At 40.0% G+C, this 144,179-nt stretch overlaps 5 protein-coding genes and 1 non-coding gene across 8 annotated transcripts; all 6 read right to left on the bottom strand.

The window, feature by feature from the left end:
• Positions 1-4,467: 4,467 nt before the first annotated feature.
• mrpl28 (mitochondrial ribosomal protein L28) lies at positions 4,468-9,520 on the bottom strand. The gene is made up of 6 exons (XM_042486852.2): positions 9,362-9,520; positions 7,433-7,738; positions 6,258-6,410; positions 6,040-6,174; positions 5,808-5,894; positions 4,468-4,997 (listed from the first exon to the last, which is right to left on the bottom strand). The coding sequence occupies exons 2-6, from the start codon at positions 7,715-7,717 to the stop codon at positions 4,902-4,904; spliced, it is 756 nt and encodes a 251-aa protein (XP_042342786.2). The 5' UTR covers positions 7,718-7,738; positions 9,362-9,520; the 3' UTR covers positions 4,468-4,901.
• Positions 9,521-10,769: 1,249 nt separating this feature from the next.
• trnastop-uca (transfer RNA opal suppressor (anticodon UCA)) lies at positions 10,770-10,856 on the bottom strand. Its single transcript has one exon. It is a non-coding gene; the product is annotated as a tRNA-Sec (tRNA).
• A 1,324-nt stretch (positions 10,857-12,180) lies between these two features.
• LOC121943794 (proton-coupled zinc antiporter SLC30A1) lies at positions 12,181-18,791 on the bottom strand. 2 transcript variants are annotated; one of them, XM_042487404.2, is made up of 6 exons: positions 18,634-18,791; positions 17,169-17,735; positions 15,670-15,990; positions 14,254-14,531; positions 13,358-13,545; positions 12,181-12,788 (listed from the first exon to the last, which is right to left on the bottom strand). In XM_042487404.2, the coding sequence occupies exons 2-6, from the start codon at positions 17,725-17,727 to the stop codon at positions 12,476-12,478; spliced, it is 1,659 nt and encodes a 552-aa protein (XP_042343338.2). In that variant the 5' UTR covers positions 17,728-17,735; positions 18,634-18,791; the 3' UTR covers positions 12,181-12,475. The 2 variants fall into 2 exon arrangements, with proteins under 2 accessions (XP_042343338.2, XP_087935089.1); XM_088078963.1 differs by lacking the exon at positions 18,634-18,791 and having other exon boundaries at positions 17,169-17,784.
• A 7,836-nt stretch (positions 18,792-26,627) lies between these two features.
• On the bottom strand, positions 26,628-79,765 carry ppp1r37 (protein phosphatase 1, regulatory subunit 37). 2 transcript variants are annotated; one of them, XM_042486398.2, is made up of 13 exons: positions 77,969-79,765; positions 53,686-53,783; positions 45,601-45,646; positions 45,383-45,483; positions 42,056-42,175; positions 38,106-38,256; positions 37,810-37,965; positions 36,316-36,428; positions 33,431-33,572; positions 33,180-33,346; positions 29,990-31,769; positions 29,801-29,886; positions 26,628-28,604 (listed from the first exon to the last, which is right to left on the bottom strand). In XM_042486398.2, the coding sequence occupies exons 1-12, from the start codon at positions 78,714-78,716 to the stop codon at positions 29,810-29,812; spliced, it is 3,699 nt and encodes a 1,232-aa protein (XP_042342332.2). In that variant the 5' UTR covers positions 78,717-79,765; the 3' UTR covers positions 26,628-28,604; positions 29,801-29,809. The 2 variants fall into 2 exon arrangements, with proteins under 2 accessions (XP_042342332.2, XP_042342331.2); XM_042486397.2 differs by having other exon boundaries at positions 29,809-29,886.
• A 2,196-nt stretch (positions 79,766-81,961) lies between these two features.
• On the bottom strand, positions 81,962-82,829 carry LOC121943214 (histone H2A-like). The gene is made up of 2 exons (XM_042486686.2): positions 82,690-82,829; positions 81,962-82,437 (listed from the first exon to the last, which is right to left on the bottom strand). Exon 2 carries the CDS (start codon positions 82,428-82,430, stop codon positions 82,014-82,016), a length of 417 nt encoding a protein of 138 aa, XP_042342620.1. The 5' UTR covers positions 82,431-82,437; positions 82,690-82,829; the 3' UTR covers positions 81,962-82,013.
• A 27,357-nt stretch (positions 82,830-110,186) lies between these two features.
• bmp16 (bone morphogenetic protein 16) lies at positions 110,187-120,616 on the bottom strand. Its single transcript, XM_042487360.2, has 3 exons — positions 120,067-120,616; positions 114,525-114,901; positions 110,187-112,756 (listed from the first exon to the last, which is right to left on the bottom strand). Exons 2-3 carry the CDS (start codon positions 114,892-114,894, stop codon positions 111,681-111,683), a joined length of 1,446 nt encoding a protein of 481 aa, XP_042343294.1. The 5' UTR covers positions 114,895-114,901; positions 120,067-120,616; the 3' UTR covers positions 110,187-111,680.
• Positions 120,617-144,179: the final 23,563 nt, after the last annotated feature.

Below are 144,179 nucleotides of genomic sequence, written 5' to 3'. Positions count from 1 at the left end.
TGATAGAAATCAAACCAATTTTCTCAGGTTTCAGAGATTTAAATGGTAGTTAAAGGTTTCTGAATGCAGCCTAAGAGAACTGATGTTAATCCAAGTGTTTAAGATGAACCTGTATTTTTACAGTGTGGTATTAGTCCTTTTACTCGAGTAAAGGATCTGAGCACTTCCCTCACCACTCGTAATATCTGAGTCAAACTACAGGCAAGAGCGCCAGTTTTCAGCTATGTGATGTTCAGAGCGTCTGCTGGAGACTCTGGGGAAAACTGAGCTCAAAGGATGAGTCATGTGTGGTGGAAATGATCAAATATGGAAATAATGATGCAAAGATATTCGATCAGGGAGGTTGTGTGGTTTTAACCCCAAATGTATGAAGGTGGAGGTTTAACTTTCAGATGAAATCAGTGAAAGGGGAGCTTTCACTGGAATCACACCCACTCTCAGGTGATCTCAAATGTTTACCTGTCACTTACTGGTGAATCATGCATGTTATGGTGAAAGATCATGTTGGAAGAGGTATTCAGATGTTGTAATTAAATAAAAGTAACAATCCAACGATGTAGAAATATGTGTTTGAAAAAAGAATCCTGTATTAATTACTTGAAAATTAAAAAATGTAAAAGTTCAACTGTATCCCCATCATAAAATAAAATAAAAGAAAGTATAATAAAAATAAAATAATCAATCATATATTTAAAGTACAAAAAGTAAAATTTCATTTTATGCAGGATGGTTTATTTCAGCAAAATGTAGTATATATTGGATTACTACTGTTATTATTATTACTGTTAATATTATTGTTGTTGCTGTCATTATTATTATTAGCAGTAGTAGTAGAATTGATTAATTAATTTATTCATCACTTTAATGTTGCAGCTGTTAAATATGGGGGTAATTTAATAACTTTAATAACTTTAATAACTAATATTGTGAATTCCCCCTGAGAATCAATAATAAAGTCTCATCACATCTTAATCTAAATCAAAAAAATGATCATTTTGCTATTTTGTTTTATTCATCTCAATCTGCAATTTAAAGGTAAGTAGTGGAGTAAAACTGAGCATTTGCCTCTAAAGAAAATACATCCAATAGCTGTTGAGACATGTCACTTTAAACCACGAACGTTGACCTCATGGTGGCGCTACAGTAAACTTCTATTTAAACTAAACTATTTCAGTCTCAATCAAAGTGGTGGATTGACCTACATTGCCATCCCTAAAGTTAAAAGTTAACAAATTTCTTGTCTTAAGCTTGATAAACCCGACAGTTAAACCATAAACGAATAAATATTTGGCTAAAGGTGGACTGGAAAGTGGATTGGCAACGAGGCAGCTAACATGATAAATATTTACAAAAGTAAAGATGAAGCGAGAAATGATCTGCAACAGGAAAATACCGAGAGACGCCATTGGCTGATGTTTGGCTGAAATATGACACAGACAGCTCATGGATGGTCATGGGTGGCAGTTTCACACAAACTAATCCAGAGGTGTGAGCTTGAGTCACAGATTTAAAAACTTTAGACTTCACTTGACAAAATAAAAAAAGACTTGGACTTTAACACCAATGAACTGTGACTTCACTTGGACTTGAAATGTTTACAAAAGCGCACACATCCAGACAAAGACTAGGAGCCAAAACAAGAGTTGGCACTATAGACTTTGCACCCTGACAAATTTTATTGAATTACCATTAATTCAATTAAATATTCACAAGTGCATAGTCTACTGTGCAATCTCTGTTTTTTCTGTCTTTCACTTGAGCCTTTTGACTAGAAAATGCTTGAATCCTCTCCTCAAGACCAAAGATTATGAAGAACATTATCAAAAAAATTGTGCCATGAATCAATTAATTTCCCTTAATTTCCTAAATCAACTATATTAATGGTGTTTATTCCCAGCAAGTCCACACTTATTTCCGAGATGATGCCCTTTGTTTGAACCAATCCGGCATCGTCCAGTCAAGTTGCAGTGAAAACCACGAAGGAGGAACGTTACATTCCTAAGCTCCAATAGAAAAAAAATTACACCTAAAATAATTTTCTGTTACAAAAACTATTTGTCAACAAAAAAAGCAAATTACAGTATGCAAAATGTGTGGGTCAAAAATTACAGACAGAGATGCAACAGCTTTTTGTTTAACAACTGAAGTTGCACTCTTAACTTAACCCCCCCCAAACCTCATAACAACAAAGTAATACAAACTGGAAAAGCAATTATGATTTTTGTAAATGTAATATTTTATATTTGTTGTTAAAATTACATATTTGTTAAAGACTTGAGACTTGTGACTTGCCAAAACAACGTGACTTGTTGTTCTCACCTGGAAGTAATCCGATTAAATACCAATTGATCTTCATGGCATGAAAAAAGGTTACACATGGCGACCTTTCTAAGCCTTATTTAGCTCAAAGATGAAGCAGCCAGATGTGACACTTGAGTTTGTTTGTGTTAATTTGGATGATTACATAATTTGGACTATATGACAGGGGTAATTCCAGACTGGGGTTGTATCTATATCTATATAAGGAGTGAATCTCCTTCCATATGATATATATTTTTTGTTGCTATGTTACACCACCCACGGGAGTCCCCGCACCAGTAGGGACTCCCCATCTTACCATAATAGCTTGCTGCAACCACAAAACCCGCCCACACAAATACAACTGTCACAGAGAGGAGCAGACGTATCAAAAGTGAAACAAGGCGAGAAATGTCTGTTTTTTATGTTTTCATTAACCGCTTTTCCACTGATCAACTCGAACACCATATAAGGACCTCAGCTGCATCAGTGTGTGTGTGTGTGTTTGTGTGTTCACGGGCAGATGTGTGCTTTATTACTGCACTTGTTTGTTTTGATGGTCGCATCTTATCTGGCTCGAGGAGAAAACACTGTGTGTTACCACTTTTGGGAGCAAATTGACAAATTTATCTGCAGTTTTATGGGCTTGATTGATTTCTGTCATAATCATAAGTCATATCTTGGTTTTTACAAAAACAAAGTAGGCTCCATAATTCAAACAAGCCAAAATGTCTCACTCTGTGAAATGGTGACTTTACTTATTGAAAGCATTTTAGCTCCATCTACTGGAGAAATGCAGACATAACATGTGCTGGGTTTACTGTGCGTCCTCAAAAGGCACATGTAGGAAAACACTTTGTTTGTTTTAAGCTTTAAGGGACTGTTTAACATCTTGGGAAATATGTTTATCCATATTGTTGAGAGTAGATAAAAAGTGGCTGTACCTAACTGTAAAAGGTGCTTAGTTCCTCCCTCTGATTGTATGCTTATCTTTATTTTATTATACCTTTTTATCTAGTTTTAATTTATATTATGTCTTTATATTTTTTGCGCTGTTTAAATGTTATGCACCAAATCATCACCGAGTTAAATACTGTGGCAGCCAAAAGTTATTTGGCAATAAGACATCTCTGATTCCGATTCGGGGTACAAGTAAAAGTCCTGCATTCAAAATCTTAATTAAAATTGCAAAACAATTGTTAAAAAATTACTTTAATGTATCAAAGGTTAAAGTATTTATCATTCAGTACAACAGTTACATCACAAAAATAATGTGTGTTTACATATAAACAGCTTTAACTTCAAATAAATATGCTTATGGTTTAATGTAATTGTAGCTGGTCGAAGAGTCATTTTAACCATTTCAGAAGCTTTTGGGTAAGTGGATCTATAACAATGAGTCATATTTTATTAGGTGTTCATAGGTTATGAGTGTAAAATCTGAATCTCTAAAGTGACTGATAACTGAATCTAACTGATAACTAGAATTTAAAAATATTTTGCTCTGAAATAAAATGGAGTAGAGATATAAAACTGCAAAAAATACACGCTCAAGTATGTCAAAGTGGTGCTTAAAGGGAAACAAATATTTTTCAGCTTGAACCCTAATTTCCCATGTTTTTGTGTCTAGATAACTAATGGAAAGAAACCATTTTTGAAAATGGTCCTGTACTGAGAGAAAAATGCTGCAGGAACTCAGTCTGCGTTGTAACCACCAAAAATTTTATGTCCATTATTTTTGCCACTGACAGGCTCAGATTGTTATTTGTGTCCAACAACACTACAGAGAAGATCCCTTTGGAGAAATGACACATTTTTTTAGTAGCTGAAGCTACTCAACCACAAAAACGTGAGAAAATAGAGTTAAAAACTACTTGGAAACTACTACTTTCTACCACCTATATACCACTCCGAATCTTACTATCCCAACCCGGTGGTATTAGAAACTGTATCACTTAAACACATATTATTATTTTGCAAACTTGACCAGCTTTGGATGTGTATTTTAAAGTATTTCATTAACTATTTGGAAAAATACTTTCCATTTGGACTGCATTTCAAGCAAGCTAAATAAGCCTATTACTCAAAAATGTGGAACTGTTCCTTTAACTTGATTTTGCATTTGAAACAAGTGTCGCCTCAGCTTAAATCATGTAGCGAATCAGTGGATCATATAATTAGTGAATTTATTTTATAATTATTGAACAACAGATGAATAGAAACAAGGTTTAAGAAAAAAAAAGAAAGAAAACCTTTAATTTTTTAATAAAATGTACAAGAGCCTGATATCACAGCTGGCTGGGGAGTATTTGCGCTGATGGCGGCTGTTTCTTCGATCCCTAAAAATGTCTTATTTGTGGATCTTACATACAAGAGGAAAAAAATAGGCATTACTCCAACATGACCTCGTCAAATGTGTCTCTTCCTCCTTTGTGTCGCTCCCAGGTGGAAACACCAGTTAAAACTGCAGAAGTTTTCCCAGGTGAAAATGGTTCAGAAACCTGGTGACTCCCACCACCAACTGGAGAAGCTTGAAGTTCAACCTACTTATTTTTCAGTCCGTCCGAAAAGCTGCCTCTGTCCTGCTCAGACGGTTCATGCTGTCACTTCTTCTCTATGAGGTGTGGCTCTGAGAGTTTTTGTATGTGCAGCTCTTCGACCAGCTTCTCCACACAGGCCATAAACTGAGGCTCCGGCTCCTGAGAGACAAGAGGAAGAACGAAAACGAAACACAGTCAGAACTGAATGATAACCCACTGACTGATTTGTAACAAATCACTCCTCATTGAAAAGAAGATATTTGAGCCCTGCAATTCCTATTTAGAAGTTTCCTCTATATCTTGGAGCCGAGGAGCATTAGCTCTACCACTTTGTTTCTTATGGAGGACTGTAAATGATTTAAGCATCAATAAATAAATAAATAAATGACTGCAGGAATAAATAAATACATAAATATGTTTGGAAATAAATAATTAAATAAACATAGGAGTAAATACATACAGACAAATAAATAAAGAAATAAATTACTGCTGAAAAAATACAAACAAAACAAATAAAAACAATGGAATAAACAAATTAATGTACAAAATAACACAAGAATAACCAAACAAATACATGAAAAAAAGTATCAAAACAAATTAATTCTGAAATAAATAAATAAATATGTGGATTAGTAAATAAATGCTTAAATGCATAAATAAAAGAACAAATACATGTATTGATGTGTAAATATATATGGAAATAAATAGATGAATGCATAAATAAATAATTAAAATTTAATCATTACACAGGACATCAAAATATTTTATATATATATTCCTATTTTTAGAACAACTTTTTATTTATTTACTTTTCAAAATGTATTAATTTACGTGTGTGTGTTTATAAGGTCAGTCTAAAGTTAGGTCAGCATTCGTCCTCCGTAGTTTTCACCTGTTGCGAGGTTCACTGGCTGAAAAAGGTGCAGAATGAGGTGAGCTTCAGGCAGTTGTGTTTGAGGAGTTTCTTACCTTGTGCTCCAGCAGCCTCTGTTTCTCCACAGCCTCCTCCAGATTCAGACCCACCCACTCTGCCTCCTCCTCTGGGACCTCAAACTGCTGCTCAGACCGAAGAAAAAGAAACATCTTCAGAACCCCTTTTGTTTAATCACAACTTGTTTTTGTGTATTAGCTGGTAAGCATCAATCACAGCTCTCCCAAAACACTCAGAGTCACTCAGCGGACTTAAACACATCCCACCTACCTTGTATTTCTCGTAGACTTTCTCTCTTTTGATGGCGTCAGAGGGGTAGAGCTCAGTGTCCTTGCGTGCCAGGCGAAGCAGCATGGCCCTCTTCAGGTCCATCCCCAGCTTGGAGTTCAGGTCTTCCTTTGGTGTCTGGTCAGAGTTGGATAATTCACAGTTATAGAAAGAGCCAGAGGGAAATGAAATTTGGTCACACAGAGGGAGTGCTCTCTTACTTTGAGAATATAGAAGTCGAATCCAAAGGCAGCATCGATGAGGTCCAGGGTGCGTGCTGTGACTGTGATGGTGAACTTGTGATCGAGGATCTCGCTGTACAACTCTCTCTTGAACAGCTGTGGTTTCCAGGTTTTCCTCAGACGAGTCGACAGCTACGGAGAGAAAGGATTCAGAGGTTTGATTCCTGGAGCTACATTAGGTACAGAACATCAGGGAAAAAATCTAAAATCTAATCTTCTTGGCTTTAGTGCAGCCTATTTATATCTTTCAATAAATATCTTAAATATATATTTCTTTTTCCAAAACCAGGCTTAAGTCTGCTGAATGTGTAAATACCAATACGGATGCAAAAAATCTCAAAATAATATGATTTCAGTTCCACTGAGTGTGTGCACTCCACAATTCCTTTTACAGCACTAAAAAAGATGAAAGTGTGACGAACCGAGTGACAAGTTAATATACCTTAAAAAGCATTTTTGTAATGGATAAATCCTGAAAGGAACAGTAGGTAGGATTTAGGGGGGTGTACTGGCAGAAAAGGAATGTAAAAATATTTTTTCTATAGTGTAAAATCTCCTGAAAAATAATGGGACAAAAAGTTGTGTTTTTGTTACCTTAGAATATAACGCAGATCCTCGTCTACAGAGATCACCATGTTGCACTGCCACGTTTCTACAGTAGCCCAGAATGGACAAACTCCAGATTGGGCAATTTGCATTTTCACGATGACCACCTGAGGTATCAATTCCTCTATAATGAGCCAAACGGTGTCGGAAAAACACTACCTTTTGACGTGAAACTACTTAATTTAACGGTTTACATCAACTGGTCCATTTGTTTTGGAGAGAGAGAGAGACCTCTGCAGATAATTCCTCTCAGTAAAAACCTCCTGAATGTCTTGATTTTAAGTTATCAGAGAAAAAAGGTGAGCACATATTAACACGTGCTGGGATAGCGGCCTGTCTGTAACAAGCCAAAAAGCATTAAAAATCCACTGATTTCTAACGTGAAACTGTTTTATTGAGTGGGTTTTTTTGGCTTTAATGGACAGGACAGTTTAAGCGTGAAAGGGGAAGGGATAATATTTGATTTGATTATATAGTCCAAAATAGATTTTTAGGATGTTTTAGGATGACACATTGCACACAAGCTAAAGGCAGTAAATCAGACTCACTTTGTCACCGTTAGCGTATCTGAAGCCTGATATCCAGCCCTCTCCTCCCCACAGGCCGTCCTGGGACTGCGGAGGGTAATAGATGGGTATCGGCACATCCTGCACCCGTTCTTTCTGCCCCGTCACTGGGTTGGCTCGGTGCTGGACTCCCAGAGGCTTCCAATGGACGGGAGTGGGCTCTTTTGGCTGGAGGGACTTGAGGTAGTGTTTGGGGAGACGAGCGTAGATGCCCTGCTTCATTTTCAGGGCCTCCCACAATTTCGGGGGGTATTTATGAAGCGGCATATCGGACTGTCAAAACCAAATCTGAAAGAAAGAGTAAATATGAAACATTGTTACACATATACGGCAGGAAATCAATAAGAAAATGATCAGTTCACTGCACAGCATTATAACTGAGTTGGGGCTGAAACAGAAAACATTTCTGTATTTAGTTTGGGGACTTGTATCATTAACATGGGAGGCACAGATTACTACATTCATGAGAGATTTGTACTGAAATAACTATCTGAATTAGTCGAAGAAAAAAAAAGATTTCAGTTTTGTTCTTTCATCTGGCAAGATTTATTGCCACAGATTTTTCTCGGTTCACTCATGACACACTGAATATTTTGCTTCCTAATCAGCCTGAGTAATAAATTGTAGGTCTGTAAGAGGCTATTATATTATACCTATTTTAGATTGACAGTTTAGTCCATAAAATGTCAGAAAACAATATAAAACAAATAAATAAATACATATCACAAGTTCCCAATGCCCAAGTCGACACCTTGAATAGTTTGTAATTGAAAGTATCAATTGATTAATGATTTTAACAATTAAACAATCACTAAAAATGTTTCTGAAAATTACAGCCAGATGAACCTCCTCCCCAATTAAACACCCCATAAACAAACAATCCCAGTGCTTTTCTGCAGCAGGTTTGCTGTGTGCCAGTTTATCTTCACTTTGATAACACACAAATATATTTAAGACACCATGTAAGATTCATATCGGCTGATATATTAAAAGGTCGTCTTACTTGATTTTGACACAGGGCCTGAAGACTGGGTAAAAATGCAAGAGCTACCTGGTGAATGTTACAAAACATATGTGTGTTTAATTAAATCACCACTAAGTAACTGCCACAAACATGGCCTGGGGCATTTGGGGGTCCTGATGGTCTGGGGCCCTGGGGCAATTACAACATTTAATTTAATTTTTGTGATTATTTTTTCTTTCCATAAACATTTTTTCAGCACTAATAGGATAGATTCAAACATAAAAAATCACTCTAGCACTCTGGTAATTTGTGTTTTGTTCATTGTTGAATATCTCTTAAAGTAAACAAAAATATTAACGTTGAATGATATTAAAGGCAAGATAAGATAATCCTTTATTAGTCCCACAGTGGAGAAATTCACAATGTTACAGCAGCTATGAGGTACAAAGAAGTATAAGCAGCGAAATAATACAATAGTAAAAAATAATTACAATATAATAATATTAAAATGTTAAATAATAAAAAACAAGGCGCCAAGTATGATTAAATCACAAGATGCAAAAACAGTAAGATAAGTAAAATAAAATTACAACGACTTCTGTAACGTTGCTTCACTGTATATGTGTGTGTGTGTGTATATGTGTGTGTGTGTGTGTGTACTGGGAGCAGTGCTGAACATTAGTTAACATGTTAACACTTCCCTGATACAATGACTTAGTTACTTTTAAACCAAGTAAATCTACTACAGTTGATTTTTTGGTACAAACTGCACATTTTAATGAATAAGAAATACAAGTATAGAAACTCACGAGCTCAAGTCAACGACTTCTGTAACGTTGCTTGTTAGCATGAAGCTAACAGACACAGGCCGACAGCACGGTTATACGGCAAAAACAGCCTCAGCGAGTCTAATATACCGCTGAGAGCACACTCAAAGTCTGTCTTACCGTGTGATGAGAAAACAGGGACCTCCGCACGGTTGAAAACGAGTGTCCAATCCACGTTAGAAAGACATCAAGCAGGCAAGGACATCACGCACACCCTCCATGACACTGTGCTGCTGACAGATTTCCGCATTGGTTGGCCCGCCCACAACGAGGAGGAATCTAATTGGATGGCAGACAGGAAATTCTCTTCGATGATTGGTTTCCATAGGCTGTCAATCATGCGTGATCTTTTCGTTATAGATTTAAAACATCAATTTCATGTGTTCACTTTCGTAGCAGCTGTTTCCAATACATGGAAGTGAAGAATAAAATTTCAAATAATTTACAAATATAACCATCTTTATTAAAAGGGATTTAGTTTGTATACATTCATTAACCCTTCTTTTACTGAGAAAATGAGAAATATCTAATAAATCCTGCTCCGTGATCTCAGTAAGCAGTTGTTAAAAGATTAAGCCATAAAGATGCAAAAATAATTTGATGTTTATTTATTTTATTTCGTGCTGATATGTTAGTCACTTGCCTCTTTGTTATTTATGATAATAAAAATCACACCATTTATCTTGCAATAAACAGTGAAATGTGGTTATTTATGGTGGAAGGGTGGTCATACACTTATCCCAAGTGACTCAGGGAGACTCAAAGGAAAAAATTGTAGCTCCAGGGAGGTTCATAATAAAAAAGATAAAACAAAGTCAGCCCCAGCCACCCCCTTTATTAATATCTTTAATTTTCTATATTATTTATATAATTATAAACCATCTACTTTTCAATCTAAGGAAAAGTAATTCACTGCAATATTACAATTATGAAATTGTGAGAAATTCATTATGTGAGCAGCATTTAAACATCACAGTTTGTCATTTTTAAACAAAAATGCTTTTCAAACCCCACTTGCAGGTTTTGTGCTTCTGATGGTATAAAAAAATAAATGACACACAACCATTAAAAACTGAATGTCCCTTCTAAACACGTCTCTCCCGAGTGCTTAAATCTTTCTAAAGTGGCTCCCCCGTTTTGCAACACTCACTCTCCTCTTATTGAACAGTCCCTAAACAGTAACGACTCTGTTGCCTACAGAAAAAAAAGAATTAAAAGTGACTTTTTTTTCTTTGAACTTCTTTGACTTTTATTGTGAAGCACAAGGACAATGACTGACAGGAAGTAAGCCCATGAGGTAATCAGTACATTTTGACGTTTGTGTAAAATGAAAATAAAAACAATTCATTATATAGCAAAGAGGACTGTACAATGTTGAGTTTTCGCTCATGTTATGTAAAACCAGATGTATCACAGTGATAGATGTAGTTAAACACTCTGTGTTTTCTGTCAGTCGCAGTTGTCGTTATTCGGTGGTTTTAGTGTTAAATACAGTCGTTCATCATTAATTATACGAGCGCTTATTGCTCGCCCGAAAGGTGGAATTGAACCACTCTGCCGCTAAGCAGCTACAGGTTTGAAGCCTGCACCCCGGACCACCGAGGCTCATCCGGGCAATTTTTCCACGACGATCCAGACCTTTATATAAGTGATAGGAGATGAGAGCCGTCTGAGTCGTGGTGTGATTTGCTTGCCTAACGTAGATTTGCAAGTATCATAAAAAACTCGTGTACAGGAAGTATAACAACGCACTGGATGTCCTAAAGCATATTTGTGTCAAATAAACCCCCAGAAGTGTAAAATGTAGTCTGGTTTGTGCTGTTATGCAAAGCAGCTGCATTGTGATTGGCTGTCTGGAAATAAAGAGGTGGCGCCACATGGCGTCATCACAGGTAATAAATATGTTTGGGGATCACAATTTAGCACAAAACAAATCCGTTTTAGGCATGCTATGGCAGAAAAGGTACGAACATTTCTAATTGTTTAGTTACATGTGCTTTCCTGTGTTGTCTTACCTCAGTGTGCTGCGGTGTAGCCTTTTTTTTTTTTTTTTTTTTAAAGAAAAAAGGCAGCGCGGATTTTAACAACTATCCTCCAAAATTAGGGAACAGCCCTCTGAAACAAATAAGAGATGCGGGCTTGGTGATCATTTTTAGATGATAGTTGAAAACTAATTTATTTAGTCTGGCTTTTAATGAATGTAAGCTTATTCTTATTTTATATCGATTCTCTCATTTTTAATAATCCTACTGGTCTCTGCACTGTTTACCTTCACTTTTGTACTTTGTTTATCACAGTGTCCTTTCATTGTCTTTTGCATTTCGTGTTGCATTTTTATTGTGAAGCATAAGATGCATCCCTTGTATGAAGAGTACTCTTTACATAAAGTTTACTATTATTATTAAGTTTATCATTGTATTTTTATTATTTGCACACACTGTTTTTATTCTTCATACTGTGAACTTTTACACATTCCTTAACCCTTGGGCAATATTTTGCATAATTATGCACATTAACAAATACTTCTGAAAACTACACAGCTCTTTGATTTAAGACACATAGGCCTATATTGTACATGTTGCATTTTTTTCATATTGTTGTACTTCTATGTTATTTTATTGTCTTTTTTCTTTTTTGTTTTTTTTTACATTTTTGCTTTTGTTGATAATTTCAATATATGATATATATATATATATATATATAATATATATTTTATATTATATGCTTTTGTTATGCAGCAATAGGAGAATCAGATAAATGTAGTGGATTATAAAAGGAAAGTATTGAATATGTTTCATTCTGTACTGAAATGGATACCCATAATGTATACAATTAAATCAAATATTATAATATAATATATTATCATATATTATTTTGTACTTCCTTTTGCCACTGTGTCAATGAATTTGGTATAATCCTAAAATAAGAGGAGACACACATAAGAATTATTTGTTTTATTTCCATACAGACATGGGAGAGGGCACAGAGGATCCAGATACAAATGAAGCAACACCAGAAAAAAATGCCTCCATTTTCACCAAATTTCATTTGTGCATAAAGTGCATAAAAATCTTTGGTGCAGGACCGTGTAAAAGTCACAAAACTAACATTTACATGTAACGTACCAGCAGTGTTTTAAAAGACATTACACCCTTAAATGTGTTAACTTTCCCCACCATCCATCATCTTTCTTTCTTTACATTCATTAATTTATTTCCGGTGCAGCTCTTTCTGTCAGAGGAACGTGTTCTCGATGACCAGTGTCTGAGGCTCTTCCTGTGTTTCTCCAGCTGCTGGTTCTTGCTGACTCCAGGTCTCTTCCTCTAACGGAGAGCAGCACATGCTCCCAGCGCAGGCCTTTCCACAGGTGAGGTTGCAGGGCAGGTGAAAAGGCATGGAGGGGTCCTCTCTGTGGACAACAAGGGAGGCGTCCCCCTCGCTGCCTGCTGAGGACCCAGAGCAGGAGGTAAATTCTGGCTGAACAGTGCAGCAGCTCACTCCTACACTCTGCAGCACCTTAGTGACACTCTTCATCAGATCAGCACACCTGGACATGAGTCAAGTGATTCTGCATTAATGAAATATATACTTGCATGTGCATATACATAGAGATATGTAACATAAATAACCCTAGCTCCATGAGCTTTAGCAGATGTTAAGCCTCACAGTTGCTGCCTTTAACTGCAGTTTAAAAACTGGTACATCAACCCTTTATAACCTGAGCAAATTGTCTTGATTTCATTCTAAAACATAGGAAGAAGGCAATGAGGAACAAAAGAAAAATGAACCCGAAAAAAAAGAAAAAAGGAGAAGATAAAAAGACAAGAAAAGAGAAAGTTAAAAAAAACAACAGGAATTGGTGTGGAAGAATTGCTTAAAAATATAATAATTTTGTAAAAATAATTGAACGATATAACTATGATAATTGAAAATATAACTTTCTTTTTCCTTAGACATTTTCCCCTAGCTTTTAAAAAATTATATAAAGGTGTCTGTAAGCAGCACAAGAAATGTAATGTTGATCCAGGTTTCAAAGGGTTAATTGAGAACTGAATTTAAAGACAAATGTAAAAGATAAGAAGTAAGAACCACCACAGAGAAACTTTTCCATTTCACCTGTGTGCTGGAAACCCAGCATGGCAATGTACGTGGACAGAGGCCACCATGATGGATTCAGTCAGCTGCCAGATGTGGAGGTCGTGCACAGCCTGCACCCCGGGGACACTCGTGATCCTCCGTCCAAGATCAGATGCACAAATGTGTGGAGGTGTGGCTTGTAGCAGCAGCAGTCCATAACTATACAACTGGAGATATTTACAGGTGAAACAACAGCAACAGATATAGCTGCAGCAAATATGTGTTATCATAATAAATGTGTTGAACTCTTCATTTGGTCTTGTTAAGAGGTCTAGTAATAAATATACATACTTTGTCCTTTAAAGGATCACTGTGCAGAATTTAATGATATCTAGCATCCCTACCCCACCCTTTCCAAGCCAACACATTCTCAATCCCAACTTATCAAATATAGATGCTTTCTCAGTGACTCTACACGTCAAACTATCACCCTCTAGGTGCACCTCCAGCGTCAGTTTTGGATGCTTAAGGTTGGCAAATCAGTGTATGCTCATTAAATGCATTGTTCATTCATTCATTCTCAATAGGCGGGTTTGCATTAACCCTCAAATTGTGCAAATTGAAATATAATATAAGATGCATATGCATAAGATGCATGGATAACATAAAATTGCAAATTCCCCTCTCTAGAGCCAGAGTTTGTCCATTTTGGGCTGCTGTACAAGACAGACTCTGTGAAAGAGGACTCACTCCCTGTGTCGATATGAAGGGATCATTTTTAGGTAATGAAAATATGATTCTAACTTTAAGGTGAATATACAAGAATGAAAATCTAGTTATGAATATTATTTTCCATTTCTGCCAGTAGATCCCCCTAAATCTTACACACTGCACCTTTAAACTAAAACAACACACATAAACCCATGGAGCCTGACCTGTGGTGCAGCTGTGGCAATCAGTATAATCACAGCCAGCAGGGAGAGGCCAGGATCCAGGTAAACCAGGAGGCCACAGGCCCCAGAGCTGTGCAGGTCCTGTGGGCTGATCAGCAGCATCACCAGGCTGTTGATCAGAGCCAGGAGGGAGGTACAAAGGCCCTGAATGACGAGGACACAGGACAGGAGACCCACTGGCGACTGGCTGCTTAGCACAGGGCTCTGAATGTCTTGTGAGGACTTGACAGCTGGGGAGGTGTTAGATGTATTTTGCCTGTCTGAAGGAGGAGAAAACAGTAAAACATGATTGTTTCAAGGGCAGTGAGATCAGAGCTACAGTGCATCTGCTGCTGGACCATAAAAAGATAAACAAGACATAACACAAAAACACAGGAAAAAATATCACACATTTCTTAAAGATCCAGTGTGTAGGATTTAGGGGAATATATTGACAGTAAAGGAATACAATAGCCTGTATTGAGTATGTTTTCTTTAGTGTATAATCACCTGAAAATAAGAATTGTTTTGGGTTTTTTTTGGAGATCGCAATGTTGCACAGCTACGTTTCAACAATAGCCCAGAACACACAAACCAAACATTGGCTCTTGATAGGGCCATTCACATTTTCATGTTTTTGTGTTTTTGCGTTGGCCACCCACGGTGAAACAAACAGCGTCAGAAAAACACTGATTTGTAACATTAAACTGCTTTATTCACTTAATTTGTGGGTTTTAATCACCTGGTCTGTTTGTTTTGGAGAAGATGAAACCTCTACGGTCAATTAAGCTCCTGGGAAAAAATTCTTAACAATGAAAACTGAAGAAATCCTAACAAGGAATTCACGCTTGGCACACGGGAAAAGTTTCAGCTGATTGCAAACCTCACTGCTAGATACCACTAAATCCTACACACTGCTTCTTTAATAACTTTTGAATTTAAAACACCATGCTTCCTGGAAACAGATTTAGTTATTAATAATAATTATATTAATGATATTATGTGATGTATGTAGTTAGTATAAACATCCACATATTGTGATATGGTAAATGTGAAAATAACTTTACATGAAATAAATAAATAATAAATAAAATAAATTATTCAACCACTCTTTGATGCAAGTAGAGCTTACAAAAACAAAAGTTGTCAATGATAATCACTGGATGTTAATAAATGATAACACTGAAATATTGCCCTACTTTTACCATTTACCTGTGACATTGATTTTCATGGTTATTCTTTTTACATGAACATGTTTAATGTGTTATGCAAACTAAATTCATGTAAAAATGTAATTTCACCTGCAGAAACACACCTTATGCATAACAAAATTGATTTGGTCATATATGAAAACCAAATATTTCCGATGACTAACAATTACATTAGGAATGCGATAGTCAAAGGAACTAAATCTCTCACCAGGATGTCCCATGCAGGTGTTGTCTTTAGAAATCTCTGTGATGTCCTCTGAACGACTCTCACACTTGCAAACCTTTAAATCTGCAACACTGTTGTCTGCGTCACTGTCCCTGCTGTCCTGTGGAGCTGCTGCATGCAGCTGGACTTCTGGCTGTGGTGGTCGGGTTTCAGAGTCAGTGTCAGAAATGCTGGAGGTTCCCGGGTTACAGAAGACAAGCGCCCCATTGTGGAGGGATTTGTCCATGGCAGATTGGACATGGCTAACGTCATCCTGGACTTGTTCAGGCTCAACCTGCCCTTTGGTTTCCTCTGCAGCCAAGACTGTGGGAGTTGAACACAGGAATGAAAAATAAATATGGACGCTGTTGTTTAATGTTCCTTACAGCTGAACATACACTTGGCAGCTACTTCAAAGTGAAATCTCTCAGAGCAATACCATCATCTGGACAGGAACAGTAATTCTTCTGTAGTGAAAGATTATTATTACATCATTAATGCCAGTACAAGTATGTGCTTTCACATGACATGACTAACTATGTGAGACACAATCGGGGGCTCTACAGCACTATTTAAAAAAAGCTTCACAGACCCTGAGCTGCCACGAATTCCACATTCTCTAAAATTACCACAGTTCAGCCACCAGAACTGTCAAAATTAGTTTACGTCCTTGAGTACAGTAAAAAGTTTCACACACATGGATTACTAAATGGGCCTTCTGGGTACAGGCCAAGGGCCCAAAGTGTTAGCCACCCCCAGCCTTCACTTCCAAAATGTTACTCAAATTAACACTTATTGACCAAAATGACAATGAACCAACACAAAAAAGTAACACAAAATAATCACAAGAAGACAGAGGATGACTATGAAGAGACACAAAAATACCCAAAACATATACATTTACCTCAAAGTGATGCAAAACAACCTCAAGGAGACACAAAGAAACTAAAAAAAGACACAATTCAACTACAGAAAATCACCTTAAAGATACACAAAAGGAAACACAAAACAACCACAGGGAGAAACAAAATGACTACAAAGAGACACAAAACAACTACTAATAGATGCAAAATTGCTACATAAGGTGGGAAAAAACACACATAGACACAAAATGTCTTCCTAGAGACAAAAGGCAACGACAAAGTGACACAAAAAGACACAAAAAATGCCTTCAAGTGACAAAAAACCACAAAAACATGCATAATGACCACAGAAAGACAGAATATTACTGCAAAGTCTGTGTGCCTCGCCTCTCTAGGCAGCGGGACGTTTTGCCTGTCAGCACCCGGGGAGCATAAACACCAGTCACAAACTGGCAACCCATATATTCTTATTAATGATTTAACTAGTGTAAAAAGCTTTTGCAAGGGATTTATTGACCATTAATAAAGCTATTATTGGTGTTACAAAGATGCCTTGTTAGAAAATGATGCCACATTTTTTTTATTTGGTATTTGTGCATCAGCTCACGGAGAGAACATGTCATTTGTAGGTGATGTTACCTCTGAGGTTCACGTCAAGGCGAGATTCAGTGAACGGCTGCCCGTCAGCCCCAGCCCTCTCATCCTGCAGCTGAGCCCAGTTCAGCCAGACCACCAGTATCTTAAAAAGCAGACTGACAGTTCCAACCACCACAAGCAGCAGGGGGCGCTGCACTGGGTGTGGATCCAGAGAAAAGCTAATGATTTCCAAGAAGGAAGGGAAACACAGAGAGGTCAGGAGGACAGTAGAGATGAAAGCTCCCAAAGGCTGGATCCTGTTGCTGACGTAGGACACACCACAGTTCAGAGACCCGTCAGTCCCAGGTAGAAATTGGATGGATGACTCTGCAGGTGGGGTGGAGAGAGGTGCTGCCAAGGAGGAGTTAGCATGTGGAGGAGACACAAGGGAGTCCAAAGAGGAGAGCAGAGGTTTTTTTAGGCTTGCCATGTGCGAAAGGATGAAGAGTGTGTGGAAACCATCCATCAAGGTGATGAGAGACTTGCACAGCTGACTTATGGTTACCTCACACACCAGCAGCAGGATGTTCACTCCCAGCATGCACCAGTGTAGCACTCTCATACCTGCAACTGAGAATATAAAGCGCAAACTGGAATTCTTCATACAAACAATTATGAACACTTTTTTATTATTGTCAGCACAATTTCCAGTGTCCTCTTGCAAAAGGAACAACATATTTGAAACTACAAAGAGACAAAACAACTACTAGGAGACAAAATTGACTGCCAAGAGACCCAAATGACAAAAGAATACACAAAATTACCTAAAAGAGATGCAAAACAACCCTTACAAAATAGTGAAAACAACTAAGAAGACACAGCATGACCACAAAGAGACATTAAACAACTACAAAAAGATACAAAATTACCTCAAAAGAGACACAAAATGCAAAGAAATGCAAAACAACAATAAAAAGCGGCTTAACCAAAAAAAGTCAATTTTTCTTGCTGAGGAGAGGTGGTGGGGCCTTCTGCATGTCTGTGTCCAGGGGCCCATAGTCTCATAATCCACCTCTGCCTCTGAGCAACACTGAACACTGCAACTGTATTTATTACACTTGAGGTAAGGAACCACAGCAGCCCTCACTTATCACACACCATTATGCTGTCTTAGCTGATTAGATACCTATAGTTAAGGTGCATTCATTGTGCTGATTGGTTTACATTGATCATATTAAGCTTCATGTGTCTTGATCCGCAAACTTCAGCTGTCAGATAAATGTAGAAAAGAAGATATATCTCTCCCTCTGAAATGTAGTGGAGTACAGTAAAATAAAGAGTAAAGTTGCACAACTTAAGTACATTTTTTGAATGCATGACTTCGTTCATTTAAGCAAGAGAGCTTTTTCCACCACTGACTCTAAGTCATGAATAAACCAGCATGTAACACACAATTAACTACTTGCACAAGCAGCTTTAAGAATTTCAAACAAATGCAACAAATGTAGTCTGTCTAAAGTTTAAATACCCCAGAAAAGTGGACGACCCTCAGCCAGCAATCAAAGGCAAGTTGAGTTCTTCTTGGAAGTGATCTGAGCGCCGTAATCAGAAAAATGTCATTCATGGTGCTCACCATCTCTCCCTCTCTGTCCCACCACACTCCTCCTCTGCTCTAATCGCAGTCATGTGAGCTGGGGAGGAGGGGGGAGGTGGTGGGTGGTATCCTCCTCTCCTCAGTCATCCCTGTTTGCATTCCCTCCTCAGCTTATTGGTGGCAGAGAATACCTCCAGTGGATGATCACACAGCCCACCCACCATTCACACTGAAGCTGATCTGCACAAATTAAATCCTCACTGTGTTGTCAGGATTGTATAACCACACCATAAGGTTATGTTGAAAGAACAAGAGTAGAAACTTTGGGTTGCTTAATGGAGAATAAATAGAATAACCAGCCCTTATCTTGGTAATATTAAAGTTCGGTATGGCTGTGGTGAAATATTTGCTGTCATTTGGGATGTCACTGATTTAATATCATGATGAATTTCTGCATTTTTTTCAATTTCTTGGTAAAACAGAGCAGACACTTCAGATGTACCCCTTAGTGTCTTCCCCTTCCAAATAATTAATCAGTATATACCATAAAAAAGGGGGAGCACCACTTGGATCTGGCAGGGATGTAAAACAAAGCAGATGCCTTTATGGCATCCTCTTGCACTGTAAGGATTGCATTTCAATTTCGTTGTACTTATGAGATGACAATAAAAACATATTCATATTCATGCTGTCAGACAGATGCTGGCCACATTTGCAAAGGTCAAAATACACCACTCCCACAGCTGCCTTGAATTCCTGAGCCTCTTTGTTGATACAAAGTCAAGCTGCAGATTAACTTCAATTTCATTTCCTCCTAAACCACGTTTACAAAAAATGACAATAAATCTACCTCGTACCTTGTACCTCGTATAGTTAAACCTGAGCTTTATTTTAAATTCTAGAGCAGAATACAAAGTTTCCAAATATACCAAATATGTGAGGTTGAAATATGGGAGGAAATTAATGTGTAATTGATACACTAGTGCAGCCAAAATTTGTTTTTGTTTTCCACCAATGTAAATATCCACTAGCTTCAATCAAATCAAAAGCTGAAACAAGCTGATAACAAGTAGAAATGATAATAACCAGACAGTGTGAGACAAAATGAAGTGTACCTGTGTATCTTCTCCTGATCCGCGGCCATTGGGGTCACAAAGGGCAAGTTCAGGACAAGGGTGAATCTTGAAATCAGTGGCGCCGTCAAGGATGGGCTAAGGGGGTCATGGTCACCCTGATATGAAGACTGGTTTATTCTGGCTAAAGTAGATCAAGGCTAACCTTACTGTCTTTAAAAAGACCGCAGCACACTCATTTCGTAAACTACGGTTAGATTAGTGTTATCTTGTGGAACAACACAACCTAAGGCATCCATTTGTACCATGGACTGTAAAAGCCACCATGTGATCACCCATTACTATGTGTACTCCCATTTTGAGGCCACGAGTTCAGCATTTCTGCTATCATTATCCTGGTTGTCTTTGGAGCTTGAGGTGAACATATGTAGGTGAGAGGGAGGCGTGGTGGAGGAGCGAGGTATGGATCTGACTGAGAAGCCTAGGACACTATCTTCAGATAGCCTGTCACTCAAAGTAGCCCCGCTCTTAATTATGTGTCACTTTAAGCCTTAATAAAATGTAAGCAGGTGAGTTATATAAAAAATCATCATAGTACAATTGTTATGAAGGGAGAAATTAGCTAAAGAAACTAAAACTGTGTTTTGTGCCAAGCTGTAAATATGTTTGTTCCTGCTGAAAAAAAATGAAAGAAAAAAAACTGTGTTAAAAAGCATTTTAACATGAGGGTCCATAAGGGTTTTCTTTGTTTTGGAGCCAGCCTCAAGTGGCCATTAGAGGAACTGCAGATTTTAATACTTCTGCACTGGCTTCATTTTTAACCTTGGAGGTTGCTGCTTGATCCTGACCTGTTCTATGAATCAATAAATAAGCTAAATGATGTTTTTGGGGGTTTTTTTGGGTGGAGCTTTGTGCACCACCACACAGAGCAAGCTGCTGCTTACTCGCTCAGGGCTCGATAGGTTTCCTGAATGTTGTTTTAGCCATACTATATCCGCACACTTTTTTACACTCGAACTGCCAGAGTTTGTAAGCTTGCTGTGTGTTACAAGGAGGTGTGAAGTTTAAGAAATTATCACTTTACATGTAGTGTGTTTTGTGATCTTAAGAGATGCTGGCAGGTAGATCTTTTCAACTAACCCTCAGCAAGAAGATGAGTGAGCATATTTCCCCCAAATGTCAAACCATTCTTTCGAAGCCCACTTAATTTTCTCCATTTTAATTCCCACAGTCTCTGTGGAGGTGGTGCACCCACTCCATCCCTCTCTAAGCACTCATGATCCCTCAGATGATGCTGCAGTCCCATCAGCCCCTGCTCTCGTGTGCCAGTGTTCGGGGGTCTGTTGCAGTCCACTGGGCTGCGAGTCAACAGGCCAGATAGGGGCTGACACCTCGGATAAATCCCTACTGTTCTACCAACATGCCAGCACATTCCTGAGGCACGGCTAAGCCCAAGGAAAGACCCAGCGAGGAAGCATTTGATCACTTACTGCTGTCCCCTAACAGACAGAGAGGCCACAACGCTGGAGGCTCAGCTAAAGCTTTACAAAGCTGGTATTTCGTTGTTGAGCTCTCTCTGCTCCTTCGTCTTTGGAGAATGTATTTAAAGTTAACATGACTGACTTTTTTGCCACTTTGGGGTAGAGGAACAATCTGAAAACACAGCACTGACATGTCATCACCTTAAATCTGGAAAAGACAAGAAATGCTAGCAATCCCCCTGAAGCTCCTCCCGCTAGATGACCACAACCATATTCACATCCACCCACAATAACTCAGTGTTTCCCATTCATCGACTTACTTAATCTTATGTAATTGTAGATCAGCATTCACTCAGCTTCTCCTCACCCCCCTTTCTCTCTGTTTATCAGACTAAAGCTGAGACAAAAATTAGCATGCTAACATTAGTCACTCAACCGTCCATCAAAGCTTTTCAAAAGAAGCTGGGACACGTTCTTTGACCCCATGGGAGCTATGGGACATGGCACATGTGCAATGTATGTGGAGCTGCGATGTTTGAGGGATACAGCAGCCGGCGCTAGAAATAAAGGGATGATGTCCACTCGTGCTTTTTGGGTTTACTATTTTCAGCCTATTTTCAGGTGTGACTGGCCTGAAAGAACTTTTAGGTACACTTAAATTTGATGTTGGCTGATATACAATAGAGCATTTGTATATAGAAACTATTTGTGTCTTTTATTGTTAATTTACTTTTGGTTCTATGATAGTGTGCCGGCTATTGAGCCTGTCAGCAACTGCAGACCAGATTCCACTGCACGTGTTTCTGCTTTGAGGTAGTGTGAGACTGTAGGCGGGTGTCCCTTAATCCTAAAACTGTGCAAACTGAAATAACTTATTACGAATTACGGATATAATGGGAACACCTAATGGGAACACGATAATTTTGAAAAAAATCACAAAAAAGTTTTTTCACTCACATGAGGTGGTATTTTAGGCGATTCAAAAAAGCCATATTTCGCAAAACTGCTTTTATAGGTCACATGATACCATGGCAAGGCGCTTGTTGGTGGGACCTGGCTCCCTCGGGCATTATGCAGCAGGCGCTACAAGAGGTGTTATTGCATTACATTTAAAAAATTGAGCGGATCGTCCGGTTTTGAATGCAAATTCCTTTGTGAAATCATGGACTGTCACCTCCAAGAGATCCCTCATATAAGATCACTCCCATGTAGAAGGGGCTTGCCTTTCCATTATTGCTCACATAACCCGCCTATGTTGCCTTCGATTGTAAATAATGACGTCTAGTGCGGTGGCAAAAATAGAAATAAACCTGTTGATGTTCTGAACATCCATCGCCAAGCTACAGGGAATGTTATCGCCAGAAGAGAAGTCGCATAACATCACTCAATGGAAATGCAGTCATCTCGCAAATATTTTTTATAGACATTTCCAAAATAGTGCTTAATGTTTGCACAGATCTGTAACAGGAACCTGTCTTGCGACTTCTCCTCTTTTGACCCTCCTTACTGTCCCTTTGCTTTGCTTCACACTGCTAAGGACTGCTAACCCAGGAGGAGAGCGAGCAGTAGCTTGGAAGACGGACTGTTGTTCAGCGGCTGTAGTGGTCGTAATCCATCAGTGCTGTGTCTTACCCTAACAAATTACACCCCTTTTGCCTAACCCCAACCAATGAAGGCAATGAGTACAAGCCAATCATAGAGAGAGTTGGATAGCCATTCCTTCGCTATCCCAGGGTTGCAAATTTGTGTCCAGGAGCTGGGGTTTGTGCTGGATGGATTCATGTTGCTACAGCTGCTGAGTGTGGGTCTGTCTCCAGATTTCATGGCGAGGTTGTTTGTAGCTGCGTGGAGTCAGGGGGAGGACACACTGTGATCTGAGGCTCCAGCCGATAAGTGTGAACTTGATGCCACAGCTATGGGCCTTCGCTGATACTGACACGTTTTATTTTGTTTATTTCTAGATTCTCTGTTAGACTCTCTTTTTGATAAGTTTGTCCTTCCTTTCTTGGGTTGTTTGTTAGTCCAGGCGTTTTTAGCCAGTGCTGGAATAGCGATTCTCTCTGCGGGATTATCTGCCCCTGAACCAACATTTCACCCACAGGATGTGCATGGGCATCTGCATGTGTTAAACAGCTAGTAGAAACACTTTCTCTCTGAATTTGACCTGTGATTGAAGTCTAGTTTTCTCTCAGAACACTTAAATTATAATATGCTCAAAGTTTAATATGGGATTTTTTGCCCAGCGACTCCAAAATTACATTGCCTAAGCCAGCTTTAAGTCCATATGTCAAATATGTTAGCAAACACAAGACTATTTTACACATGTAATAGACAATGGAAAACTTACCGTGCAGACTGATCCCTTTCAGAGATTTTAGCTATCATATAACAGGATTATTATTGATACATTGTCATTTTAGCAGTATGTTAATAAAGCAGTTTGGAGTCCTTTTTATACTAAATACAATATGTACAAAACATCCTTTTTTTGTAAGTAATATTTAGTAAGGTAATATGTTTTGCATTACAAAAACAACAGACTACAGAGTAAATATAGCTGTCAAATGAATGAACATTTGAATTGTGGTGGAGTTGTATAAAGTAGCTGACATGAAAGAAAAAAAAGAAAATCCATGTAATAACCCGAAGACTGTGTACAAGTACAGAACTTACAGTGCAGATTCTCACCACAGGTAATATATTATTTACGAACTTTATCTGCTGATGAAGGTAAAGATATTTTTAATCAAACTGCTATATACAATGTCAAGAATGAACCTTAAACTCAACAATTATGATATGTTATGATATTGTTGCTTGAAAATGACAATTAATTGATGATAAAAAATGTTGAAAATTAATTTTCTGTTGATCAACTAAGTGATTAATAATTCTTAGCTTCAGTCAAATGCAATTTCTGTTCTACCTTTCTCCTTTATTTACTTCCTGCTGCTCCTTTTCAGACATGAAATACTTATGTTCATTTACTGAATATTTATAGTGGGCATCTGATGTCTTATTTATTTTATTTGTTGTCTGATTTTATTTGACATGTTCAAAATAAAGATATATCTTATCTTTTTTTTTTATTTCTTTCTTCTTACTTACTATTTTGTAGTATTTATAGCTGTCTCATAGATGTTGCATTTGTGCCAAGCGCTCTTTTACGCTTCAAGTCATTTTGATTTTCTACATTTCCATTCTACAAATTTTGTTGTAGATTTTTTGTATAATTCCTTCCTTCTTTGTTTTGTTTTTGGCAAGCAGTGACCAATGCAGTTTTGCTGCACAATTTGTCTGGTTTTGTGAGTAAAACATCAACATCCCTTTAAACCAAACCAAAACACAAATAGTTTGCAACCAGTTAATGTTTCTGAAACTACATACCTGATCCTGGTTCAATTTGACTCTCAGCTGTGAAATAAATCAATAACAAATTCTGAGAACAGCTTCTTCTTACCTTAGACTGAGGCAATCTAACTTTCTGTGGATCTGACACAACAATTTCACAGAAACTTTTTATTTTACATTAACAGGCTCTTCAGCTGTTTACCCTGCGGTGCTCAATCACATGTTTATATTGATATAAATAGAGACAGAGCCTCAGGAGATTCTGTAGCCATATGACGGCCAAGAAAAACAGAGAACAGGAGGCGAACAGAATGGCAAAACACTGCTATTAATCTTCTCATCACACTCTAGACTAAAAAACAAATTAGCATATTTCTTTAAGTATCAAGCTAGGGCTTAGAGAGACTGAGAAAATGCCATATCATTCCCTTTTCTTGTGAAATAACTTGGTAGTTTTACCATGTCTAGCCTCTAAAAATGTTAATATTTAATCACTGAAATGTCTAACGAGAGACAAGATGTCCGGAGTGCGCTAAAAATTAAAGTACATACTGTAAATCATAATGCTGCCCAGATCATGTTTTTATGAACATGATGAGGAAATGTTGGAGTTGTATGCACATAGTGTAGATTTCAGAAGGGACGCAGGGGACATATTTAGAGCATGTGCATTTGTGTCCCCAATAAAAACATGAAAACTTTTATCTGACAAAACTGAAGACATTTACACCTTAAAATGTTGCAGTAAAAGCACAAATTTATGCGTAAGACCATGACCTTTGAACACCAGAGTCTAACCAGTTCATTCTCAAGCTCAAATGGACGTTTGTGCCAACTTCCCTCAAGACATTTTTGCGATATCGTCTTCATGAGTATGAGACAGATGGACAACATGAAAATAAAATGGCTCCAGCCACATCTATTGCAGAGGCATAAAAACATTGCCAGTGAACATAATCCAGGCAAAACAACATTTCTCTTCAAAAAGTAACGGGTAAAACAGATCAGTAGTATAAATGTAGTTTATATGAGACAGGGTTGCCTGTCTCATTTTGAGGGGTCATAACACAGATAAAACACAAAAGACCCTGTGCTACATTTGATATATGACTCACTGGGGCCATCTGCGAGTGCTGAAATAAATTGTTATTAAAATCACATTTAAATGATTTCTGACTGTTTCCCAGTCTCCCCTCCCTGTACTATTGGAGCATAACTGGGTGGGATTAGTTTATCCTGGAATTCCTCACATACAGAGAGAGCTCCCACCCTGCCGCCGCTACACACCCTCACTCCAGGAGACGAGAACCAACAACTCCTGGAGTGAGTTTTTTAAGGCATGAAACAGGTAAAACCATCCCAGATTATCCCAGTAAATACAAGCAAAGATCAGAGGAACTTCTGAAAAAAGAGAAAAGAATTTCAAGCAGCAGAAACCTAAACATATATATAATACATATATAATTTTTTTCCCTAGCTTTTTTATAAATAAATCCTGGTCATCTCATTGAGACCCCTCAGGTTTTAAATTGTAAATTTTTGTAGGATAATATAATATTAATATTTTACACATACTTTTTAGCCATGTTAGCAGCATGGCTGTATGGTACTGTCTGCTGTTCCATCACTTTGATCAAGACTGAAATATCTTGACGACTATCGGAGCAAATGTCATGATAATATCTATATATATTATATATATATATATATATATATATAATATATATCTCAGCTGTACTTTGTTGAGTGCTAATTCTTAAGTTTTATCAAGGATTTTACTGTAATTTATTCACACACGACAGACAAGCAGCATCCCTGTGCTTCAGTCTGACTGGACCATGAGGGTGAAGACCTACTGAAAGATGTGTGATGCAAAGTTAATTTTCTATTTAACATGAACAAATCACTCTGCAAAGCGTTGTAAAAATCTCAGCAAGTAGGACTAGGAGTACAAAAACTGAGAGTGGTCAAAAGTTGAACATTTTAAACCCATCTGCAGACACTGAAACATTCAGTCGTCTCATTTAGTCATTACATGCATTTATTTGAGAGGAACAAATTTCGCCATACATATCCGTGTGATTACCAGCACATTTCAATTAAGTTAACAAGTCATTATTAAAAATTTCTAAAAATTAAAGCATAACAAACAGTGGGGGCAAACTATCTGTTGGGTGGAGAGGAGCAGGAGGATTGAACGCTGCTCCTTTTCAGAGGAGAAGAAAACAACAAACAACACACCTGCCTGTATCTGCTTCAGGAAATAATCAAAGCAGGTTTTTTAACGAACAAGTTGACATTTTATTTAAAGTCCTTGCTCTGGAAAACTCAGGACAGGAGTTGGATTTGAACGGAGACGTCAGCGCCTGCAGCGTGTTGTACATGATGCTGGTCACACCTTCTCTTCCATCTCTTCTGTGGGAGAAAAACACCAGCGCCCCCGTGTGGCCGCAGCTTCACCCAGCAGAGTAGTGTTAAAACAATCGGGGCTTGGATAAGAACTGATAAATGCTTCCTTGTGTTTGCTTTAATTACTGCACCGCGACTGCTACCATAGTCAACCATTCAATCATATTTCCTTCCAACACAGATTTCCCGCCCCCCCTCCCCCCGAAAAAAACCCCAAACTAAATATTTGCTCTAATTTGAATCTGAAATATACATCAAAAAAATGGGGTTAATCTTTAAAAGCAACCCCCAAAATGGAAAAGAAAAGATAAAATGAGGATGAGGAGGGTGAAAAAGGGGGGAAATAAATCAAAAAGGGCGCAAATAGCTATAAAATAAATAGAAAATAATTTCTTAAAGCAGCCCAAACAAAAAACAAAGACTGAGTGTGAATTGGTTGAATGTTAAAGGCAACATGAATAATGAGCGGTGAGATGGCACCAGTGAAAGACTGAGGGACAGGAGGAAGGAGAGGGGAGATGACGACAGAGCTGCTTTTCTTTAAAGAGTTTAACACGACAGTGACGGGTCGAACATTGTGATGATAGTGTCTGAAAGTTGCAGAGAAAAAAAAAAGATGATTTCACTGAAAAATAAGTCAACCAAAAGCAGGCATCTTGCTTTCCAACATTCACAGAGGGTTTTTCAGCTGGGAGAAAAATTAACTTTCAAAAAGCTTTTTTTTTGTTGTTGTAGCGGAGGCAGGCAGGAGAAGGTTGCAGATCCTCCTCATCAGATCTGAGGAGCAGAGGGGGACGCTGATTCCTGAGGGGCCAAAGTGAGCAGAGAATGAGGAAACAGACAAAGAGGGATGTCACTTTGGCAGAGGTCCCTTAAGTGTTTCATTTTCTCCCCCCTCGAAGGAGGGGATATAGTCGGGAGTGGGGACACAGACATAAAACATTTAAACAGACACGTTAACATCTTCAGCTTCCTCGGATATAAAAGCCTTTGACAGACTTGCACCTCTAAGAACAAGTTTTTAAAGCCAGCAGGTCCGCTCAGCAGGGTCCATCATTATTTTGTCTTGTGACTGTGCCATCATCCCCACTTTTCGCATGATCACCGTTACGTTGTTGTGTATGTGTGTTATGACAAAAAAAATCTAATTGCTTCCCGGACGACAGTGGAAAACTACATGAGAGAGCAACAAGAGGGCTGTGAGAGAGGTCCATGTTCTGTCTTTGGTTAGTGTTTATCCCCCAGCTCTCTTCGTTCTCACTCACAGGTGGCTGTTTTCAGATTGACAAAATGTAGTGACAACAGGGTGATTTACCCCCGCCCCCCCTTATAATGTGCATATGTATGTGTGTTTCAGTGGTTGATGTAGTGTGAATGTAGAGGGTTCCTTATTTGTCACAGCGAAGCTCCAGAATGTGATTCAGTCCTTTTTCATCATACTGTTGTGTTTTCATGTTTAGAGCTTCTATTGTAACGCCAGGTCTTCTGTCCTTTATGGAAAGGTCGTGTTGGTGGTGAAGTCAAAGAAGTGACAAAAACATTGTAGGGCAACCAGTCATGTTGTAGCAGAGCCATACAAACTATCAGAGTGCTGTGGAAGTAGAACAGAGGAGATAAATTAGTCCAGAGTGCCGCAGAGAACATTAGTTCTCTCACTATTATAGACCAAACTCATTAATAGTGAACCTAATTATCCATTATCGGGGCTGGGGAATACAGGTAACAGCATAACTTTTTTAAAATACCAAAAATATTGTACTGACTTGTATTGTATTGTAACTGTATTCCGAATACAGTTACTATCTTTCAAAATCGATTACTTGAAAAGATTATTTTGTTTATGTACAATTTGCTTTAACACAGTGCCATTTTGATTACATTGTTTTCTGTTGTTTTTCTAACTTACCTAAGCTGAACTTTAGTTGGACACCATGTTTTTATTTACTCCTGTAGCTCAATTTGAAAGCTGTGCGATGCATGAAGAAACAACACATTTATCAACAAAAGCCTAAATAACGTGGCCGCTAGCTGGAGGGAGATCACCAGGGAGCTGAGCGTTTTCTGTATTTAAACACCACTTATAACAACCTACTTGCTGATGGCAATAATCTTGTCCATTTCCAGTAAATATCACAATATGAAATATGTGTTTTCTATTACAAATGTACAAAAGTAGGAAGATGGCAAATACTAACCCACCCAGTGGTTACATCTCCAGTCGAGCAAACGGCTGATAGTCTATGTCGTTTGATTTCATGACGTAACAGAGGTGCATATTTAACGGATTTACAATGGTCAGAGAGCAGCACTCCCTTACTGTTAGGACACGGTATAAAATTCATACAATGGCTCTGCATATCCCATAAACAAATATCTCACATACACAAAAAAGTGTGACGTAATTGTCCGCGCAGACAATATGTGTACGTCTGTTTTATGACACCCCAAAGTTCTGGCTTGCAGCTATCTGCTGGACTATCTCTTGCCCAATCTACTCTGATATTTCCATGGCATGTGAAAAAAGGTGCAAGATGGAAGTGTTTGTGAATGGGATGCATGCATAAGGAGTGAAAATCACTAGCAGTGCCTTAAAGGTTATCCCAATAATTACTGGCAACTATAAGTGAAAGAGGCTTCATGGAGACGACGTGCTTTTGAAGGAGTAGCTTCTGCAATATGAAGTCTCCATTTCAAGGTAACTTTACATCAGCAGTATGATGGTTAATCTACCACATGTCTAATTGATTTATTGTAATCTACTGTACATATGTTTATGTAAATGTTTACCCCACAACCTCATGGTGCGTCTCTCCCCGTCTCCAAACTGGCTTCTAGCAGCAGCTCCTCCAGGTCTTGTCCACAGCTGACACTCACTACACAAATGACAAATAACACACATTACCAAACAGGACTGTCACCGAAAAACAGGAATATTTATCTCAAAACCAGCAGAGATCAGTTATAACAGCGACTCACCGTGCTCCATCACACAGCTGCCGGGCTTGGGGCTTTCGGCCTCAAGAAGATGGAGGGAGAACTCAGGCTTCAGGCCGTTGGGCAGAGCTGAATTGACAACCTCCTCCTGAGCATCTGCGAAACACTCGCCTTCATCTGCAGAGCTCTCATCGGGTGAATCCTCCTCTTTGACGGACTCAGTTGTGGCAGGTTTGGGACTCTTTGGGGCTTCTCCAGTTTGAAGATTTGACTCCTGAGCTCCAGCCTGAGTGACAGATTCCTGTTGATCAGTCTGCACAGAGACAAGGGGCTCCACTGCCTGTTCATCTGCTTCTGTTTGCTGCTTTGGACATGGTCCCTCTTGGCTTGACTGGCTGTCCTCTCTCTCTGTTAAACTGTGTTTTTCATTTCCTGACAAGTTGGCTGGCATTTCCTGTATCTCCTGCAGTGTAAGTTGCTCATCTTCTTCCTCTATTTGGATGGGCGACTGGCTCTCCTCTGATGCACATGCTAGCTCGTCTTGTAGCTGTTCATGAGTCGATGTTAACGGTTGCTGCTGCGCTTGTGCTGAAGGGATATCAGTCTGGGTTTGACTCAGTTCGTCCAACTGTTCACACTCTGTGCTCACCTGTCTCTCATGTTCAACACAACCTCCCTCCTCTCCTTCCCTCTTTTCTTCCACACATTTTAACTCAGGTTGGGGTCTTTCAGCGCTCTCTGTTACCTCCTCAGTCAGCTGAACTGCTGACGCCTGCACAGATTTGACGGAATTTGAAGGCAGGGCTGGTGTTTGTTGACTCGGATCTGTCACTTCTGGATCTAAAGTACGAGCTGTGACATCCTCTGTAGGTTCACTTGTAGACTGTGGCTCTATTGTAGTATTTAGTGCAGACTCTAGCGAGTGTGCTACAGGAGTCTGCTCTGTCAGTTTACAGTCTTCTGACAGAGCAGGTGAGTTCTCCTTCACATCCTCCTGTGTCAGACGTGTTTGTGTTTGAGATGAGGTCGGCGGCTGTGTCTGCTGTGTTGCGGGTGTATTTACATCTACAGGTGTCTTTGAAGCCTCTTTAGCCTTGCTGGGAGCGGCGGGTGCACTCATCTTGAACTGTAGCTGCTGCTGCTGCTGCTGCTGCTGCTGCTGCTGCTGCTGCTGCTGCTGCTGCTGCTGCTGCTGCTCGGGGGGGCTCTCCACCCGAGTTACCATGAAGATCTTGTGGCCCCTCCCTGGACTAGAGACAGATATACAGCGACCTGGAGAAGGAGGGGTGCCGGGAGGAGCTGTGGATTCTGTGACGGTGATGCCAGAAATGACACTCTGCCCACCAGCAGGCGAGGCAGACGGGGGTGAGGACGTATGTGAGGCACTGAGAAGAGGCTGTGCAACCCCCGTCTGTGTTTGAGGAGCGGTCTGGTTTGAGAGAGTGGTGGAGTTTGATGTGGAAGAGGAGTTTGTTACCACTTCCTCCTCCTCCTCCTCAGTGTCTGAGTCTGACTCCAGAATCATTTGAGGAGCGCTTGTCTCAGTGCTCTCTCTTGACTGGCTGCTTGTCTGTTCTTCTGTTCCTGCTGTTTCACCTCCTTCTTCTCCCTCTTTCCCCTCTTTGGGCCCTTTCTGCTCTGGTGCTGGTTCCTCCTCCTCTTCTTCTCTGGTCCCATCCTCTGTGGCAATTTCGGCCATAGATGCTGACTGCCTCATCTTCTGCTCTGTTTCCTCCTTCTCCTTAGCCAGGATGAAGTTCCTCTTGCAGCCATTCTGGATCTCAGCCAGCAGGGCGCGCTGAGTCTCAATGAAGCTCTTTACCTGAGAGACACAAAGATTCATCTCAAACATGCAACATAAACCACAAGAACATCAAAATAAACACAACTAAATCAAAGCAATCCCTACAATCTCTTTTGAGCCTGTACCTTCCTTCAGGCTGATGCTTTAGTCAGTAATAATATCTTTTTTTCAGAAAACAATTTTCTTTCTGTTCTGGTGGCCTACAGGTTAAGAATAACTGTATCGTCACTCACTGCCTCTCCTCATTTCCTCTTTCCACTGTCAGCTTTTCAATAAAAGCAGAAAATGCCCCCCAGAAACCATTAAAAATGCCAAGGCTAGTATTATTCTGTGTTATTTTCCACAAATCCAATAAAAAGAACAAAACCAAAGTTGCATTAGTACGTTTTAGAAAATGTTAGTCAAACAGAAGTGAATATTACATTTTTTGGGGATTTATTTTGACTGTGTATGAAGGATGCCATAAAACTTAGTCTCACATAGTGAGACCTGTCTCCACAGCACTGTGACAGGAATAGAGAAAGCAGTTGAAGCAGACTTTATCATTCTGCTGTGGGTGAAAGAAAAATGCTTTGGCTTGTCTGTCTTTCTTTAAACTAATCACAATCGTTTTGGGCAGCACTTAACCCAGGATGCAGTGACGGTACCCTTGCAAAATAGTGTTGGGTGTTGACTTGTTTCGCAGGTTTTTTTTCACTTTTTCAAGGACTTATTTTATTTCTAGGGATTTAATTGTTTTGTCTACAACCAGGGTCTGAAATTAACTTATTATGAATAAAAGGTTATTATTCATCTGGCATGTGATTGGCAAAGGACAAAAAAGCAGGATTTAGAGTGCAGAGCACTGCAAACAATACTTACATTTCTTAATGTTGAATTTAAGTACTTAAAGCACCTCAAACACTTAGTAGAAATGCTGGTTTTGGTGAAACATGGTGGAATTTGAAACCACAGATGATTTGTTAGCTGTATGTGGCTCTGGAAGAACATTATATGACAATATCACACATGCTTGTGTGAAGTGCAACAGATTGGTATACTGGTGGAGTCAGTGTCACATGCGGCTGCCGGGGTAAAAAGATGTGGCAAATCAACTCCGACTGTGTGTCAGAAAACGCATCGACATTGGACATGGGAGTCCTGCAAGATGGGGTCTGGGTGTTTCTGAGGTGCTTTCTCAAGTTGTCTCATTTCTTGAATATCTTTACAACAATTAACCCTAAAAACAAAGTAGGCATGCCTTATTGCATGATCCAGATCTTCATCAAAACTCTTAAATCAGCTGGTCAATGACAGACTTACAGCCACTGTCTACATTCGCTGAGTCATACTGTCTCAAACTTGTGGTACACTGTGGTACACCGCATCTCCAAGTTTGTTTTGTACAACATTTTACCTGATCCCCTCTATCCCCTCCCACTTGCTTACAGTTTCTTTCTTGGGCTCCCGATCAAGGTCAAGACGCAGCAGAGAGGTGTTGACTTTTAGGGCTAGTGACAGCGCCATCAGTCCGCCTGTCTTGATCTCATTCTCTCGAAGGTCCAGACGCAGCAGTCTGGGGCTCTCAGCAATGAATTCAGCCACAGCTACAGCTCCTATAGCACCAGATCACAGAAACACGTCAAAAAATGCAAAACAACATAAATCAACCACAAAAACTGACAGGCACTAGTTCCTACCTTCGCAGGACAGTTTGGTGGAAGCGAGGCCCAGTCTAAGCACAGAGCGGTTGGCAATCAGTCCGTCTTTCAGTTTGTGGACCCCTTCATTACCCACAGAGTTATGGCCGAGGTTCAGAGTCTCCAGACTCTGGGTGCATGGCTGAGAGGCAGAGACACAACAGATATTGATGTGTTTATTAGATTGTTTAAACAATGGAAGAGTGCTGTTAAGTTTTAAGAGCAAGAATATTGTCAGTGGAGTCTTGAAAATACTTTATTCATGGACTAATTAACTGAGATTATGATGATATCAAGTGTAAAATGTCTAGAATGTGTTTTAAGGTGTTCATAAAAACTGTGTTTATGTGGTAGCTTTTAAACCTAATTTATGTGTTTGTGATTTTTCAGTGTGTCTGATTCTTAACTGTAAAGAGTTTTGACATTATAAAGAGTCACTGAAAAAGATTATTCCTCCTTGGAGGCCACAATTTACAACTTAATGGGCTGATTAATAAGACTCTTTCCAATTATCCCTCCTTTTATCTACTGTGGAAATGCTAACTGCGTATTTAAACCTCCCAGTGAGCACCAGAGCTTTGCTGCTGATGGCTTGAGACCTTAAGCATACACATTTATGTTTTTTTCACTATGTGAGAAATCTGTATTTATTTTGTCAGTGTATGTGCCTTTTCTTCTTATCCTGGTTACTGCTGAATGCCTAACGTTATTATCTAATCACAATGTGGCGATCAAATACACTGTGGTTATTTGTGGGGTTTTGTATCAAACAATCATGTGCTGTTCTTTTTCAGTATGAACAAGTATCTGGGCCATTTTTGTGTGTCCTACAACATCTCACAAGCTTCAGCGTCACACAGATTTCATGGAAGAGATAAAAATGCACCATTTTATTATCCAAAAGAACAACCATCATGAGTTTCTAAAAATAACAGGACTGCAGAGTCATAATTCTCCATAAGAAACAACATGAGTTCATGGGCATCCATTTGCCTGTTTTTGTTTTGTAAAATCTTTAAAGAAGTATTTTACTAATAGAAAGATGTTTTTTTTAAAAGCTAAGCTGTCTATGCAGTAGAAAGATAGAAATACTTTTGACATTGGTGCTACATTACCAGAGAAAACACAGTGAAAGGGCAGTGGCATTCACTTTTATTCAAGATGAAAACCTCACTTCACTGCACCGGACCAATTAATGCTCCCGCTTGTGAGTGATGTAAACCAAGTTGGTTTTAACTTGTCCGAAAACAATATAGCGACCAGCTGGTAACAAACAATTTCAATTTTCAGTTAAATGGTAAACTAAACTATGATTCTTAAAACATTTGAGGTGGGAAATATATAACTCATAACATATTTTATCAGCACTGCTTAGTTTTGCCATTTGAGCCTCCGTTTTCACAATAAAGGAACAGCATGGTGCCCACTTCCTGTTCACAAATTCTCACAAACAAAGAGTGCACTGAAAAATGTTTCTGAAGACATTTAAGGTGAGAAAAGTGTGATACAGTAACAGAAACTGGGTTTATATTTGATCAGCACTCCTTAGTTTTAACTTTTGATCGGCGTTTCACAGAGAGAGAGACAGGGGTGGCTGTCCTTCTCGATTCACTTCTGAACTATTTATCAGTGGAGGCAGGCATACTAAAAAACAGAAGTACAATCTGTAGATTGTCCAAAAGCCCCAGAGCTATTAAGCATTTGCAGAATGTCGCGAAATAATGTCATTCATCAGATTTGAACTGAAAGATGAGCAAGAAGATCTGGGCCCTGGTTTAGATGGAAGGGAGTTTACCACAGGTCCTTTATACATACTACCCACGTTGTGATTATACAAAACTGGTTGAAAATGGGCAAAGTATCCCTTTAATTACAACACTGTGTCTTTATTTTAAAGACGACTATTTGTGTAAAAAATATTACAATTACAATTAAATATACAGTTAAATTCTGGGTTAAGAGCTTGTCAAACATGAGTTTTGGGGAGTTTTTGTAGATATTACATTGGGTCAACAAAATTAATCTCATCTCATTAAAAAGTATTGGTAAACTGGGAATAATGTGAGAAAGAAACATGCTGCAGATGCTGCATTATAGTCATTAAATAATGGTATGTATGCTATTCTTGTAAACCTTTCTGTGGTTCTATTAATAAGACAAAACTGTAACAAACATTGAAAAAAATGTTACTCTGACACGGCTGAGACTATAATGACTCAGCAGTCATTACAACTGAAACAATGAGAGCACAATGAATGTGAAGATAATGACGCTATCACTCAACAGCAGACATGAGACCAATGACTTTAGTAATGGATTATCTGTGTCAGATGCTGTGACTGGTACAGCACTAAGACGAGCACACATCTGTCCACTGAGCAAGATATGTCTGCTCAAATTGTCAGCTGTATTAATGAGACGCCTATGTGGAGATGTCCACTCAAATCAGACGTCATAAAACCAGTCAACATGGCACATCGACTTACACACCTGTCACTTGAAAATGTACACAAAGAAATCATGTAGCGTTTTTTCAAGCGTAATTAAAGTATTAGTCATTCATCTAACAATGAAACAGTTGTAAATCTATTTTGTTTAAAAAGCTGCACAAATTTTGTGTTGAAATCTTGTTTCGTATCAAGTAATCCCCACTCTCTCTCTCAACAGATCAGCAGATATGAGGACAAAAGAGTAAACCAAACAGCAGAGCTCTATTTTGATCACCTCTTTAATAGAGTAATGAGAAGAAAACTGAATTCTCTCTGCTCAAGATACTATAGACACACACGGCCAGTGTTTTCTTCTTAAAACCTCAGATAAGTGTGTGTGAGTGGATTTATGGTGCCAATGTGTATGTGTGTGTATGTGTGTGTGTTTGTGTGTACCAGTGCAGCAGCGAGGTAGCCCATGCCATTGTGTGTGAGCTGATTGTTCCATAGCACCAAAGTGACGAGGCCTTTCCTCTGCTCTTTTAGTCCTTCGCACACGTAGGCCAAACCTGTGAGGACAAACAGAGACAGACAGAATTAGTGCATCTGTATTTAACTTAAAAACATCACAATTTTAACCAAACATCGTGAACTAAAACAAAAAGGCGTAATTTGAGGTGGTCTGGTGCATTCACAGCAGCAGCTTGTTTGCACTGTCTTGTATTTCCTAAGCTGCACTAGTAGATGAAGGACATTTATTCTACACATTCAAAATGTTACATTGCAGAAGGAAAACTATAAATGCATGAATTTATCCTAAAAAAAGACACAGATGAGCCTCAGCTGTACTATATAAGAGCATGATTACAACATGACATCTTGTGTATTTATATCTGAACTTATCAGAGTACAACAGAAAAAGTACAGTATGTATAGATGAAAAAATACATTGTAATGGTTGAAAACAAAGCAAGAAACACATTTTTACACAAAACTGAGTTAATTGGTACAAAACAAAAAAGGGAAAAATAAAACTTTTGGAAACTTAAGTTTGTCCCCCAGCTTGAACTGTGACCTTTTTTTTGTAAATTCAAATGAATCCAAATGATCAAACATCAGACTGGGGTTGTGTTTACAATCTTATATGTCATATTTGACATTGTGAACAGATGATTAAACTCATCATTGCTGTCTCTCCATAAACACAACACCTCTGTGCTGCTGCATGTGAATACACAGGCCCATATGCAGACTATTTAATGAGTATTTAATGTACTTCTTGCTGTATTTTTTTTGCTTTATTTGGCATTACTTTTGCTGCGATGACCCAATTTCTCAAAAAGGATCAATAAATTCTCATCTTATCAACAGTGTTTCCCATTCAATGATTTATTTCTAGCAGCTCACCACAATATAGCTATTGACCTCCACATATTGATTATCTTATTTTAAAAAATACATGTTTAAAATCTGACAGCTGATAAAATAAATTAATAGAAACTGATGCAATCGCCTGTCTCTGTCTGTGGCAGCTGTGTGTTGAATACAAGACAGCAGGTATCTGAGAAGTTGAAACAAATATCACAGTCCTCTACACTAAGGTTGCAAAAACACCCAGAAACACTTGGTGTTTCCGCTGATAATGGTCTCTCGTGAGTAATAGTAGTTACTGGATGTAACCTCAGCTGTATGAGATCGCGTCTTGAGGCAACAGCTTAAGGTTCATACAATTCAAAGATAAATAAACTACATAATTATACTGTAACATTAGGCTTCATGATCAAAGTGAGTTCTTGTATCGTATCAACACTGATCTGAGTGAAAAGGTGCTGAGGGTTCAGGCACAATAAACAAATCTTTTCAACATAACAGTCCCACCTTCAGAAAACATACAAGACTATAAAACAATTATACCACAGTATGTGTTAGTGCTACATGACGGCTGCATACCAGAGTCTAGGATGTGGTTGTTGCGTAGGTCCAGGATCTGAATGTTGTAATTGAACTTAAGCAAGTTGCCGAGTTGGGCTGAGTCCTGCAGGCCGTTGAGCTTGTTGTCTGCCAGGTACAACTCCCGCAGGTTCATATTCATCTTCAGAGCTGTAGCTGTCCAGGAAAACAGATTATAAAGGAAGGTGGGGGAAGAAGAAAAACAGAATGTCAGGAATAAAGGATTAAACTCAGGATTTAGGATTCTCCGACACTGAGGGCACGGCTGGAAAGAGCAACCATACTGCCCATCTTACCCAGTAACATGAGCGGTCTGCCAGACAGACCAGCATTCTCCAGGTGGAGGACTGCCAAGCTGCCGCTGATCCTGAGTGCTCGTGCTACAAAGGGAGCCGAGTGGTCCAGCAGAGGAGTGTTACGGGCATCAAGATACTGTAGAGAGCTCGTCTGAGGGTGAAACACCAATAGAAATACACTTTATTTGGCATGCAAATAAGAAATCTTAACAGTGTGAAATAATGTCCTCATCATTGTGATGAAAACAATCTTTGCGTCGTTCTTACGTGCAATAAAATGACATAATTATAAAGGCCAAGGAGTTTATAATATAAGTTAAATATATATTTTGAGATGAGACTGTCTTGTAGACTTAAAGCAAGAGGTAAGTACGCATATAGATGATCTATAACATCTGGCTAACTCACACAGCACACATTTTCCTTTGATTTTTAGTACTCGTCCTGTGAACTCTTATCAGCTTTTTATATATTATAGCTGCTGCTGTAAACCAATGAACATCAGCCAAGAGCTTCATCAGACTTAATGCAAATGTGAATGACAAAGATGACGTGTATGCACAATGTCGTCCAGATATAGGCACTTCAGTGTTGTTTTCCATCTGCTTAATCCAAAGCCTCACCTCAGGGATTCAAGGACACACACTTATCAAAGCATTAGTGCATGACAATCTATTGGGCTTTGTTGAAATGAGCCAGTGCGACTTTTCATTGACAAGCTACGACACTAACAGTCTTCAAACTCGTGTCTCTAGACAGCTCTTCACACTCAATGAATGTAGACAAGGGAATGCCTTTTGGTGTAAACACTAATCAGATGAGAATAAGCTTCTCAGTCAAACACAGTTATGTATCATTAATATCTGTGCTTAAGAATTTGTTGGTTTTCCCCCCGAGAAGGGTGAGTAATGAACTGAAGCTTGGAAAAAAAACCAAACCCAAAAAACAAAAAACAGGCCACAACATTTGTACTAACAACGACTGAAAAGTAATTTGTGGTTTGGGAAACAGAAAAGTGTTTATGGCTGTAAACTGACAGGATACATCACAGTCAACTTCAGACATGACAAAAACATCCAGAAACTCCACAATCTAGTTGGTACATTTCCCATTTTCTCATTTTTGTTGCCTCTCGCCTGATTCACTGCCAGCCAGGCAGCATCTCTCATGAGGGGCAGTTGCATTTTTCATGGCCAGAATCATACAATATCAGCTGGTTAAACACAGCAACAATCAATGGCTCCTTCACAAATACTACTTTATTCTTGGTTGAGGCTGCGATCTCACGGGTCAAAGTTCACTGAAGTTCAGCTCCACGTGATGTGAAAATGCAGACTTGCTGTGTCACTAGAGGTGAATGTGGAGAAAGAGCAGACTGTCCACATGTCAGAGGATTGGTGAAACAGTTCCCTCTAGTCTACATGTTGAAGGATTCATGATATTCTAAGTATTTTTGGGTAAAATACTGAACCCTAAATTGCTCCCAATGGCTGTTCCATTGGCGTGTTAGTGTGTTTAGGCTGAATAGCAGGTGGCTCCTTGTAAGGTAGACTTGGGCACAGTTACCATTATCTCACACTAAACAGAAGTAAACAGGAGGCAAATATTCAGCGCTGTTAATTTCGCTCATGTGTGACTGAGCCCTTAACCTAGGGGTCGCGGTGTAGTACGCTTCTGCATCAACCCAATCACTGTCACCAGCTGCAACCGACTGTAACCGACTCTACCCGCCGTATGAGTGCATTGCAGAGTGGCTGCTATTATCTAATCAATGGGATACACACACATACAGGGGCTATTAAGCACTAACATACATACGCTACCAGACTTTCACCCCTGGTGACTGACAGCTGTATAGGTAAGCGGTGTTTTGGCGGGAACTACCCCACCGCGAATATCAGACGCCAACTCTCAATGACATCACCCTCACATGATGGCAACGCCCGTGACTCGGATATTTTAACCTCACTCCAGTATAGCGGGGTAAGCGGGGGCGTGTCGTTCATCTTTATATGCAGTCTATGGTTACAACCCACACAGAGGGAGTGTGACTTCATTCTTTGTTCAGGACGCTATTACTCCACTCCATGTTTACATATCACATAGCTGTTTGCTGTTTTATTAAAGCTCTGAATGCTGCATACTGAACCTTTGAAATATAATATAGTACAGGATGATACAAAACGAACTATGAAAACTGCTTTTATAGAGTGGTTTTACCCTCTCTCTTCCCCTAAAACAAAATCAACAGTCCTTTCACTTTTTTTTTGGACAAATTATTTGTGTTTGCCTGCATGAACTGTTTGTACTCGTCACAGTAATAGGTGCCGACTGACGTCAAAATGCATTGTAAAGGTCACAGGCGGGACTTTGGGAGAGCATGCAAGAAAAGGCCGACCCTTATGTCTGAGTGTTGACAGAAAACAGCAGCGCTGCACGACACAAGTTCAGCCAGGGATGAAAAACTCCCCCACTGTGGACGGATCGATCTTCTCTGCTGGGCACAAAGCTACAATTACAGAAGTAGAGGAAGAGCCCGAAGTATCTGAGACCAAACAGACTCTTTTCTGATAAGTATTTGACTTTCTCATTGAAGACAAACACTGAGAACAGTATCAAACCCCCTTTTTTATATTACGATTACAATTTCTTATATCGTCCTTCCCTGCTCACTTGTTTTGGGAGAGAAAATCACTTTCCCTCAATAATTCTGTTTATTCTGTCAGAACTCAGCCTGTACTTTAACGAATACCATGTTATTTTTTATATACTGGTGCTGCACTGTGGAGCAGCCACCATTTTGATTTAAACAAGAAGAAGTCTAGAGTTTTCTGCCTCTAATGGCATTATACCTGTTGCCACTTTTATGTTTTCACTGTTAAATCCTTTAATACCTGGATCGACATCACTTCTCGCGCTGTGCTCAAATGCCTTTCACAAATATTTAAACATCTGAATCCTTAGTAAATTTGGTTTAATTTCTTTCAAAAACGCGGAGGAAAAGCTGATGAGTGACTTGGCAAGAAATGTCCCACAAATTGCAAGATAACAGTAGATTTACAAATAATAAAATATAAAAATAATTTTAAAAAAGTAAGACAGGGAAAATTGTCTACAAATGTATATTCATTATATTATTATCATCACAATCATATAATCAAAATTATTACAGAGTTATTATTATTTTTTTAAGCACCTTTCTCAGTCATTTCCTTTTTGGTTTTCCATTCCATAAATTTTCAGGTAATTTTTTGTGCTTTTTACAAATTTCTTGCAAATCTTCGGGTCATTTCTTCTCAAGTTGCTAATGGCCTTCTTTCCATGATTTTGAAAGGCATCGAGACATTTTGCTCAGGTCTTAAAGGGTTAATTGTTGAGCTAACTTTTTAATAAACATTTTTATGCATTAAAATACTGTTATTAATGAAACAAAGCATATATTTACTTGTGTTATAGCACAACTTAATACTTGTGCTTTACTGTCTTTGTACTTGTTTTCTGTTTTTTTTATTGTATCTCTTCTTACTGTGTACACCTAAGTACTGATAAAATACAATTTTATTCTCCTGTATGCTGATTAGTGTTTTGAAGTGAGTGACACTGAATTCCACTTTGAACCTGGAGGTCAGATGAGGTTTCATTTATGTTAATGATGATTTCATTGAGCTATAAATCACTTTTTACTGTATTTAAGTGCATTTATGTAGATACTTATTTTATGGTTTAGTTTGCAATGTTTGAGTTTTGTATTTAATAATTCACTGTTTCATGTCATATGTCTGTCTTTTAAAGATGTTGGAGCCATTTTGGAAAAAAAAGTGTTTCCAGTTTAACATGTTATTCTTTGGAGTGTTTTGTTGATCAAGAAATAAATCATTCTTTCCTATTCCCATCCTGTTGTTTTTCTGTGCAGACAATGTTTTCCACTCTAGGGGAGGATGTTTTCTCACCTTCCTCATCATGTGAGCTGCGGCCTGCCATCCCCGTGTGCCAATGTGCTTGTTGAAGGAGATATTGAGATGTGTGGCGGACTCATAGTACTCAATCATGTCAAACAGAGCCGATGCACCCTGAGAAGCACAGACAGAGAAGACATTAAACATTATGCAAACAGCTTTAAACAAATCTCACAGTCGGTCACAGTGTCAAAACCCTGAAAGAGATGTTATTTGATATAGTCTGGAGCAGCTCTAGTTGCCATAGTAACAGTCCCTCATAATAGGCTCCTGAGGCGTTTCCATGAGGGCCTCAGGTGGAGGTAAAGAGGAGACACCTGCCTACAGCTGCAACTAGAGAGTCAGTGACCATTAAAGTAGTGAACATGAAAATAAACAGTAACTGCTCCTATATTCTACATATAACACAGAATGAGGTTTATTTTAGATGGTTAAGTGTGTGAGTTTTATTTTGTGTTGCTAAAAGATATTTATTGCGTCTGCTGACTTATGAGGGGCTTTAGACACACATTTGTTCACAGATGTAGATAGTGAATTCAGGGTTTCCCACAGATTCTTTATTTGTGGTGGGCGGCTACGATCAAAACATCTACTGCCTCAAATAGAGTTTTTATGTTTGGAGCTGGACCATTCATTAGGTACGCTATGGGAATATATGTATTGTTCCATTATGCATTACATCACACTTTCAGAGCCCAGACGCAGCAGAACGGCAGGCACAGTGAAAGTGAAACTAGACTGTTTAATGTTCAAAGTCTACAAGATTACTTTCACTCACTCTGCACCAGCTTCTCCTTTCGTACATTGATCTGATCATCTCTGACTGGATGAACTGATCAGTTATAAAAGCTGCGACTCAAACTGCTGTTGAAGGATAAAAATAAGTCATGACGCTATTGCCTATGCTGGTAGGCAATAGCGTAGAGGGGCAAAGAATAGAGGGGCAACAAATTGAAAAGAAAAGAAAAGAAAAGAAAAGAAAAGAAAAGAAAAGAAAGACAAGAAAAATAGGAAGCTTACTTTATTTGACTGGTTTGTTAAAATGATCCCATCATTAATTTCACTGAGCACAAACCTATTTTTGTCTCACCAACATGTCAAACAATATTTACGTCACAAAGATGAAATTTGAGACGCATCAATGGCTTGAAAGGTTGATTTTATGTCAAGCAAGTCTGTTAGCTAGCCTATCTGACAAGACAGTTCAGCTCTGTAGAGATAAATGTGTAAAACAGCATTCATTACAGGCTGAAATGGTGCAAAATCATCAGTGCATTAAAATAATGAAGCATGAGACTTTGCTTGTTAAAGGAGCAGATGAGGGACTAAAAGTGAAATGTCAGGTCCAGTGATGCAGTGCACTCATGTGATCAGGGTTTTAATCTCATTTTGGTGTTGATGGTGGTGTGGGGAGCATCTCTCTATCACTGACATACTGACAACCTGCAGACATTGATGATGGTTGTTATTTTGCTTTTCTGCATTAATTCAAAAAGTTATTAGCATGTTTTCACAGAAAAATGGGCTGCTGGGTCATTGGTCCCTCGTGTCTCTCACTTAGAAGCATTTAAAAGCAAACTTAAACACCACCAGAATCATCAGCCAGCGGTGAATTTACTCGGTGGTGAATTTGTGCAGCCAATTGCGGGATGTGACTTGCAGATTAAAATGTGGGCATGAGCTGATGAAAAGTAACAAAATCAGACAGGCTGCTGCAAAGCGTCTCATAACCTTTCCCCCTTTGTGTGTGTATACAGGGAGACATTACTGAGTATACACATGTGTGTTTATCTACAGGGTGGGGGAAGATGAGTCACATACAGCCCAATAAAAGCCAGCCTGTGTTAGTGCTCCCCATGCCTGCTCCTCCCCACACTTCTTAAAACATCTTTCTAAAACTATTTTCTCTGCTTTCATCTTCCCATATCATTCCCAACAAGGCGCCACTGCTCAGGCTCTGCCAAATCCCGCTATCTACTGTACGCCTCTCACTCCCATCTTCTCACTTCCCCATTCAATTCTTTCTCTATTCTCCATTTCCCTCCACAAGCAACACTTCCCCAATATTCTCTCCTTTCAGTGTTTCATTTCATCGGAGCCCAAGGAGAGACACACGTCTCAGACTGAGAGGCTGCTCTCTGGTGACTCAGTCACTGACTCATTCAACTTCATTCATATTTCCGGGGCAGCGCTCCACGTTGGGTGAAAAAAGTGCGTATGTCACTCTGCATTTGTTCAGATTGTGTGAAGCTATGGTTTGTGTGTTTGTATTTTCTAAAATGAAGATCTGTTAAAAAAAAAAAAACAAAACTGTATGTACAATAGTGTAACGTAAAAGCTTGCATTTTGTGTTTAAATCAGAACCTGAAGACCTGAAACATAATCCATCAAACCAAATCAGTGTTGTCAGATGACACTTCTCTTTTGATTAGTTGCAAGTGAAGGAAAATTATACAACAAAATGGGATGCAGCTGAGAATAATGATGCATTTGTCTACGCCATCTTGTGGCAGTACGCTGTGTGTATCTTTGAGGTCTAACAGAGTTGTTAAAAGCATATCCTTCCACAAAAAACCTTTGTAGATATGTATTTTTGCAAAAATTTGAAACCTATATTGTTTACATGCACGTTTACTTGTTAGCAGTCTTCCTCCATGGCTTTCTTGATAAATTTCTGCACATTTTTGACATTCAAATCACCACCAACAGCTGATCAGTGGAATGGTATAAAATCATCAGAAGCATTAATCCTGGGTGACCTTGACCACATCCACATGATACAAATGGAATAGGGACTGACTTTTAAATACATTGCTTCATAGTGCTACAAGTGGACAAAAACTCCACAGTGTACTTTAAATTTAAATTCATTCAAACCAGCAGGGGATTGGGGCCTAAATCAATTTTGCAGTTAAAGGTTGAAAGTACCAACACAGCTTTGGCAGACAGGAATAAAATAATGAGCAGTAATTAAAGGGACCCTTCCTACCCTGAAGAAACGTATCCTGAGTGACTGTCTGAAAGCGGAGTGCGTGTCTATGTGTAATACAGTATATTTGGAGCTCTGTGTGAAAGGAAGTGGTCAAGGCCTGTGTCCCTCTGCTCCACACTGCAGCACTGTCTCTTTTTATGCGTGTCTGCAGCCCAAATGTCCCTAATGGTGTTTACACAAGTGGACATCTAGAGTAATCAAAAAAGCCATGACAAACACTGCACATCCTGCCATTAGAATGAGAGTAAAAAAGAGGATCAGAGTGTGAGACAGGGTAGAACTGACAGTGAAAAAGAATGAGAGAAGGGCATGAATTAGGATCTTCTTACATCTTCATCCAGGTTGGTCTGCTCCAGGTCTACCACTTTAAACTGGACCCTCTTCAAAATCTCCTCCAGAGATTCGCATGCTTTGTAGTCAAGCTTCTCACCTGAAGACACGTGTTGATAAATATTTTAAGACACGTAAAAATGAATCTCTATATATGAAAAAGATTTCCACATGTTGAATTCATAGTATGAAGTAAGGCTGTTATTTTGGTGCTTACCTTTTAGATCTAAGCATTCATTTCGCTGAGTCAGGTCTTTCAGTTCCTACAGAAACAAAAAGAGGCAGCGTCAGTAAGAGCTGAGATTGTGAACATGTTGAAACTTTCACATCACACAGACGGCAAACCAATACATTAGTTCAGGAGATAAAAAATTGATCTTGTGTAAACTAAGATCAACCTCTGTTGCAGAGAAAAGCATCTGCAGGATGTGTGTGCCATTGTGTCTTTGAGTTTTGGTCACATTGGTGAGTTTTAGGAAGTACTGAAAGTGAACAATGAGTGAGACCCAGTGACAGCAACGTTGATAGAAACAGTGCATTAGACCCCTGAAGGGCCTCTTGTCTGCAGCTTTATCTAAAGGTCCTAAAACACAAAGCTGCCGGTCAATGTTGGGTCATTGGTGAGCATAGTCGCCCTAGTTCTTGAAGTGTTCCTGACACTAGTCTTCAGCTGATTCAGCACGTTCAGTCGGCATTGGACAAGGAGCCTGTCAGTGAATTAAATCAATCTGATTGGCAAACAAAGTACTAAAGTAAAGAGGGTGTGAGATTTAAAAAAAATAAAAACTTTTATTAGGTAAGATTTTTGGCCATTGAGCTTTTTCAACTTTATTGTCCCCTCAGGGAAATTTGTTTTTCAGCCAGACAAAACAGAGAGTAAAACAATCATGCAGAGTCAGCCATAAGGTACAGCAACATACATAAATGCAAAAATACATTAAAGGACACTAAAAGGAAAATTGTCCCTAAAAACCATCTTCAGATGTCCACACTGAGAAATTAGGCTTTATAATGGATCATTTCTTTAGCAGAAGAGAGCAGCTAACTCTGGTTTTCTCTGTTGCACTACACCTTCCCCTACAATATTTACTGACCAAACTGTGCAGAGTATGTCCATATACATTGTATTTCCTATAGCTGCTTCACAATAAAGGCCTTCCCTTCGTTCTCTGGTGGAAAAACTGAAGCAGCAGCAGGAAATATTTGGTGTGCATCAGCAGTAACTTAACACAGCTCTGATACAGCTAAAAGCATTCAGTTGAAAAAAGGGCTTGTATGAAAAGGCATGCAAAAGTGAGACTAAACCCTTAAGAGATTTGGTTAAAAGCTACAAACCAACATAACACGGTAACAGTTTTAGAAACATCCCTTTTTCGGCCAGCACTAGAAATAACATGTTCACGACTTGATGCAGCTTAGCACAAATGAAGCAGGCAAACCTGGGCCCACGGAAATGTGGCTGCCTCTACTGTTTTATGTTTGACTTTATTCTTTAAACCTGAGCATGTACAGTCTGTGTCTATGTGTTCATCTTGACTATGCCATTGATGTTGTGATGCAGTCCGGCTCCACGGCATCACAGATCAAAAGGTGGAAAGATATTTAACCTCTTGCACTGGTAAAACACTCAACCAGCCACACAAACATGATAACACGCAGAGTGCAGCCCTCAAAACTATGTACCAGCAAATCCCTCTCTCTAGTTGACTGCCCAGCCCATTCAGCATGAACTCAATAACCTCTGCCCTCGTGCCACACTGCCATGACTTATCTGTGTGTGTCTGGACATACTGATGATGGTTTAGTGGTAGGGAGGGTTCATGGCCTCCTGCTTGACTCAGCGGGTCCCAAAACCATGATAATGATATGTGACAGATGCTACAACCAACATGCTGTATTGTCATAATATAATCAGCAGGAAACAATATGACACTAACAAACCCACTGTAGTAGTTATTCAGATGATTCAGTCATGAAAACGAAGAAATTATTTGCTCTAGGAAACATTATATGAAAAACAAATTATAACACTATTTTATGTGTTTTGTTAAATATGGTTTAATAAAAAAAACCCTGGCTGTTCTTCATTATCCAGATGGTGTTGATTATGTAAGCACGACCAGAAACACATTTTGGGCAATTTAACAGCAAGACAATCTTCACTTACAATTAAATGGGGCACCTGTCAGTGAGAATGATTTTATCAGTGTAAATACCTCTCTGACAGAGCTGCCAGAACCCAAAATAGTGCATGACGCATTGTGCGCCTCTGCACGAGTGGTGGTATGGGTGTGTGTGTGTGTGTGTGTGTGTGTGTGTGTGTGTGTGTGTGTGTGTGTGTGTGTGTGTGTTGTGGGTGGACTACATCAAGCTACTGATTCTCCTTCTGATGTTGTTCATTAAATTCTGTGGTAACTCTTGCTATAATGTGCCTCTTCTACGGTTTTCCACCAAAATGAGCACGTATATGCAGGTTTTTGAAACGCAGGAAATCCCACTTAACAAAGCCGACTCCTTTTGATGTCACAAATACACCAGAAACAAGCATGGAGGCCAGTGAAAATTAGTTATCTGTTACTTGTTCGGTCTCTCTTTAAAACTCTTTACAGACTAACTTAAAGCAATGTTTGAGTGATGCTTGGATGGAGATGGATGGAATATGTGATCAGGGTTTACATTTGCCAGCATATGCCGGTGTTTTGTTGGAATAACCAGTATTTGTCCAGCACATGAAAATAATGCCCAAAATGTCTGGTGGGAAAAAAGTCAAATAAATTCATTAACAGCATAATCAACAGTTTAATATTGTTGACCAAGAAGATAGGTTGCCAGGCCAGGAAAACTTAAATAAAAAACTTATTTTATTTGGACCAGATTTCAGGATTCAGTAACAGATGGATCTCTTTTTCTTTTTATCCACCGAAGCTGTACAGAGTACGCCCTGCCTCATCAGCGTACATCACATTAATGGCAGTCGAGTGTCCTCCTCTCAGTGTGCTCGGTGTGGGTGACTGCATCACAGATAACATTCTCCTTTGACAAAACCGCAGGGCTCCTCGTGGATTCAGCATGCCGAGCTAGAGAGCGTGTTATGGGCTTGGCATCTTTTCTGTTTAGTCACTCTGTTCAACAGCTTCTCCATTTAGGCTCGGTTCTTACAGTCTTATTTTCAAGTAGGCTATTATATGGCTATTTAAAAGACGTGTCCTTTAAATGATCTATAGGACCAAAATTCTAGAGTATTAACAGCTATTGTGACTGAGATGACAAAGATGTATGACAATGCACAAAAAAACCTTTGGTTGACCTTATAGCCAAGTCCAAACCCATAGACGACCAGGATAAGTATGCAGCTCCTCTCTGAATGAGTTAGTCTGGCCTCACACGGACCAAAATGGAGCTCTCAGAAGGTCCTTGTGAATTGTTAAAGAAATGCTTTGACTTTTTGGGAAATGCACTTATTTGTTTACATTGCACAAAAGCTTGAGTGTAAAAAAAAAACAAAAAAAAACCACAATACAGCAGTTGAGTTGTGTCTTTGGCCAGTCCTTGTGCTTAGGTAGGCTGACCAAAAGCTGGCTCTGGCTTGATGATTTATTTTGTAATCCTCTCATTTAACTCTCAGTAAAAAAAGAATTTTTTTTGCCAAAATGTTGAACTTGTGCTTTACGTGCAACACACTGAACACTGCATATTTTGCAACCTGCCTTAAAAAATACGCTGTCAGTTTTTAGACATGCGTGGTCTGAAGGACCTCAAAAGGTCAAGCCACTGAATTTGGGATGCAGCATGCATGACCTTTAATTTGCATCCCTAATGTGTATAATATGTCTGTGCTTTAATGACAATAGAAGTAGGATTCTGTGCAGCACATGGTTGTTTTCAAGTTATTCAGAGTTGATGTACCTGTCAAGTGTGCAGCAAAAGATTCTGTCCTTTTTTTACATAGATATACAGTTTACTCCCTCCAGAACAAAACTACCGTATACCACATATACTGAACCATTCCAGATAAAGCATGTTTCTGTATTTTCAGAGGGACGGAGTGTACATGCGGGCTGCGTGTGAGACATTGCATAATGGGGAGACCACTTGTCCCTGAGGGAATTGCTGCAGCAGAAATGTGACACAAGGCTACCAAGTGTCCAGGTCGTAAGCCTCTGTTGGGAGTTACTGCAGAGGAGGCATTCAACATGCAGCCTCTAAATAGTGACCCTTATAAAACATACAACATACCAGAAATGTACATAACCTGTAGGGCCACTGGCAAGCTGCCACGTGTACATAGCAGTTGGACTTAATAAAGAAAGCATTTAGAGTCCAAGAGGAAAAACACTGTAAAAGGCCGAGCTCCTCCTGCAAACCCCCCTCTTACTGGTCAGCCATTCGGTCTGACTGGCTTGTTTATGTGGCTGGTTACTGCAAGGATGACTAAGCAGAAATGAGAGGGGGTGGTAGTGGACCATAAGACTACAGCGGCGGGGAGGGATGGAAAAAAGCCAGACATGAGCAATCACAAAAAAGCAGAATATGATCAGGGTGAAGGTGAAACATCTCTGTGATGATAATCTCAGGTCAGTTAAGCCCCAGTGGAAATGTACCCAGACCGCAGCACCAAATGAAGCTCACAGCGATGTGTATTTCCACAAGTAGCTGAGATGCTCTCTCTCAGCTGACCGGGCGTGTGGGGATTTCTTAGCAGAGTCTCTCAAATCACAAATGTGTTTCCATGAGAGGCTCAGTTTGCTTCAACATCATCACTCACACATAGAGAAACACCTGCAGGTACAAATGTGCAGATCTCCAGCGGAGAGGCCCAGTTAAGGGCTTTTATGAGAGTGTGCTACGACGAGTATGCTAGCACTGCCAACTCCTCCGCCTGACTTGAGAGGAATCAGTTCGGTGACGGGATGTTCCCGCACAGTTACAAGCAGACAGGCACATATTGGTTTGCATATTCACAGTTTTTAATATCAGAGATATCAGATCAACACAAAATCCCCAGTAATGGCTTTACTTAAACAAAAGAGAGCTCCAGGTTAGGTCTGTCACCATTACTTTTGGTGGACTTTTGGTCACTAACACTGGGTGATTAGTGGACAGTAATTTATGTCTGCTTGAGACAGAAGTTAAAAAAAGCCTTTTTATTTTCTCTGCCCAGTCATTCATAATTTCTCTCTGTTCTGCTCTCTGTGACAAAACATGTCTCTCATTCGGAAGAAAAAAATTCCAAAGCATTCCAACATGTTAATAATCACAGCAGAGATCAAGCACATCCACCCATTCACATACAGAGGCACGAGGTTGTCAAAAATCTAAAAACAAACAGCCCCGAGGCTTCCCCCACTGGGTTTGAAGAACTGCTTATGCAGAGGGATTATGAGACACATGACTGTGCTGGCAAACCCACAAGAGAAGGCAGAAAAAAAAAATAGACACGAAACACTTGTCTGCCTGTTGGGAGTAACAACCACCCTTACTGAAAAAGGCCCACCTCTTTTGGATGCTATCATAGCACTTGTCCAGAGACATGTCATGGTGCATTAGGCTGTGCCCTCAACCACATTAACAGGCTTTTGAAGTGTTTTCATCACCAGAAGAAAAGGTTTAGGATGTAATTCTTGGAACTAAATTTCATTCAACCTCACGAACAGGAACCTTCACAATTACAAGCAACTTGCGGGTGGAGCTACCGGGACTTCCTAACTATTCCCGAATAGCTTGTCCAGCTCCTGTGCAGCCTCAACTACTTTCTAATTTGTTATTTAGTCTTGTGATATATGTAGCTATTTGTACCCCAGAGGTTTTGAAAGTGCACAGCATATGCACGCCCACACTCTTGTTAAGGCATCTGCCGGCTCTTGAATCATAAGGCAGCAACTTTGTCACAACAAACTACAGGCAAGTTATCAGACAGTGCACTCAATGGGAGCAGCCCCTGTGACTCCATAAATACCACATAAGTGTTTATTCTCTGTACTGGCTTTTGTATTGTCAGATTGAGGTACTACTTGGGGTCATGGACAGGTTTAGTTTTCAGCTAATTGTATGCACGCATGCACGCACGCACGCACGCACGCACGCACGCACGCACGCACGCACGCACGCACGCACGCACGCACGCATGCACGCACGCACGCACACACACACACACACACACTTGTGTTTACAAAGGGGCAGTTTCTTTTAGTTTTAGTTTCTTTGTTTTGTGACAAATAGCAAGACCTTTATAAAGTTTTAAGTTTGGTGTTGATAAAACATACATTCTTTATCAAATCATTACACTGACAATTTAAACCTTTTCTCACGAATACTGTCATGTAAGGTCAAATGGACTGAATCAAATGTTTGTTTACAATCACTTCCTGGTAGACTCCCCCCCAAAAAAAATAATCAGTATCAGCTTAAGTGTACACTATATTTATAATATTTTGACTTTTTTACCTTGCTGTCAGACAGCCCCTCCCGAGGGGGAACTGAAGCCATGATCTCAAAGCCACCAGACTTCACTGACAAGAAAAGTTTTTTTACTTTACAGATCACGGGAGTTGCTGGTCTAATTCTGCCTTGATTGGTTAACATGTAAGGTAAAGCAGAGAAAATGTTCCAAATATAGCGTACACTTAAATTGAGATTATTTTTTGGGGGCTTTTTTGCCTTTAATCGATAGGACAACTTAAGCATGAAAGGGGGAGAGAGAGAAGGGGCCACATGTAACAAAGGGCCGAGGCTGAAATTGAACCCCCGTCTGCTGCGGCGAGGACACAACCTAGACGCAGACTAAAAATGTCAGACACGTCGGATCCCCCTTTTTTAAATGCAAATCTTTAAACATTGAAGTTACTCCTAACAAATTACGACAAAAATGCACAACTCTGTCTATTTCTTATAACCCCACAATTAAAATCAATTGACAGTTGTCCACCCAAAGAGAATCTTGCTGTTAGCTTGACACCACTGTGATTACGTCAATAAAGATTATTATATGTTGAGGCAACAATTCACATTAATTATCAATTAATTTGCAAGTTATTTTCTTGATTCATTCTTTTATCGATTTGTTGTCCATATAAAGTCAGAAAATGCCCATCAGTTTTCTATAACCCAGGTTGGTGTCTTCAAATTGCTTATTTTCTGACCACCATTCCAAAATCCACAAAACACACGGTATTATAAAACTACCAAGCTTCTACATTGGAGGAGATGATTTTTTGTCATGTCTGCTAAACAATTAACTTGTGTTTTTTTTGGGTGGGAAGCTGGTGAGCGATTCTGTCCGTGTGACTGGTGTATCAGCAGACCTAGGGGGTTAGCACAAAGTTTGAGCACATTTACGCTCCCTTTTTTGAAGTATTTTGCCATCAAACTCAGCCGCTGGTAGCTTCAGACAGACATCTCTGAAAGTGATGATCTCTGTAATTATTGAGCATGTACAATACTCACTTTAAGTCAGTCCACGGATATCCCTCCACATCTGTCATACTGCACCTTTACTTGACTTTGCTGCCACTGCAGCTGATGCTTGCACACTCCTTAGTTGTACCTTTATATTTGCTTATATTTAGTTCTTTTATTGGTATGAATTTAATGTTGAATATTTATCACCTCTCAAATTCCTTTTTCTATATACACATATTTGCGGGGTTTTCTGCACCATTTGAGATGATGCACTTGCAATTTTGTTACGCTTGCATAATGAGAACAAAGTTCTTGTATCTTGAATTTCAGTGATGAAGAAAAATAAACTGCGACATGACAGCAGTGTTTGCACTGACAAGAACTGCAGCACAGGGACACCAGCCACATCAAATTGTTGTGAAAAGGGGTAAAAAGCAGGAGCTCAGCAGGCTCTGGGTTGTGATGGCTTTCCACTCTGCCAAGGGATTTAAGAGGAGATTATGACGTCATACTAGAGGTGGCAAATAACATGATTTTAAGTAGAAACAGCCATTCTCATTCACCACCTTCTTTCTGACATTGTTTTTAGCACTGCAGCACTTCCTCTTGGGTGAGATGAATATTTTACTTTCCCAACAGCAGATGAAGAGTTATACCACAGCCAAAACTATGCCAGAGAGAAAACAGAACAAAATAGTATCGAGCTTCGATTCAGCTGCTAGTTCATTGTATACACCTGGCTAAATCTAATGCAGTCTAAAAAACTGGAAATGCAATAAAACCTGCCTTCATGCACACTATACTGTTTTTGTGTTGAAACTGTTTAAGAGACCTGTTTGTGAGTGTCTGTGCGATTGCGCTGATATGTCTCTTCATCTGTGTTTTGTGTAAAGTTGAACCTCACCTGTATCTGTTTGAGCACTTTGGCTATGGGTTTACAGTTGAGTTTCTGACAGGCTTGTTTGTAGGAAGAGAGGATCTCCTCCACTGTCACATTCTGAGCTGTAAAACACAGAAAATGGAGAAATGGTTAGGATTGCTTTGTTTCTTTGAGGAAACAACACACAAGAGAATCTGATTGAGGGAAAAAATTGCACCATCTACGTCCCAATAATTATGTTTTTCCCCATATCCTTTAGTATTATCTATGTTCACAATCTTTATCATATCCATAAATGCATAATAAAGCCGTACAGCAGTCACTCGCATGCATTAAAGCTAATAATCCAATTAAGATAAATGTGACAGCTAAAGTGCATGACAGCTTTCTTTTGATGTTTTCCTTGAAAGTTTTGTCGGATATGTGGGGAAGGTTGGCACAGGATTAAGACAGTTTTTTTTTTATCTCAAGCAACAATGAAGTTCAAATGCACCACAATGGCAATATGACCCTGAAATACATGAATAATGTTTCCATTGCTAAGTGGCTCCACTCACATCGCTTACTCGTGCACACTGTCATATCATGAGGTAAACAAATAATTATTTTTTTTTGTGCTCTGCAGTTCGCTAACAGGTTTACTCATCTGTGACAGACAGTGAAACAAACTGTAACAGTGACGTTCTGACAACAAACAAAGCATCTGAAATGGATTGTGCCTCTGCTGGGTCTGCCCTGATCCTGCATATCAACCAGTGATATCCCTGCATGGCTCTTGCAAATTATCAGCATAATGAAGTCTAGCACTGAGACACACTTTTGTTTTTAATGTGGCATGTTTGTGTGTCTGCCTGCCTTGGAGAGCACACTTGACAGAGTGGATCAGAAATTGTAACCCCCTTTAAGGGCTCCCCTACTTAAGTCAGCAAAAAGGAGGTATTGTTCTTGGTGTGTGCGTGTGGGTCAGCCGCTGCTGCCTTCCAAGACTGTTGCGGGGGATAACTCCAGTCAGATGACTGGGCAACATTCAAACCTACTGTTCTGGCTGAGAGACTCAAAGATGAAGTGAAGCACTCAGGGAGAGAAAGAAAATAATGACAGAATCAAAAAAGACAGAAGGAAAAAAACTGTGCAGGTTTGCAGAGATTCAGAAAGGTCAGGACATAAAATCAGATGAATACAATTATGATGATATTAACTCTACCAGACATATTTTAGACTGTGTATACAGACAGATGAATACATTCAGATTAGGAGGTACATGCTGATATGGAAAGTGGTCCCTGTGCATCTCCTGTACTCACAGTGCTGTGCACGCAGGGCTGGGTGTAAAACTGACTTTGCTGCAGTCATCATTTTCCTTTCTCTTATCAAGGTGACAATTTGTCAGCCTTACTGTTCAGTTGTCTCCATCTCCTCTCCCCTTTGTCTCACACAGTGTCCCCCAGTTTATGTCAAGTGAAACATCCCCATCTGTAGTGGGTAGCAGTAGCACAGACTGGACTAACCAGCATCACTAGAAATAATAATAATACAACTTTTGCTTTTGTATTGAGAAAGTACATATTCACTTAGGTACCAGGCTTTCTTAAATAATATTTTTAATAATCGTATTTAATTTAATTATTTTTTTTTAATGAATTCAATTGCTTCATTATAGACTGCAGAGGTGAAAAGAAGTTGCCACTTTTGTTTTTGTAATTTATCTGTTACATGAGGTCATATCCATTTCAAGAAAAACAAACCCAAACGAGAGAGGAGAAAATGGAGAGTGGCCTGAGGACATAGACCTTTAGTTAGCCGCTGTAGCAAAAAAAACCTCAGTGCTAGGGGTCTGATTCTGGACTTCCCCGGCCCCCCACAGGATCAGCTAATTTTCTATTTCTGCCGTTACACTGATGAGACCCAGCAGTGCTGCAGCCCCCAGCCTGCTGTGACCCCTGGAGCTGAGGTTTACGTTGGCTGAATCCCAGTTGCTACTAGAGGACCAATATTGATACAATAATGTTAATTTGAAGCAAGAAAAAGCTTATAGCTGATCAAATCAGCCGATTTTGCTGAAATCGTTTTGGAAATATGCCACGTTATACACAGTCTAGAAGTATATACAACTTTTTATTCAAGGTCTAGTGTTGGAAAAAGAATAAAAAATTCAATAAATCGTAATATCGAATTGATAGACTTAGAAATTTCAATACATATTAAATCCGAACCCAAGTGTCATGACAGTATTAAATCTGAAGATAAGCATACTGTCACAGCCTATATCTTTAAATACAAATAGTTTCAGCATGTAGATATAGATGTTTGAATATGTATGTCTATATGTTTCATACAAGCACAGGTCCAAATGAATAACCTGCTGAAGGGACAAAGAGGAAGTTAAAAAACCTGCATGAGCAGCCGTGCATGTCTGACCAAATATGTTATTCACCATCTCAATGAAATATTCAAACCTCAGACCACAGCTGAAAATACTACAAGAGACGATACAGCGGTAAGTCTGAGGTAATAGTGGCGTGTGTGTGAGAGACTAAATTAAAGGGAGAGTCAGCGCCACATGAATACAATGAGAGCAGCCACAGCCCCATCTTTCGCTTGTTTTGAGACCAAAGAGCCACTCAAACTGAAACCAGCTGAGTTTTAAAGCAGTAGCAGATACATAAATACGAAAAACACATAAAAACTCACTAAAGCTGAATAAGTGATGATAGGCTGACTGCTACGTTCAGTGATAAGATAAATAAAGGTTCAAGACTTAAAATCAGTGTATACAGAAAAAACAAAATATGCATGCACACGCTGCATCATATTTATAAAAGGCATGCATTTATATATTTCTGTTTGATATTGTTAAAATATTGAGAAATTGCGTACACAAGCCAAATTTCTCCTCATACAGTTAGCCATACCACAGGGCTCTCCTGAACACAAGTTATGGGGCATTGAAGCTTTGTTGAGAAATATTCACGATTAACTGCGAGGGAAGACAAAAGGACATTTTTCGAAGCATCGGTTTTCCATTGTTGCATCTAAAATAACATGACAATTACCCACTTTGTTAGCATGCAGGACATTAGCCAGTATCAGAATTTCTTAATTTATGAAATAATTTGGGATTTCTGGGGTAATGGTTGAGCAAAATGGAACATTATACTGATTAGGAAATTGATAACCATGGCAACTTTCATAGCTTCACAGCATTTGGGTCAGTCCTACAACAAAAGTAATGGATTTACGATAAATCAACTGTTAAATATAAGTCTTAAGATATGTTGAAGAACGGAAAAGAAGAATTGAAATTTCACTCAGTTTGAGATTAAATTGCTTCTTGGGTATCATGATTTTTTAAATTTTACATCTCATTTTACTCTGAATCCAAGGTGTGAAGTGGTCCTTAAATTACAAAAACATGTTAATAACATGCAGTGGTGGTTTCGAGATGCATGCCAGCTGCCAGGGTTTTGTTGGAGGCTCATGCTATAATGTTGTTATAACCTGAAAATCAGTTGTAATTAAGTGTCACTCAATTTTTCCAAGTTTCTGCTTTATTTACAAAAAGTATCTGTCGACAGAACTGTGCATTTAACCTAAATGCCTCTGCTGTCGGTGTGTGAGAGTGCAGTCTCGTAAATTTGTACAGCACAGTGTGTGCGTTCCAGTGAACACTGTGTCCTTGGAAAAGTGTTATTGTGCAGAGTCGCTGTGGAGCAAGTGTGTGTGTAAACACTTCCTGAGGGAAAGGTGGGGGGTGGAGGTGGGGAGGGTCGCATGCTTACTACACAGTATTTTCACACACTGCACATTAATTAGCGAAAGAGAAGGGAGGTAAGAGAGATGGAGGCTAAATAAAAAAGAACATGGTCTATATGGTCTAATATATCACCACTGTGCTCGAAAGCAGAGAAAGCCTTGTAAGGAAGCATCGAATGAACAGCTCAAGGAAAATAAAGCACGTGAAAGTGGGAAATGGTGAAAAAGAAACAAAAAGGAACTGTAAAAGAGAGCAACTCAGGACTCAAGGGCTTGGCGGTAAACAAAAGATGTGGGCTTCGGCCCTGCAGGATCATCAAAAGCTGAGCTACAGCTGTTGCCTGCATTTTGGCCTGCTTTGTCTTTGTTTTATTGCAATCCCTCCAGTGCTGCTGGTACATGTATGACAGAGGGAGCGGCTATGAGGACGTACGCAGAACAGGAGAGAGCGAGGGGAAATGACAAATCTTGGGAGACCAGGTTAAGAGGAAGTAGAGAGGTGAAATCTGATTACGACTGCACAAAAAAATCACCGAATATGCGTCTTCCTTTAAGATACCAGACATTTAACTTCCATGACAAACCACCGATTAGGGGGTTAAATCACCACAAACCAGTTTAGGAGCAGACTTCAGCTGCAAATCCTCTCACTTCTGATAAATCCAATTTGCCCTGACCACCCCTTGTGTAAAGAAAACCTGCTCTTCACATTATACTGAAGGAAGACAGCAAGGGAAGGGCAACTGTTTTTTAAAAAAAAAACCTTGGACTGAGTTTTGAGGTATGAAGAGGAGAAAGAGTGAAGGGAATGTGTCTGTCTCTGCTCTGACTCAGTGAATCTGCTTAATGATACAAACGAACAGCACGCCCCTTTTCCCCTTGTTATTGGTGTTGGCCCTCGTCCACACTGCAACAACACACACTAAATCACTTGCTGCTTCCATCGCTGAGCTAGTGAGCAAAATTTAAAAAAAAAAAACAACAACCACACTCCTACAGCAGCATCTAACATGCTGACTCAGACCAACAGAGATAAATCAAGCACTGTGGACTTAATGGTTACCAATGATGATGAGCTTTGACCGCTATCTTGTTGGTACAGATTTGGCCTTTAGTGGAGCAAACATTTTTAACAATGGGATCAACAGCAGACTATAGTTGAGCAAGACAGTCGCTCAAACATCATTTCAAAATAACACTGTATTGAAATTATGTGCTTAATACCAAGATATTGTGGCCATGTGTATAAGTATACACATATTTTTGTAAACTGATATTTTCCTCAGTTTTGGCCTCTCCTCCACACTGAAACAGAGTTTTACATCGCTAAATAGAGGTTTTTTTTGTGTAAAACGGAGTATTTGGGAAACCATGGCATAATCTCCTCAATTTGCTCATGCTTTGTGTAATGACTACATGCTAGAGATAACAACAACAATCGGGGACTATCAGTTTGCTAATGTTTTGCTAGCACTGTTGAATGACTATTTTATTAGGGATGCATGATACTGCATTTTTTGTGGATATCTCATATGCTGACATATAAGAACTCATTTGTCCGATAACCAATACTAATATATCCAGTTTGTTCCCAACCTAATTTCGGTGATCATCAAGTCTCTCCTGTAGTGGAATTAACATCATATTAGGCAATTTCAGAGTGGGATCACTGTCGATTCAGATTGGAAGGAAAACTTTTGCCTGATGTCCAGAGTATCACTTCTTTCTTTCTTCTATCTTTTAGTGAGCTCCTTTATCCTCAAATTGAATGTAAATCAAAGGTGATAGTATCTACAGTAGGTGCTTTGAAAAAGGTAATGCTAGTCTGTACACTTTACTACCTTTGTGAAGGAAACTGATGAAGACAGCCGATGCTGCTGAGAATTTGGTGTTGTTTTTGCAACCTAGAGTGGACAGTTTTTTTTTGTAAAATGGAGGTCATATAAACAGATTTTTTTTTTAGACAGAGGGGGAAAACATGTCCATATAAGTGTAGACAGAGCCTCGAACAATCAATACCGCATGAGAAGTTTTGATCTTTGAACCGTTTTCCTCATCTCTAACCCTCACATACTTCTGATGATTCAGATGGTGATGAAGAAAACCAGTGCAATCAAATGTAGCAGGTCCTGTTATGAGAGAGGATCTAAAAACCAATTTAGTCTAGCTTGCTGTGGTATGCCCCTCTAATAGAAAAGTATATTATGAATATACAGAATGTATGAAAACAGATATACCTTCCCTAATTTCTTCAATAAACCATGTCTGTTCAAACTCTACCCCAACATATTAAGGCTCTGTTTCATCGGTGCTTCAAAACACAGTCGGTTGGAGTGGTATCTTAGAGCTAGGAAAAACTGCAGGCAACAAGGGAGGTATACCTGCCATAAATTATAAATCAATTACTTAGGCTGAACAACCAGCAGAGCTGCAACAAGTTCAGGCACATATGATGAGAGGAGAGAGCTGTACTTACTCTCTTTATTTTGGCAATGAATGTGAGCAGATATTCAGCCTCCTGAAACCGGCTACTTCACTTTGACACCTTATTTACACTGAAGCTATAAAGCACAAGGTGTGGTAAAGGTTTTCAGTGAAAAAATAACATATCATTTTGCTTAGACAATGGCAGGCATCATTAACTTGAGATGACATAGCTGTGGTTAGAGTTAATCTCTGAAGACATTAATTGGAAACTACAGTATTTGTCATATTTTGACTGTGAAAAGGCAGCATGGGGGATTTGAGCAGAGATTGGGCTAAAATAACTTATTATTGTGTTATTTATTTCAACACCAAACTGCTTCACATTTGAGCTGAGCAACAAGCTTTTGGTTCAAAACATATGGTCATATCTGCACAGGATGCAAAATTAACTTTTTTGTCCACAGGCCAGAAGGCTACTCTACTAAATGGCCACCCAAAGATTGCCAGTTGTTTCGTCAAGTGAGTGAAGCAAACCTACCAGCCACCTGCAGTTTACCAGCTTTATACTGTTTTTCGCTGTGATCTCTCTCTGCTGTTGCGGGAAACTGGCTGTTTGCAGTCCTGTAACGTATTCTACCACCACTAGATGTTACAGTGTCATTCAGCTCAGCTGCCAGTTCCACCAGTAGACACTAGAGACTGACTCTGGGGGTGTGTGCTGTGCACTACATACAATGAGTTTAATAGAAAGAGGAACGCCTGTATTTATCATAGTGTTGAAAAACATGCCATCGCTATCTCTAAATACCCTGGTATACTGTAATACTGTGATGCTGCCCAAGCCTACTCTGCACCTTGCATTAAAATGCATCCTGGGTGATTGGATTGCAAGTGGATAGTGCTTGACCACATGAAAGTACAGGGGTAAATGCACCCTAAACACACTGAGGAGGGATTGTGATTCGATTGACCAAACCACCTCTAGCAAACTGTGGAGAAATGCTACTTCAGCTTCTGGTCAGGCTGATCTCAGTGTAGACACTGGAGACACATATTCATACCAGGTGTAAATGTCATCAAGTTAAATCATATTTAGATCCAGATATCTGAATATCTGGATATAAGATGCATTTTAGTGCAGGGTTTAAAGGGGGTCAAAGGCTAATTCATAATTTAACTTTCAATTAACGTTGCCTAACAAGCCTCTTGCAATGTAAGTAAATGACAAGTCATGACAATGACTTATCAGAAAAGATGTTCCATAATTAAATGCAGCAGCTAAAAGTATGAGACTTCTCTCTTTTGTGGCTGCACAACATCATAACACCATTGCAGTCTACCACCGCCCACAAAAGGTCGGAACAAATCGACCCACAGAGTGCCCACATTGGGAGCGTTGGCTTTAGCACCAGACTCAGTTTGTGCTTGTCTTACTGGGACAGATGAGTGAACTGGTATATGAATGCTCCCTAACCTAGTCCCTATCACCAATTTCATCATTAGTCTACTATAACAGGTTCAATATGACCTATTACTCAGGACTTTTTTATTTCCTGTTTCATTATTAATGTTTACTTTTTCAAAGAGGCTAACTTTGAAGGTAGGGCAGGTAGATAATCATCATCATCATCATCAATAATAAAGCAGAAATAAAGGCTGAAAATTAAACACTGAATCTAAAAGTAGCGCACAAGTTGTTACCGTTCCTTGTGTGTATTTGCATTGGTTTAAAGGAAGGAGGAAGCTGGATTATGAAGAAAACTTGAAGCTCTGCCTCTCTCGCTTCAAAAAAAAAAAAAAAAAAATCACACAATTTGCAATTTCTGCAAAAAACAGCATTAACACTGGATTGCTAGTTCTGGAAAGCTACAAAGAAAATTAGGCAACACGGACACTTCTCCTTATCCAAACTTTTGAAAGGAGCTTTCCACTGCTTTCAGATTTTTTTGAAAAACCCCAAGGAACATTGAACAAGTAAGGGCACAAATTATTTTCTTATGAAGTTCTTTTAAAGTATCTAATGTTGAAGCCAAGTCTTTAGGGCCTGTAAAAACATGTGATTATTATCTTCTAGGGTGCTGTAAGTGTGAGCAAAAGAGCTAGCACCTCACCTGCCAAGAAGCTGCTGTCAGCGCTGAGTAGGGATGGGATGATTTATGATTTTATCGCAGATCACAATAAAAAACACAATAAGTAGATTGTGATGACTTTTCAGCATAACATTTGTATGCCCTGCAGCACCCAAAGACACCTGGCTTGACATTAACTTTGTCCAGAGCGAGTAAATTAGCATTTTGCTATAAACACTCAAAGCAGTGCATCTGGGACTTGAGCATGTCTGAATGTTACAGCACCAATGCTACTGTATATCCAGCTGTATATGGAGCCAATCTCAGCTGCCACTGGGCGAGAGACGGGGTACACCCAAGACAGGTCGCCAGACTATCGCAGGACTGACACATGGAGACAGACAACCTTTCATGCTCACAGTCACACCTACTGGCAATTTAGAGTCACCGAATTGCTGACACCGAATTGCCCGTGGGTGTAACTACCTGACCTGCATGTCTTTGGACTGTGGGAGGAAGCTGGAGAAGAACATGCAAACTCTGCACAGAAGGGCTCCAGCGCATGGACCGCACCTTGATCTAACCCGGGATCGAAACGGGGACCCTTGTCAGAAATATTTGTTTCAGAATATTTTCTTGAAATAATGATGTATTATATTGATTACAAACAAACCCAAATAGACCAGAGAGTTATTTGAAGCTAAAATATTTTAACATATTGAAGAGCTCATTGCTACAGCCTCAGCGTGTGAATTACTTTCTTCTGGTAAACAGTGATGGAGTGTATATGTCTAAGGCTTTTATTGTGAAGGATAAAAACGGAAGGAGTGAAGATGTACGAGTGAGGCCAGTCTACAGCCTCCCAAAATTTACTTAAAAAGGACATCTACTACATTTGGTGCTAGCCAGGTGCTAATTTCAGACCCTGCTGAACTGCATGCTCAAGACTGTCTACCACCAGGCGTTAAACGGGCCTGATGAGAAAAATCTGACATACGGGACCCCATGTGAGTTTACTCTGGAGTTGATAATGTAATATACAACAGTGTTACTAATATTACATATCTCTGTATCGTTGCATGCAAGAGATTTAAAAATATTTCTGTCCCAACAAAATGTAAGAAAAAGTTATTCCAGTATGTTTTTGTGCAGTTTCAAGAATTTTAAGCATATTTTGAGGACCATCGGTACAATCTTGTGAATCACAATAATTTTGAAAAAAATAATCGAGACATGAAACTTTCATATTGTCCCATGCCTAACCCTGAAAAAAAGTAGACAACCATCTTTGCACAAACTCATTCAATGCCAGAGCTCGCGACACATCTGAAAAACAAATGATAATTTTCAGAGATGCTTTTTACTGCTCTCACAGAAAAGTAATTGTTGAGAGGGCATTCAAGTAAATATGACCCAATTTCTACACATCTCACAGTCTGTTTATCGTCCTCCGCCTTGCTATCTTTGTGCCTTCATCACTCACTCTTATTCTATCTCTATCTGACAAGAAACAATGTGTAGAAAAAGGCTATATGTGATGCACTTTCTCCCCTGACTCCAATAACAAGGAGGAAACAAACAGAGACAAGTGTTTGCATGTGTGCAGAGGGAGACATGGCACTATTTGCAGAGACAGACAGACGACTAAGAGACTTGGCACAAAGAGAGGATTCCACTGAAATGTACGACTTGCATAATGTCTTGAATTTCTTCCGTTTACACTCTTCTGAACAGTTTGGTTTCACTAGTTAAGAATGATACAGCATACTCTGTATGTGGAGAGCTTCAGAAAAACTCTGGCAGTGACTGTACCTGTACCTGTCAAACTATTGCAGATAAACACCTGAACTGCTGCCTGCACACATCTGGAGCTGCATGGACAGCAGGGGTCTCAGCACATGATAATGTTAAGTTACATAACAGCAAACTAAGAGAGAGGACTGTGGTCGGAAAAGGTAGTCAGCCTGTTGACTGACCTAGTTTATACTTGGACAATTTGTTATGTAGCAGCTAATACTGCCCTATGATAACTGCCGACCAATCGTGTAGAAGGATTAGCACACTGAGAGGAGGGAAAGCTGAATTCTTTCAGTCGAAAGATCACATCTCCAGCCATACTGTGCACCTACTTAACAATACATGCTGATTGTTTTCACCAGATCAGCACATATTCTTATGTTACTAAAAAACAAAATATGATGTGGACTTACGTAAGCTACTACCAACCCATTTCAACCGATAATCATGACATCCACCCACCAATCAATCTTCAACTTTAAACCACACAGAGCTAAGATTAAGTTAGTTAGGTAGCAACAGCATGCTACGTGGGTGTGTCTTCAGTTCCCCAAAATACCGTGGTTAAGGTCTGCTGGTTAGAATTGGTTCACTTTTTAAAATGCCTTGTACGATGTGAAGCTCACAGAGATACTACTTTCCTCAGTGGAGTGCTTTAGCAACCAACGTTACACTGAGCATATGATGTAGAGCTTTGATTCTCTGCCCAAGCCCAATTGAGCTGGACCTGACTTGCCCCGCTGGGTTGGGGCTGTGCAATAAATTCTCAGTATTCCTCCAGGCTTGATTTGTGTCGTGTTCTCACCAATTTACCAGGTGTTTTTTTGTTTTTGTTTTTTTTGGAGACTGGCAGTTTTGTTCATAAATGGCAGGGGTTGCAATGGACTGAATCAAAAGGGAAAGAGAGATGATAGCATGCATGAGAGAGAGAAAATGAAAGAGAGATGGGCTGCAAGGTGACTCTCCAGATGTGGGAGAGATGTATCGAACCTAGAGTGAAAAGCTGTGATCATCATCTGCACCCTGCATTACCACTGACTGCCATGTACACTGCAAGACGCGCCAAGGGGTCGTCACAATACTGAAGCTAGATACTTTTCGAAATGCCATTTCATCTGGAATTTAAATTACATAAAGTGTGACATCTCTGCAAAGTGTAACATGTATCCAAATTAAAATGTCTGTAATGAAAAGTTAAGAGAGTAACCAGTGTTGACAGGTTACATGCTTCAAGAGGAAATTATTCCCAGCCACTAGTTAAAAAAAAGGTGCTAAAATAGAGAAGATTGGACACAGAGCACTCAGAGACACATGGAGACCAGGTGTCCAATAGTCCTCTCTGTTCCTGTTTCAAGTGTGTTTCAACATATCCAGCACTGGATGTGATTTGTTGTCCTGTTGACTGAAACCATTCGAGTCTGAGGGTGGGTTGCACTGCCAGTCGATTCTGTACTGAACCACTTGCATATTGTTTTTGTCAGAGAAAAATCCTGCATATTTAAAATGTCAAGTTATGCTGATTTATTAGTTTGACATTCAGATCAGCTCCGTTCATCTTCCAGAGGATTTAAAAAAGGTTTCATAAGCATAAACAGCTATCCACACCAAGAATGATAACAATAACACTCACTATAAATGCATCTTTTTAAAAATCATTCTAACTCAAATCGATAACAGGGTCCACACCAGAACTATAACAACAACGGTGGTCAATGTTATCACTTTCAGAGTGATCTGATGAATGACAAAACGCAGTGACAGCCAATAAAATGCATCCAAGATTAGAGGGTGTCACATTCAACATGGCAGATGACATTGTGTGTTTTGTTATCATTACCAGCTGAAGATGGAGATGAAGATATTTCTAAAATGACCACGCAGCTGTAGCATGCAGCCTGTGCCTGGTGCAGAATCTAATCTCACAGAAGACTTTTCAGTGCAGATGCTCACATCGTTATTGTAATACTGATCTTGTTAGTTATGAGGTGGGGAGGATGGCCTTTATAATTTGAGAAACTTCAAAACGTAGTTCTTCAACTATTATAGTGGAAAAAATTATAATGCATCTTTTTCTCTTAGTTTGGCTTCCAGTTCACAATAAAATACTATGTTATCCACAGCCAAAATTGAAGCTTTTTGAAAATGGTCACCACCAAGGAGAGATCTGCAAACTCATACTGGCCTTTTAAGCTCAGAAGGGGAAAAACAATGACATATACTCATTTGCAAGTCCATTAGGTACACCTAGCTAAAACTGACACAGCTCTGTTATAACTCTTCCATTCATTGAAGTTTTAATGTTAAATGTTTGTTTTAGTGAGACCGTTTTAGTGAGACGTTGATTCAAATTTATGATCATTTTGAATGCTGTAGTTAGTGGTGTTGTTGAACTGAGTTGCATCACACTGACAGAAGTATCTGTTATTTAGCCTACTGTCACTAACATAAATAAGGGGATCAAAAAATAGAAACACCTGTTAATAGATCGCAATACAATTCAACAGCACTGAAAACAGCAGTTATGTTGCACTTCAACTCAGTGATCAGTGATCACAGAGAAAAAGCGACAGGACGGAGGGTTAAGAAGAAGAGATTTAGTCATTTTCCTGTTAAGCATTCCATCTACCTGAAAACTGAAAAAACTGAATTCTGAAATTTAGCCGGCACAGCATGGACGTAACCTAAACCTGATACATGAAAATAACCTAAAATATTTGAGGTGATTGGGAGAACAATGTATGAAATCACATGCCGAGCCTTTGGGCAAACTTCCAGAGATAGATGTGAGTATGTTGTGGGTGGAACACCGAAGTGTTGCCAGCTCCTACTTAACATGCAAGTGCCAGTGTTCAAAATAGCCCCCCTCTCCTAGTCTCCAGTCCCAATCCCTGCCATTTCACACTGCTGTGCTGTGGATGGTGACAGCAGCGTCATTCACACATGACAGTTGGCTGCTTGGCTGGTCAGAGGTGGGGCAGAAAGGCAGGGATTGTGCCGCAGCTACTTTGTGACTCCAACAGGCTGGATGACAAGATGGCAGCAGCGAGTAAACACAAAGAGAGAAAAGTTCAAATTTTAGAAGGGAGCTGAACAGATGAGCCCAACGGTTTAAAAAACTAAACCATTTACATAACCTAAATTATACTCTGTCTGTCAGCACAGGCCTGCGTGAGGGCAGTGGGTTTTAAGTAAACCAAGTAATTGTGCTGGCTTTTAATAATGTGGCTAAAGAAACATCAAGACTATGCAGCAGTGTAATTATGCAAAAACTCTGGAATCGATCCCAAGTAAGTGCGTGCAGGTCAATAATTAACAGACAGCACTTGGGTAGACTGAGGCAGAATCTGAAAAAATTACAACACATGCAACCACCAGGCTTCATATAGATCCCAAACAATACTACTCCTTAAATTTCACATCACTGCACTCATATGACAAAGACCTTTTTCTTTAGACCTGTTTGCACAAACACTACAGACAAAGCAGCTGCAGCTGCACAGTAAATAATACCACAACATGCCAATGTTCATGCCTTTGGCAATGTACAACATAACTGTACATCAACAGGTCAACCACCACGCCAAAGCAAACTCTCTGCATATGAAAACCCACTTGGCAATGCACTGGGTTCTGAACAGCAACCTCTCTTTTTGCTGTGGTGATTGTTAAAAAAAAACCCCAAAACAAAACAAACAAAAACAAAAAACAACAACAGAGCAGCCATTTTAAACTATCTTCCACATGACACCAGTCCTGCGTCTGAGAGAAAGAAAGCTGCCAGACCAGATGGAGAGTGACATTATGAACGAACAACTGTTGTATGCTATTTTAAAATGAGGGGACACTATTGTGCAATGTCTAGATAATACTTGTCACTTCCAGCCTTCCCAGAAGTGAGAGCAATAGAGCAAGGAATTCCTGTTTGACGGGTGCTGAAAGACCTATGCAGGCATTGAAACAGGATGAAAAGTCATCACTAGACGTGTGCCAAAAGCTAGTGAATTTCACTGATACTGGTACATTCTGTATATTCTACCATTACTGTCAATCCCCAGCTCTGTTAGTAGCTATCATGCTTTAGGGCTATAGTGCAGACAGAGGTTAAAGGGCAGGGTTCATCATATAACACACACCCAACAGAGGCAAACTTCTATCTCAGATTTTCAAGACAAAGTGCATAGATAGGCCAACATGCATAATAGATGAGTGCACAAACTAGAGCTATCCCGCAGAGCTGATATTATCAGCAGGTATTATCATGTCACAGACATATCGGCATCAGTGTGCATTGTTGGTTAGGAAAAAAACATCCCAGCATAGAAGAACAATTTGGAAACAGTGTCATCATTACATAATTTATTAAGCAGACGCCAAAGTTTATATTACTTTGCAACACCTGAGTAGCTGTTTGACAGCAGATGCAGATGCTGTTGCCCCGGCTGCTGATAGTTAGGATTTTACTTGGTTTGAATAGCAAGTTCTGATCAAGTAATTATACTGTCATGTATTATATCTACACTACCAGCTCTCCATCAAAACACTCATACAATTTCCATTTATTCCTAAAAACTAAACCAGTCTAACACTATCATAAATATAAGGCTATAGAAGTAACACCAGCCCAGATATAAAGAATAACTCAAAGGAATAGCATTCACACACACACACACACACACACACACACACACACACACACATATATGTATGTATGTATATATAAGGTTCATTACAGAATGTTTGCCTTGTTAATGTCTCTTGTTATCCTCAACTGTTTCTTTTTTGTGCATTTTTTAAAGGAATACTTAATTTCTTGTCATGTTTTCTCCGAAAATGGGGTGTCACTAACACCTATATGAAAACTGGCAGTAGCTGACATTTGACAATGTTAACACAGCTGATTTAAAGTCTGGGTTAAGCAAAATAATTATGTGCTCTGAGTTTTTCACACCACAGAATCATGTAGGGCTGTAGCTGACTCCGAATTTGGCCATTATATACAAATATTCAATGTTTTTTTGTTTTGTTCCCATATAAACATTTAAAGTTTGAACGGGGAAAGCAGGATGTTCAGTGTGACAGTGGCATTCATGTAATGTAGTAAACAAGCTAACGGTGCTGACAACAGATCGCCAGTGTGCAGCAACATTTTGGCTGACAGAAGATATCAAACAAAAGCCAGAGACTGTATTATATGAAGTTGCTGTAAATTAACCACTTTCAAGCAGAAGACAGAAGATAATGTTATCTCAGAGCCTCACAGTGCAGAGTCTCTCCATCCTCCGTGCCACTGCATCACGTCCGCTGCAGCCTCTACCAAATAACAGCATGACAATGAAGAGCACTCACTCTGAAGCAGCGACTGCTCGACTTCAAGCAAACTCAGTCAACTGAGGGGTCTCCGACTGATGAGCCGAATCTCTAACTTTCAGGGGGCAACCCCAATGGCAACAGACTCTCTTTCAGCAGCTAACCGCAGCCACATTAGCACAAAGCACACACACCAGCTACCAGTAACTGCTCGGCTGGGTAGTCGCTTCAGCCTGAGAGGTACATTAGTGACAGCTATTTTGTTTGAGTTCATATGATTGTGTGTCAATGCTCACACTCACACTAATGGGTGACGGAAATTACGCTGATGCTGTGACGTCAATAACTTTAGTAGTCACTTAGTTTTTACATAGTACGGGAGAGGTTATGTTAAAGTGATAGTTCTGGATCTTTAAAGTGGGACAGTTTGAGATACAGTAGCTGTATTATATACAGTAAACCCGTTTTAGCCACATTAAAAGGCGCCTACAAAAAATTCAATATCAGTCTAAGTGGACGCTGTACAGTTGATAGTGTAATAGCTGCTAACGGCACTTTCTGACCCCAACAGCTGACCGGCGGCAGATGAGAAATCTGCCAGAGGAAAAGGCTGTGTGACGGCGAGGTGAAGCAGTGAAAATACTCAATATATGGCGTCTGCTTAGACTGATATTGATTTTTTTAGGGCGGCCTTTTTTAAAGTGGCTAAAATACATTTTTATATCAACCCCTGTAGGGTACGCGCCCTGTCTGTTCTGCAAACTGGGAGCATGCCAACTGCCAGCTACGTTATGTAATACGCTGACTATACAAAAGTATCTCATACAGCTCCACTTCAAAATTCCCAAACTATCCCTTTAAGGATGGCTCCAGTGCATCATTGAGCCATGATTTTAGTCACACCCTAAAAATCATGGACATAGTAAGTGTGAAAAATAGAACTACACAGTTCATAGTCCTTTCACATATTTTCAGCAAGTATTTTCTAATAAGAATAAGGTGCTTAGAAAGACATCAGAGACTTTGTTTTACCCGGACATATCAATATTTGCAGCCATGGTGTTCCCAATAGGACTTAAAAGAAATAAGAGAATAAACAACACTCTCAACACCTATGGTCTAACTATTGATGACTATTATTAAGTCTTTTTCTCTATTGGCCTTGGCCTATAAAACCCAATACTAAACTGCCTCTACCATAAACTGAACTAACTTCAAGGTTTTAAAAGCCTTTTTCCATTTTGACCACACTGAAAGCTTTGCTTATCAGTGTGTCACTTGGTCCAGAGCCACAATACAAAACATTTCATGGGTCACAGAGCCTCTAATAACCGGGTGCCAAGTGGGCCTTGGGTCTGATGACATGAGATGGAGCTGTGCAAAGGCCAAAGAGTCGCTTGTAAAATAAGCAGTTATTTATGTGAAGGATTTGTCACCACTGCAAGTAGGCCTTAACTTATACATAAAGCTTTAATTGTATTACAATTAAGTTACTGTACTCTTATCATACTCCATGGTGGCTGTGAAAAACTATCTTGCATCCTGACTTAAGAAAAATGATAACTCACTAGCCTTCAGAACATCATGCCGTTATTGAACATTAGCTCTGGTGTTTTAACAATGGATGTCCTTTAACTTTAAGTACTAGTGCACTGAAAAACAATGAAAGCTTTGTGGTGCAGTAAGGACTGTGTTACAAATCTGGCACATAACTGTAGTTTTTTCACATTCACATAATAATAAAACCTAACCCAACCAATATAATGTAGCAATTTATAACAGTTACTGTATCAATAACAGCAAAATTAAGGATGAGTAAGGATTTGAGTAAGGATCAATGTTTTTTTCACTAACTCAGGAGAGACTCAGCAGACAGACATTTCTCCATTATCTGTTTAGAAGCAGCTGGGAGTGTAACTACAATAAGAAAAGCTGGTCAACGTTAAAAGTCCACTTTAAGCGAGCCTATTCTGTTTTCAGTGGGAAGCTAACTTAGCTTGCTAACTTCAGGGCTAACCTCTGTCACTTTAATCAGCAGCTGGCAAGCTAGACATGGGGACGTGCATTGGGTTTTTAAAAGTAGTAGCATTTATTCACTGACAAACAGCCTCAACTGTTGACACATCACACAGCTGCGTTTCATGTCATACTCTCTGCTCCTCTCGCTGCAGCCTCACTGTCACCATCACCAGCACTTCTGCTCTCCCCGCTCGTGCTTGTTGTTGCTCACGCTCTCTCTCTCTCTCTCTTGCTGCGCACACTGTCTGGATCCAAAACAAGACACTGAAGTTTCAAAAGAACCAGAGAGGCAGTGTGTCATAGCTTGCTGTTTTCAACCCGTGCTGACACTTCTGTTTGGATGGGCAGAGCACTAGGAAAGGGTGCGCTTGATTTGCATAAAAGACAAACCGGGGGCAATATTGCTAAACTCATCATGCTGCACAAAATTGTTTTTATCTCGATTATCTTGTTCTGAAAATCGAGGGAAGCCAAAATCGTGATTGAAATTGAAATTTGTTTAATTGCATCGCACTACTCTGCCTTTCAGAAAGTTTGCAGTGACTGATAAATAAATGACTGAGCACGTTTCCTGTATGATCCAGTGCTTTTGTAATGACATGCTTTGAGGATATAAGCCTGAGCTGCATCTAGACTGTATTGGCCGGCAAGGGAGGAGGATAAACAGGGGAGGAGAAGCAAAATGAGCAGCGGAAGCAACACAGCATGTTGGGAAGTTAAGGAATCTCAGGATATGATGTAGTATTTGCCCGGGCCTGGAGGGAAAGAACAGGCGGCCCTCAAGTCTCAACAGGGAGAGGGGAAGGACAGAAAAAAAGAGTTCTAGGAAAGATATTATCTGACTCAGAGCAAAAATGACATTGACATACACATTTCACTTCAGTCTGCAAAATTTAACTCTTGCAATATTACTAAGGAAGTCTCCATAAGTCCAAATGTGCTTTTTATATGGTTCTTGCACATTTATGGAGAAAATTTCAAAACTTTTCCATGACTTTTCAAGGACCCATGATAAAAAAAGAAAAAAAAATTCTTGCCTCACTTGCCCGCTGTTTTTCACACATATCAGAATCAAACATAATTTAATAGCTGGCATACTTTGGGGAAAATTACACACAACAGAATTCCATGACTTTTCAAAAACTTTCAATGACTTTTAACCAATTGAGACCTGTATTGAAATTGATTTTCTTGTGCTACATTCAGACACTTTTCACAAGTATTTTGAGCACTGAGTAAACTGGTTTGATTTCTTTTGAAAAACATAAGGAAAAAAGGCAATGAGAAACTTGAAAAGAAATGTTGAGCAATTTGCGAGAATCTAGTAGATTTAGAAAATCATATATATTTTAAAAAAAGGAAGATGTTGAGAAAACTCTATTTTTGATTATCAGGATTACATGCATATGATACTAATGATAATCTTAAAACATCATTATTTTTAAGCACTTTTTCATGTCATTACCTTGTTTATTTTTGTTTTTTACTTTCCCTTTTTAGCGAATTTCCTAATGATTTTCATGTACTTTTTACTAATTTGAGGCTAAATTTGGGGTTTGCAAGTTGCTCTTTGCCTTCTTCCTATTTTCCAAAAAAAAACAAAAACAAGACAATTTGCTCAGGTTTCAAAGGATTAATACTTAAATTACTTTTCAAAAACTGTCAATGGTTTTTACTTATTCAATGATTTTTCCAGGCCTGGGAAACATGATTGTGAAATTCCATGTCTTTTCCAGGTTTTTCAGGATTATGGGAGTACTGCTTTTAGTGTAAATTCTAGCCTCGCACATTGTATACCAGCTGATGCCACAAAACTAGACATCAACTTGGAAGATGAGAGTGCCAAAGAAGAAATGGAAATATGACACATTATCTGGCTACTATTGTTCCCCCGACTCTGTTCCCTCCTGAACCTCAGGTGTTTATTTTAAATGGCAGTTTTCTAATCCCTGTTCAGAGGCTCATTTCATCACAGCTATTAAACCAGATATGTTTCTTTGCAAACACTCAATACCTATCCAACAAATCCTTCCCCTGCTCTTGCAGCAGTATCCCACACTATGAACAGATGAAGCTCCCGGCTCTGTGAGCTCAGGCTCACTTCACTGTTATGTTTATGACAGGTGACATAAGACAGCGACCCAGTGAACCTGACACTAGATCCACAGATAAAGGGTCTGGACAGATCAAGGAGCTATTGTGGCACAGTGCTCCTAACAAAGCATGAAGGGACTTGGACTGGCGGATCAGATATATTTCATTTCCTGGACTCGGAAACACATTCAGATGGTCTGTCCAATGTGCGTGCATTTTGTCAAGATAGATGACGGAAGCAGAACAAAGGAAAAGATATCCAGCTGAATGTCTAAGGTTCAAGGAGCTACCCACTGACACACTGGTAGAGCTTTTCAGCAAATTCTGAAAGCATCGCATTCAAAGTAATTACCAAATTCAACCCAAACAAAGCCCCTTTCCCACTACATGAAAAAACAGCATACACCAGCTAACATGCATATATGGATTAACTCTCACCTCAAATGACTCTGCAGTAGTCACGGGTATTTATCTGCTACAGTTCCAATCAGCTTCCATGAAAACAAAACACCCAGGTAGATGAACTAATTTTAGCCCATTTGCCAGAAATGTACAATGATGTGCGCCCACAAAATATCATCCATCTCTGTCCAAGCAGCGCGCCAACATTGTTTCAAATTAGTCAGCACTAAGTTGAAAGACTGAATATGTAAGAGAATATAAAAGCAGTTACATTTTCACCGGCCTAACTGCCCAGTTTACTACCCTGTTTTCTATGACGTTGAACATGACACATAAAAAACCCCAGAAAGGAATATCTGTCTGCTGCAGAGCTGAGTGCACATCTCTGGTCTTCTGACAATGAAAAAAAGAGTCTTTTGCTTATGTTTAGCTGTTTTTCCCATGTTAAAAAAAAACTGCATATGCATGCTAATTTTGGTGGAAAAGGGGTATATGACGTGCAACTCAGGTGCAAAGGAGCAATTAATTCAAACCTGCAAATATAGCAATTATCTGGCTTTTTTTTAAAGATGTTATTAAATTTTAAGTGGGTGATTACATGTTTTCCCAACGTATTAAATTTAACTTGGATGTGCTTTAAAATGAATTAATTGAACTAAAAATGAATTGGTTTGATAAAGCAAATATGTTTAAAGTAGTCAGAGAGCAGACTGATCAAAAGGGATGTTTAGCTTTTTCCACAATATATTGAAGAGTAGAAAAATTCACAGTCATTCAAACTAGGATGTCTACTGTTCAGTTCACCGTTGTTGTGACGAAAGATAAAATAGTAGCCACCATGACAACTTCCTATAGTTGTAATATCCCAGCATTATAGACTGTTGCACAATGCTTTGGTATCTTGTAAAATTTTAAAGCTACAGTACCTCTGGATCAGATTTCATATTTCAATAGAACACCTTTTTTAACTACTGAAATTTCAATAATAATTTAAACCAGCGTAATACAATTTACCAAACGATGAAAATGAGGACAGGGGGCATGAATTAATTGGTTAAAAACATAACATAAAGATGATAAACAAAATTAAAATACTTGGGCTGAAATCAACAAATTCTAGAACATTTTTAAGTTTTACTTAAAATTTTTACTTAAAAATTTTATTTTACTTAATTACTGTATTCATCTGATCCACTTGACTTGAAATGCTCTCATAAATGTTTCACAAATATTTGTACCTACGTCAACAACAGAGCACTCTGTCTTTATCATGTGATTAACTTCACTGCCATCAACTGTCTGTCTGCCTCCATATCAGCGTCACAATCAGTTGAACCTTTGGAACTTAAATAAATCATGATAAATGTGCTGCGATAAATAATCTGAGCCACAGATTACTGCAGTCATCTAGAAACTTGACTGCTCGCAGCTCTGAGTGTTTCATAAGGTTCTACAAATCCTGGTTAACTGGTTGGACTTTGCCCCTGTGGAGTCTGGCTAAAGATATTTCACGCCCAATTTCTTATCAGACTGGCTGCCGTGCACATGCACTGCAAATTAATATAGAAACTTTTAGAAAAGCAGGGTTATTTGACAAGCAGTGAGGGACATGGGTGCTACAAACACGTAAATTATTTTGAGCGATAAGAAGATAATTTACAGTAATATGCAGCTAAAGCTGACCACTTGTACAAGTACTAATTTATATTCAACTGAACATGATGCAGTAATGTTCATCCTCCTCCCCCATTGGAACATCTCGCATCACTGACCCTTGCCTTGGCCTGGCCTACATTTTTGGCTCTATACACCACAAAAACGCCAGACTCTCAAGAGCTAACTCTTAGGTCACAAAGACATTGTAGGCCTGGCAGCATGTAAACAAATAAACACAAACTTGGCATCTTCTCAAACTGCAATTTACTGTGTAACTATGTCAACTGCTGTCACAGTACTGTGAGCAAACACCTCAAATGATGCCCATTGTCCACACCGGATGAAGGAGCATGTGAGTCATGGTCAGATTGTACATGATGTACAGTGTTTGCCACAGAATTACAATTTCTGTGTGGCTGCAGCTGACAACGGGCTGTTTGGATTGCCAAACTTAACTATTTTTGTTTTTGTTTGTGTGTGTGTGTCTGGCCCCCTGCATTACTCTGAGTCCCATCTCTACATTCATAGGTTTTTGCAGGTCCGTTAACGCAGCACAGGTGGAGAATTATGTTTTTTCCTCAGCAGCAGTTTGTGGTGTTTGAGTCATGGGATGGATAACTAATCTGTTCATCCAATTAGAGCTGATCAGATTAGATCAATGGATGAGAGGAGCAGCTGCAGAAGTGGTGAGGGTAAGCAAACTTTTAGATCCCGCGCAACTAACGGTTTAGGTTCATTTCCACCACGCCTGGCATTCTGCTACTCCGTCAGTGTGCTCTGTGCTCCGAGAGTGTGGTGCAATGAATAACTAAACAGTGTATATTCCAATAGTGCTCCTAATGAAAAGTCCAGCTCTTCAAAATAATAAAAATCAATAGGTGGTGGCAAAGGCTGTTATTTTGACGGGCTAAGACCTGACAAGGCCAAAATCTATATTATTAGACTCAAATCGAGATTTAGAAAACCAAACGAAAAAAACAGTTAATGAAAAGCTATATGGTATGGCATTTTTAAATTAAACGGCATATTAATGAGTTGCTCCTTGCTTGATGCAAAGACAACAAAGTACAATTAAATTGAAACAAATGTTTGATTAGTCACATTATGTTCAATTAAATTCAATAAATGCATTACAACCAACATACATTCCAAATAAACTTGATCGACTATGTTATTTGATGTGGACGTGCAGAAAACGTTATTGGTTTTTTTCACAAAGAATGTAATCATGCACACTGGTTTAATGTAATGTAAAGACTTTCTCTCCTGGATTTATCTGTATACGTCTGTGTATTATTTCCATACTTATTATCTGTATCCTGTTCCTATCTATGTTCTTTGTGCTGCTGCAGCGCTAAATTTATCACTTGGGCATAAAAACTTTTATCTTAAAGCTTGAGTGCAGAACTCTTGCTTCCCCTCTCTAGAAATGAGAGTCATTAAGCAAACACTGTTGACGCATTACAAAATATGTCTGCAGGTGAACTTGCCACGTATCCTCTGCACCCAGGAGAGCTCTCTTCCAAGTCTTTTTTTTTTTTTTTTTAAATCAGTTACAATGGCCCGATAGGGCTTTTTTTTTTAATATAACATTTTATTATTGTATCTGAAACGTGAAACTATGTGTAAGACGTCTCCCCAGAAATTAAGGTGAGATTCTCCTTCCAGTACCATATTTTTGTCAATATTGTGGATAAGCAAAAGCACATGGTATGATAACCATCAACTTTTATAACACGGTATTCAGAGTTTCTTTTTAATCTCAACATCCACTCCAGACATTTTTCTTGGATTTTTAGCCATAACTTCTTCCTAGTGACTGTTTCATTGCTGTAGTCTCTCCCTCCATCATGCTCCCTTTAGCTCTGGCTGGCGGACGTGAAGTACATCACTTCCTATCACAGACACCAAAACTCCAACAACAAGAGAGTGTTTGCTGACAGGGATAGGTTTAATCACCATTGTGCCAACTCGTTTGGCAAGGGCTTGAATGTAACGGATGTTTATTTTTAAGCAACTGTCCGACACTTTAGCTTGAAATATAGACAGCGTTAATTACACAATATGTATATGCATACTGCTACAGGGAAGATGGTGGAAAAGATGAAAAAGTAACTTCACATTGTGTTACAATTTTGAAAAATGGGTTCTTTTAGCAGTGCCATATCCTGCATGAGCTTCCTTTTGAAATGTTTTCACTGAACAAACAGGAACTGACAGCAGTAAAATGGCACACCTCAAGGAGTGGTGGGACCCACTCACAATATGGCTTACAGCACAGGCCAGGGCCTATATTTAGATATATAGGTGTACTTTGGCTGCTGGGGAAAAAGCCAGACAAAGCTATTATGTTATTTATTTGACTATTTAAAGTAAGACATGAAGTTCTGTTTGAAAAAGGAGGGGCGGGGGCTGAGGTGCTGCCTGAGGACTAAATACACAGTTGTCATGTTACCATGCAAGACAGATGAGATGAGCTCTCACAAAAGAAAATTTAACTAAAAATAAAAAATAATATAAATCAATTACAGCACATCACCACACCTGTCTGGCATTAGTGTCAACATACAGCCATTAACCAATACTACAGACCATGACAGGGCACATTTTAGACCCAATCTCAACTGCGTGAACACATGGAACTTGAGAAAAATGGTGCTAAAAGTTTTATGAAAATTAAACCTGGCAAACCATGTTGGACTGACATGTTCATACAGGCATAATAGACAATGAAGAGAAAGTAATTCACACATGCAGAGACAAACAGACAGTGGGCATATTACCATGTCTCCAAGGGTCCTTGGGCTCCACTGCTCCAGAGATAATATCCTCATCTGAGGGAAATGTGACCCTTTTGCCACTTGGTTTGTGTTTATCGTCCCCCTCCTCCACAGAAGGGTACAGTCCAGCCTGGTCTGTAGCAGAAGCTTCTGTGCTGCCTGTCTGGCTTACATCTGATGGTCTCTCTGGCTCACTGCCAGCTGGGACATCCTGAGACGTGGACTCTGATTCTAAAGTATTGTCTGAGAATGATCTGACATTAGTCGATTCAGCCTCCAACATCCCACTCTCATCGAGACTCAGATCCACACCTATGTCCATGTCCCCACCATCATCCCCCTCTTCCACAACAAACGTTGCAGGATCCTTATTTTCCTTCATTTTCTCCAGCCCAATATCGTCCTTGTGCTGCTCATCATTAGAAAAGATCAAGTCAGTAGGATTCACCACCGCAGGGGTATCTTGAGCACTGCTCTTGCTATTTCCATTGACCTCATCAATTTCCAGTGTGTCTTGTGCCTGGTGGTTGTCCTCCTCAGCTGCCTGAAGGTTGTCAGTGAGCTGAGGCATCAGGTACGTCTCAGAGGCCTCTGTGGGAACAATGTTTTGTTTTTCTGTGCTACTGTCCGTCATCAGTTCAGAGATCCGGGGCGTGACCCCTTCTGTGTTGTTGGTTGTGTTGTGATCATCGTCCACATTGCTTTTTGTCTTGACATTGCACAAATCTATACGCTGGTCTTCGATATTCATGTTTTCATGTCCAGTGAAACTCAGTCTTGAACTGTGCCAGACAGCCTAGATAACAGTAGGTTAAACAGTAACTAGGAACCAACTGACACAGATAAGTCTGTCTATGTCCTTTGTCTCACAATGTATGTAAGTGTGCACCTATCCTGATCAAATTACATTCAAGTGCAATCGGACAAGTGTTGAACTTGGGGTGATAGTTTCCTAAACCCCAAATCACAGGTGACTTTGGTGCTTCCTTATAATTAGCCAATTAAAGTGCAGTTTCACACAAATACAAATACAAGAAATATGTGCTTACTGTAAAATTTATCCTGTTTCAGTAATTCTTAATTTGCCAAAACAGGCAACTTTGTTCAACTATTACCTTGGCAGGCAACCTTCACTTAATAATTTCTGCCAACCGTGTCCTTTCACTCCAAGAGGGACCCGAGGAAATGCTCACTGGTCGTCAGCACATTGCCAGCAGTATTTAAGAGGACCCGGACAGTCAATTGAAATGAACAAGCCACTCAGGGTGCCTCCATTACGCTAACAGAGTGAGCTTAATGCCCGACACCAAACCGATTGATTTGCATGAATTTGAGCTAATGTTAGCTGGCTTGCTAAAGTTGTTGCCCAACAATGACGTCCAGGCCCGTGAACGGTCGCGTGCCCGCTTCTTGACGTGAGCCCGGCTGTTTCTCCCCGACAAAGTCCATTCTTCTGTGTCAAAAGAAAATATTTCCCGGCTGTAGCTCTTGTCTCACCCTCTGTTGTGCTGCAACTCGGTTCGCATCACAACCCCCGACCAGCGGCAGCCAGAAAAAAAACAGGCGTCACACTCCGAGCAATGAGCATGTTTCGGTGGCTAACGTTAATGGGAGACAACCGTGCCGAAGCCCCACCTGCTGGAACTAATAGTGCTAATAATTATGAGATTATAAAGGATGTTCCCACCGCACAGGTCTGGTTGTTGTCTCTCTATCCGGCAGAAGTACGCTGAACCTGTTTTTGTCTGGCGTTGCCATTCGCTAGCTTGCTGAAGTCCAACAACTGTTTGTTGTTCACACGTCTTACGTCAGCACGTCGTTGCCCACAGGGGCGCGTTCAACAGACGCAGTGTTACAGACGGTTGCAAAAAATAATAATAATAGGGCAATATTTTAATCATCTTATTAAGTTATTACAAAATTGGAGAACAGTAAAAGAGGCCAAGATATTATTTAACACATGAGAATCTCATTACCAAACAGTCGGAAAATTATTATAAAAAGACACAAAATGACCCAAAAGAGACAGAAAAAGGCTACAAATAGATGAAAGAAAAAAGACACAGCAATCCCAGAGAGCAAAAAATGACTTCAACAGTCAGAAAGTTATTATAAAAAGACACAAAAGGACCTCAAAGAGAAACAAAATAAACTAAAACAGTCAGAAATCAAATGACCCCAAATAGATACAAAATTAATATAACACAGTCAAAAAATGACTTAAAAAGACACAAAATTACCTCAGAGACACAGAAAATGAATACAAATGGACAAAAATGACCAAAAAAGTCCACAAAATGTCATCAAAGATTAAGAGTTATTTAAAACAGTCAGCAAATGACTATTAGACACAAAATGACACCCAAGAGACAAAAAATGACATCAAATAGACACAAAATGAATACAAGGAGACAAAAGCGACCAAAAAAGGACCCAAATGGTCACAAAGACAAACAAATTGGCTTAAATCAGTCCCATGCATAATGCATAATATATGCATAATGCATAATATATTAAACTGATATTGCATTATTGTGCAAATTCTACATAAAAAAGAAGTTTAAATGTACCTCAAATTTCAAAGGTTTTTTTACGTCACTTAAAATTACAAGGATTCAATGAAAGCAGTGATCAATGAAAGAGGTCAAAAATGTCTTAAACAAACAAGAACTTTATTTGCCAAAAGTCACATAAAGTTTTTATAGTATTAAACCTAGTATAAACATAGTATAGTATTTGATCATCATCCTTGTACTTCTGTCTGCCTTTTGCTGGAGCTGTGACATCCGATTATTGCACATTTGTTCTCTTAAGAAAATCTTTTTCAATTGAATTTAAAAGTGCACACTTTAGCAGAGAAACAAGACACATCAGAGACCACAATCAATCATTAGGAAGAAGTTCTTCAACAACCAATATGTTTGGCCAGACTGATGTTGAACACTTAACTCTGTAGTTGGGTGCCAGTTATTCTATTTGAAATACTTTTTGCACTACTGGACCCTTTCAGTGAATGTTTTTTTTTTTACAGGTCAATTAGTCCTACCAGTTTTAACTACCGTTTCTGAAGATCAAGTTTGCGTTTCAATAAAGTTGTGAAAAATACGTTTTAACCACAAGTTTGCACAATAAAGGGGTTCCGTCTGTTGGTATGCTGCATACAATTTAAATCTGAAATAAAGATGTCAAAAACTAATACATATTTGAATTAATATCTGAGTGGAGCGTTTGTAGCACATGAAAAACATCAAGAGGTAAAAAAAAAAAAAAAACCTCAGCAAATTACCATAAAAATACTCATTAACATGAGGAAATAAATCTTAACTTATGTTTACTTCAAATTTAGTTATATTCACTTGATTTCATAACATTGTTGCAACTTAAATATTACACGGTTTAAGAAATCAATCTAAATTTTAACAACTTTGGTAAACCAAGTTTACAGTGCTATACATCTCTAATCTGCCGAGTGAAAACTAGTCAGTTATTTTAGTATTTTCTTTAACATGTTAAAATGGATCTTTATTGGCAAAATCCACTTTGTCACAATCAAGTAAAGTCAGACTAACAGTTTACTGAAACTGCTAACACCTTGAAAGATCAAGGTGATTTCAGTTCATTTTTAAGTTGTAACAGTTTTCACAAAATTAAGTAAAACCATCTCAGTTTCAAGTAAACTTACTCTGATATGAAGTAAACAAGAATATTTACAGTATTTACTTTGATTTTTCAAGGCAATCAGTTTGCAATATTGTTTGAAGGGCAACTTGTCAGATTTGACAGGGAAAGAAAACTGATCCTGCAAGTAATATCACTTTCAATTTCTCAAAAAGCAAGAAATTAGCTATGTGAAATATGACGCACACTTCCTTATTACTCAGAAATTTGCCCAGTTCTTTATCGCTGCCATCAAAACACATGTGGGTCTTTTGGAACATTTCCCCAGAAATACTGTTTCCACAGCCACGCTCAAATTAAAGTATATTTAGACAAGCATACTTTAAAAATAAATTTATTGCAACATTAGTCAAAACGTGTAAATCCATGATTAAAACTCTTGAGACTGAACGTCTTTAGCTGAACTGTCATCCTTGGACACCTTGGTCTTCTTGGGGAGAAGGCTTGCCTGGATATTTGGGATGACGCCTCCTTCCGAGATCGTGACCCCTGCCAGCAGTTTGTTGAGCTCTTCATCATTTTTCACTGCCAACAAGATGTGGCGAGGAGCAATGCGATGCTTCTTGTTGTCACGGCAGGCGTTTCCTGCCAGCTCCAGGATTTCAGCACAGAGATACTCCAGGACGGCTGCGAGATACACAGAACTACCACTGCCAATTCGCTCTGCAAAGTTGCCTCTCCTTAGCAGCCTGTGGACACGGCCCACTGGGAAAGTGATCCCCGCTCTGGACGACCTGGATGTTGCAGATTTTGGTTTGGGTGCAGCTTTCTTCCCACGACCAGACATATTTAGTCTGAGTTGAGAGACATTTTTAGGGTTATTTCAAATTAGTTTATCACAAACTAGAGAGGAGTAAACCATGAAGACAGCTGTTTGCACTTCAGGCCTGCAGAATCTGGGTATATGAGGCTAAATGGCTTTAAGAGCAGCCTCCAAAAACATGTTTAAACATTAGAGTCAACACCATCTTAAAATGCACAATACATCAAACGCTAAACTCACTCCTCTTGAGGTAAAACCACATCAAACCTAAGTGAAACCTCACCAGTACTGAGGACCTCCTTCAGGTTGAGACAACAGCTTCACACTGAAACACAAAATGCTGCTTTTATAGGAGTCAGATAGTAATTGTAGATTGCTGACACCTGGCCCCTCTGCCACATGGATCAACCTTATTTTGAAATCTCTCACATAGCTACTATCAGTGGTGGAATGTAACAAAGTACATTTACTCAAGTACTGTACTTAAGTGCAGATTTGAGGTACTTGTATTTTATTTGAGTATATTATTTTTGTGCCATTCTATGCTTTTACCCCACTACATTTCAGAGGGAAATATTACACTTTATTTCACAACATTTATCTAAATACTTTACAAATTAAGACCTTTAAATCCAGAGCATAACAAGAGTTTAAAAAATATTATGTTATATTATATTATAAATTACCACACAGTCAGTATAAACACAGCTGCAATGATCACGATTAATCAGTCTATTTATATACAATTATTTGCCATCTGTTTTGATTACCATTTGAGTTTTTTCCACGATTAAATACTTAGGTGGATTTTTTATTTTTTCATGTTTTCTTCTTTTTCGATCATTTAAGTGTAATAACTTTGAGTTTTGGGGTGTTTTTTAAAAAAAAAACAAAACAAAACAAACATTTTTTGGGTGGTTCTGGGGATGTTTATTCCCCTATTTTTTAAGAATTGTATTTTTACGTTTTTCTATTCTTTTTTGATAAATTAAAGTTTTTAATTTCTTTAAATAATTGTTATGTTTTTCCCCCTATTTTTTCTAATAGTTTAAATATTGGCCTTTTTTATGGCATTTTTGCCTTTATTGGACAGGACAGAGAGATGGAATTGGATGAAAGGGGGAGAGACAGGGGACAACATGCAGCAAAGGGCCATGAGCCAGAATTAAACCCATGGCCACTGCGGCAGGGACACTGCCTTCATACATGGGGCACCTGCTCTCTAACGCTGCATAGTTTAAAGTTTTTTTGCATGTTTTTTTCTTAAAAAAAAAAAAGATTGTTTTTGTTTTTTGCTATTTTATACTTACACTCCACAATCTTCCAGAGGCAAAACTGAAAGAATAAATAAATATCACTATAAATTTCACTTTTCTTTTTGATATAAACATTACCTGTTTTATTTGTTTTTTGCTTGTCTGTTTTTTAAGCAAAGTAACCTGAAATATGTTCACATAGAAAATAAAACCATTGGACTGACAACACTTTTCTTCTTTTTCTCCTTTGTTTTGGCCTTAAAAAACCCAATGCCCCTTACTCTGAAGTGAGTACAACAACTGCGATATAAAATAGTGACTATATCGGTAAAATAAATAAATAAATAAATGAACAAACAGTCATTTTCTGATGCCAAAGTGTTTTGCATGCACATATCTGTTTAAAGTAGCCTACAGCATGTACATTTTCTCTGCTAATGGTGTCCATCTCTGTAGACAGCTGTTAAATGTTTACTCTTGAACTTCACCACCCTCATCTGTGTAAACACTTAATATTTGTTCGTGTTGTTTATGTTCTGTTAAACCGCTTTGAGACACACATGCATCAGAGCATACTGCTAATGAAACATATATAGTCTTTTCAACACAAACAGACAACAAACACAATGTAACATGGCATCTTTTCCACCTTCTTCTCATAATGTGCTGAACATCAACAGCAGATGGCAGCACAGACCTCGGATTTAACCTGCAGTTTATTGCAGTTTGTCTTTATTGTTTTTTCCGTCTTCTCACGTTACCTACTCCTCATGAAGGAGCATTTATAAAACCACATTTAGTGGTGTCATGAACCTTCTCTTTATGATGAGGTGCTTGACTGTGTCTGTCTCCCCGAGCGCCTGATGTGCTTACTAACTAACTGCTTGGAGGGGTAGCGATGACTCATCGCCCACCACTGTGTACAGCTCAGTATCAAGAGTTTCATTACACTCAGAAACAGACAGAGATAAAGAGGGTTTTATGTTGTTTGAATGCCTCTAAGACAACTCGTGACTGTAAATCAAATTGTGTACCTTGTGTTTTATACCCGTTTGTTTTGGTTTTTTTTGTAATTCTTACGGTGATATCTCATTTTAAAGGTGAAACACTGCTTAAAGGTATACAAAGAGGGGTTATCAGTTGTTGTTTGTAAACTAGCTCGCCAATGAAAGTGAAAATAAAACCCCAGACCCCAGATTCTTTGTCATTTGGCATTGGTCCTGTGCCTTATTGCTGCTTACAGTCTGGCACCTGGTCGCCACCCTTTCATAAAGCCTGACTGCACCTGAGTGCTGTGGGGTTATACATCCATAAACATCCTGACATCCTGAACGCAGAAAATACAGAGAACATTAGTAGATACAGGCAGAGGGCAGAGTCTCTTCAAGTGGGTGATTAAGTGATGATTGAGAAGGATTCGGTATGAGTCTATACATGTTTTTTTAGGAAAATCCAGCACTGTGTGTCTTTAAACAAAGCATCAACATTAATACTTAACCTTGGAAATATTAGTTTGACCGAAACATCCTGAGTCCAGGTCCACGTACTTGCGTTTTCAACTGTATTACATGGACTTCTTTTTGCACATCCACATAATGCATTACCTTTTTCAGCAACTAAACTTGCATTTCAATCAATCCATCTTTATGACAACTTACCCAGCTGGCACTCGATGTCAGTATCATGTAAGAACGATGTTGGACTTTTATACTAAACACACGTGAAATTTTGGTTGGGATGGAAATTGCTTTGGTGATATTTTAAATGTCTAAAGTTTAGAATTTCATAGACTTTGGCTTTTGTTCTCCATACCTTACGATTTGTTATTCCATATTGAGTTGACATTGGCAAAAGACCTGTGCAAGACGATGGATTTTGGTTATTTATAGGTATACTTTGCAGGATTTCCCAAAGAAAACAATAGACCCTCTTAATCATCATTTATGACTCACTAGAAGTATGTAGCGGTGTCTTTTTCTGTAGAGACTCTGTTCTCTGTCTGTATTTAATTATTTTCTTCTTATATTCTATGCTCAGGACATGAATGGATGTGCACCGCTACAGCACTCAGGTGAGGTCAGGCTTTACAAAAAGGTGGTGACCAAGTAGCAGAATGTAAGCAGCAGGCATCCAAAAGATGCAGTACTGGAGACGCCAAACAAGAGTGAATTCAGGGTTGGTTTTTACTTTCTCTTTCACTGGTGAACGTGCTTACAAACACTACATGACAGTCCTGCATAGAACAAAACAACTTAAAACCATCAAAATATCTAAATCTGTTGTCAATATTCAACGTCAAATTGACTCAGGGTTTAGATGTTGTCCTGAAAGCAATTTTTGGTCATCTGATGTCATTACCTAAATTCAACCAAAATCATTAGTTACGATATTCATTAGTTAGTGCATGGGTAAAAACACTTATTTTTGAGTGTGATATCTTGTATGAAACTTGATTAATTGAAGATACACAATGTTACAGAGCACAGGTCTCTACAGCAGCTGTGAGGACATTTTTAACTCTGCACCAAACAAGGATTTAAATTGCCAGGGGCATGCAGAATGGCCAAAGAAGACCTCCCCTCGCTGAACTCAGAGTAAATATTTTAACAGCACACTGGAAGTGCCCTCATCCACGTTTTTTTCCCACGTTCTCTCCATTTCTTGTTTGCGCTAATGCAATGACTTGTGGCTCTGTCATTGTCAATATCCTCATTGCCAAATTTGAAGGCAACCAGCTTTGTCCTTTGCACTATTTGCCTTCTCCCCCACGTACCGACAGTGAGAGATGGCGAAGAGACACAGAGAGACATTTTGACTGTTCAGATTCACTTTAAAACATGGCAAAGAGCCAATCGCAGAGCAGCGGGAAGACAAATTAAGCAGGGACCTTCCCAGCAGGTCGTCCTTGGACAGATTGGATGCGATTCTGTCCAACCTCTCAACATCCTCCCGACACGAAGAGGACAGGACGGGACTCACAAGCTGTCACAGAGCAGTTCCCGACGCATATCTCTGCTGCCTGACTTTCAAGTATGTAAAGCACACATTGAGCTGGTTGCTAACTCAATTTATTTGCACTCAGTTGAGACTAGATCAGCATATAAACTGTGGTTTTCATGTGAGCTGTCATCATTGAAACCAGCCATTCGTTTCTTGTGCAGCCCTCCTGAGAGTCGTCGTCTGGATAAAGGCTGAAGGCCCTCTGTATTTATTAGCAACAGTAGCTACTAACACTGAAGTTTGCAGTCTGCTGCCGAGTGAGGAGATGAGATGAAAGGGACAGCGGAGGAAGTCACGAAATGATCCAAACATACGATTTAACTCAGAGACTGAAAGTAAAACCAGACACTAAAGCCCCGAACAAGATTCCTTTTATGTCTGCTTACCCACGATGTATGCCATTTTTCCCCAAATTAACAGCTGAATTTCCAGGTAGGTCTTTATATCTGTTTTTGCACCAGACAGGTGGACAGGTAAGTGGTGGAAGCAGCCTCACATTCTCTTTAGTGAACACACAGAGGTCTCTCTCTCTTTTCCCCAAGTAGTGATAAATCTGTAGATGTGGCTTTTAGGAGGACTGTGCTGTTACTTTGACTTCTACTTTTTCCCCTTTCCTCAGCTTTATGAAGATGTCAGCGGCGGACTACAGAGATTGAGAGATTGTGCCTGATCTTCGGAAAGCAACTGATCCTCTACATAAAACAAACTCCAGGGTCAGTGACTTCAGACACACAGATACGATTATGGACATGCTTTCACACAGAGCTCATGTTTGAAAATACATCAACTTTCAAAGGGCGGTAACCCCACTGAAAATTACCAAATCTCCTGAAATTATTCATTGCAACTTTTTACCTCTTTCAACGGATAATAGCCTATTCATCAACCACTTTCCCCTTATTCATAAATTCCCAGATGACATTAGCCTCATAAGGTGCCTTGACAGCAGATAAAAGGTGTTAATACGTCTGGCCCCCTTGTAATTTAAAGTCAATAAAGACACAATTAATGTGAGGTGTTCACACAGTAATTGGAGAGTGAGTCATTCTCTGAGTGCATCTACTTTAATTATGAAACCTTATGGACACCCACAGTGAAGCCAGGTGTCCTGAGGTCCCAGGATCCTGAGGTGCTTAAAGTCTGTCGCCTACTGAAAAAAAAAAAAAAAAAAAAAGAAAGAAAGAAAAAAAAAGATGCCTGTGAGGATGTGATTGTTTTTCCATGACTTCTTCTGCAACAGCCCGGGCTCAGCTGAAAAAGGATAAACTACTTTGAGCGACTGTGCTTCAAAGTTATTTCCTCACTGAAATCTTACACATTCTGCACAACAAACATTAATCGTATTGGTTGAAGGAATGTTAGACATTTTGGTAAAAACTCTTTTAGAGGACGAAAAGATTGGCACTTTCCCGTTTGTCCATTAAACATGCTACAGCCAGCAGCTGGTTAGTCTAGTTTAGCATGTAAGATTTGAAACGGGGAAAAACAGATTGCCAGGCTCTATCAAAAAAAAATGATTTTGGTACCTTCAGACAAAGCCAAAGACACTGGACACCGTTTGCTCTTTTGGGGATATCACAGTGTGCGCTACATGATTTGGATAATGACATCAAACAATGCAAACAAGGCAAACTTCAGGTAAAGGTGCAGTTTAACCAAAAACAAAAATGCATATTTTTCTTCTTACCGTAATGCTATTTACCAATCTAGATTGTTTTGGTGTGAGTTGACGACTGTTGGAGATATCGGTTGTAGAGATGTCTGCCTTCTCTCCAATATAAGTGAACTAGATGACACTCGGCTTGTGGTGCTTACAGCCCCCCAAAAAACAAACAAAAAAAAAAAACAGCAATGTCTCTCTCCAGAAATCATGACCTGCCTACTCAAGATAATCCACAGACCTCCTGAGCAGTTTCATGTAGGAACTACCAAACTGCACCCGTCCATGGAGGCCCTAAGCAGCCACACATTTATACCTTAATTTCGCTCTGCTTTCCTGAGATAACAGGATCATTTTCTCGAGAAAATGAATCTGTGTTTTCCTGAGAACTCGAGAGAACAAAAACATAACATAACAGTAGGCTATTTATTGAAGAAAATTATTTTTTATGAATTTATTTCTTTGATGCAATTCCTCCGATCTTATGTGACAATTTCATCGAGTCAGGCCAAAGTGCAATGGTCAGAGTCATCCATAGGTTAGCTACACTTGGGGAGAGATTTACTGTAGCAGGAGCTAATCGACGGCGTGGACAGGCAAAACAGACTGAGAAAGACCGTTTGGAGCTGCTTTTTACATCTATAAACTATCTTGGACTGTCTGAGGGACTGCCACTGTGGACACCCGGATTTAGTTTTATGGATGCGATTGGGAGCGGATGCAACATTATGATCTGCCCGGGGGATGTGAGAGGCTGCAGGAAACAGGCAACTAGATGTCCAACACCATTTAAAAGGAAAACATTCATGGAACCACCGATGTCAGTACTTCTGAGCAGTTTTTCTATAGCTCCTCCACCAAATCGCCAGAGTAAATGTTTCAATAGTACTTTTCGGAAAACCTCAAATATGTGGCATTTGTGCAATATCTTGTTTCTTTACGTGTCAACAATGCTGTGGTTAACATCTGCTAATGTTTTGGCACATTTAGGTTAGGTAAAGAGTATGTTTTAGCTTAAGATACTGAGTTTTGGTGACACAACCAAGGCTTGAAATGCTGCTGATGTCTCGCTAAAAACAACCAGTTTTGTTGTCTGTTGGTCTCAAACAGTGATCTGTCCGTCTCGCTTAAGTGCATGATGTTACATTTAATCTCATGTGTGCACATTTATACTGTACAACTCCCCTCAACAAAAATATGTTCCCGCATGCATGACCACTTATATTCCGCTGAAGCAAATATGAAGATTCAGCAGTCTACACTGGACAATCCAAATAGGTATATTCCACAGTTACAGCCTTTTTTGAGTATGAAAATAAGTCCTATGTTTCCTCAGACAGAGTTTACTTGCTGAGCTGCAGTGGAGAGACAGTAAGAAAAAAAAAAGCTCCAAAATGACCATCATTTTGATAGATTCAGATCACATGTAGTCAGACTTAGACTGCTGCAGCCTCATATTAGGTAGGTCATCCTGCTATGGTAAAGTAATAACATTAGGCTGGGTCTGTTTCCAAAAGTAGTCCCTCCTGTGCTTACTATTTCTGGAAATTGTGAATTTTTTGATCCTTTCCGGCCCTTCCTCTCTTGTACCATCCTCCTCTCCTCTCCGCCGTCCTCATCTTTTGCATCATCCTACGCATCTTTTATCCTCCTCAGGTCCGAGGCCAGCTGTGATGGCTACCATATGTCCATACCACATGTCACCGGTTTCCCAATAAAAACCATTTCCCTTTTTAAACATTATGAAAACAGAGGGTGGACCTTGGGAGATATAAAATCAGGGTAGGATTTGATCTGGCAGTGGACACCTGTGTGTGGGGATAGACCAGAAGAAGACCGCAAATCCACTGCCACGTCATTAGAAGAAGAAAAAGGAAGAAGGGAAAAGAGCGAAGGACAAAGAGATTTTCCATCATCCACCCAGCCACCCATCCGTCCATCCCACCTGTGCAACACTTCCATTCCTCATTGCTTTTAATTCCTCCATCTGTTTTTCTCTCTTTCCTTTCTGTCTCCCTTTCTTTTCAGCCATAACTTGTTTTGGCTACTGTCCACTGTAGAACTCGTTTTTTTTTTTTTTAAATACAATTCTCTTCCTGTCTCTCCCTCTCTCTCCTCCTTACACCCTTGGTACCTCATCAGCCAACACACACACACACACACACACACACACACACACACACACACACACACACACACGCAATCACACACTTCATTTCTTTAAATATTCATTTCCGCCTGTCTGTGATGTGTTTTGGGGAGTTTCCTGTTCCCAGCCCTGCTGCTTCCCTGAGAACCGCCATGTAGGAAGTGGTAGTCCTGGCACTGGTTCCTCCTCCCCCTCCGACTGGTCACATTCCCACCTTATAGAGGCCAACAGAGTTGGAGAGAGAGTGGAAGAAAGAGATGGAGCTCTGCCATAGAGGTTACTGTCCATTTAATATTACTGGTTTCTGGATTCTGTTACAAAAATTGTTGTTGAAATAGTCGTTTCCCAGACAATATCACCCTCTTTACTGGACAGCCTGCACACCCCTGCTCGCTAATAAACTCAGCATATTACTCTATTTCACAGCTGGACGTTTCTTAGAAATTCTCTAATTCTTTTGACAGAAACAATTCCCAGGTTGTCACTCAGGAAGCTGTGGCATGTTTTCCCCAACATAAACATGTGAACTTGAGTCAGTGCCTTTTATTTCAGACTGGAAAATATCAACTGCTTTTTATCTGACATGATGAGGAATACTTATTTTTGAGTCTTGAGGTCATTTTTTCAAGATTCACAGGCTGACACCAGAGAGGTAAAAAACTGTTGGGAAGCATAAGTTAAGAGAAAACTCTCAGGTGAAGAAGCCCTCCAGAGTCTCTCTGATGGTCTGGAGCGGAAGATGCGCTGCTGAGAGGTCAAAGGGGGGAAACAGGACGACATCATGAATGTTTGTGCAGCTGATTTGGCTGCTTGCTCAGTTTTAAGGCCTTGTCACACCAGACAGTGACACAGTGAAATTTATTAGCATGTCTTTACGAAAAGTTAGGATGAAAAGCTTGCTGGGCTCGTAGGTGAACTACAGTAGCTGCGGCGCTAACCACTAACACCCTAGTGCAGAGTTTCATGGAAGAGGGAAAAAAGCTCTCCATGCCAAAAGTCAGGTTTTATCAAAATTTAGAGCTAATTGTCACTGAATTTTCAGAAGATCAGCAAAAAGGGGCATTTATGCACTTTTCCATCCACTACTGCCATGTAAATATTGGGAGTTGGCTAATTAAGATAAGCACTAAGTGCTGTGATCTCCCATCAGGTGCCACTGTAGAAGAAGATGCAACAAAAGACATAATGGAAAGAGCGCCAGTCAAACGATACAATAGATGTATAATAACAGAAGGCACTGGAGAATGGAATATAAAAAATATCATATTAACTATTAAATATATATTAACTATGCAATGACTACGTTTTGTTACTGTTGTTACTGTACCACATCTTATTCAGGGAATCTGTTTCTATTGCTCTCTGTCATTTTGGCCATTCATTAATATACCACTTTCTCCACCTCCCCCAAGCGTAAGAACTTTTTTTGTGATATTTTGAGATTTTTTCTTTTCTTTTTTTTTGACATTTACATCCTATTTTGTGTGTGTGTGTGTGTGCGTGTGTGTGTGTGTGTGTGTGTGTGTGTCTGCAAACTGAAAATCAGCATCAAAAGAGGTGTATGGAAGCTGACCTAATGAGAATGATTCCAATAATGGTCCTACCCACATGTTCCTGCTTGGCCCACAGGCATTTAGGGGCCCAATTATGCTAATTTTTAGGTTCATACTTGTATTTTGGGTTTCTAATGGTCAAAAAACATTTTATTTTTCTCACACTGTCTGTGCTGGAACAACTGGATTCGCCCTCTGTCTGAAATGCTCAATTTTAGTGCCTGTCTCTTTGAGACCTTTCTCCAAAAAAAGCCCAGTCTGCTCTAATTCGTCAGCCTGTTTGGGTCTTACGCATCTCTATGTGTTTGCACTCTTATTGCAGCCAGAGAATGGCTGTATTGGGGAATAACTGTACAGAAAATAATCACCAATAAATGCTTCTTAACACAACTGGCCATGTTTTTCATTTTACAAATATAAAACCTCCAGGGATTCAATTCTAATTACATTTAGTGATAACTGACCTTGTTTGCACTTACTAATTGGCAGAAAAGTTGAATAGTGACATCTTTTTCAGTTCTCTTGATAAATCCATAGTCTCTATTCTTGCTCCCTGGTGTCTCATATGGAAAACTTGCCTCTTGAAATTGAGAACAAATTAAAATGACAAATCTGTGATTGTGACACTTGGTTAGTATTAGTCAATCCGCTGTCAGTGGTTCTCCTTTAAAATGTTTCACATGGGTCCTGCAACAGTTTTGGAAGAGTATGGACTCTTATATGGATGAATGTGTGTAGCAGTCCAGGCGACTGGCACCGTCCTACCACCAAGTGAAGTATGTGATGGGTCGGTTCTACATCCTGTCAGGATCACACTGGGAGGTTCGCCATCAATGGAAAGGGATATTCTGAGTGGTTCTCACTCTGTCCATAAGACCTGACCTGTTTTGAAAACAGGACTTCAAGATTTTGTTCTATATGTTTATATATTATCCTACAATCATACTTAAGCATAATACTCATGTAACACCAAGCACCACATGCTGAATAATACTCAGTGTTAACATGTTCAGGCCTATTTATCACACTAGTTCAGAACTTGAATCAACTGAATCATCATCCACAAAAACCAGCATATACCATCACACACTGTAGTCCTAATTCAATACCTGCCAATACTAACCATCTGCAATAGCATCGGACTATACTCTATCCTATAGTAGGAAAAATAGTAGGCAGTACATATTACATATTACATATTTACTCTCTCCTCTCCTGTCGCCATCACGCATGCCCATCTCCACTCCTCACACACACGCGCAGGATCACGCAATGACGTCGTGACGTGTCAATCAAGTTCAGCTAGGGGAGGGACTATCATTTCTGATTGGCTGATCTTTCACTGTCTGTTTGTGAAGGGACATTACGTCGTTTTAATACTTTAAAAAATCTTTTAACCCTTTATTGTCACTGGATTATATTAGCATGATTGCTAACAGGAAAGCAAGTCTACACAATTTATTCAGAAGACCTATTCATCAGCTCCTGTCTATAAACCATTCCTCTTTTGTGGAAAGGTTTATACTCAGCACTGTCGAAAGGACTTGCTCATGGTCTCCATACCATTACCTCTGCTTCGCATCTACTGTGATAGATAAAGCTCATAAAGCTGCTTTCTTTTCTTTTTCATTTCCCTTTGTCATCATCATGGCCTGTTTGTTCGTTTCTGCATCTTCCCTTTCCTGTTCTCATATTTTGCCTCCTCTTCTCCATCTGCCTTTTCTTGCTCTTCCACCACTTCATCCTTTCCTCCCTCTCCCATCTGGACCACACGACGCCTCAGCTCTGTCCCTCCCTGCCTGTCAATACGTATAAAAATAACCTGTTGCAGGATTCAGGCTTCTGTGCTGACAGCTCAAGGCTGTTCTCAGGCTTGTGTTTGTTTGCGTGCATGTCTGTGTATGTTTGTGTGTTCTAGAGGGGATGAACAGATGCTCTGGTAGCTTCAGGCTTGGTTTTCTCATTCTGGCTCGAAACAGACTTGTGATTTATGTTATTGTGCTGTTGCTTTGGCCAAAACAAGGTTGGAGGAGGGCTGAGGGGACAGATGGATAGACGGAAAGGCCATTGGACAGTGAAAAGTGTTGAGCGCTCAGTTACAGCTTGGCAAGAACCTGAGATGTTGATTGTTGGTCCAAGCTTGAATACTGCTGGTATACATTAAGCATAGAAATGTGGGATTGTTTAAATTTGTATCCTAAAACAACTGACCCACTGAAATGTGCATTGTGAAAAGTAGGTGCATTGTGTTTGTAATCCCCAAAAAAAGGCAGGAAAAAGGTGACACTCCAGTTATAGAAATGCACATCATGTCTTGATTATTTTTGTGAAGACCAATGCTAAAATGGACAGCTTGGAGGGACAAGTCCAGCCCTCCTGTCCTGTGACTGGCTAGAGAATGAAACTTTTTTTTTTCCAACCATAGCGAACAACTGTTTTGAAAACAGTGGCACAAAATCGCCTCAAGGAAGTCCACAGCTCCACATCCAGGGGTATGTGGACACTGGGCCATTGGCCCATTGAGATCCTGCTGATCTCCTTCCCTACCTCCAAGGAGCACAGCCTGGGTTGATGGGGCTTGCTGGAGACTGGAGAGGCAGTCACACTGGGTGAAGGGAGAGACAGGCAGAGCATGTGGAGGCTCCACATCCAGGGGTGCATCGACACTGGACAGGCTATTCTAATGCACTGTTCATTAGTATACCCACAAAAGTACAATTCATATATAACCACATAATAATAAGCCAGTAATATATGTTTAACCCACATAATGGGAAGGCTGCATCATATGAACAATGTGCTGATGGAAGTAAAGAAGAAAGTTGTTGAAAGAGGAAAAGTCTGTTGGGGTGGTGGATGGATCAAACAAGCAAGACTTTCATCCTAGAGGCCAGTGTTTGTGTGAAACCAAGTTAACTCTAAGTCATTTAAGGTTTGCAGTCACCATCGTTCTTTGCCTAAACCTAACCTGCATAACTTAACATTGAGTACATAATGCAACAATGTCCAACCATGTTTCTGTTCTGAAATCTAACCAATGTAACTTTACTTGTCTTAATCTAACCATCATAACTACATGGTAAGACATGTAACTTTACTTTAACCACGTAACGTTTCAACACCATTGTCATACGAGCCGCTGTATGAGCATTTGTTGCAGTGGAGGACATCTGAAAGCAAGCAGTCAGTTGTTTGTACAAACCTCCAGCTTGACTCTCTGTCAGTCAGCTGTTGGCTTTCCTCCAGTGTCCACATGTTACATTTTGGAGCATATTGTGCATGGACAATGCAATGAGCATAAACGCCTCTGTGAATGCTTGTAGCTCATGGCCATCTACTTGGGCCAGCACCATGGTGTCTCATCCAAGTATAAACAAAGGTCTACTTCTAATAGATCAACCAAACCGCATATATGTGACAGCAGCAAGCTTGGACACCTGATGCAATCAACAACAAAGCAAGGGCAGGCATCCATCCGCCAGACACTTAACAGACCAAACATAAACAGGGATGAAACAGTTCTGTAAAGTGTCCTCATCTGTTCACTATTTAATAACACTTGAGCACTACCGGTTGTTGAATTAGAGTATGAATGAATGAGGATTACTCATTCTGCCCAGCTGTTGCACAAATTATGACACTGTGGCTGCTTCAACCATTTAATTCTTGTAGATTGATTTAAATAGCTCACAGCTGACTGATTTTTATGAACCCCAATACAAACAGCAGGAGTCTGTAAATGTGCAGTGGCCAGATAACATCTCATGTTTGACTTGCTGGTTTTCCTAATATTACTAGTATTTAGTCCATTGTTATAAACATATGCCAGTATAATGGATAATCTCATACTCTCTCCTGCAGTGGCTACTATTGTTTTTGATTTAATACAGTCAAACCTCTGAGCCTTCAGTTCCTGAGCTGCTTCCTGAATAAATTAATTCAAATGGAGTGTGTGTGATGTTTATCTAACATGTTTTTTGGTGTTCCCATCCTGTGACCAACCTACAATCAAAGTCTCTCACTTTGTCTCTCCCAATAAAACATAACATTGTTTCATATTTAGGGAGAATTTTGTAAGGATTTTTGCCAGGCACCTTCAAAACAAGCATAATACGGACACCTGCTATAGTGCTCATTGTTATTAAAACAGGCTTTGTTGATGTCCTGTAAGCGCTCAGATGGCAATGCTCCATGGCTTCTTGCTGGCCTCACTTCTCTTCCTTCCTACTAGCTGTTGTCACAGTCTGCCAAAGGTGAGGTACATAGCATCCCCACAAACTCATACACTCTCTCACACACGTGCACACACACATACACACACACACACACACCCCTGATCCTGACTCACACCAGGTTTTGGGAATCTGCAAGACCATGTGTCGGCTTGTTTTTATATAAAGAGGGTACATACTTCCAGTAAATCACTGATCGCAGATGGACATCTGGTTGATGGCGAAATTGTCTGAGAGCTGGATTTTGAATTAAAGTAACGTTTGCATTTTAGCACAGCCAGAGAAAAAATGACGTTGAAAACAGAGAGGGGAAACACATCAGTTAAAGACAGAAGAGGAACATAACAGCAAGCCACAAGAAGTATTATGTTTAGAAAAAACAACATTATTTTTAGAGCGGCCAGACATAAAACAGCAAGGTGTACCTGATAGCTTATCATTAAGCTCTGCCACCTTTGGTGCTATGCATGTCAAGCTTCCTGATGTATGCCTTTTACAACAATAATGGTACAAGATTGACTTCACAAAATTCATCATTATTTTAAAAACAGTGGGTCCTTGATTTGAAGCAGGGGTTTCTTATCTTAATTGGCAAGCTTTACTTTTGCTGGCTAAAATGACAACTGTTTGCTAAATGTAGCCTAAAGCTATCTTGGGTAATGTTGGCTAAGGTTGCAGAAGTCTTACCTTCCCCAAATCCAATAAGTATGAAAAAGCATAAGCCTGAAGTCTGATGGTATCAATCTGTTGTTCCAATGGCCCAAAATCCTTAATTTAAAAAATGTCCCATTGGACCAAAAGCCCATTTCTTCGACAACCTGTTATCCCCACAACAAATGCCCACTGCTACAAAGTCCCATTTCACCAAAAATACACACTCCATGCAGTCAGTTTCAGTTTGAGCCACCGATCTCTGGTGTTTTTACCCATCCTTCACTGTGTTTCACAGCTGTGTTTGAGCTGCCAAACCTGGGTATTTTTCTTTGTCCCCGTCCCTGCTTTTCCAGTGTCCTTTGTACCATCAAATGTTGGTATTTTAAGCCAAAACATGATCTTTTCCCAACTATAACCAAGTGTTTTTTGTGCCTAAACCTAGCCACAAAGTCACCACAGTGCTGATGACAAATGCGATGTATTTGTGATACATTTATGACGCTCAGCAAAACGTCAGTTCTCCAATTTCCAGTTCAGTGGTAGATTCTGCTCTTTACAAGTAGCCTACTTAAAATCTCTGATTTTGTTTTTCTTTTCATGGACACACTTTAAATTTTAGTTTTTGGACACGCCAAGCTTCATGGAAATACCACACAGCTTATTTAACTGTGCTAAAAATACATTTGTGGTTTGGATCATCATTCCTTTGGCCCCTCAAGACTCTCATCTCATCTCTTCATTTTCAGACACAATAATTGAGTCTTTACCAGCCCAGTCAGTGGAGATTAGAGGGTATATATCAGTCTTTCCATCGCTTTGTCTTCATAGTGTTCCCACCCTTCCTCCCTTTGGAGTTACAGCTCAGTGCTGCTGGAAACAAGCTCATAGCTAAAGGGGAAAATAATGGAGGAAACCCTTTTCCTCCAAACCAGGCTTTCTTCCCAATGGATGCATAATGGTGATGTGAACAGAATTAGGAGGCCTGTCGTCCCTTACCATCACTTACGGAGATGGATGGTCTGGAAAAGGGTGTTTAATGTAACTCACATTATCAAGCCTTAAATACACAACCCTCTGGGAAGGTGGGAGTGTTAATGCTGCAGTGCTTCGTAGGAAGCCCATAAAGGCACGTACTGTGCATACTATCAGTTCATCATCAAGTTCTATCTCGTGTTTCATGTAGCCTTTATTGTCTAATTTGTTAAAAACAGGCAAAAGAGACATTCAGAGATGATATGATGGAAAACAAGTTTTGAACAGCTCTATGTGCCAAAGTTAAAGGCTTTGTTGACTGAGAGATTCAGCCCTATACCCCTCCCTCATGGGGTTTTTCTGTTAGCACTTTGCTACTTTGATTTGCATTTCTATTACATTTTAAACACGATGAGTTGTGCCGAGTTGTGAGTAAGTCATGCAGTGTAGGACTCACACTGATCTAGTCTCGGTCTTGTCTCAGTGTTGAAAAATTCTGGCCTTGGCCATTACCTTATCCCCAGACAGTAAAACGTTCTGCTGATTCATGATACGTATAATACGCACTGGGCGGACAGTTATTGATGCAGAGGGCAGCAACCCAACTCATTATGAAATGCACCAGCTGGTAGTTTGTAAGGCCACCAGCAACTCTTGTAGTATAAAAAGGGTGGAAGGGGATGAGTCAAACAAACTCTGAATTTTCCCTAACCATGGACTTTTGTTGCCTAGACTCAAGGAAATAAACCTGAAAACAAGTGTTACCTAAATTGTAAACTTATCTTTAAAAGACACAATACATATAACAACTGAAAATTGACACACTATCCCTGAATGTCTAAAACAGGAGAAAGACACAGGAGGATACCTAACGTGTTATGGCATATCGGTCCTCTGACAAAGAGGTGGTATTTGTAAAGTTGGGATGTGAACATGTTGATTATATTATATAGTTCTGGAAACTGAGAAACATAAGTGATTGATTTTCATCTAAACCTGATTGAACAAACGGCCAGTTCTCCATTTTCTGCTAAGACAGAGTTACTGTCCAGAGATCTAAAATGTGACTGGTTTTGCAGCACCCCTTGCCCCCTTAAAAGTGATGAACAGTCCATATCGGTAAACACAGAGGGAGGCCGGCGTGCCGACTAGGGCCACACAGAACGCCTAGTCCATTTAAAGTATGACTGAAGTGTTTACATGGCAGAATAGCTCGACCATCAATCGCATTACCTGGTAGTATTGGTCCGATTTCGAGGAATTCGATTTAGTCTGATATCTGTTAGATTAACATGTTTACAAATATTTTGAAAGTCCAGTGTTAGTTGCACTAACACAAGAATTTGACTTTTTCTAATATGTAAATGTACTGACTGACTTTTTATTTTTAACTAACAAGCTTAGCTGATTTTTAGCTGTGTTCTCTTGCACAGTGGTATAAGCAAATCGGGCTACACATACAGTATTTGCTGATAAAAAAAAAAAGATAAAACAACACTATCCATAGCCTTAGACTAAAATGCCGATGACAGAACAAACAGACAGGACAAACCACAAAAAGGGGGATGAGTGTGGAGAAGGAGAGGTGGAGAGCAGGGAGGGAAAGAAAATGTGAGATCAGGCCCAAATCTGTGGGGAAGCGGTAGCTTGGGCCGGACGAATTCACAGATGTTTTAAAGTGCTAATCTAATCTTTATGCCAGGCCTTCCCCCTCCTCTCTCTTTATTTCCCCTCTCCCTGTCTCAGTTTTTTTCTTTTCCTCCTTTTGCTTTTTTGGAGGGAGGTTGGAAAGGCTGCGGCCTGTGTTAATGTATCTCAGGAGCATCATGTACTGCTGCTGCTCGGTGACGGGCCCTGGTTATTCATGCGCCTGTTATCGGCCCTGTTTTTAGACTCAGACACATGTGCAATTGTAATGAAGGGAACTGAGAAAAAGTATAATGAAAAATAACCTTGCGCAAAGCAGAAGGAATGAAAGGGAGGTAATGTAGCAGGAGGGGGATTGTCTTTTCTTTTTTAAGAATATCACCCATGATGATCATTTATCAAATTCAATGACCTTCCTTTTTTTACAGTCTGACACCTTATTGGTCCACAGACTTTGCCTGTTATTTAAGCTCTGCCAAAAATGTGTAAAGTCTGGTTTATGTGGCTCTGATTCAGGGTGAAGAGGGGTTTCCATTGACCTCTTGTGTTAGTGAAACTAATAAATATAAGGGCCCACTTTGAATTTTAACTCATTTCCTCCTCTTGTCACTCTCTTCCTTGATTTCCCCCCTTGCCTTTTCTGCTTTCCTCCCTCATGTTGCCTGATAGGAGGGAGCCTCTGTGTCAGACAGTGGCTACATTGAAATACACCGACAGCTCCCTCAGATTCAGCGGATGTGCTTGCACAGGAGTTAATCTCACTCTGCAGAATTTAACAGCAAACCCAAATCCTGTGGTTTAAGCCTCCTGACACGCTATAAGAAACAAAGAGGCTACTGCCAGAAAAATCCCCCAGGTCACAAAACCTGGAAACATGGCCAGAGATTATAGGTGCATGTGGACGTGTGGGAAGAAATAAAGCACTGAATCATTTATCTGAATGAGTTAATCACTTAAAGGTTAACAGATCATACTCACATTGTGATATTAAAATTTATGCATTTCACTTACAATTTATTTATTTATTTTTAACTTCTCAGGGTTATTTAACCATTTGAAACCTTAGCAAACTGTCTTGGTTTCTTTCAAATGCATGGGAAGAAGGCAACAGGCAGCAATTTAACAAGAAATGACCCAAATATTAGCAAGAATAATGTAAGAAGTTACATAAACAGAAAATCAGCACAAAGGAGAAAAATAAAATAAACAAAACAGGAAATGACCTGAACTAGTGCTAAAATATATATATTTATAAAAGTAATAGTATATATATATATACATATACATGTCTTAACACGGAACATGAAAACTGATGTTGATCAGGGTTGTAAAGGGTTAATAAGTTACAGGTTAACAGAGTGCACCCTATTGTGTTTTTAAATGTATGTATTTCACTTTCAGTTTATTTATTCAACTTCTCAAGGTTATTTAAGAGGATCAGTGGATGTGAAAACTTGTGGAGCCTGGTGTTTGTTTCCTGTGTTACCCCGTGACAGGGCATTCCTACCACTGACTCCTGGTTGCCGCATTGCACTTTGAATGTGCGAGTCATAAAATACACCATGATGAGTCCAACCTGGCAACCGCCACCGAACCTCCAATCATTCACATCCTTCTGTTGCTCTCGCTCCTTCGCCCCTGCCCCTTCTCTCTCTCCTTTTCCTCTGTGTGCTGCTAAACATCTGGAGAAGAGCGATATCCTCGAAGTAAACAGACCAACAGCTGTCCACCAGCTCCCATCTTTCTCCCCCACCATCTCTCTCTTCCTTCATCACTTGTTGGTTCCTCCGAATATTTTTCTGTCCTTTACTTCATGGGCTGCCCCCCCCCTGTTTGTTTGTTGTCTGTTGACTCACCAACAGGTAACGATGGATGTGTTTACACTGCTGTTACCCTGCTGGTCTGGACCTTGTGATGTGGAGGACAATACGGACACAGACTGAATGAATAACAATCTGACTGCACTGACTTTTTTCCCCTGGGAGTCTTACAGAAACAAGAAAATTAAAGTTAATTTCAAATAAAGTTATTTCTTGATATTGTAGTTTTGGGTATCATTTCAGTCTGTAACAATATCATTATACTCATCGTCAGTTTTGTGGTGCACATTCACACTTCATCAGAGCTAGCTCGAAATTCAAGTCACACACATTAAAACAAACTTCTTCACGTTCATAGTTCACATTTTGAATTTTGAAATTAAAATTCACTGTCCTCAAAACTAAAAAAAGGAAAATATTCATCAGTAACTCAGATATTTCCCATGACTGATGAAATGCTTTAACTAGATGTGTGGTTCATATTCATTGTCGATGGGGCTGATGTTCGAACTTGTTTTTCAGACACGTCTGGCACGAATTGCATAAAAATGTATGATATTTTTCCACTGGAATCTGCAGGGATTTGATCATAAACTGGCTTCAGTAGTAATGCTACTGGTAGCTGCTGTGTCTGATTTGCCAGTTGCACTAGCCATACAGATGCTGTGTCATGGTCTGTTTCCCTTGTCAAATGGTGTTTACCTCCTGCTTAAATGGAGGTTCATTACCCACATTTTAGGTGTGCTAACTTTCAATTAAGTGGTTTTGAAAGTAAGGCAGCCTAATGATCCCCTGACCATTCATATGTTTCTTACCCTGTCAACACTGCTGTAGTGATGTTGTCACAACTGATAGAAATGACAGCCAAATCTATAAAAATGGGACCCAAGCTGCAATGAACTAGAAATAAACTTTAATGCTGGCTGTTCCAGGGCAGATTTAGGAGGTAAATGTCATGTGGGACCCCGCAGAGTCCAAATCTCTGCCTCCATCCTCAACAAAGGTCTAATTAAAACTGAATGTAAGAAAATCCCTCAGCTCTTTTCAACTCCAGCAGTATATTTCCTTGAGCGCATGCCTCCAGTGTCGAGAGCAAATCAGAGGCAGTGAGAGAAGGTAGGAATAGCAGAAAGGAGGGAAGGAATGAATGCAATTTCCATTCAAGCAGGGACAGCATCCGCATTGTGAGACACCTGTAAAAACATCATTTTTCATCGTTGAGCTGTGAGGGAGGAGGGAAGACGGAGATGAGATGAAAACATAAATGAAGAGACGGACAGATGAGGAAGGGGGAAGACAAAGAGTGGATGTGAATGGTACACAGACTTATGTTGGTTCATTCACTGTTTAAACTGATATCACTTTTATATGGTGCTATCTTGTGTATTTTCAGGCACTCGCAACCGACAAGGATGAATTTAGGACAACAGCTGGTCCTTATGCAACCTCTGCAGCGCTACATCAAACACACATGCACACAGAGTGGGAGAAAGAGAGACATGCACGTAGAGAGACAGCCCTCCCTGACTTCAGGGGTCAGGGTTCTGGCCCTTGACATGTCTGCTTCCAGTCGGTCTGCTCCGAGTTTTGACGTGCTGCACCTGCCTCACTCTGCGACCCAGAGGTCCAGTTTTGCACATTCGGTTTCAGCATGAGTCTGTCTTTGAAGCTCGAAGGTGAAACCCAAAACCCTCGCTATCTGTTTTCTGTGTTCCAGACTGAAACCACCAACTCAGCAGCAGCAGCACAACTGGTGGATACATCTACATCTGCTACAGTGATCTGGGACACTATCATTTTATTGTGTGACACACTATATGTATCAAACAGCAATTTAGTGTACTTAAGGGGTTAGCATGATTGAAAACCGTTTCTGATGTCCAAGAGGGAATATTTTGCAGCCATTAAGGGTCCGTGACCCCGGCAGTATAAGTGATGCCCTCGTACTTCTGCTGATGGTATATCACTGTCATCTTGGCTTTTATTTATCATCACTGCTTAAAGAAAACCTGCAGGCACACACTGTTTGTAGCTGCACCTCTTTGTCAAGCAGAAGTGATTTCAGACATGTACAGAAAATGTTTTAAGACAAAAGAGGACGTTTGTAGAAAAGCCCAAAGGATTTACAAACTTCTTGTCTCTTCTCTCTGAATATAATTTTGTAGTAGTTTTTTCAGTGGCGTTACCAAGGGGGGAGCTGGGAGGGCATGGCCACCCTGATAAAATTGCTGGCCTTGGGAAAAATAATTGGAGGCTGAGATTAATATCTTAAAGAGGCTGTAGCATGCTCATTTTTCAAAGCTAGCAGAGGTAGTACTTTCTTCTGAAACAGAAAACCTAAGGCACCCATTGGTACCACCCGTGTCAGGATAGCGCGTTGGGAAGGGGGCTAAATAAGATTCCAAAGTTAGACTAAATTTTGGTGAGGGAGGGGGTCCCTTGGGCCCTCAACTCAATATATCTGAATGAAAATGGGTTCTATGGGCACCTACTACCCTTTTCTGAAATTAAGAAAGGCTTGTTCCCAGTAAATGTTTTGTTCCTTACAATCAATGTACTCCTTCAAATTAAAGTAGCATATTTGTGCTTTTCAGGAAAAAGGACAACCAGCCTTTGAACAACAATGAATTGCCTAATGTGGAACTCTAAATGTTAACTTTACCAGGATAAGTCGATGGACATCAGATAATTAGTAATATTAAATTTTAAAAAAGAAACCAAAGAATATCGAGCCATTTTCATTCCGAAGTTGTCAAACACTGCTGCTTGGTCATCGATTTCTGCGTCAGACACCATCACCAAAAGCCACCTATTGCGCCGGTATGATATGTCAGTTTATAATGCAGCCAGACAGTACCTTTTGTGGCTGTCTGGATACGGCGGTGGGTGGTGCCCGTTTATACCACGGCCAGATGGAACCAGATGGAACCTGTCATGGCAGTATGATATGCTGCTGGATGATGTGAGTTTGAGAAGCTGCTTATAATTAGGTAATTAAAGGAGCTGGAAAATCCTTATAAGGCAGGTGGTGGGGGAGGTGGATAGGTCCAACAAACCCTGGACTCTTACCTTGAAGGCTGCTGTTCGCTTCCTGTGTGAATGCTGAGCCAAGCCATGATGTTTTTTTTATAAACCAACCAAGTACTTTTGTAGCCTAAACCTGAACACATAGTAGTGTTGGACAAGGAAATAGATGTAAATTTGAGACGTTTTACAGACCTAAGTTTATTTTAAAATAGACTGTAGGCATCTGATGAGCATAAACTGTATATTTTTTGTGAAAATAAAAATGTATTTTGAAGACACCCAATGCATTTAACAGGTGTAAAATGACACACTGACCTGAAACATCAACATCAATCACAAGAAGATACCTAGCTTGTAATATGTAGACGTAAACGGCACTGACAAAGTGGCGATATTTGATGATTTGGGATGAAAATGTGATGGTATATTAGTATGTGATTCCTTTTCTCTCATTGGCATAGTTTCATTAACCTATATATTTAAACTGCATAATTGAATTTGGTCTTTTTTTTGCCACCCACCCCAAAATTTTCAGTAGTCCTGTTAGGCCACCCCTAAGAAAAGTTTCTGGACTGCCACTTTTCTTGTGAGCACACAAATGGTCAATATCAGAGTTTATTCATTCATCATAGTGAAATATCAAAAGTAATAATACCATATGTGCTTTAGATAGGTCGCATTATTTATGTTATGTATGGACAGTGGGTGGGCTGCGCAGTTGACCCAGCGGTTTAACAGGGATGTGGGAGTACTGCAGTTTTTGTGGACAGGTAGGGAGCAAGCTGTCAGTCTTCAGGGGACACCAGGGACCAACGAGGCTGCCTCTGTCAGTGTGTGTGGAAAGACTGGCAGGCCAGTCCTCAAAAAAATCTGTCCACACTCAGACTGCACCACAGTCTACCAGGAAGCAATTCTAACAGCTGCCATCCATGTATGACATCTCTCTGTTGAGTCGTTGTTGCTAGTATTTGACACTGAATGACTGTGATGTGCTCTGAGGTTCAGCTGGACCTTGGTCCATAGTGCAATTGGAATATTTGAGGTTTTAAAAACCAAGGTTTTTTTCCAAGCCCGATTTCTGAAAATCATATTGTTAAATGGGTGTATCTCAGTTTACTACAACTCTAAATGAGTATGTATAGAGGAAACATCCAACCACAAACCTTGATTCTGTTCTGTTCCACCTAAACATAACCCTGATGATAAAACTGATTTCAAAAACTACACTTTACATTTACTCAGTTTTGGATTATGGGTGAGTTTGGCATCAAATCTGCAACTGCACAACATGTTTTCTTCCCAGTTTGCCATGGCTTCATTTGAGTGACACAACGAGAGGCTACAAAGAATTTTTAGAGGAAGCAGTCGACATGGGTTTTTTTTTCAGCACTCCAATTACACATTGAAGTGTCAGTCAAACATTAATTTGTTTCTAGCTATGAGATTTAGCTTAGCCAAGAAATCATGACTTGCCAATAACATAGGCCTACCTGGTCATGCTGTGTCTGTGTTCACAATGTGTTTGACAAAGCAACAGGCTACTTGTCATTTTAAACAGAAGCTGGGGACATGAAGTGGCAAACTGATGCCGAACACTTGTCTCTGGGTAACACATGACAAATTAAACTTGAGCTAGTCTTAAACTTCTGAAATCAGTCTGCAATAAAGGGCTGGAGAGTCTTGCATGAGTGGAGATGAACAATCTGGCAACAAGTGACTGTGAGGCTGGGATATATATGCTGACTGCATAATGACAAACAGGTGAGCTGAGATGTCTTGATGAGGTGGGCGTGGCTAGTGCTAAGGAGCAGGAAAACCAGGTTGAATGGAAAATTACTGACTGAGAGCTGGGTGACTGGGCATGCAGATGAGAGCAGGTGACAAGGAATGCAGAAATGATGCAGAAATGTGACACCAGTGACGTGGTGAAGCATCAACCAATGATATGTTGTTCATATCTGTGGTACTGTGTTATTTAGCTAAGTCAAATGAAGCTATGTTAACTGTATTTGTACTGTGTTGCACAAGGGACTGCAATAGGGCAGCAAAATGTGATGCTGCAATGAGGCTCAGACACTGATCTAAAACATTTATTTTTTTAAAAAAAAAACACGAACACGTCAAAAGCATTTAGTCGAAGGCTTTGTTACAGGTAGCAGACACACACAAGCCTAGGACGGCATATATAATTCAATAAATGCTTGAGCTTCAAAGGCAACTCGACGATGATGTAGCTGGTCATGTTGTTGTTTTGTCACATAGTGTGAACACCTCAGTAGACTAGATTTATCTCCATAGCAACTACGGCTGAGGCTCATCGGTATTTGAAGCACCATCTGCCAAACTGGCCGTAATTCATGTGATCATAGATGTAACATAAACTACACAATTGATTGTCTTGGATGTAACATTGTGGAGATCATTAAAAAATCATTTTAAACAGGAATCAGCTTTGGGGAACTTTTTATTGGTAAAAAGTCAAAATTTTCTGTAAGAGGAGGAGAGGAATGGAGGACATGGGACAGCACAGCTTTTGAAACCGTGTTCTGGTTGTAATTATCAAATCCCTGATAGATCATGTCCACTCCTTGTGTGAAGAACTCTCTGTAATGTGAGGCATTTGTACTCCCTCCTGCTGTCACGGTGCTTATCTGGCATACATCAGAGATAAATCCAGACACCTGGACAGAGGCACAGCCATGTGTCCGAGCGGGCCTGTCCCTGGGAGTAACCCTGCTCCTCTGTAACCCCCCTGCATGATTTATGGACAGAGGGAAGGTGTTCCTCAGGGCTGACTGGGTCAAGGCCGCTGCTACCCAGCCTCAAACAGACTGCACACCTGACAAGATAAGCCTGGTCATATCCTGTCTTTGTGCTCCACAACCTCACCCTTAAAAATTCATAACCAGAGCACCTGTGAGACAAAGGAGAGAGGGAGAAAATATGTTTCAAAGGTATATATGAGATAGAGGCAGCATGCAGCCTTTATGATGTCAGAGGTCAAAGTGTGATGAGCTAGGACTGCATAATTTACTAAACCCTACATTTTAAATTTAAGTATGCTGCCTTTGAAACAATCACTGCAATCTAAAAGAGGTCAGAGTAAAAATGATGTCAGATTACATTGTGGTGTTGGGAGACCAAGGAAGGAAACAGCAATTATAATACATGTCTGCAAACACAACAGTCATATTATGAACAATATCACAGATACGGCGCATAATCTAATTAAACACATACAGTAGCAAGCACTATGGTACATTTTATACGTTAAAGTGGAAACTCACAATCGAGGAAAGTAACCAAAAAGAACTTAGATCTTCTTTGGTAAGTGGAGATAGCTACTGTTAGCTACGCTTTGTGTTATGTTTGCACAATGGTTAACGCACTTCCTTTGTGCTGTAAGTTCAGCCTTCAGCCTTCATTTCCAGCAAGATCATACTGACAGACAGAATTATAGTCAAAGCGACACTCACAGGGAACGAATCCAAACCATAGAGTGTATAATAAAGATGGATGACATGACAGCTCCCCAGAAGTGAAGCCAAAACATCTTGATTGGCCTCTGGTGGCTGGCTGCAGTTGCCTATGGATCATAAACCCCGCCCCCTCCATGTTAGCGGATGGACCAAACTAAAAACTTAGAGTAAACATGATGAAAAAAATAATCCTAAAGCTCTTATCATATTTAAATGTTTGATTTCCTGAAAAGTTTGGATTTTATCAATTATCTGATGCTATAAAATGAGCACACACACAGACACACAGACACAGCTGACTGATTGTCAGAGCAGGGACATTTTGTATAATTTTTTTTTTTAGATATCAAATAAGCAGCACAATGAAGTAAGAGGTCAGGGCTTATCAATAATCACTGTACTCCATCATCATGAGGGAAAAACAGTGTTTAACACCTGTTTCTAATCTAGCACCTGGAAGACGGAGGAGTTGATGGGTCTAGCTGACAGAGGAGAAAGGTTTAGAAGCTAAAACTGTTTTAGGATGGGCAGGTGATGACAAATAGGCTGAGATAAAAATGAAGTTGAAGAAGCTGAGGTTTACAAAGAGGATGCTGAAAGATTAGGGCGATAGATGAGTCAGGAGGAAGGGAGAATGAGGAATCGACTGTCGGTGAAAGAGTGAGTGGGGGGTCATGGAGGAAAAAGGCCAGAGGTTATCAGTCAACTACTAAGTGAACCACGATGTGTTACAGCCCAGGAGATGAAATATATTGGCATTAACCCAAAAGTGTTACCTTTAAGAACTCTGAGAAGCAGTGGGGGCACAAACCACCTGTGAACATGATATCATATGACACATCTTATGTGTCTTTATCTGCCTTCACACCTTCTACTCTGCTCTGTTTTTCTCCTCTCACACACACACACACACACATATGCAGCCAGCTACATTTTATGCTAATGTGACAGCTCAAGACTCATTTATGCTCAGCATTACAAATGTATACAATCACTGATGGAGCCTTCTGTTCATACACCATGTAATTTCAACATTATTTTTGCATATTTTCTGAAAGATTATGGATATGGACAAATGAAGAGGTGCAACCGGATATCATGGGGCAGTGCAGTGTAGTTCAAGCACGACATAACAAAGACATTTGTCATTTTTTTTAACCTTTAAATGAGCCGTTTATATTATATCTTGGAGTGGGTCCAGGAAGTCCACCATGTTGCAGCAACATGTTTCTACAGTAGCCTAGAATCGACAAACCAAAAATTGGCTCTCGTTCGAGCCATTCACTAAAAGACAAAGCTAGTCGATTTTCGAAAGATCTGAGGCAAACAGAGGAGAAAGGGTTATAAAGGCCACAGCAGGTGACTGAACTGATTGGGCACAGGTGTTTGCATTAGTTAGGTGCAGGTCATTTGAATTAGTGAGAGAGAGATGAGCTTGTTCATTGTATAATAACTTCATTTTGAATTTTGACATTTTCATGTTTTCATATTTGCCCTCTGTGATGGACCAAACAGCATAGGGAAAACACAGAGGTATAAAGTGCAGCTGCTTTACTCGGTGTTTCTACCAGTTTAAATCACTGGGTCATTTTGTTTTAGCAGAGGAAGAGACCACTGTGGAAAATTCAGCTCCCGTTAAAACCTCCAGAACAATGAACACAGAAGGAATCCTAACATGGAGAAGTTTCAGCTGGTTGCAATCAGCAGTCCTCACTGCTAGATGCTACTAATTTCAACACATTGCTCCTTTAATGAATGACATACAGGACTTCTTTTGGCTCTCTACCTTGCACAAACCAAATCACACCGTGCCCCCCCACAGGTCGTCAGCTTCACTCACCTGTAGCTGCAGTGAGCTGGTCCATCTGGTGGACTGCAGAGGGCAGGAACTTCTTCTCAAACACGCAGGAATGTGGAGGTGAAAGATGCTGTTGAGTTGGTTCGACCCTGTCACTGAAAAATGACCTGCAGTCGCGTGTGGAAACTTCTGCTCCTCCCTTTTATTCCCTCCATCTACATTCTCCTTCTGGTTCACTGCTTTTTGGCATCAACAATGTGCTTTGCAGATAAGATTTACATTGAAACCTAACAGCTGTTTCAATGTAAGATTTTCAAGCTACTTCCTTAGATGCAGTACCATACACACAGATCTGTTTAGATCTCTCTGTGGGACTTCCAGCTTCTTTTTATTCTTATGAACATGGCAATAATTCCTATGTAAGCTGAAGAAACATGTATGCAAGCTTTTTTATGCACTCAGGTCCCAAGAAAAGGAAATAACTTGCAAAAAGGAGAAAATGATGTTCCAAATGAAAAGTCAGATGGCAGGTGTGCTGTTTGCTCTGTTTATTAGAGGTATATTGTCAAACATTTTACAAGCTGTTGCTTAAATGTTTCCATTTAGAGAGAAAAATGCAACACTGAAAAACAATTATTAAGCTCAGCAGAGAACACTTTTAAAGCCCCTGTTTGAAAGGCACTAGAGTCCCAGTTTTAATGTCAGTCCTTTTTTTCTTGACACATGCAGACACAACTAGCAAAGACACCTGTTGTTAAACACTTCAGTAGCTACAATACACAGAGCTTTCAATTGACTTGTTAGTTGAGCTTTTAAAGGCAACATCACTTATGTCTGCTACATGTGAAGGACACCAAAATGTGTGCAGTGATAAGGTGGGAGGCTGAAGAAACACATACTGTTGATTCAATACACTGATAATTTGTACGGATGGAAAGCTACCATAACTTACTTCATGTGGAGGGCAGGCTTTCTGTTTGCTGTATGCTCTGTTGAGTGCACATATCTTAAATATTTTCAAGATTAAATACACCATATTGCTGCTATTTAAATACATAATGTGTCTTTTAAGTTAGAATCGCCATTCAGTGGAATTATGTATTATCACAAGACAACCATCATTTGGATTTTCTTCACGTCTGCAAAAGAAATGTACAAAAAAAGTCTCGTTTTTAAATAATAGTGATAGTAGTACATTCAAACAATAGCATAATAGTTCCTCAGCATTATTGTTTTGGTTTTAAATAGCTTGGGGTGCTTGTGAGTGGGACAGTCTGTCAGTATGTTAACGCTCATAAAAACAGATGCACCCTACTTCTGGGTTCAAATACTGCAGAAACAACACTGTCACATAGAGTTTAGATGCTAGTGTCATCGTCGTATTGCAAATGCTGATGATCATCAGGAGGTCCATCAGGAAGTCACAGGATTCTGCTGCAAAGCTTAAACTGTGTCCACGACTGCCTACTCTGTATTTTTTATTACCATTTTTGCTGCTAAACACATGTGCATGTGCCTGTCTGGCAGCTGTGTGAGAGTGCGATGAGTGGCAAAACACTGGAATATAGAACAGACACCTTCTGATGTTAAAGCGCTGGCTTCTTGTGAGAGAACAAGTCGCCTGTCAGCTGATGGTGTAAACAGCATCATCGGTAAATTGGTGAAAGTGGAACGTAATTGCTGGCAGTTTTGACCATAATTTTACTTCCTCTGCCTTGCTGTCTGATCAGTTCTCCTGTGCTGTGGCAGATTTGTCTGTTTCTCTCACTTTTTTCTTTCTCTTTCTGTGCCTGACCCTTTTTCTTGCTTGAAGATTTAGCTGCTATAGCCATTTCTTCATTGCCCTCCTCTCCATTCATACCTTCCTACGCTGCTACATTTGTCTCTATCAATCACCATGTCTGTTTGCAGTAATTTGGCTTCCACAGTCTCTTCTTCCCAAAATCTGCCTTTTCATGCTTCTGTCTTATTCCCTCGATGCTCCTCCATCCACGTCTAGCTTTTCGCTGGGTGAGTCCTCCAGCTCACTACCGGCAGCCGCAGCCCTCCACCACCATGTCCTGATAATTCTTCAGCACTACTCGGTCTTGAGGGTCCAGATAGAGCAGGGCGATGGGACTAAGGGAGGTGGGGACGCAGCAGGCCCGGGGCACTGCTCCATTCACAGAGTTTACCAGAGTTTGCACCATGGCGTGGCTAGAGGAGTTCATGTGGTCAGCCAGAGGAAAGCGACATTCTCCCAGGCAGAAGAAGGCGTCATAGCCGCTGGGTGCAATGATCCACTTGTGCCAGCCCACATCGTTGAAATCTACATATAGAGGATGACGGCGGCATCTGTTGCGGGAAAGGCGTTTCAGTTTAGCAGCACGACCACCATTTCTTTTCACCCTTCCACGGTCGCTCCAACTGACCCCTCCTTTATCAACCCCCCATTCCGGCACTGAATACGCCTTTTTCCTACCCCTTCCCAATGCTTGGTCTCTATTGCGGCCCTTGCTGCTGCTCCTGGCCCTTTCTTTTGTCCCTTTTCTCCCTCTCATCCTCTGGCCTCCATTGGGGGTCCTCCTGCCATGTTTAACTAAGGGCTCTCCACGGCCGTCATGACTATAAGTCACCAAGAGAGGTCTTTCCTGGGCCCAGCTGTGTTCGTCCTGACCCACTGACCTGCATACCCTCAGGTGTCCCTGTTTGTGTTTTTCTGTCTCCTCCTCACCTGCAGCAGAGGAGAGGTTTTGGTCAGGGAGTGAGGTGGTGCTGTTCTCAGGCCTGACCTCCAGAAGGAAGCCCAGGCTGCCAGTCCCAGCAAGGGCCTTATGGAGAAGCTCTGCCCTCAGGCTAAAAGCCTCCCAGAAACCACTTGTTTTATGGCTTTGGAGGCCAGTGGTGAGTAACCTTGTCTCCAGCAGGGTGGGCTCAGGGTCCCCATGATGCTCAGTGAGGTAAAGGTTAAGTCTGTGGGCCCCAGGACCCAGGGAGGCTCTGTCACTGCGGAGGAGCCGAAGCTCAGCGGAGAGCACCCTCTCATCCTGAGGGATGGAGGAAACATTGAAGGATATGTGCACCCTCTTACGATCCTCTGCTATAGGACTGTCTCCAAGGGGCTCTGGGAGAAAAAGGAAGAGGAGAGACAAAGAGGTGTGGAAGTTTAGAGTGGTTTAAACTTACTTTAGTATGAAATATGATATTTCTTGAATGGTCTCATAACCAGGAAAATTGCCAAACTATCTACCAATATCAGCAAATAAGTTACCATTGCAGATCTGTAACTATGGGCTTAACTCTTATTGTCACTGTAAGTCACAACTTTTACCCTTTGCTAGAGGACATAGAGTAAACTGAACTGCTAAAAGCCTTAATTTGTACCTGGATGTGTTGATACTTTAAAGTTAAGGAAGAAAAAGATGTATTGGGCCTCAAGTTTGTCTTATAGCCATGTATGGTTGTGTGAAGTACTGTATGTGCTTGTGTAATTGTGTTTTCTTCTCTTCTTTTACTTGTCCTACACCAGCATGCATTTAGCGATTCGATCCACCCTACTTCTGGGTTCAAATACTGCAGCAAGCTGAATCAGTGTCAGAGATGGCAGAGCCTGTGGGTGAGTGAAATTACTGACACAAGTGCACAAGAAGCAAAATGCAAACAAGAAAAGAAAACAAATCATCACTTTAGAATTACGAGTTTCTATCTGTGGTCTGAGCAGTTTTGAGATATTTACCTTCAAAGTTTTGTATTCCAAAGGGTATAAAGGGTATGAACCTTTTTGTTTTCTAAATAAATCGTCCAAAAACACATCTAACTAAAGAAAAACCCACCTCACATAATGTTAGTAAGTTGTCACAGAATAAGGATATATGAATAACTAAATTTTGCCAAAAATGTCAGATAAAGCCTTATTCTTCTATGGTGACTAAATGCCTAAGGTTAAGAGGAAGGTAGAGCAAAACAAACTTGTTAAATTCGGTAAGATTAGGTCTGAAGCCACTGAGCTCTTTAGCAGGAGCAGTTTGTAATAGTCTGTGTTATTGTTCACTAGCGCATGGCAAATATGATCTATTCTTTCAACTATTGTCTTGAATCTGTCTTGTCAGTCTTCCAGTTTTCCTTTTCAAATTACAAATACAGAACACCACCGCCCGCTGGTGTGGAGTTATTTCAGCAGCATGTATGTACTATGTGGTCATTGACAGTAGTCTCGATGGTGTGTCTTTTTTAGCCAAGACAAAGGCAAAGTGAGGCGACGTAATGGTCAACCTTCACCACCACTCGTTATTTGATGTGTGTCTTGGCCTTTAGTTTACTCTCCCAACATAATGTATATTTCATTGCTAATAAAGCTGTGTCAATCAAATTAAACTACATACTAACAAAAGATAAGTTGAATTCCAGATGAGATTGCACTGAAATTAATTGGACCTTGGAGATGGCTGACACAGAATGGTAGGTAGAGGAGCAGCAGGGGCCATACAGCAAATGTTGATCCTGGGGCCCCCTAAAAGATTAATCCAGCCATGATCAGGACTGCAGTGCAGAGTCCAAAACAAACTTCCCCTCACTGGATCCAAGTACGCTCTCTCACACATGTTTTGAAAGAAGACTTTAGGGTTGTGTCAACCCTGTGTGTGTACTCTTATCTTAGAGCACACAGATGGATCTTACTCAGTGTTTAGATTGTTCAACAGTGAGTCACAACAAACATCTGCAACTGTCATAAATAGGATCTTTATACTTCATCTGTGCAATAAATAAATTCCACAGAGTGCATAAGTAGCATCTGTTAAAAGGCCAAACAAGTCAAACAATATCAAATATCTGAATCACAGTTTTATATCCAGTGAAATAAGCATGGCGTTGTGATGTGCCATTGAGCTTACCATTATGGTGAAAGCTTCGTACGGTGTTAGCCTCTTGGATGTGCTGGCTGGGGAAGCTAAACAAAGGATCCTCCACTAGATGGTACTGCTGCTGGTGGAAGCGGTAAAGATCCAGGAGGTAGCCGGGCACCGGCACTCCAGGCCGAGGGTCGGGCTGAGACTGCAGGCCGAGTCGGCTCAGGAGGAGATTCTGGATGGTCTGTGCCAGACTGGGCTCCTGGAGGAGGGAGCTAGCTGGTGGGTGCAACAAGGAGGAAGGCACCGGGGCCACTCTTCCATGGTCAATTTTGCTGGTGTCTCCACCCTGGCGACCAGATGAGGCTTGAGGTAGCAGCAGGACCATGAGGAGCAGTAGGTTAGCAGGGAACATGGTGGACCTGGAGAGAGACAGAGAAGTGAGCAGAAATGATGGGAGGACAGGTGTGATGGGAAAAAATGCAAACTTCTGAAGACACGTTTATCAGTTTGGTCACAATATGTAATTTGCAAAAGAGATAGCTCCTCTGAGATCCTGCGAAACTGTATATCATGCTTGTGTCATCTCCTTCCTGGACACACCAGTTTCTCATTAGTCTTCAGTCGTCATGTGGCATATGTTCAAGAAATTTACTGTCCACATGTTCCATATGAAGTTGTTTGCTTGTTACTCCTGGCTGTAGAAACAGTGCCACTTTGTTTTTTTTCCTCTGTTTACTTATGGCAAGCCTTTTACCCTCAGGGCCCATATATCTACTAGGACACCTAAGCAGGAGTAATTAAACAGTGTCTATCTGTAATTTAATCGTGCTGTGTGTTTGTGGGTGATGGGGTTCACAGTGCTGTTTATGAAAGACATCTAACATTAATCAAAGGCCTCTACTAACATATAATAGAGTTGGAGAGGCGAGTCACAATGACAAATAACTACCTTCCTTTTGAAATCATTGGAGAATATATGCATTAATACATTTAGTAGCTTTCTATAACTTTAACTAAGTGAGTGAAAAAACAGAAAGCTTTTTATTTAAAGGCCTTAATAGATTAACCTTGATAGTACAGGTACAGGATGTAAATAAACCTTCACAAAACCCCCATAAAACATCCAATTTGTAGGTTAAAATCTGCTTTTTGAATTCTGGTGCTAGGAGAACTCTTTTGTTAATATGTGGATGAAGTGTGTTCAAAAGCATTACATTGCACCATTCTGCACATTGCCACTAGACTTCTGCAGGCCAGGAGGATAATCTTCCCATAGAGGAATAAAAACATACCTTGGCATTGATGTATATTGTTGAAGGGAAAGAGAAGAGCTTTGTCTGTATGTAGAATTTTTGGAAAGTCAAAATTTTAGATGTTTTTGAATCTGAGCTACGCACTTATATTTTCTTCTTTGGAGGTTCTGTGCATGCAATATGCCAATGTTATGATGATTCTGATTTAAATTTTGATGATGTGTGAAAAGCTGAATAATGTAGAGTAGCACTTGCATCTGTAATGCAATGCCTTGTTTCACAGCCGAGATTTGCAGAAAATGAAATGCCTGGTTTCATTAGTGCTTTTTGCAAAAAATCAGATCAAAGAATAGACCGACAGTAAAGTCCAGGCTTTTCCTAAACGTATACACGAAGGTGGAAATACAATGTGAATTTGACTCATCAAAGCAAAAGTGATGTTGCTCTACCAACCACTGGCCAGCTAACCATTTGTCACTTCAGCATTCTATAGGCCGTGCGAAGCGAACAGGAAAAAGTTGGGCAGTTTCTCTCAGGGCGTCCTCAGAACGACGGTTACGATTCTGAAAACCTAATTATATTAGCACAAGTGGAGCCTTCCACTGGACTCCTTTTTCCTCTTTAGGCCATACTCCTCTAATCACAAGCACACATTTGCACACTGAGGAAAGCATACACATAGCTGGCCAATCAGGATGTGCCAACCCAAATACATGTGGACCGCACAGTATGTAGGGAGGCGGATTCCTGCTGTTTGTGCCGAACATGCCTCGAAATGATCTCCCCTTCTTGCCACCTTGACAACTGCTTCATTTATTCGATGCTTAAATTACTGAAGCAGAATTATGAGCAAAACCCCAAAGATGCCACAAGAGTGCTCCTTTAAACTAAACTTGACTGTGTTGAGGTCGTCTTTCATCTGACTCAAAACAAGTGTTTAGCTCAACTCTTCCTCCATGACTATGCTCAGTGCGGGAACACGAACACAGACAGCGGGTCACGCAATTACCACTACGAGCTGGCTAACACCCTGTGACTCTGTAGTGCAGGTGTTAATAATAACTGAGCCAGTAATTAGAAACCAGCAAGTTAATGGCCCTCTTGACCTAAAGAGGGCCATTAACTTTTACACCTCACCTCAACCTAAAGAGGTCGAGATGAGGTGTAAAAGGGTCAGCATGAATGAATAAAACCTGTTGACCATCCCAAGACAAGACAGAACTGCAAATGAATTTAAGTGAGACATAATAGAGCAGAACTGAATCACATACCCGTTGATGACATGTTTGACTGGTATAATAAAGAAATGATCCTTTTTCAAAGTGCACCTGTCTATCACATACGTTTTATCTCTTTCCTTGTCTGAGCTCTCACATATCTCCCTCTGTCTCCGTATCTCATCTCTCTAAGGGACAGAGAATTGATTAAGACCTCCACAGCGAGATAACAGAGTGTGTTTATGGCCGAGCGAACACATAATGACACTGTAATGACCGCTAATCTAACCACACTGTCAGAAAAGGGGTTAAAAGGAGGTCGCAGGTGTGAAGGTGTGTATGTTTTTATGCGTTGTGTGTTGCTTATGTGGTGTGCGGTTCAAAGGGCAGGCCTGGGAAAATAAGCCACCTTCAAGCGTGGGATTGTTGCTGGTTATCCATTAAACCTCTCGCAGCCCCACCCAGGGCTGTTTTACCTGAGGCAACAAGGCAGAGGACAATTACAGATTAGACACTGCTGGATGGCCTCTCCCATAATACCGTGGAGGCTTGTAAAGCAGATTAAGGGCAACAACACCACCTCGCTCCTGTACTTTCCTCACCTACAAAACCACCCAGGCGACTCTGAAGTTCAAAGGTTCGGTCGTCACAGGGTGTGTCGCGGCCTGCACGAGGCAGAGAAACACGGATGAAAAGAGAGAAGTTTGTGAGCTTGCCCTACATCATTTTGACATACATACAGCCTCTGTTCTCCCTGGGTGTCTGTGTTATGACTGGTTGTTTCTAATTTAAACCACGCAAAGAGGATCCAGGCTTAATTTAGCATCTTCGTGTGTCATGTGCTTATGTCGACTCATTCCAGTCAGCTGAAAAAACAGACATTTTAATGATTACAGCTCCCCAGAAGTTCATGCGTTTCTATCTGACTATCCCAGCCTCACTGTGCGCTTTTTTTATTCCCTCTGGCAGGAAGTTGGACTAATCAAATGTTCTTGGGGGATAGAGGACAGAGCTGTTTGATGAATGGCTCCTTGATAAGGTGAGATGAAGGGCTGGGGGGCCTCAGCAGCAACGTATGTGCATCTTCTCCCTGTGTGCATGCATGCAGCTCAGCCTGTTAGACATATTAGAGTTGACCTGACCTCCCCAGCAGACAGTGGCGTGACCCTGGCGCGCGGCAGACGAGTGTCGTCGCCGGCCTGCCCCGTGCCTTTCTGAACTCGTTGATTAAAACCTCTGACCTCCAACGTCCGTTCCTAACCCCTGCCGTTTCTATCTAGCTGCCTCTCTTTTTATCTGTTTATTTCAAACCCTGCTCCCTTTCCCCTTCCTCCTTCCTCTTTGCATTCCTCGAACTTTGTCCTTTTGCTTTGTGCGCAGCACTGTCATACAATACGTAACTGCTTTTCTCTTCTCTGTGTCCTCCTTCCTTTTTCTTGATTCTTTGATTGACTGTCTTACGTTCTTTCTTGCTAACAGTATCTGTTTTTCTGGTTCTCTGCATCACTTCTCCCTCTCGTTTTTCCCCTCCTCTCACATTAATGTAACTTTTTTTCTCGGCCTTAAATGAATGGTGTTTTTGCGGAAGAGTGCGGTGGACTGCTGCCGGGGCCAGAGGGCCGGAGTGTCACCGCAGCCGGCTGATTTATCCACCGCCGCTGTCTTCATGTTACTCCTGGTCCCTCAACTTTCCCTTCCTGTTGTTCTTCCCGTGTTTCTTTTCCCAAATTCCTCCTCTCATTCTCCCTGATCCACCCCCCTCCCCTTCCAGCTCTCATTTTTCTATGCTGCCGTCTCATTCTTTCAGAACACGATATGTGCAGCATACATGCCACAGGGTGAATTTTCTCTCTTTGAGCTTACTCAAATACTGGAGAATATGTCATGTTTGACAGCCTCATGAGCCCAAATGTGATGTACAGTGCACATTTGCACACCTGAGAACACTTCTGAGGATCATTGCCGCTCTTTTTCCACTTGCAACCATATAAACTGAGCACGGGCGCCACAGTCCGTATAATTAACTGTGAGGTTATGACTACACAATACTCGTCATACTTAAGTAGTCATTAATGCATGACTTTGAGCTGTGGAGTTAATACATAATGGGGCAGGGGGCGGGGTGAAAAATGTCCAAAACAGTTGCTAAGTCGTGGTTGTGCTCTCTGAGGCGTAACAGATGAAATCATTAGAACAATATTCCAGGTAAGCTGCTGCGAGGTTTTATTGGACTCTATTGGAGCGGCTCTCTAATTCATCCCATCTGGACCAATTAGCTCGCTAATGACCCAGACGTCAAACACGCACATGTGTCCACGCTAAGAACAGTACATGGATTGAACACATGCTAACTGCCAGGCAGAGTGAGCACTAACACGTACGCACAAACACACGCCAAGATGTAGAACTGTGGAGGAGTTGGGGTGTAAATATGTGAGAGCGATTGGAAATAGACACACACACACAAACACACACACACTCACACTGGTGTGGTTGAGCGGACATTCAGCGCTGGAGCAGACCCAGTGCTTCGCAGCTTGACCAAACTGATCAAGTATCACATTTACACACACTCACACTGTGTTTTGGCTTCATCAACAGGTTGAATTTACAACTTTCATCCTTTTTCTTCCTCCGTTTCTCCTCTTTTGTGTCGGTGCGGGATGCCCGGAGGTCTCAGTGTCACATGTGCATTGTGGTTAACAGGAGGCCCCGCTGAGGCACAACACTGCACACAAGCATCAATGGAAACACTGACATATCTAACCCGTGACTGCTGAAAGCTCAGAGACTGCTCTTGTCGTGCGTCTGACAGCTGAGCCGATGTGAAATACAGAACAAAAACACGCCTCTGCTTTTCACATTAACACTGAGGGCCAATTCATCCTGTGTATGTTGCAGCGGTGGCGAATTTTGCTCTTTGAACTCATAATGGCCGCATTATTCCTGGACAAGATTTTGATTGAGCAACACAGTGTGCCAGCGGCGTATGCATGTGCATGTGTGTGTGTTGTTCCCCAGAGTGACTAATGGTTTCAGCAGCACAGTTCCTGTGGCCTGTGGCTTGACAGGACAGACAGACGTGTATGTGTGTGTGTGGGATGTAGTACTCACGTCCAGGTGTGGTGGGATGTATGCAGAGTCCATGGTTTATCCTTGAGCTCCAGTGTTACGATCCCTCGGCTCTCGCTCCCGCTCCTTTGGACAGAGTGGACAAAGTGGACTATTCTCTCTTTTTTACCTCTCTCAAGGTAACCAGTGTCTGTCTCTTGTATGTCTCCTATGTAAATGGACTCTCTCCATGTTATCCTCTCAACTCTCTGCTCCCTCGCTCAGCCTCTCATCCTGTTGTCAGTGTCAGATAAGCAAACTCTTAAAAACATCCACCGGCTTCCCCTTTGCCTGCCTGACCTCTGCAAGTGGGCAACTCCCTTTCCCTGTCGCCTGCACTGGTTGTTTGAAACACACTGGTGTCGCCGCTGTGCATGTGGAAGCTGCAGGAGGAAAATGACTTGTGTCTGTCTATCTGTCTGTCTGTACTGTAATGTATCACCGGCACCAACTCCCTTTAGTTCCTAAACCTCCTTACTATGTCTCTCTCCCTTCCTCTCCACTCTGTTCCTGCCTTTTGTATCTCCTCCCCTTTTCCTCTCTCTCTCTTTTTCACTCTCTCTCCCCCCCCACACACACACATACACACACATTTTTTGTTGCTTTTTTTCAACTATACTAAGTGCCCAGCTGGTAAACTCAGTTTAAGACTAATTGACTTTCCTGGCCACTAAGATCCTCCCAAATAGTGATGTCACAAAGACCTGCCCCAGCACATTTACAGGCTGCTATCGCTCTCTCTCTTACACACACACACACACACACACACACACACACACACTAAAACCAAACCAAACACACTCAAACAGACAACGATGCACTAAAGCACACATGAACACACCCCTTTACAAACACATAAACATGCATACGACTGTTCCAGATAACCTCGAGGTCAGCACTCAGAAGCAGACTGATTATTTCCCACAATTCCTCCTTTAACAAACTCACCTGCTGCTTTCCATTGGCAACATTTCGGCCAACATGCTTGCAGACAATCTCCCCGACATTATAAATACGAGGCCCCATGACTCTGAATAAGAGCACACAGAGTCAGTTACAAGAGAAATGTATGAATGGATGACTCATAACAGCTGCCATGAAGTCACCTCAGTTGAGTTTCGTGATTGGATGGAAGTAAACGTTGAGGTAAAAAAAAAAAAAAAAAAAGCTGTACTTCACTACGGGATGAAGCAAGGTGCATCCGTCCTTCCAGCGCAGAGCGGGTGGCAGGGTGAATCTGTATTCATGGGGTGGGCCCATGAGAAAACGTCTCTTTAGGATGCATCGTCTCACATATTAGATCTCATCTGGAGAATCACTTGCCCACGTCCCTCTGCTCCTCCTCTCTGTCCCCTCCACTTGCTCTTCCTGTCCACTCTCGTACACACACAGAAAAAAAACCTCATCCACAGACCTCATTCATCCTCGAGGCTGAGTAATTGTCCCATCCTAACTTTACACACAAACACACACTCGCTCTGCTCCAGTAGCACACACTTTAAATATTTTTTTTCATCATTAACTGAATCAGCTTAATTTTAGATTAAGTACACTTTTATAAATCACTCTTTGAAATGTGAGATAAAAGTGAGAATAATGCCATTTACCACATTTTTACACATCCTTCGCTCGGATATAAACAGCAACTGAATTCAAACACGTAACCGGAACAGACTTTAACAATCACGTTAATGAATCGTCTGGCTGGGAGGTGTAGTGAGAACTGAGCTTGACCTTCAGCTGGGGTTAAAACTTTTATGTGTGCAAACATCCACAGTGAGTCCTCAAGTTAAACACTGAAATCCAAACACCATCAGTGTTACAACATATTCTCAATTTCAACCAGTTCAACACAAGTGCTTGGTCAGGATCCCTACACAACAAGTTATGACGCAGTAGGTACTCCTCCAGCATCAGCTTTGGGCGCTCAGGGACAGCATGTCAATTTAGGCTTATTGCTTCAAAATAAGCTTCCTTCTTTTTTCTTTTTTTACATGAAATGTAAAGTTTCTGCCCGTCCACTGCATACAGTCTTTCTGTCTCTCCAAGGAAAGTCTTATGCATTCATCAAGGTCTGGGGCCCTCTCCTCACGTGCATCAAGAATGCGAAGATATTCCAACTTAATTAATTATTTCGGAAAAAAGAGTGGCGATGCAAGGTTATTTTTTTCGTTTAAAAGATGATTGTGTTCATCTTTGATGCAGATGTTATCCGTTAATCCTTTAACTCCCCCATGGTTTGTCTTACAATAAGTATGTGTGTTACATACATCACTAGCATAGTAAGCTACACGTAATAGCACAGTATTGTATATTGTATGTAGTATGTTAATAAAATAACTCAAGTGACTTTTGGTTACACATGGGAGACAAACAGTACTTTTCCGGTAAAAGTTCAGAGTTTGTTTGACCCATCCACCTCCATTCCTACCTACCCTATGTGGTCTTTCTTGCTCCTTATACTACAGCAGCTGCCCAGAGGGTCAAAAATGCCGCCGCCCTGTGGGTCTCATACTGCTGCTAAAGGGTGCTTCAACACATCTGTGTCTGAAGTTGAGGGCCACTGACTAAGTGTTGGTATTTTCGATAGGAGTGAGACCGGGTTGACAGTGAAAGCACAAAGTCTAAATGTCACTCTCTGTGTATCCTCAATCCTCATTTGACCCTCAGTGTATCGCCTCACACTACTTAACTCCACTTAACCCCACCTCCACGTCCCCGTTCCAATTTACTGATTTACTTTCCCAAAAAGTTTTAGACTGATTTCCTACCTTTATCGTGCATTGAAAATCAAATTGCCAACTCAAAACATGCTGGATACAGATAATCCATCGAAATGACTAGTAAGGCGCCATCTTGTTTTTCGTTCATTGTTGTAAGCAGGGGCTGTCTTGAAGTTATTCACTGTTGCTGCATTCAAGGAAACTGTGATATTTGAGAGTCAAATAAAACATGCTAGAGTTTTTTCCAGGAGATTCAATACAAGGATAAAGAAGAACGCTGTTGAGGGATGGTGTAAATTTCTTGTTTTAGTTATGAGAGCGTCTCACAAATTCATTAACATACCATCTAAGGTGAGTTTTACAACAATAATTTGTTGTAGACTGCATTACCATACCATAAAACAATAAAAGCACTGTAGGACTTATGGCAATAAATTGCATAACTCAAGCAAGTTTAGTGATTTGAAATTGTTTTCCTGTATGAGTCGAAATCAACAGCTGCCTGGAAGGCAATAAATCTGTCATTTTTAACATATAGTCAGCAGAAATGTGGAATTTTCTTAAACCTTAATGACCCGCAGGTGGACTAGTCATTATTGAGCGGGCAAACTTTAAACTCAAGTTTCCAAAGACATGAAATATGTCAAGTTAAATTTAGGGAAACATGATGAAAATATGATGCAAAGGACATTCAGAATTTCTTCATTTGATGAGTCCAAATATTTAATTCACTGCATTCACAGCATGATTTTTCTAACCTTAAAGGGGACCTACTATCTTTTTAATTCTCCATCATAATGTAACAATGTTGGATGTTCAAAGTTTCATATAATGAGGTGAACATATGTAAAAGTAAACCCTGTGGGCAAAAACCTCGGGCTGTTCTAAATGGTCTGTTTTTTCTGCTGTCAAGACAAGCTGACATCAGCTCATGATTTCTTTATATAATCTTCTGCTACAGGCACATTGCTGCAAATCTTTACATTACATAGCCTACACTACTACATGCTAACATCAGGGAAGATATCGTTAATTTTTCCCCAATTTCAGGTCATATTCCTGTTGGAACATGTCATTTTTTGAAAGTTGTGGTTAAGGAGCTTTAGTTGGTTATTTCTGACTGTAAAAAGTGCCCCTATACTCCGTTGCAGTTGTTCCCCGGCTGCTAGGACAGAAATACAGTTTTTTTTTTCTTAGTGCGTTCCACTTAGCCTGCTTTACTGTGCCAAACCATTCACCAGATAAAACTTGGCACTGAAAGTTTGTTTCTGCAAACCACAAACATATTTCAAACTTTTTTATGGATCTAAAATACCCCCTTTGGGAGCAGGGGCAACATCCTGGCAGGAAAAGACTTTTCGTGACACTATCCCCACCAATGGGTCGAAGCAAAACACCCACGTTTGGAGTCTTACAACACAGCAAAAACTCAAAAAAATGCAACCACTTTTGCTGTTTGTTGGTCTCAAACAGTGGTGTGCATATACACAATGCCAACATTTTCTTCTGGCAGGTGGGCTGACTGTGTTGTGATTGGATAGTACTAACCCTAACCTCTTTGCTCTAATCACCAACTTCTACGTGACAGTGCCAGCCAATCACAGCACAGGGCGGCCAATGTGTGTGAGATGCTAATATGGAAGATCCAGAAACACCAACCAATCGGAGCAGACTGGGCTTTTCGGGAGAGGTGTAAAAAACAACCAGGGGTCGCTGTATACCTAAAGCCGCCAACGGCATTATCTTAAACATTTCTAACAAAAGGGGGCTCTACACGATGCACTTATTACGAAAGCCACAGACGTGAGGAATAGAATATTTTATTGAAACCAATTTAAATACATTTAAATAACAACTAAGGGGAAATTTGACCTGTTGGAGCCTTCTTAGACAGAATCCAGGTGTTCCAGCACAGGTAGTATAAAGACAGTATAAATAAAAGGGAAATTGAGAGTTTTGTTGTAAATTGACGAATAAACATATTCTAGTAAAAACACAAAATAAAGTATGAACCTGGAAATGAGCATAACAGGTCCCCTTTATTGCTATAGGGGACAAAAAAGGACAAAAACATTGACTGAAATGGCCTTTTAAAAGTATTTGATGTATGAGAATTTGTTGTATAAAAACAGATAAAGGACTAAAGACATACAGGGTTCAGACATCGTAGCTGAGCCACAGTTCTGGCTCCTCTAAAATGAGCAGTAATTCCAGCCTCCACGTTTCCCATCCTCTGGAAAAGCTGTCGGCTGCCTGTCCTGCTGACTTCCGACGGGGGTGGAGAGAGACTTTTAAAGTAATACCTCACCGCCCTCTTAACAAGCCGTCCATCCGTCCTGCATCCCAGAATTCCCACCTCCGTACGGCTCCATCCCTCCATGGACACAGAGAGTGAGGCCTCGACAGGAGAGGAGGAGAAGGATGTTTGGACTTACTCCCTGTTTAACTTTCTTCTTCTCCCTCTTTCAGCAAACTGTTGCGCATAATTACTCATCGATCAACATGATCATCAGTCACTCAGTGACAGAGGGAAGGACAGCGATAAATCTGAAAGGTGACTTGGGCTCATGGGAAAGCTGTAAACACAAACACGCCCACTCAGCTGTGTTCATGTGTAAAGTAAATACTTCTCAGGTGATAATATGGGAATTTATGAAACTTTTGATAACTTCAATAAAAGGCCCAACAATCCACATTATCTGAGCGCAGCCCTCAATGAAAGTGACTGTTGATTGTCATCTAACTGTAAATAAGTGTTGAAATAATGTTCAGGATTGTCAAGAACACAATGGTGTGTGTGTGTGTGTGTGTGTGTTAGTTAAAGTCATCTGTCACTGCAATAGTGATACAGGATAGAGGAAAGAGGATGATAGTCTCTGTCTTTATTGTTTCTTATTGCTACATTGCTATCATAAGGCTTAAACTGCAAGGATGGCAGTTTTTATTAAAATGTGAGCTAGAAAAAAAGTTCTTCTTACAATTTAAATCTTAAAGGAATATGAATAATTATTTTATAAGTCAAAATGAGGTGTTTTATGGGGTCACTGAACAGGAAAATGCTTAGCAGTCAGAGCAGACATTCAAGTCAAAAGGTGCATGAGCAGGCGTCGGCTGGAGTGACTCTTGTGGCTAAAGGGAAGGTGTGTACACGGAGGAGCTGATGAGGGAATTGGGATCGGAGGAGCAGGTGGGTGTGGAGGTCAGGTGATAAACACACTGTGGACTGCTGGACAGAGAGGGGACGTCAGGCTCTTAAATGACAGGAGTTGGTTAACAATGGACAGACTGACAGAACAAGATGTAAAAAGGCTGGGCTGTTGCCATGACAGCAGTGATTTGTGACAGTTATTCACAGACATTGGCTGTGTTCGAAATCATCCACTCATTCACTCACTCCCTATCCACTACATCGTGTATATGATGTAGTGAACTACATCATATACACGATGTAGGGAACGACGGGAGGAGAATTCGGACACTACACGGTAATTTCCTGAACGTGGTTGCGTCAGCAGATGCGCCATGGTTATTCAACTATAAATACCATCATACTAAAAAATACAAATGTAATGTTCAATCAGGAATGACAAATATGAATTCTGAAATTTCTTTTATTGATGAATATGCACCACTAGAATATATCCCATCCATGCAGAGCCGCATTTCTTCGGCCGGAGAACAGCTGGTTGTGCTTAACACGAAGCTTAATAAGCTTCTCAACATCTTCATCAGTCCCTTGGAACAAGAAACAGAAAAGCATTTATTTTTCTAACACACCGCCAATTGGGGAAAGAGAACAAAACGCTATGATCAGATGTGAGCGGGTGTGCGGGTGTCTGCTCCTAGCTAGAGCTGCAACTACCGGCAAGCCCTCGCATTAGCCTTTGCGTTAGTGTTAGCTCGCAGATACAAATAACAAAGCGGATGCTTCTCCACCAACAAATCCGCTCGTTATGACAATTCGCAACCCTTAACAGGCATAAAACCACGCCACTAAAGTATTACACGCATCAAATGTGTATATTGTAATGTTACTTAAATTTATATACAAAAGCGGCGGTTGGTGCGGCGGCCATCGTCTCCTTCTTCTCCTCTTCCAAAACACGACCGCATTGCATTGTGGGATACGGAGCACAAAGTAGTGTACATTGCTTGTTCACTCAATTTTGCAGTGCATTGTGGGTGTTTTCTCGTCCACTACATAGTGGATGAAATTAATCGCGGAGAATTCGAACAACACTACAAAATGGCGAACACACTATATAGTGCACTACATCCGTGATAGGGGGTGATTTCGAACACAGCCATTGTTGTTGTTTGTTAACCAAAAAACGTCATTTATTACTCGGAACTCTTCTCAAAAATATCATCTTTATGTTACATATTGTTTCATGCTAACAGTGATTTGTTACACTACTCGTTGTATTTTTATTTGTTATCATATAGAGCTCTAAATAGATGCAGTAATTTTTATATACGACGGTTAAACAAATTCACTGCAGCTGGAAACTGTTGTAAAGTCACATCTTTCTCTGAATAATAAATCACTAAATGTAAACCTGTGTAAAAAGGGAAAATCCCTCTACTCTGAACCATCAGTTGAAATAAATGAATGTGATTATTCACTGTACAAATGAGTGCTGTGACCATGTGAGGGTTTCATTTTGTTTCAGATGAGTTGTATAAAAAATACTTAGAAATGAGTGCCGTCGCTGTTTAATCAAAGAAACAGATGTGACCTTGATAAATAAACATAATGTGAAGTGTTGTTTTGAAACTTATGGAAACAATGAGCTTAATGACTCGGTTGTCTGCAGTCTTTTTCCAAAATCAAATTTTCCCGAGAAGAGCACATCATGGAGCAGAGTGAGTCATGAGAGAAAAGCTTCACGGTCTAAAAAATAAGCAAAGATTAATGTCCGAACACTTAATGTGATTGATGTCTCACCAGGAAACAGCCTGAATGACAAATATGAGGAGCTGGAGAGTCATTTCTGTGATGACCTTACATTTAACTTCATTCTGTGTCTGTAATGAAGTTACATTGCTTTGCTTTATTCTAGATGCCTTGGATGCACAACTATGAAACTTTTTAGACCCCCTCTTCACTAGAAGTAGTGATGTTAGATTGGCAAACAAATCCTTAAAATCCATAAATCCTTAAAATCCCTAAAAGGTCATGTCTTCGTTGTCTTGAAAAGACTTAACTCATGCATGATGAAATGAGATAGATATCTGTGAAAACACAGTTTAGTCAGATTTACTGTGGTAGATCATTTGGCTCAGGCAGCAGGTGGCTCCTACTGAAGGCCATAAAACCAACTCCTCATCTCCTTATATGCTGATGACACTGGATGTAATGTTAAGGAGAGATGCAGCCCGTTTTATTGGCAGAAAACAAACCCAAAAAACAAAATTAACTTCTTTTACATCAATTTTGTTTTGGTTTGTTTTATTATACCTATGATATGCAGAATTTAAAACATTCACAAAATCAGTTTCCTGACTATTTTTAACTCATAACTATATGCAACTGTTCATACTGTGTATGCATATTATATATATATATATATATAAAATCACTCCTTTCTCTATATCCATACTGTACATATTATAGATGCATGCACTCATTCATGCAGTACATTTTATAATTTAAAAAAATCTATAACTACCTCATTCATTGTTCTTTCTGTATATTCTTTTGTATTTATATAAATTTATATGCACTTTGGTTGCTGTTTGCACAATTTATGCTAAACTGCATTAGACTGTACTGTACTGTAGTGTGCAATGACAATAAAGCTGAATCTAGTCCTTTTGGAAAACCAAAGCTTGACGTGTAGGGCCACTGACCAAGCATCAGTATTTGACAAGTTGGGAGGGAGAATTTATCGGAAGACTTGCTCTTTGTACCATAACCACTCACTTGAGACAATTACTTTGCAAACTAACAAACTAACGATTAATAATAATGTCCTCTATACAAACAGGCACTCTACTGAGCTCAGCGACACGGGGTTATGCATTGATTGAACACCAACCCCAAAGTAGGTGACAACCCTGTTTTATTTGTTAACCACTAAAGCCTGTCGTAATGAGAACACTACACCGCGATGACAAAAATGTTTAGATTTCTGATTAGATGCTTCCAGTAAATACTTCAGCACTAATTTTAGGCATTGAGGGCTTTAGAGGGGAATGACACTGCAAAAACAAACAAAAAAGGACGATTTGTGCGTATTGTGTGCTGGGAAGGACGAATGCATGTCAGATCGAGGAGAGAAGAGGAAGGAGAATGAGACAAAGACGAGATTTCATTAGATGTTTACATGAAAGAGTCCACTCCACTGGAATGGCCACACATCCTGCATGAATGTACGGACTGACAGACTATACACAGACACAGTCACACAAACAGGGTCTGACATTTTTCATTCACTGGCGGAGAATTCCTACGTGAGTTTTTGCAGCGATAAGATTTCATTCCTTCGTCCTGAGGTCACTGTTTCTGTAAAGCAAGATGTGGGGAATAAATGTGATGTGTGTGTGTGTGTGTGTGCGTGTGTGTGTGTTTCTTATGCTAACACCTCATGTGTCCTCTGATGCTCATTGAGTCATTAACCTTACCATTTCACAAGAGAGCCAACATGCTTAACCAGGTGCTGAAAGGGAAATTTTAGACTTAACTACTTGCAGACCTAATGTGGTTTGAACGAAGGTTATTTGTCTTGTAGTGTTTTTGACAACACTTTTCATAATTTCACCCCCGCAAATATACTTCAAGTGGCCTTGTAGCTGATGGTTTACCATCTACAGTGTGCGCCTTGATGGGTGCTGCCATTGTTTGTTCATGAAGTCGGGGTAGTTGGACTTGCCAAGAATAAACAAGTAGGAACTCTGTCTTTGAGTGGCATGCCATTGAACTCTTTCTAGGGGCAGAATTTTTTTAGTTGTGCTGAATGCAGCAGCAGTAGTTTAATATATTTGTCTTAATTCACATTATTATGTCACAGTTTAGAAAAACAGCAAGGGTGATCCCAAAAGCACAACACAAAGACAGTCAGTGTGAGGTAAAAGCAAAGCAGAGTCTCTGGCAGACACTTGGTATATATCCTGCAAGGATGATTAGGGAAATTGGAAGAAGGTGAGTGTGTGTGTGTGTGTGTGTTTACTCTTAAGTCGACACTTAAGTGTAATTCGTAGTAGTTGTCTGAATGAGGTTTGTCAAACTTTATGGTTGTTCCCAAAGTTTCTTTTCTTTTCACAGCTGAGAAATACTCAAAGCAAGTTTACTTTTTATTTTCATTTCATTGCATGCTTATGTTCTGAAACTTGGTGTACATAATACATCTGCAATTTTTGAATCACTTCCCAACATTTTAAAGAAGTTCTCCGTGTTTTTAGAGTAAGCTGCAATCTTTTAGTCATTGCACAGCATGTCAGCTGAACCAGGCACACAAACTATTCAACATATATGGAGAAAGTTTGCTTTAATAAATCAGCCATATCTGTGCAATGTATTTGAGATCACACAGGGTACATCATCAGTGTCTTTAAATTTCTTTTCAAAGGTTGTTTATAGGAAAGTATTTATAAATATTTTCTGGTCACCAAGTTTTGGTGTTGGTACCCTTACCAAGAAGGTTTTTGTTTTTGGTTCAGTTTGTTTGTTTGTCAGCAGAATTAAGGAAAAACTACTGGTCTGATTTTTCGGAAACTTGGTGGAAGGGTGTGGCATGGGCCAAAGAACAGCCCATTAAATTCTGGCATGGATCCGAAACACAGTGCAGATACACAAGTTATTTTACACTTTTGTTGACATTTTGTTAATAGTAAGATAAGACATTGTGCTTTAGTGGTGATCACTCTTTGGGTGCCCATGTAGGTTTTTTGTTGTATTGTTTTTTATCTGCTGTTTTTTTTTTTCTTTCTCTAAAGCACCTTGTTAAGAAAAGTGCTTTATAAGTAAAGCTTAACTTTATTTTATTAGTTTGACGACAAATCAAAAATATGAGCGCAAACACAAGGTAAATATGCATCAGTGAATGTGAATAAATAAGCAATAAAAAAAGCGGGAAGTTTCATGGTCACACTCCTCCACTGCACATTTCAGTCATATCATGTTTGCAGATGCTAAAGACAAGGTCATTGAAGAGTCATTGTGTGTGTGTGTGTGTGAGAGAGAGAGAGAGAGACAGACAGAGAGAGCATCCTATGAGCTGGTATGCATTCATTATCTTGCTCAAGGACATTGAGACAGTGATGGACTCGTCTTTCATTCAAACACCCACCTACACACTCCAGAGACTACTACCGCTGCTGCACGAATTCATTCAGTAATTCAGTGCTCAGACACACACACACACACACACACACACACACACACACACACACACTGGTGGATCACTCCTCTCTGAAAAAAATACCTTCCTTTATTGTTGCAGACTGTACAAATGTAACCTTGCAGGTTTAATAAAAGGCATGCTACGTCTTTTGAATTCATTTAAGAAAATAACTGTATGCATACAAAAACTCAACTGAAACATACAGTATATCGTACAGTAAACACAAGTACAACAAGTGGTTGTCATGCTGCTGTTGTACAGCAGTGGATGTTTACAGTTCCTGCAGTTAGAGCAGCTCTGTGATTTAGGAAAACATCAAATTAGGGCGTAACATTTATAATTTCAGAGCCGTATTCTTGTGCGTGCTCCTGTGCAGTCTAAACCACACGCATCAGCTGCAATGGTTGGTAGTGTATCATTTGCTAACAGTTATATTATTTCCAGCTGTCAAAACATGATCTTGTAGGTCCAATGTAAAGTAAGAAAAATAATATTTTTGTCCAGTTTTGAAATAAAATGTTGGTGTTAAATAGGCATTAAACAGACATCTCTTGTAGGAGACTGATTTTTGATAAAATTGCTGGAAAGAGTTTTGATTCCATCTGGATCATCACTAGATCAAAAGATTTAAAAATGATCTCAGTCAGATTTCAGACTCAATCAGACGTACATACATCTAAAAAAAACTATCATATGTCAAATAAATAATACTTTGTAGCTTAACCTGCATGTCTTTGGACTGTGTGAGGAAGCCAAATAACCCGGAGAAAACCCGGGCTGATACGAGGGATCCCAGCTGTCTGGTGTGTTTGAACCTTGAACCTCTTTGTAGTTTAAATGTTTCAATCTTTCAGAATTTTTCAGAAACAAAAATAATCAAAACTCTGGGCCAAAATACAGAAACACACCAAGTTAAAACTTAAATTAATAATCCTCCTCCAGAAATGCCAAGTGATGAAATGGTGCTTCATCATAATATAGTGCACACATTAATTTACACTTTTGAACATATTGAGCAGCTGTAAAAAGGCATTCCAGCTCCTGTTCCAGTTGATTCACTATTAATATAGTCTGTGTATATTTTAGAAAGCAGGTGCCAGCAAACACAGATGCCAGACTTGGTCTGTACTGGCACACACTCCACTGTGAGGGTCATTTACAGTTTAACACAGACGGCCTTTCTTAGCTTACAGCAGAGTTGATAATATGTCACAGGGACAAAAAAAAGCAACTTTCTGTCTTTATATGAAGGGGAATAAGATCCTTTTTTTCTCTCGAATTGAGAGTTATTAGAGTTAAGAATAGAGTTAGAGTTTAATAGAGTTAAGAAATTAAGATGATCCACCATCATAAAAGGTTCTGTATGCGACCTTCAGAGCATCTATTTTGCATGCGAAAAATAATTTCTCGTCGCATTACTCGCTTGTATATGGTTGCTTGTTTATTTTTGGAGCATTCAGAAACCCGCAAAAATTCGCCCTCAGCAGCTGTGGTTGTGCCTGTTAGCTCGGAGAGTCAGCTAACAGCTAACGTGGTTTGCTGGATGTAAACACACAGGCTCCGTGCTCTGAAGCAGAATGAACCAAGACGCTAAAACTCTTTATTATTTATCAGACTGTTGCAGCACATTACATGCTCTCTGTTTCCACAATAAAAGACCAACTTCAATTTCTCAGAGCCTCATGCTGAGAAGCAACTCAACAAAACTGGCTTAAACAACACACAGGTGTATTTTCGGAGCTTACAGTGCAACTTTCTAGCTTTATAAATTTGCTTTTGTAAAGAGTTGATAATGTCTTCTAGTTTCCATATATAGATGAAACCATAAACACGAGTGTTGAGTTGCGTTATTTACTGTGTTTCTGTCGGTTGTAGCAGGATGATTTTACCGCTCTAGTCTGAGGATACCATTGATGAGCCAAAAATATTTACAAGTAACAACAAAAAAAAAATGAAAAGAACGAAAGCAGCTGAAAAACTGTGCGCTGGCGTCCTTCTGGGCTGACAAAGGAAATGAAGACACCTGGGACACTAATTATCTCTCATCAGTAGGTTAGTCAATGCTTCAAAATAAGAGCACATCTACTTCTCACTGTCCTCAACATGATATCAAAAAAAGGGTGATTTAATTATCTGTTATTTCTTTCTTGCATTAGTCTCAACTGTCCTACATTTGTCTTAACATAAGCTGACCAGTCATCTGTAAAGAACTTTAAATTGCATGAACCTGTATAAAAGGTGCTACAAAAATAAAGTTTGATCGATTGATTTAAGATCAGTTTAGCAAACCTGCTGGCCAGCGTTTCATATAAGCTCATCTGTAGTAAACTGCTAAAAAAAGAAACTATTTTAAAAGTGAATTTAACAGACAAGTACATGTAAGGAGAGAATATTTGTAGTCCGTTCACCACTTTGTGCACATTTCTACAAAAATATACTTTCATGTTCCCTGTCCAAGAATGCACATACAGCACATGTGTCCATCTGAGTGTTTGTATGCCAGTACACAATTACAGTATATATATATATTGTAGGTTCGTATATGCATACGTGTGTGTGGTCAGTAATAACAGGAAGCCGGACCTCCATGTTGACACAAACCTGCGCCAGTGATTGGCTGGTTGAAATAAATAAACAAACAAGCGAGTGGCCCACTCAACCCACAGGCAGCAGAGCTCTCCACAAGACTAAAAATAAGAAACGCTGAGCGCCCTGTGCCGTCAAACCCAAACAGGAACACCTGCAGCTCACCCCTTGGCCTTGCCTGTCGTCCTGACAACCAATGCAAACAGTTTACAGTAGGATGAGGATGGGTGGGAGAGATTTTGCAGATGCCAGACGGGCTTGAGTGAAGATAGTGGATGAGCTACAGCTGAACTAAACCAATAAAATTAAGACAGCGGAGGTTGAAATAAAGTCAAAGAGGGTGAGGAGGATAGTGAGAGGGAATCTTAGAGATGAAGGAGAAGAGAGAGAGAGAAAATGGGAAGAGAGTGAGACCTAGTCTGGGATGTGGTTTGAGTAGGAGTTGGTACTGGTTTCAGAGTCATGGCTGTGGATCACCAAGGCCACAGGACTCATAAAAGGAATGCATGTCTACATGAACAGCAATCCTCTTCAAAATGTCAATAAATACCCATGTTTTAAGAGGTGATACACACTCATGTTGGAATATTAGGGAAATCACAACAAAGACAACTGAAGGAAGAGGATGGTCCAAGAAAACCCAACACATTCTCAGCCAAACTTACTCAATACCGCGCTTGATCAGTGAACTTTCACGTCTACATGTGTTGTGCTATTTATCCCCCTGCCTCCGTCGTTGATTTTCCCTAACGGTGTGTCAAGTTACACCTGTATTAAATGCATTGTGTTGTTTCAAAAAACACTTCTGTTTACACAGGAAGTGTACAGTCTCTGCTTGTTATATGCATACAGTCATTTTCAAAATAAACTCACATCGGTAAAACACCTCGTATATACCTTTATGGTAAATGGACTGCACTTCTATAGCACTTTTCTAGTATTTTGACCATTCAAAGCCCTTTCACACATGCCACATTCACCCACTAACACACACTTTCACACACTGGTAGCCAAGCCTACCATACATGGTACCACCTGCTACTCAGTAACCATTCATACACACTTAAACTAGTGAGTGAAATAGCGAGTCACCGCAACCACAAGAGATCCTTGAGCATGCAGTCATAAAAATGCAAACAAAAGTTTAGACTGATTAGTCTCCTAGTTCAGATTAATAAAAAAGACAGAAAAACTGTCAGAAATAGCATCATTTAACCTGCACAGTCTGAAATGCAAACCAGTGCACAATAATTCTGAGATTATTGTCCATGATTAATAGTTACATATTATGTAAACTCAGACTTTTCTGATCTAACACTACTCTGCTTTGACTGCAGATGACCAGTTGTTTGTCTGAAGCCTTTCACATCACATTTGATTTTGTATCTATGGGTCGACCCTGAGGGGACGCTCTGAGCTTTAAGTCGAGATATCTTGTCCGACACTGTAAGTGGGCTCTTCTGGGAGGTTAAAATGCCCCTCAAACAGCTGCTGCACCTGCTCATATTTCTCTCTGAGACAGTGTGATAAAACACAAGTCTCCTTTTATACATAAAATAAAAACGCAGGCTCACAACTCATGACACGACAGGGCGGACCAGCTGCGTCTGGTCTGTGTGTGTGTGTATGTGTGTTATTACAGGATTTAACATACATTTAGTCTCTCTGCATATATGTGCATTTGAATACACACACACGGGACACATGTATGAGGGCGTATGTTTGTTCTTTGGTGCAAAAGTGCATGCCTGTCTGTGTTTGTGTATTTCCCATGAATAATATACTTTTCATATGTGTGAGTGTTATTTATGCATCTCCTCACTGTCTTGGAGTGTGTCAGCTCCAGATGTGGTGGAGGTCAGAGCAGGGCTGCCCGTCCTGGTCCAGATGTGTCCAGGTGTGGCCTGCAGTGTCACGCCATGCAGCTACAGACTCTCTTTAGACCCTAAAAAAGGTTGGAGACATTTCCAGATTCTCTGAATGAAAATAAAATGTGAGAGAAAATATTTCGAGCAACATGGTGAACCTCTGCGTGTTTGTGCTAAAATGAATGAACTTCTCTGGCTTGAATAAAGTAATCAAGTGATTCATCTCTCTGTTACTATCTTTGGCAGGATGTGGTCGTCTGTCCAGTCAGGACAGCTGTGTCCGTTGATATCTTCGGCAAGGAGAACAGGACCGAGCTTAAGGACAGAGATCTGGCAATTTTACAACAGGAAACGGGCACTCAAGTCTTACATTCTCTGGCACAGAGAACGAAGGGAGAGAGAGGCTGAAACTGAAACAGACAGAGAGGGGTCTATGGGTTGAAAGAGATCTTAAATAAAGATTTTGCAGGGCGAGATGCGAAAGAGATGGTGGGATAATGACAGTTGTGTGTTCTCTGAGGGACTTTTGTGGTGGAGAACTGAAGAAGTGAGCGGAGAAGGAAGACGTACTCTCCTTGTTATCTTGCCTCACTGTTTACTCAGATTCCTACTCACAGATAGCATCAGCAAATAAGCTGCCGCCAAGTCAGCATGCTGTTGGACCAAGCCGAAGCCGACCTTTTCCCCCTGTGAACACACAGACACACACACACACACACACACACACACACAATCTGCCGTTCTCTACATTCTGCCCAGTTATAAACACTTAGCATTGGTGCGCCCAAAGAAAAACAAGAGTTTAGTTCAATTAGAGTAACATAAACATAAAGTTTTTGTTAGGCCCTGTGGGAGATTTTGTCATTTTATGTAAAAACGATAAATTTTAATCCATGCATGCAGAGTCTTGACTGCTAGAATGTGAAATAACAGTTGGACTACAGCTGGAACAACAGCTGAAAGTTTTACTTCACTAGAACTGCGTTCAATATGGTATCTAGCCATACAGATAATTTTGGTTTTATTTGCCCACTGACCACAGAAAAAGTATCTATGAAAAACTGATCAAGGCATGCTCAAGGAAACTGGAAAGAGAAACTACCAATTCATTTCTCCCAGATTGCTTGACCCTGAATTCTTAGGGTTTTACATCATAGGTCTAGTGTGTAGGATTCAGGGGCGTTAATTGGCAGAAATTGTATATATGATTCATAACTGTGTTTTTTTGTGTGTGTATAATCACCTGAAAATAAGAATTGTGTTTTTGTTTCCTTAGAATGAGTTGTTTATATCTACATAAGGAGAGGGTCCACACTTATGGATACCACTGTGTTGTTCCTACAGTATCCCAGAATGGACAAATCAAACCTTGGCTCTAGATAAGGCTATTCTCATTTTTGCATTGGCCTTCATAGTTCTCCTTCGCGCTTGGCACATGACAGAAGTTTCAGTGCTGCAACCTCTGAATGCCACTAAATCCTACACATTACATTATGTCTAACCTAAGTTTAGACAACTTATGTCCAATAAGATTTGGTGCAGGAAAAGTAGTGTGGCCTTTATGTAGCAAGGCAGAAAACAATGGTGTCGAGGTGGGTGTTTTAGATAGGTTTGTATCGCTGATAGTGGAGTACCTATCCTGTAGAATAAAGGAAATTCATGGTTAATGTTCCACTCCTTGCACTGATTAAACTTCTAAAAACTCATTCTAATTTCCAACCCTGCTACTGAACTAGGAGCTTTACAGCCTTGGTACATACGAGGCAAAATACAGCACTTCCCATGATGGTACTTAACATCGGCATTTGACGGAAATTGTCCGATACATTTCTAAATTCTAAGGATCTTTTGCTACCGTAAGAGTTAAGTCTGGAAAACTACTGTTTTAAATTTTGTGTGAAGCAACCCTTTGAGCTGTTGCTTTTTAGTCCTGGATCTCAATTTGTAAAACATAGGGTGAATGTTTAAAACATTTAGGCAAAAATGCTGAGGCAGTGGTGAGGTATGAGCTTTCTACTTCCTGTCCTTCCTGTTCATGCAGTCAGTGAGAACTAATGGGGTGACTATATCATTGCAATACGATGGCTGTTTGATGAAGCAAGAGAAAGGCGGTGAGCTTTGATGTGTCGGCATTACACTGTATCTTTCACAAGTCTCCGCTCCCCTCAACCACCACGTCCCTCATTCATATTCCTCCTCTCCCTCAATTTCTTTGCTCCTCTCTTTGTGCGACAGAGTGATGTGACAGTAGAGAGCAGACAATGTCGGGTTACCCTGGTAATTCGGGAAGGAGGACGGAAGTATCCTGGGCGGGCGACGTCCCTCCTCCTTGTGCGCCGTGAGTCCCACTGATGATTCACCAGCCTGCACGATGAAGGTTGGTGACCCCAATTTTAGTAAGGCAGGGGGAGGAGGAGCGGGAGAAGAAGGCGGATGAGGAAGGGGGATAATAAGGAGGAGGGGATGGCGATGCCTACGTCAGTGGCACTTGCTAATAGGCAGATGTCCTTGTCCCTGACACAAGTAAATCATGTCTCTTGGGGGAGAAAGAATAAAAGAAAGAGAGGAGGAGAGGAAGGGAGGAAACAAGTGAGGCAGAGATTGAGATTGCCGTCTGGAGGAACGAGGCGCTGGGGTTGGACGTGAGTGCGTGTCTAAGTGAAATTATGAGCAATTAGTTCAGCCTCTGAGTCCACTGTTGAAATGCTGTTTTGATTAAGGCAGAAAACAAGAAGGAGGGAAGCCGCAGAAGGTGAAATGACTCACTTGAAGTGTTTTAAGCTGTTTAGGGTGAGTGGGCTGCGTTGAATTTAAACCAGAGATGGAAACAGGTGATCTTAAGAGACGAAGAAGGAAGATGGGAGGGGGGAGAGAAAATGTGAGGATGAGGGAGGTTGGAGAAAGCATTGAGATTCTTCACTCAAGTAAAAAATTAGAAAAATACTCAATAAGTAAGTAAAAGTCACAAGTAACTATTCATAAATAAGTTACAGGAGACTAAACATATTGGCAGAACTGGAATATAATATAATAAGTGTGTTTTCCTCAGTGTATAATCACCTGAAAATAAGAATAATTGTGTTTTTGTTGTCTTTAGCCCGATATACACTGTGCAATTTTGGGTTGTGCCAGACGAAAGATGACCAACGTGAAAGAAATGGGGTGATATCTTTGGCCATGGCTGTAAAACAACTGTCTTATATCGCACAGTGAGAGGATCAAGCTCAAACTTTCAAAAGATATCAGGAAAATTACTTTCTGATGCAATTTTCACGGGAAATAATCTGCTCAAAAATTATCAAAATTGTTAATCTAACACAAACTTCCAGCAGTTAGGCATATGGGTTAATTGTATAGTGAAAAAACTCCTTGAAGGAAAAAGGCTGGCAACCACTGTACACGATCCAGCCATATAGTAGGCTTTAACCTAGTCTTGTTTCCAGATAACTGCCACAATAGTGAATTAGTCAATTCATGTTTGTTTTCATTACTCTCAGCACTACAGCGGCGTTAATGGATGACACACACTGACTAGGTTTCGTTATTGCGTACTGATGACAATGGACATACGTCATAGCCTGAGATTCAGTAGACTTGACGTCATACCAGAGTTTATTAGATCCATGTTGCACAGTCTAAACTTGCATTAAATTTATAAGATTGCTGGAATCTCAGTCTGTCGGAGGCTTTGGAATAAGACATTTATATCTACTTAGGGAGCGGGTCCTCATCTACGGAGTCTGTCATGTCGCACCGCTATGTTTCTACAGTAGCCCAGAATTGACAAATCGAACAATGCCTCTCGAAAGAACCATTTGTGTTATAGTTTCAGCCACTGCAGTTAGCAGCCCCTCTGCAACAAGATGAACAATGTAGGAAAACACAGATTTTTAATGCTTTTTTGAGTTTTTTTTACGGTTTCAAATCATCTAGTCCGATTGTTTCCGAGAGGAAGAGACCTCTGCAGATAATTTGGCTCCCATTAAAAACCTCCTGAATGTCTGGAATTTAAGTTATCACAGTAAAAGGTGAGTACACATTAGCAGGAGCTGGGATAAAGGCCATTCTGCAAAAAGCCAAACAGCATCAGAAAAAATGATTTGTGATGTGAAACTGATTTATTTTGTTTTTACCTGCCTAAATCACACGGTTCTCCCTTTAAAAACCATGCGAATAATGAACACTGATGGAATCCTCACCAGGAGTTCGGGCTTTGTTTCAGGTGGCTGCAATCTGCAGTCCTCACTGCCAGATGCCACTTAATCCTACACACTGCTCCTTTAAGTACAGCACTTGAGTTAATGCACTTACTCCACCACCGGTGTTCATCAACATCCCTTCGTCCTTGTGGGAAACACCTAAAGTTTTTTGCGGGTCTGCCCCACAGACTCAGCTAATGACCGTAGGAAGGTAAACTTTCACAAGTATGTGATCTTCCTCCTGATTAAATAGCTCTGTAGCAGACAACCACCTCCTCTGCCAAGGCAGTTTCCCCTCCACAAACATCGTTCAACCCCACTCACAAATACCACATCTCTGTAAAAGCAATGTAGTCATTTAAGGTCATGGAAACATTTCTAAAGGAATTTCTGCTCGCTGGAGTGCTACCATATGTTTTCCCACATAAGATGCTGATAATAATAATATGATCCGTTTTTTGAGTGGGCACACACAGCAGAAGTCAGGATTGGGTTTGTGCCTGTAGCCGGTTCCAACGGGAAACCACTTCTCAAATACCGCATGACTACTTCCTATTTTTGTCTAATTAAAGGATTGTTGCACTGAAATGGAAACTGCTTCAGCAGCAGGCACTGGCTGTCCAGCAGTTCTTTAGTTTCTGTGCAACCTGTGATTGAAATCATGTTTTGATGGTGAGGCAGGAAGTACAACTTGACAAGTAAAGGTTGGTCACTGAAAATGTAAAGCAGTTTTTTACTGAGCTTGGCTTATTACAGGGACATAAGATATAATAAGATTTTGAATAAGTTTATGAATTTTAATGGTTCAGCCGCATGGGGCAGTTAATGTTGCACTGGTTAACGTCAATAGAAAACAGAAAAAAATAATAACAAAGTAATATAATGAGATATAAAAAAAAATGAAATAAATCTAGTGTCAAAATTGTAACAGCATATGTAAGGGGAAAATGTTTGAATTCGAAACAGTATCAACATGACACAACAAATAAAAACAGACTCAGTAAATAAGGAATATAACATAACACGCGTAACAGCTATCTATTAAGGCACTATAATATACTTTGCTGCGACTTGAATCCCAATTTTATCAATGCTAACATGCTGATGTTTAGCAGGTATCATGTTTACCCTGTTCAAAATCTTAGTTTGGCATGCAAGCATGCTAAAATTTGCCAATAACCAGAAAACCCAAAAGTACAGCCCAGACTGATTTGAATATTGTTAGTTTTGCAGATATTTGGTCATAAACCAAAATATTTGGCTTTATTTGCTATGGCCCACCCTTGTGCGGCCCTATGGGGTGAACAACACTCCACCACTGACCCAAAACAACCATGTAAAACATCTTTAAAACAATGAAATCAAAACAAGATAGTCAAACACAGGCAGAGTGGCAGCAAGACCAGCAGTCCCAACACCAGAAGCTTCTCTCCTCTGCTGCAGTCAAAGAAGCTTTTTAAGCAGCTCCTTCCCAGGCCAGGTGCAATGCACTTTAAAATGCACAGCCCCCTGCTTTGAAGTTAAATGAAAAAGGTCGGTTCCGATTCGGTAGGAAAAAGCACAAATCGACGGGGAAAAAATATTTAACTCTGCACCAGTATACCACATACTGTTAATCCTTGGCTGCTGCATAAGCAACGCTAACTGATGTGTGAGTGAACCCTGTGCTCGTTCATTAGTTACAAAGAAATATGTTCACAGTTCATTATTCACCAAAAAGAAAAGCATGTTCATTGACCACACTCATCCGTATCATCCGTAAGATGATAACAATTAATCAACGATTAATTGGTTATCATAAATGTAATCAAACAAATGAAATTTAACTGATCAATCAACGGTTATGTAATACCATAAAAGTATATGCGCTGTGCTGCTGTGAGTTTTTATAGTTTTATGGGGTTTTTTACCAAATAACGATTAATCGATTAATTTATTGTTAATTTGACCAATAATCGATTAAGAAAAGTGCTGACGATTTGCAGCAATAATACATGCACAACACAGATCCAGTTGTTATATATTTCAATATATATAGTCTTTGCTCAAAACCAAAGAAATCAACCTCATGATCATGGGGACCATCAAAGTCAGTGCGATGTATCCACTGGGGAACATGAATGTCTCTATGATATTTCAAGGTAATCCATCTGGTGTTTGTTGAAATATTTCTAAACAAACATTGGACTGACCAACATACCATCTCTACAGCTTAAAACAAACATCAATACTTTCGGCACATATAAAACACAAAATTTCCTGCACTTTCACACAGTAAGCCTCTCAAACCAGTCAGCAAAAAGCCAGCACTGCCACCTCTGATTGGTCGGGAATAATGGTCACAGATGGTGAGTCCGTCCAATCAGTGCTGATATCAGTGGGTCTTCAGCATCACAGACACTAATTAGCAGCATCTTCCTGTGTTTACTCCTGTGGGAAAGGGAGCGGACCACGCTGGAGTCTACAGACTTATAGATAAACGAAGATAACTTTAATCTCACTCTTAATGAGCACTTCCCCTCTCCCCCCACCTACTCGTATGTCTTCCTGTCTAGACTTGAGTTCTGCATATGTGTCCCCTTTTCCTAACGATGCTGTGGCAACATCTTGATCACATACACAACTCCCACGTCTCTTGATATTGGATATTTTCAGCATTTCTTGCAAGCACAGGGTTGCAGAGTGTAATGTCGTGACTAATATACATAGTATTTGAAAAAGAAAAAGAATGCTTTCATTTCTCTGAGTTGCCTAAAAGGACACAAGTGTAAAACCACTTTTGGCAGCTTTATGAAAAAGCAAACACGCTGAATATGCTATTTTATTCACATTAATATTCACCCTAAACACAAATAAAATGGAACGTTTATGTTTGGGGCATAGACCGCTGCTCAGTGGGGTCCAGCTGGCATGCTCCCCCTGCCAGCCTCTTTATCTCCCTGGCCACTTGAGTCGGGGAAGTGAGGCTGCCACACAGCGCCTGGTCCTCACAATCGCTGGAGCGGCTCCAACATTCCCCCCCGGTGGCAACTCAAACAAACCTGGGGACTTACTGTGACTCAGCCATTCCTCTCGTGTCTGCCTGTCTGGCTGCTTCGACAACACCACTTCGCTGTACTTAGAGAAATGTTTTCATCAATGACTCAATCAGTATGCATTGACGTACATTTGTTCTTATTGTGGTAACTGATAACTGACTTAACATCCAGCCTCTGGTTATAAAAATATTAGTGATAAAGTCTCCACATAATGAAGAGGTAGGAACTATGATAGAAAAACAGACTAAAGCTCCAAAAACACGTCCCTGTACTGCACAATTAACAATCAACAGAACTCATTCCACTGTAGGATTGTTCAGGCTGTTCTCATGCACTGTACCGATACCTACAAAAAGTAATGCACCAGTATTCGTATATAACCAAAGTAATTGTCAGACAGTAATTTGTGTGTAACTCACTTACTTGTGAAGGCTGCAATACCCTGACCAATGTGCTGACCAGAGTAAAGAATAAAAGTGGACAGGTCAGACACAGGACTTCCCCTCAAGAGATGGGTGTTTGTGTCTTGTGAGAAACCAAGTGAACTTTGATTTATTTTGAGATACATTGTCACAAAACGTTAAATACACAACTTTACTATGAGTACATATTTTCCTAAACCTTACCCATGTAACTGTACTTTTAGTCACTTTACCTTGAGTATGTGACGTAATGACACTCAACCATGGCTCAACCACAACTTTACTTTCCTAAACCTAACATACATAACTTTCCTTTCCTTAACCAAGTGTATAGGACCTGACTTATGTAACCTTAACCTTGGTAACTTAATCTTATGTAAGTAACGTGACGAAGCCCACCCATGCTTCTTTTCCTTAATCTAACCTCCATAAGTTCACTTTCCTGAACCTAGCCTATGTTACTTCACGTAAAGCACCAAACATTACATTTAGTTTATAACGTGATGCACCTTACCATGAGCCTTATCCTAAAACTAATCTTACCAGTGGGGTCACTAATTCTTATGATATAATACAAACTTTTGTTGGTGCATTATTGTAAGATATACAAACTGTCGTAACAAGACATGCTGGATCGTTAGTAGTTTTTTTTTCCACTGTAAAATTTTGAGTGTATACCGTAATGCATGAAGTTCACACTTAGACATGGTGGAAATTAAATAAAATGCCCTACATAGTATATAGAGTGGGATTTTAAACATAGACTAAAGCGCTAAGAATCACACTAGCTCACAATGTTAACATGCTGTTGCAGGAATATGGGGTTGCACAGGAATTTGGTCAGAGACCAATCAATTGATGATGGGGTGAAAACAGGTGATCACCTACGATGTATCTGGGACCCATAAATGTCTGTACTACATTTTGTGCCATTG

This window comes from Plectropomus leopardus, chromosome 6, assembly GCF_026936395.1.
Source record: "Plectropomus leopardus strain MGB_pleo_1.0 chromosome 6, ASM2693639v1, whole genome shotgun sequence".
In the NCBI taxonomy this organism is placed as follows: domain Eukaryota; kingdom Metazoa; phylum Chordata; class Actinopteri; order Perciformes; family Serranidae; genus Plectropomus; species Plectropomus leopardus.
The sequence above is the reverse complement of the archived record's forward strand: the minus strand, read 5'-3'. Positions and strand labels throughout refer to the sequence as shown.

What these genes read in the sequence shown, in the direction of transcription:
- mrpl28 (XM_042486852.2), bottom strand. Translation starts at nt 7,717, where the DNA reads ATGCCGCTTCATAAATACCCCCCGAAATTGTGGGAGGCCCTGAAAATG. An exon ending in GATACGCTAACGGTGACAAA is followed by an intron (nt 6,411 to 7,432) that starts GTGAGTCTGATT and finishes TTCTCTCCGTAG; the next exon opens with CTGTCGACTCGTCTGAGGAA. An exon ending in AGAGGCTGCTGGAGCACAAG is followed by an intron (nt 4,998 to 5,807) that starts GTAAGAAACTCC and finishes CTTGTCTCTCAG; the next exon opens with GAGCCGGAGCCTCAGTTTAT.
- LOC121943794 (XM_088078963.1), bottom strand. Translation starts at nt 17,769, where the DNA reads ATGAAGAATTCCAGTTTGCGCTTTATATTCTCAGTTGCAGGTATGAGA. An exon ending in CCTTGACGTGAACCTCAGAG is followed by an intron (nt 15,991 to 17,168) that starts GTAACATCACCT and finishes CAACTCCCACAG; the next exon opens with TCTTGGCTGCAGAGGAAACC. An exon ending in TTGCCACAGCTGCACCACAG is followed by an intron (nt 13,546 to 14,253) that starts GTCAGGCTCCAT and finishes AAATATCTCCAG; the next exon opens with TTGTATAGTTATGGACTGCT.
- ppp1r37 (XM_042486398.2), bottom strand. Translation starts at nt 78,716, where the DNA reads ATGAATATCGAAGACCAGCGTATAGATTTGTGCAATGTCAAGACAAAA. An exon ending in TGAATGCTTAGATCTAAAAG is followed by an intron (nt 45,484 to 45,600) that starts GTAAGCACCAAA and finishes ACGTGTCTTCAG; the next exon opens with GTGAGAAGCTTGACTACAAA. An exon ending in CAGCTGTGTGATGGAGCACG is followed by an intron (nt 29,887 to 29,989) that starts GTGAGTCGCTGT and finishes TCATTTGTGTAG; the next exon opens with TGAGTGTCAGCTGTGGACAA.
- LOC121943214 (XM_042486686.2), bottom strand. Translation starts at nt 82,430, where the DNA reads ATGTCTGGTCGTGGGAAGAAAGCTGCACCCAAACCAAAATCTGCAACA.
- bmp16 (XM_042487360.2), bottom strand. Translation starts at nt 114,894, where the DNA reads ATGTTCCCTGCTAACCTACTGCTCCTCATGGTCCTGCTGCTACCTCAA. An exon ending in ACGAAGCTTTCACCATAATG is followed by an intron (nt 112,757 to 114,524) that starts GTAAGCTCAATG and finishes TTTTTCTCCCAG; the next exon opens with AGCCCCTTGGAGACAGTCCT.